The 103,309-nt window shown below is 38.9% G+C and overlaps 1 protein-coding gene across 2 annotated transcripts; it reads left to right on the forward strand.

The window, feature by feature from the left end:
- Nucleotides 1-12,320: 12,320 nt before the first annotated feature.
- Nucleotides 12,321-64,076, forward strand: SOHLH2 (spermatogenesis and oogenesis specific basic helix-loop-helix 2). 2 transcript variants are annotated; one of them, XM_035003550.1, is made up of 12 exons: nucleotides 12,321-12,599; nucleotides 22,158-22,372; nucleotides 32,533-32,594; nucleotides 32,675-32,779; nucleotides 34,309-34,408; nucleotides 36,325-36,435; nucleotides 55,436-55,583; nucleotides 55,743-55,834; nucleotides 56,729-56,850; nucleotides 60,000-60,026; nucleotides 61,508-61,764; nucleotides 63,145-64,076. In XM_035003550.1, the coding sequence occupies exons 1-12, from the start codon at nucleotides 12,552-12,554 to the stop codon at nucleotides 63,163-63,165; spliced, it is 1,308 nt and encodes a 435-aa protein (XP_034859441.1). In that variant the 5' UTR covers nucleotides 12,321-12,551; the 3' UTR covers nucleotides 63,166-64,076. The 2 variants fall into 2 exon arrangements, with proteins under 2 accessions (XP_034859441.1, XP_034859443.1); XM_035003552.1 differs by lacking the exon at nucleotides 60,000-60,026.
- Nucleotides 64,077-103,309: the final 39,233 nt, after the last annotated feature.

Raw genomic sequence — 103,309 nt, forward strand, 5'->3', positions numbered from 1 at the left:
AAAGAATGAAGTACTGGGGCGCCTGGGTGGCTCAGTCGTTGAGCATCTGCCTTCGGCTCAGGTCATGATCCCAGGGTCCTGGGATCGAGCCCCGCATCGGACTCCCTGCTCAGCGGGAAGTCTGCTTCTCCCTCTCCCACTCCCCCTGCTTGTGTTCCCTCTCTCACTGTCTCTCTGTCAAAAAATAAATAAAATCTTAAAAAAAAAAAAAAAAAAGAAAGAATGAAGTACTGACATATGCTACAACTTGGATGGACCTTGAAAATATTATTCTAAATGAAAGAAGCCAGTCACAAGAGATCATATATTATATAATTCCATTTATATGAAAAGTCCAGAATAGGCAAATCCGTATAGACAAAAAGTAGGTTAGTAGTACTTACCAGAGGCTGGTGGGGCTGGGGGAAAGGTGGGTGATGGGAAATGACTTAATGTATACAAGGTTTCTTTTTGGGGTGTAATGAAAATGTTCTAAAATTAATTGTGGTGATGGTTGCACAACTCCATGGTATACTAAAAACTGAGCACTTCAAATGAGTTAGTGCATGTTATATGATTTGTACCTCAATAAAGTTATTAAAAAAACAAATGTTAAACATGCTAATATTTTATTAGCAGATAAATTTTAATGAAATCTTATTTGATCTTCCTCAGAAGATGCGATCTTAAAAATTAAGATGCATCATCATTTGGTGCTATTGTTGGGTGAAGAGCATAATTTTGAGCATAATTTTCCAACTAAAAAACTTGCAGATACTACACTAGTCAGAAAAATAATAAGGATTAAGGTCTGCTTCCCAATATTTCCTTGACTTCTTTTGAATAATTTCATCTCTTGCTTGATAACCTTGTGGAGATATTTATAAAACACCTTTTGATTTTTGATTAAGATTAGATTTTTTAAATTTATAAAGTGCTGGGCGCCTGGGTGGCTCAGTTGGTTAGGCGACTGCCTTCGGCTCAGGTCATGATCCTGGAGTCCCTGGATCGAGTCCCGCATCGGGCTCCCTGCTCGGCAGGGAGTCTGCTACTCCCTCTGATCCTCCCCCATCTCATGCTCTCTCTCTCTGTCTCATTCTCTCTCTCAAATAAATAAATAAAATCTTAAAAAAAAAATTTATGAAGTGCTATGTAAATTTTGTTTCGAAGAAATTATTTCTGGTTTCATCATCTTCATTAGTTTTATCATGTGCAGCTAGACATTCCAAAGCAGAGTTATCTATTTCAGTTTTAGTACCATGATACTTGTATTCTACTGGACAAGAAATTCTTTATTTTGGACTAAAAACTGTCCATGTAACAGAATCTTATCAATAACACTGTGGTTTCTTTTTTGTTATGTGCATAATAAGTAAGGACTTATAGACCACATATTGTGTCTTTTTTTCATAAATTGAGTAGATGAATTATAGATATTTATTTCAAGATATAAATACTTCAGATTTTTAAAAAATACCAGAATAACAGAATTATGACAACAATGATGCTAGGGTTTTGGTATTTAAAAAGCACATAATGGGGCATCTGGGTGGCTCAGTCAGTTGAGCAGCAGACTCTTGATTTCAGCTCAGATCATGATCTCAGGGTCCTGAGATCTAGCCCGGTCTTGGGCTCCGCCCTCAGCACAAAGTCTGCTTGTCCCTCTCCCTCCCTGTCTGCCCCTCCATGCTCTCTCTAATAAATAAATAAATAAATATTTTTTAAATAAATAACAAAAAGCGCAGTGTATACCAGAATACTAAAACTCTTGTTAAAATCACTAAACATGATTGAAGGATGAAAAAGTATCTTTAAAATAATAAAATACTACTTAAATGGAAGATCATGTCATGACAGTCGGGCACTATTTTAAAAACAAGTAGTAGATTAATCTGATCTATGAATTAGAAAAATTTTGAATTTATAGAACATCCTTTTAATTTTATCAAAGCAATTTCTTAGATATTATCTCAGTTACAGGGAAAGTCTTATTATCTGAAGAACCACCCAACAGTGAGTTTATCATTATTGGGAGTGTTCAAGGCTAGGAGACCCTTTGTCAGGGAGATCATAGAAAGGATTCCTACAGTGGGTGGAAGTTGGATTCATTTGACTGCCAATATCCCATCTGTGATTCCCTGCTCACTTATCAGATAAGGAAACGAGACAAAAAAAATCACTTCCTAAAATATGATTGTATCATATAGGCTGTAAATATGGACTTTCAAAAACATTGCTTTACCAGTAGCCACAACTAACAAAATCAGCTATAGTATTATTAATGGCCATTTGTTAAAAGTAATCCAAAAACAGTTACATTTTTTTACCTATAATAAGCAGTGGTTTTCAAAAAGATAATTTTCAATGCTAATACATCTGAAGTTAAAAAGTTCTAGTATATTGCTGGTGAGGTTATAAATTAATATAATTCTTTTGGAAAACAATTTGATTATGTTCTCGAATAGCCTTAATGTTCATACATTGACTCAATAACTGTATTTCTAATAATCTGTTCTAATGAAAAATTGTACATATAGAAAACACAGGACAATCGTTTTACCAGCATTTATAATTCCAAAAAATGGAGACTTCCTCAATGTACAATTATATGCATAAGTGGATTGTGATTCATCCACATGGTTGATTATTATGCAGCAATCAGGACTTTCTATCTTATATTGAAATTATTTCACCTCACATATTACCTGCATTTGAAGCACTTCAGTGTCACTTATCTCCAGCACTTAAATCAACAATTTTATTCCTTATTTGTCACCAGCTAGCTTAGTGCCTAGTATATGACAGGTACTTAATACATTTTGTTTAACTTAAATGAGTGTTTGCAAAACAGAGTTTATAATATCAGGGGACGACTTAATACTAGGACGTTAACACAATGTTACAAAGTGATACAAAATCATTGATTTTAACTATTTAAACGTATCTGTAGGAGAGGGTTACAAAAAGGGGACTTTACTGATGCCAAAATATGTGTTTCTATTCTACAAATTTACTGTCCAACTCTACAGAGGAAGGTGAGTTAGGCTCCAAATGGTGATCTAGCAAAAGCGGGGAGGGAGAGGGGGAAACCTATGGAGTAGAAGGGAACATACTTTAACACACTAACTTAGGAAAGCTTGCTTAACTTCCTGTCACGGTTTTACTTTGTAGAATGAAGATAGAAAAAATTGATTTCAAAGGTGGCACAGAACGGGGGTTTAAGCCTTTTTATTGCAACAATTCTGATATGTTAATGTAATAAAAACAAGCAATAGAAATTACAGAACATCATAAGGTACCTAGAAAATGTATATTGACTTGCCAGTGTGTAAATAGTTGAGAAAGTCTTTGAAAGTAGCTGACAGCACTAGAGTAATTTGTCTATATAATGTTAAAGGAACTGAGGCAAAGAATAAGTAAATAGTGGGAAGAAGTCAATGAAGTAACCACTCTAGGATTTAGAAGCTTTCAAGGAGAATATTTTCCTTTATCTCTATCCTTTCCTTTTCCTTCTCATTGCTACAACTTAGTTAAGCCTTTATTATAGCCAGTTAGCTTGACAAAGGAGAAAAAGGTGGTAAAAATTTCATACGAGGGTGTTGAGAGTCAGTTAATAACACTTACTGCTGACAGACATGGAGAATCCTTTAATCTTCCTAACTAGAATTGACCTCTTTAGTAACTGAACTCCCATGATTAACTCCCTTGCTTATGCCACTTTTGTGGCTCTAACCACCTTCTATCCTAAATAATAGGTTTATTTTGTTGTATGCTTTGCATGTCTTTTCTGTTACAAGAGAGTTAGCTTCTAGTGCAAGTTTTGAGTCAGGGAAGGGCAGGGTGTGGGTAGGGCCATGTCTTACTCATCTTTGTATCTCCATCAGAACTTAGCCCAGGGACATGCATATTTTTGACACTCAGTAAATATTTGGAATGAAAAGGTGGATCTAAACATAAGGTAAATGTTCTATAAGTACTCTTAAGCACATAAGGAATTAAAAAGACTTGTAGTGTATGAAATGTAAGAATGATATGGCAAAATATGAACTAACATCCCAAGGATCAAGTCCTTGAGAATAGGAACCCTAGTTTGAGAGTAACACTTATAATGATAACCTGCCAAGAGCTAGAGTTAAATGAGAAACATGGGGGCATTGCACTAAAAGGGTTTTTTTTAAAGATTTTATTTATTTGACAGAGAGAGCACAAGCAGGGGCAGCAGGAGAGGGAGAATCAGGCTCCCTGCTAAGCTGGGAGCCCGCCACAGGGACTCGATCCCAGGACACTGGATCATGACCTGAGCCAAAGGCAGATGCTTAGCTGACTGAGCCACCCAGGTGCGCTAGTCTATAACATTTTTTTATGTCACCTAAATAAATTTTTCTCTCCTTAATCACTAAAACTTACACTGGATAAAATGACTAGACAGGGCTTTGTCTTGTCTTTCTTAGTGGGGAGGTAAATGTATTCTGGGAAGAAAGGAACAAAAGGATATTTGGTGATCAAATTGATAGACTGGGGTAAAGATTGCTATGTGCTTACCAGACTTACCTTTTTTCTAATGGGACAGAACGAGGCCACATTTTCCATGTGTGAAACACACTGTCTACCAGTGCCTGGTGCATAAACTACTTTTTTTAGTGATATATTTGTGAAAAACACTATTTAGTAGTGAGTAATACGTATGCTGCTGTGTTTAGAAATAGTTGGGAAGTATTGTGTGCAGCTAGGTGTGACCTTGTGACTGACTTTAGGCCAATATAATCTAGGCATACACAATACATGTTGTTTCTGTGACTGGCCCATAAAAACCTCCCAGGTGATCATTCTTCATTGTGCTCTTTGAAAATTTTGTTTCATGAGTGGACATCTAAGGTCGAGAAGTAAATGCCAAGGCTCCAGGGGATGGTAGAGCCATAGATGGAAGAAACTTGTGAATTATTGCATGTAGCAGATCCACTCATCTCACCTTGCTGACCCTCATTTGATTGTGGTGTATGTGAAAAGTAAATTCTTTTGTGAATGAGTGCATGTGCGTGTGCATGTCTTGTCACTGAGATTTGGGTTTTATTTGTTGAAACAGTTAGCTGTTGCTCACTAATATAGTACCAAACGATATTTTTTGTAAGGCTTACAGGCATTTGGATTTTTTTCTTTTCAGTAGATAATGATACCGTTCTTTGAAACTCCATAGAGAGAAATTAAGCCATTCATTGATAGTGATGGCCCCTGGCCTGCCTGCATCATTGAGTCAAATTCTAGAATATCAATTGGTATTTTTTTTGAAGAGGGGGAGGGGAAGAAGGAGAGGGAGAGAGAGAATCTCAAGCAGACTCCATGCTGAGTATGGAGCCCGACATGGGGCTGGATCTCACAACCTTGAGATCATGACCTGAGCCAAAATCAAGAGTTGGATGCTTAACCAACTGAGCCACCCAGGTGCCCCTCAATTGATATTTTAAAATTGGTTCTAACTCAGTGTATTTCCAGCTTGCTGAACATAACTAGAATTTAATTTTTTTTTTTTTTTACTAAACAGAATCTCTTGCTTTTCCATCAGTGACTCTCTAGGAGATTGTTCTTTTAAGCCTAGTACAAATGCTGTACAGACTGATAGCCAAATGCAGACTGTGCCCAAACATTAATGGAATGCACCAACCAATGCCTGAGAGGGAAAGGCTACCCATACTTACTTTTACTCAGAAAAGAAAGAATGCACAGCATCACTGGTCCATAGCATTTATGAAATCCTGCTGGGCAGATATGGTGAAAAAGCCCTCTTCCCTAGGAATGGGGGTAGGTTCCTTGATCAGACTCTGGTTTCTTTTTATTTCTCCTTGCAAACTGGCTAGTCATATCCTAAGCTCATCTTTTCTTCTGCCATGTCAAAGGCAGTTAGTAACATGCATCACAAATCATTAGTAGTAGGTTTTTGTGAACATCTTTCCTTGACCTACAGGTTTGGCAAGCACTTGGTCTGCTTTGTGTAACAGGGATGTCCAGGCTTCCTCTTTCACACCTTGTCTGGCCTCCCACTGCAGATCTGCTAAGTTAATGCCACCCCACTTGCTTTATTTTAGTATTTTGTTAATGCAGCACCTAAATCCAAGTTATTCTGTATTATGACTATAAGAAACAATTCCAGACTTCAGAGGCTTAACACAAAGGTTTATTTCTCTCTCAGAGCATAATCCATTTAGGTTTTAGTAGCTAAAAAAAAAAAAAAAAAAAAATCAGTGAGTAAGTAATCTTTCTATCTTGGGAGAGAGAAAAGAGAAGGGGGATGGAAGCACATAAATGATTTCAAAATTATTGGTAGTATCTGTTAGTTGGGGTCATATATATATAAATATCATATATACACATTTATATACTTTATATACACATTTATATACTTTATATTGTACATCTGTAATATATGTACTCTTGGATATGTACAGAATTTTCCATAATAAAAAATAGACTCCTGACTTTTAAATCATTAGTATATACCTAAGTATCCACAAGGAAAGTGTGAACTACATTTTTTTCTCCTTCACCTTATCCCCCACCTTCACATACAAGAGACTTCTCTCCTTTAAGACTGTCTGACCTGTTTGTATTATAGAAATTCCTCATGACTTCAAGTTGGTGGTCATTGTGACCAAAGAAAAACTAGTTATTTTGTAACTATGTGATCTGCCCTAATCAATAATCCCAGTGGGGGCTGCTTCTAATGGCTCTGCTGTGTTGGTACCCCGGGAGATGTCCTCCCACTTAATCAATGGGGCCAGCCTCTCTCTGAAGCTTGTGTGACAGAGCCCCCATCCAGAGATAACAGTGTCACTTTGGTATAGTTCCACATTTCCTAACAAAGACTTGTGGTTAAAAGGAGGCCTTTGCCTCATTTTAATTCAGTAACACCAACTCCTGTTTTTGAAAACAAATTGGTGTATTGGATGACGAGAAAACTGCCACCTCTTATTGCAGTCGATTGCAGGGCATCACTGGAAGTTGCCATTTTCTGACCTTTATCATTGCCTGCTGGCAATGGTTCCTAACTTGTCGGGGAAAACATGTATTTACTGATCACCCTCTATATACTAGATACTAGGATATGAAGTCTAGTGAAACAACCTCTGCCTTAACATTCTACTGAAACACAGTTCTAATTGTTGAGCAGACATGTAAGATGGAATTAGGAATTCTTTGAGAATTTTCTTTTTTTTTTTTTTTTAATTTTATTTATTTATTTGACAGAAAGAGACACAGCGAGAGAGGGAACACAAGCAGGGGGAGTGGGAGAGGGAGAAGCAGGCTTCCCGCTGAGCAGGGAGCCTGACGTGGGGCTCTATCCCAGGACCCTGGGACCATGACCTGAGCTGAAGGCAGACACTTAATGACTGAGCCACCCAGGTGGCCCGAGAATTTTCTTGTTGTCTTCCCAGATTACCCACAAAAGGAGAAGGAGAGAGGGTAGTGTGGGAGAGACCCCCGAGCCAGGGCAAAGGAGAATGCTCAGGGTAGGCGGTTGTCAGAACTGAACGTGCAGGTTGAGAGAACTGAGCCAGAGGTAGGAAGGAGGCAGGCAAGCAGGAGAGGCCCGAGCCTCTTGGACACAGGGATCACAGGACAGGTAAAGTTTTTAGATGGAGGTCGGAATCAAAGAAGACCAGGGCAAAGATGAATTAGCAGTCGGGAAGGACTGGAGGAAATATCCAGGGGAGTTCCCAAATCAATGATCGGTGCTCACAAAGGTTTTCTGGCAAATACTGTCCTTAAGAAGTAGCTCAGGATGTCTTGAGGCTTCAAATGATTCATCCCATTGGCCCTGCAGTTCCAAAGAACGAGATTACTTGATCTGACTGTGGAGCTCCTACACTGGACACTGTTGGGGGGAATCCCAGGACATTATCAGGGAATAGAAACAAATCTAGTCCATGGGGACCAAGAACAGATGAGTGATTGCGGGGGGGTTGGCATGGTGGAAGGGGTTGACCATGAAGGCCCAGGAGGAGTGATGTTTTGGGGGATGATGGAACTGTTCTGTATCCTGTGTTGTTGGTGACATAATATTATGCATTTGTCTAAATTTACAGAATTGTACACCAAATACAACAGATTTTTTTTATTAAAAAAAAAAACCAACAAATCTAGTCAACTTGATTAAAAGCAGAATCTAGAAAAACAAATTGGGCAAGATAACGTGGGCCCTAATGCCACAGTGAGGAATGCGAATTTAACTTGATAAACATAGGAGTCCTTGCACATTTTTTAATATGGAAAGGACAGGATTAAAACTGATCTTTCATCTTTCCTGTGCCACAACCAACACAATTTATACTAGTTCCAACTTTGAGATACCAAGCTTGTCATTTTGGTGCAAACAATATTTTTTCCTTTCCTCCAAACCTTGTCTTTTTCTTTCCACTACAAAATGAGTGGCATTATGAAATAGAGGACAGGTCATAGGCAGCCAGAAAGACCCGAACCCAAGTCCACATATACCAGTCAGCTACTGAAGGAACTTTAACTCATGCATTCAAATAAGTGCCTGCTAGGAGCCAGGCTAAGGTGATGGCAGTGGATAGTACAGACAGATTCTCTGTCCATGAGAGGGGAGAAAGGTAAGTAAAAACAAATACATACGCTATATAACATAGAAAAGTGATATAAAGAAAAATAGAGTAAGGGGTTAGATTCTGACAGGGAGTGCTTGAGGAGGTGACTTCATAACAGAAACTTAAATGAAATGGAGCAATCTGGGGGCGGGGGGGAACAGGTAAGAACATTCTAAGCAGAAGGAATAACAAGGACAAAGCGTTGCTTTGCACTTACCTGGTATTCTCAGAAGCAGGCAGTGTGACTAGAGGTCTTGAAAGGTCATAAGAATGACAAGAGAGAAGGTTGGAGAGGTAGAGTCAGATGATATAATGTCTTGTTGGACATGGAAAAGAATTGGGATTTTTTTCTGAGGGGATGATTTTGAGAAAGGGAGCTAGTATTTCAATTTATATTTTAAAAGATTATTCTGGTTATTCTATAATGGATTGCTTGAAAGGAGGAGGGGGACGTTGGCAAAAATGGAAGCAAAAATCACCTTCCTCAGTTAACATTATGAAAATATCGGGGCGCCTGGGTGGCTCAGTCTGTTAAGCGTCTGCCTTTGGCTCAGGTCATGATCCCAGGGTCCTGGGATTGAGCCCCGCATCGGGCTCCCTGCTCAGCAGGAAGCCTGCTTCTCTCTCTCCCACTCCCCCTGATTGTGTTCCCTCTCTTGTTGTCCCTCTCTCACTGTCTCTCTGTCTCTCTGTGTCAAATAAGTAAAAATTAAAAAAAGAAAAAGAAAATATCGTGTTTATAATTCTATAATAGAACTTAATGGTTAGTCAAGTTAGGGTAGACTCCTGGATTTAATATTCCAAAGATAGTGTAAGCATGGTGTTTAAAAGTGTAAGTATTAATTTTCTCCCAGGTTTTGACACCAAAAAAAAAAAAAAATGAGTTCAGTGCATTATTAAATGTGAAAAATTATTAGTAAAATGATTGCAATTAGTTACTTCTCTAGCTTATAACCACTCTGTGGCTATAGTCCCACTTACGAGAACATTGTTTGGGCCTCAGCATCTTTGAAAGGGAAGGACAATTAGGTAATCTCTAGGGTCCCATGGAGTTCTAAATTTTTGTGTTTCTGAGAACAAGCCAGGTAAGCAATAATACTGGACATAGCTTTATATATATTAGTTTGTGTAAAATAGCTGGATGGAAAAATTCCAATCATTTAAGCATAGGTTCTTTATAAGAACTCATCTGAACAGACCATTATACTGTAGTACTTACAACCTATTCAGGGTTGTATGCATACTGTGAAAAATACACAATTGGAAGGGAAATAATGTAAAGCATATACTATGAATGCTAATGATCTTAAATGACAAGAAAACTATATTTTTTAAAGATTTTATTTATTTATTTGAGAGAGAGAGAAAGCACAAGTAGGGTGAGGGGCAGAGGAAGAACGAGACTCCCCACTGAGCAGGGAGCCAGATGCGGGGCTCAATCCCGGGACTCCAGGATCATGACCTGAGCTGAAGGCAGATGCTTAACCCAATGAGCCACCCAGGCGCCCCAGAAAACTATATTTTAAGAAACAACTTAATTTTGAGTGCAAGTTTTATTTTTATTTATTTGAGAGAGAGAGTGCAAGCGGTGGGGAGGGGCAGAGGGAGAGGAAGAGAATCTCAAGCAGACTCCACACTGAGGGCAGAGCCCAACAAAGGTGAATCCACAACCCTGAGATCATGACCTGAGCTGAAACCAAGAGTCGGACACTCAACCAATTGAGGCACCTGGGTGCGCCTTGAGTGCAAGTTTTAAAATATATTTCTCTGTGTAGAATTATTCTTATCCTATTTTATAATTCATCATATTCAGTTTTCCATCAAGAGTATAAGTAGCATATTGTTATTTTTGGGAACCACAGAGAGCATCCATCTGCCCATTTTTCTGCCCAGTAATATATGTATGATTCAAGAATGTTAAAGGTGACAAAAAAATTAAATGGTTTGCATTCTATGTTATAACTTAGACGGTTTATAGTAGAGTTTCTCAATCTCAGCACTCAGGACATTTTGGGTCAGATAATTCTCTGTTATAGGAGGCTGTCCTTTGTATTGTGGGATGTTTAGTAGCGTCCCTGACCTCCACCCATTAGATGCCAGTTGTGACAACCAAAAAATGTCTCCAGACATTGGCAAATGTCCCTTGGGGGGCAAACTCACCCCCAGTTGTTTTATAGTAGATGTCTGCTGCTTATTTATAAAGTAAGCTGGCTTTGTCTTTCTTTTAGGAGATTAGAAACTATTAAAATATCTAAGTTAATTCTTATGAAGCTTGTGATCTTATATTTTGGATACTGGAGAGATTTCTTTTTTCTTGCTTCTTCCGACAAAGGAATGATTACTTCCTCTCACATAGACTTGGGGGAATTGTCCCCTCAAATTTAAAAACAATGAGTGTCAATTCCAGACTCATTGTCTTTGTCAATATTAGCATCAGATTTGCTCATTTAGACCCCTGGAGCAACGCCCTGATTACCGTACAGGGGGGAAATGCTCAAAGCTGCCTCAGTTCACCCTCCACCCAGTGCCTGGGCATGACTTCACTTTTGTCCAATATTGGTGAGCAAACTAATTGCCTCAGAGATATTTATCCAAATACTCAGTTTCCTGATTGGCTGGAAAAGCAATAAAGAGCCAAAATTCATAACTATCAAAATGTGTACATTTACTTCCAAAAATATTGCAGAATGATTCCATCAGAAACATCTGCACCTTTTCTTCCCATCAAAATCAGAGAACCACAATAATATTTTTGCATGCTCTCATGGTCAAAATTAGGCCTTCAGAACACAGCACCACCTGCTCAGGAAACCAAAGGCTTGCCCAGAGACAGCAGGCACTGGTGATTCAAGGAGAGCACGTTTGTATTATATGTTCAAGTGAGATCAAGAGTCTAGGGAAATGCATAGTGACAAACCATCAGATACCATCCTCAGCCTCCTTCTGACACCCCCTCCCCCAACCGCAACTTTTGGCAATGGGAACAGTAGTAAAGACCTGCAAGAGAAAGGATTCCCCTACAGGTCCTGCCCCTCAATCAAATGTCTAGCCAAGGCCGTATAAAGTGAGTTACATAGCAGCAGCTACCAGAAGACTTTTTGTGATCATCGAAATTTCTCAGTTGAGAAAATGGGGACCAGTTGAGTCGCTGGACAAAATGAAATACTTCTAAAAAATTTAATTTCTTAGTGATTGGGGCGCCTGGGTGGCTCAATCGTTAAGCGTCTGTCTTCAGCTCAGGTCATGATCCCAGGGTCCTGGGATGGAGCCCCGCATCAGGCTCCCTGCTCCGCGGAGAGCCTGCTTCTCCCTCTCCCGCTCCCCCTGCTTGTGTTCCCTCTCTCACTGTCTCGCTCTGTCAAATAAATAAATTAAAATCTGTAAAAAAAAAAAATTAATTTCTTAGTGATTTGGAAAGAAAGCGTCCTAACAGCACTCGCCTTCTCTAGCCTCTACATGTTTGTCTCAGAAAAAGGAAAACAAACGAACAAAAACCCGTTAGCTTATGCCCGATATTTAAACTTGAAAGATTTCCCATAAGGTACAAAGATTTTTAGAGCAGCCTGAGGCAGGCAGCGCTTCCGCTTTCTCCAGGCGAGAGTGGCAGTATGCTAAAGCCTGGCGCTGTGTGACCTCCCCGCCTGTGGGGACTGGAACTGTGAGTGGGCAGCCTGCCAGTGACAGGGTCTAACAAGGCCCTCCCCAGGCCACCCGGGGCAGCAGCCCCTCCCCCAGCCCAGGTCCCGCAGGGCCCCTCCCAGCAGCCTGCAGCTCCCCTAGGTGCCCAGGCCGGGGCAGCAGGGCCACTTTAAGGCGGGTGGGTGGGGGTGGGGGTGGGGGGGTGCCGTGCGCGCCCACAGCTGCGGACCACGAGCCATCAGTGCGGCGGAGCAGGCGGCTGGGACGCGGCAGCTTGGCCGAGCTCCTCCTGCGGTGAGGCTGCCCCAGGACCCGGCACGTGGGCAACGGGCCATGGCGGCCTCAATTATCCGCCCAGAGCGCGGCCAAATCTCTGGCCAGGTAAGAGGAGGAGGAGGAGGAGGAAGGGGAGGCAGCTGCGTTTAGAACCGCGCGCGGGCCCTGAGGCCGGTGGCCCCCTTGGCCCGCACAGGCATCGCTCATTCCGGGGACGCCGAGGAGCACGGCTCGAGGAGGGCCACTTCCAGGGGCGCGAGCCGGTGCCCGAGGCGGGGGACCGGGCGGAATCCCCCGGGCGGGAGGCCAGAGCAGGAAGGCGGGCTGAGCTGTTTTGTTACCCAGACGTGCCTGTCTGGCCCCGGATGCTTGCCAAACTCAAATTTTCAAGCCAGCCCCTCGGAGGGTTACGCAGGAGCGGAACTTAGTAGGTGTCCAGACAGAATGTGAATGACGACAACTTTGGTTTTGCTTTGAATATAGCGAAGTTTATTTAACACGGCAAAGTTTATTTTGAGCATGCTTGTCTCTGCACAGCTTGGCATGCTTTTTTTCAGTTTGCTTACGGGCATGGGGTCCAAAAAGCCCTTGCATGTCCTTCCTCAGGTTTACACCCAAACCGGCAGTTGTGCCTGGAGACCAAAGCCGTTGGCGGGAAAAGGCATCTGCGCTGTTCACACGTCCTCCCACCCTCCGGGGAGCTCAAAAAGCCCACTGGCCTCTTTTGAAAGCACCTGATTTATCTTCCCCTTAGCAGAAGCATAAAATCATTTCCATGACTGTTTTAGATTTAAGAAAAAAAAGTGATGATTAGCCCTCTAGAAGGAGAGCATAGAGCCTCGGCCCACCCCAGAAAGCAAGGCAAGCTGGTGTTGATTTTATTTCACGTATCTTGATAGAGAAATCGGAGAGGCAAACCTTTTGGGCTGCCTAAAGTTTTGTTAGCCCTTAGAATGCTCTGCGTACTTAAATCTCCTCACTCCTTACGCACAAGCTTTCTGAAATTACCACTTTGAAGTGGACCAGTTTAATCGGTTTTCTTAATTATTTCAAAATGGAGGCACCTATTTAAACTCCAAGGAAAAACAGTATTTTATGGTGCAGGATTAGGCAAAGCTGCACAAAATGGAACTCTGAATAAAATGTCTGATTACCTAGTCGTACATAAATGGATGGAGGCTTCCTACCCTTACGGAAGTCTGAAGCCCCAACTGAACCTTTTGTTTGCATTTGAAGAGCAGCTTGCTCAGTTTCTCCAGATAGAGCCGTTTAAATCCCTTGACTCCTGGGGAAACCAGAGGCCAACGATTGCCCGGTGAGACCATCAGCCCATGCAGCTGCTGCTGATTGTCAGCTCTGCTCCTGGTGATAAGAGTGACATAAATAACAACTCACTAAAATGTAGGAGTGATTTGCTTTAAGCACTTCAGCACCTGCTGTTACTAATTAAGGGTTTAGCCTGCTGCAGATTGCAAATGGAAATCCAGTGTTTTAAACACTGTGGAGACTGGAGTGCCCTGCGTGGTGCTGTGATTTAGAAATCAAACTGAGTGGCTAAAGACCAGTGGTGACAATGATGTTGAAATATAAAAACTGCCCAAACCTCAAAGATCTACACCAAGGTGTTAGGAGTGTTTATCCCCGAGTAGCAGAATTACAAATGCTTTTTATTTCCTCTTTAGGCTTTTTTTTTTTTTAATTTTCCAGTCTTTCCCAATGAATATGTATTGCTTTTGTTTAAAAAAAATATAAAAGGTGCAGGGGCGCCTGGGTGGCTCAGATGGTTAAGCATCTGCCTTCGGCTCAGGTCATGATCCAGGGTCCTGGGATCGAGCCCCACATCGGGCTCCTTGCTCAGCGGGAAGCCTGCTTCTCCCTCTCCTTCTACTGCTCCCCCTGCTTGTGCTCTCTCGCTCTCTGTCAAATAAATAAATAAAATCTTAAAAAAAAACCCCAAAAGGTGCAGTAAGCAATTCAAATAGAAAAAAATTTCCCACCTAATGAAGTCTCGCCATCGGTTCAATTTGTGATGCCCACAGGTGAAAATCTTGGATGTACTGAAAAAGGCAGTTTCCCACATCAGAGTATATACTAGAAAGTTTTGTTCATTTTCCTTTTATTATTCCTACCAGTGGATTCTTCTCGGCACCTGGGTTCATATTACACTGCCAACAAGATATTTTTAACTGAATGAATACTCAGATTTAAGTTGATTAGAAGCTATTGAGTTAACTCAAGTTACCTTGGGATAGTGGACTAGGGCAGTGTTCTAATTTGTCTGTTAACATTCCATGCGTGCTATGGCCCGGATTTTGTAGGGCAGGGAAGGAAGCCTCTCGCAGGAGAGCAGGGCAGTTCTTTCCAGAGCTGCTTTATTTCATGCTCCTCTGTGAAGTGCCTTGCACCATGGCACAGAACTGTAGACTCGTGTGCAAAACGGCCTGTTAGTGGTGCTGCACGACCTTATGGCTTTCTGGATCTTTCCTCTCAGATTTCCCCCCAGCACTCATGTCCTGCTCCTCAGAGCTTGCTCTTGACTTCTCTCCATACTAGCTGAGAGATTCTGGGGAAGTTAGGCACTGAGCCTCTGAACCTCAGCGCTACTAGGAAAGGGTTCAGGTGAGCAGCTGATTTCTGTTATTTAAGGCTTTTCTCCTCGGTGGGCCCTGTTTCCCCTTCTCTATGGCTCAACGAAATGCAAAGAGCCTTTTGATCTGGGGCTGTTTTCACCACTTGATGGAGACACATTTTCCCCCTCTAATTCCACATCCTCCCTTCCCCATCAGATTGATTTGATGTTTTCTGTGTGCAGGCTTGGTATTATTTGAGAAAACATGGCAATAACTACCAAGTACAGGGCATTGTAGTAACATGGTAATAGTCGGGATTTAAGTATTACCTTCCAGACGAGGATCGCAAGTTTCTTACTCAAAGCTACTAGTAAGTGGCTGGACTAGGCAACAAAACCTGGTCTGTGTGCCTTGAAATCCTTTGCCCGCTTCCCACTGCATCCAGCTGTTAAGAATCAGTAGTAGCTTTGGTAGAACCGAGGCTGATACATGATTCTTCCTGTGTTCCAAAGACTGAAAGCTATATGTAGCAACAGAAAAAATTATTAGAATTTCAGCCCCGCGAAGGCAGGGACCTTGTCTGTTTTTCACTTTGTATTCCCAACAGTGTCTGCCATGCAGTAGGGGATCAATAAACATCTGTGGAGAGAATAAATAGGTAACAATCACATTTAAGCAGATGCAAAGTGGCAGGATGTTTTAAAGGAAAGAGAAAATAAATCTTGGTAGTGGAAAGTTTTACAAGTTATTCATAGCCCAGGACACCTTGGTTTATATGTCTTATTTTAGTGCAATTATTAATAGCACCCCCTTTCATTCTCAAAATGTCTCAGTTTAGAAGGTAAATGGTCACCTTGTCTGTAGTAGATAGGTTAGTTTTGGACACTCATAGGTTGCTTCAGTTAACCATGTTAATTAAAAAGCAAAACTATAATCACTCCTTTTATGACCACTTGTTAATGGCCATTACAGTTCTTGGCATTTGGCTCACAAGGGAATATATTGGTATAGAAGAAGTCCTGTGCTACAGTGGAGATTCATAATCTGGACTCAAAAACATCACAGTAACTTTGAGTCCCACATTGCTCCTAAAGTACTATTGGAGATGAAGGATGTTTATAAAATGAAAAGGAAACAGTCTAGAAGGGTCCTGATACTCGGTACTGTAGAAATCCCGAAGTGTTATGCTGCCTTCTTAGAACATAGGGCATTTGAGGGAAATGGAAGGAAATGAGGCTGGTGACATGGGTTGATATTAAGCTATTGAAAGGCTATGCTAGGGAGTTTGAATTCTTACCTGTTTAAAACAGCGTGGGGCAGGTGAATGAGATTGGCTCCTGATGATGAATGGAGCACACAAGTCAACCTCCTGGTCCAACCCAGACCCCAGAGTAGGACATACTTAAACATGTGCTGATACTTCAACAAGGAAATATCATGGAAAAAAAAAAAAAAGTATGTTGGGGGAGGCAGCAGGTATTCCAAATTAGAGGTCCAAGGATGACCTAACCAAATGCAATATACAGCACTTCATGGAATCTTGGTCTAAACAAAGCAGCTTCTTTCTGAACATTAAAAAAAAACAAAACAAAACAGGAAAACTTGAAATTTAGAAAGCAGATGTGATCAAATTGCCACTAAAAGTACAAAAACCACAGCTTAAAAGATCTAAAGACGAAAGGCAGAGGGAAAACAATTCTAGTGGTAGCCCGGGCTGAATGTTAGAAGAAACCGATGGAAGTTGACCAGAGCGTGCTCACCTGGTAATGAATTAGCTATATGCAGAGCACCTGGGCTAGGTGGGCCCCTAGACTCTCCCCTCACCCCTACTTCATCCTGAAGAGAATGAACTGTATGTGGGACCTGGGTTCCTGGTGTTGGTAATTTCCAAACTTTTATAATTGACCAGGAGGAATGGCAGCTCTGCCCAGGAGGGAAATAAAGTATTGGCTTTCAGAGTAATGCCTTCCGTTATTATTATTTTGACAGTGAGCTGGCCCCAGCGTCTCTGGTCTCCAGCCTTGCTTCCACTGTCTTACCCACTCCCACCAAATCCACACTTGTCCCTTCAAAGGAAGCAGCCACTGGGGAGAGTACTTGGACATGTCGACTTCGTCCTTGATTCGTATTTATGTTTGGATAACCAAGGATTTCCAGACATTAACAGAACTAGACACAAATGCAGACACTAGACACAACTTTTCCAGAGAGGTTTTTAAGGGGATAGAAAAAACTTCTAAAATTCTGATTTGTATTCTCAGTGAGGGTATCACATCCTGAACATAGCAGGTTATGAGGAATTACCAAAAAAGAAAAATCTTAGAAGTGAGCAATTCACATTAAATAAACAAATCATAAAAATCTTTAGAAGGGGGCACCTGGGTGGCTCAGATGGTTGAGCGTCTGTCTTCGGCTCAGGTCATGATCCCAGGGTCCTGGGATCGAGTCCCACATCGGGCTCTCTGCTCCTTGGGAGCCTGCTTCTCCCTCTGCCTCTCTCTCTCTGTCTCTCATGAATAAATAAATAAAAATCTTTAAAAAAATATATAAAAAAAATCTTTAGAAGGACTGAAGAATGAGCTGGTGATATGAAAAATAAAGTTAAGGGACTCTCTATGAGAAAAATGGAGACATGAAGGATCAATTGTGGATGTCCTGCATCTCCTGGAAGATTGCCAAGGAGGGATGAAGATAGAAGGAATTGGGAAATAGAAGGAAACTTAAAGAGCCAAAGATCCACTGAGTGCCAAGTAGGATGAATAAGACCCATACCCAGACACCTCCTAGAAAACCATCAGAATCCACGGCATAAAGAGAAAAGCACAGGAAGGAAAACAAAGCAGCTTATTCTTTTTATCAACAACTGGATGCTAGAAGAAAATGGACCAATAGCTTCAAGGTTCAGAGGCAAGGGATTTTTGACCTTGGAAGTATTTACCAGGTAAAACTAGCACTGAATAGTTGGCCTTAATGCTACTATTAAGTAATAGAAATAAGGGGTTTAACTCCCAAAGTCTTATAGGAGCAGCAGGAAGGAAAAAGGAAAATCCAATCAGCCTAACAGAAGGCATGGGAAAAAGGAAACAAAATTGCTGTTGATGGGAAATGTGAAATAACAAATGAAGGGAATAAGACCATTTCACATTAAATTATAAATGTTTTACAATTAATATTATATGATATTAGTTAATGTACATTAATTAATGCCATTAATTAATTAAATTCCTACATTAAAAACTAAAATCACAGATTGTGAAAAGAAACCTAAAAATTCAGATATATGCTATTTACAAAATTACACAAAATCAAAATGATATAGAAAGGCTCAAAATAAAGATATGAAAAGCTATTGTATACCAGAAAAAAAATTTCAAGTGAAAAGCATTAAGAAGGACAAAGAAGTATATTTCAAATACATAGTTTTCTGTCCATAAAATTATCAATGTGTGATCTAGATATTTAAAATGCTATATAAACATTGTAGGTTATTATATATATTAAATATTATAATTATGTTTTATGTGAATATGTATAATTACCATGAACCTCTATATACCTAACCCAAAATTAGATACAGAGCCTGTAGTTGGAGAAATTGATAAATTCAACAAACTGTATAATTAGAAAGATTTTACCACATCTCATAAAGTAAAAGATCAAGTAGACCTAAAGAAAGAAAGAAAACAGTAAGTTCTGTCTAAAAATTAGAGAATATATGCCCAGCAGAAAATATACATTATTTTCAAGTATCCATGGAATGTTAACAAAAACTATGTATTACACCACAAAGAAAATATCCACATTCTAAGAAGTCATATAGGATACGTTTGCTGTTGACAATGCACTGAAATAAGAAATGACCAACTAGTCAATGGCCAAAAAAATTAAAAACTAAAACCAAAAACACCATACTGTTGAAAATTGAAAACATTTCATAAAGGTGTTTAATGTAACTCTGAGGTTAAAATGGAAGTATGAAGTGAAATTACAACCTAGCAAGGAATGAACATAGACACAATATATATCAAAATCTGTGGGGTACAACATAGTGCCACTTGGAGGACTGTGCCATCCAAAAGCACTTTCTGCAGTGATGACAATGTTCTATAATTATGCTGTCTGATATGACAACCACTTGCCATGTATGGATATTGAGCACTTGAAATGAGGCTAGTGTAACTAAAGTGAATTTCGAACTTTAATTTTAGTTAACATAATTTAAATAGCCACATGTGGCTATCATGGAGGACCACATAGTTTATAGTCTCTGATAAAGCATCATCAAGAAAAAGATAGGAAAATTTAATTATATATTAATCTCCAGTTAGAAAGCAAGAATAACAATTCCCATAATAAACATTATATGCATTTAAAAACTAGTACATTTAAAAAGAGATAAAATGGATTAAAAAATATATATATATATGAACAAAATTCACTTAAGGTAGAAAATCTAAATTTACTGGTAATCATTAAGGAACTGTAAAAGGTACTCTAAAATCCATCTCTGTAAATGGCTTCGGGCCCAGATTCTGCAGACATGTTTATCTAAATTTCAAGAAGCAGATAATTCTGTTTTATAAAATATTCAAGACCATAGAACAATATTGAAACTTTCTGTTTCATTCTTCAAAGCTGGCATAACCCTGAGATACCCAAACCAGATAAGACAATACAATAAAGCAAAATTGTATCCAGTCTTACTTATGAATGTAGATGGAAAAATCTAAAATAATATGAATGAACTTAGTCTACACATATAGGTTTATCCCAGTGAGGCAATTATGGCTTGACATTAGGAAATCTATTAATGTAATTCACTACCTATAGAATATAGAATAAAGGAGAAAAAGGTATGATCATGTTGATACTAAAAAAGCATTTGGTAAATATCAGCACCGATTTCTGATTTAAAATTCTTAGCTTCCAAATAGAAAGAAACTTCTTTAACTTGGTAGCGGGTATGGACCAGAAACTTTCTGTATCATATTTAGTGGCAAAAACATTTGAATTATTCCCACTAAACTCAGGAACAAGACAAGAATGCCCTGTGGCACTCCTGCTATTCATCAATGTTTTGGATGTTCTAGCCAGTGCTTTAAGATCAATGAATAAAAAGCATAAATTCTGGATATAGGTAAAAAAGTGTTATTTATTTTATTTATTTTTTTTAGAGAGTGTGCATGCATACTCACAATGGGAGGGTGAGGGAGGGGCAGAGACAGAGGGAGAGAGGGCATCTCAAGCAGGCTCCTAGCCCAGCTTGGAGCCTGTCACGGGGTTCAATCTCATGACCCTCACTGAGATCATGACCTGAGCCGAAATCAAGAGTCTGACCCTTAACCACCTGAGCCACCCAGGCGCCCCACCCCCGCAAAATATCATTTTTGAAGACAATATGATTATATGTGTCAAAAATTCAGAAGAATCAACTAAAACATATTGGAACTAAAGAGAGAATACCATAAAGTTCTTGAAGCAAATTCTTCATACAGAAATTAGTAGCACTCTCTGTATTAGTTGTAATTAATTAGAAAATATAGTGAGAAAAGCTAGCTATTCCCTTTACAATGACTCCAGAACTTTGAAATATCTAGGAACAAACATGAGGACATGTGCAGAATCCATATGAAGGTTAACATTTAAAAAGACCTGAGGAATTGTTGGACTACAGTGAGAAAAGCAACTCACTTTTAAAAATATAATACCTGGGGTGCCTGTGTGGCTCAGCTGGTTAAGCATCTGCCTTGGGCTCAGGTCATGATCTCAGGGTCCTGGGATCAGTTCTCCGCTGGAAGTCTGCTTCTCCCTCTCCCACTCTCCCTGCTTGTGTTCCCTCTCTCGCTATGTCTCTCTCTCTGTCGAAAAATAAAATCTTAAAAAAAATATATATATATATAATACCCCCTTTATGAAAAAAAAGCTCTAGGTGGTGTGTGTGTGTGTGTGTGTGTGTGTGTGTGTGTGTGTGTGTGTGTGGTAGAAATCATCTGGAGGGATATAGACCAAACTGTTGACAGTGGTTGCTTCTATGGAGGGATTAAATGGGTAAATGAAGAATCACCTCTTTTTTTTTTTTTTTTTTAACAAAAGAAGGAAGAATATTAGAAGGCAGATAGAAATGAGAAGTGCCAAAGTTTTGCTTACTTTGAACTTGACTAGTTTCTTGCACCTCACATGTTCCTTCTAACAAGCCCTGGCAAACCAGGCTGAAGGGGAGAGGAATCCTCATGGTGGGACAGCCTCACCAGCATCCTGCCCTGCAGAGTTGTGTCTTTGATGAGCTGCCTTTCTCTTCATAGGTATTTCCAACTCTTTCACCCACTTCTTTAGGCTTCAAGTCTGATCAGCTCCCAAATCTGTTTTCTCACGTGGACCTGTCTGTGATCTGCCATTTCCAACTCTCTGCTGACTGTTTGCATTAATTCAAGCATCCCCATTCTTTAACAGTTAGAGTGGATTGTGCTCAATAACTATAGAGAATAAAACATAGGAAAGTAAAAGGTGAAGATGGAAATTATATTTTTTTCTAATTGAATGTGCTTGAAAATACCCCCAAAAGGAAAGAAAGATGCTTTTTTGGCTCCAAAATATTGAGTTTTGAATAGCATGTATAATCTATTTAAAGAAAAGACCATGAGTGTCTCTTGGAATTTAGGAATTTGGTTCTTACTCTGTTCTCTGGAATGTATGTTTCATCAAAATAAATGGTTTGGGAGAGCCACCGGTTTGCTTTTCTCACTAGTAAACAGATTTTTCAGCAGGATGAGTGATTGGGAAACTGGGCCTTAAGAATCCTATCTGTTGTCCCTAAGATGAGAGAGAAACCCATGGGAAAACCACAGTAGAATAGCATTTGTATGCAAAAATATTTTAAAAATAGCATGACCTTCAGATCCATTCATCACCCTAGGTAATGAAGACAAGAAATTAATAGTTCCCATCCCTGAGGTGCTTCTAGTTGACCATTCGGTCTACTTGTAGTCGGTTATTGTGTTGTCACCTTTATTTATTGTATCCTCTAGTACATGACGTCTTCTCTATGCTCAGATGTTAATTATGTGGTACTTCTGCTTTTTTCCTTCTCTTTCAGGCAAAAATAGACCTCTTGTTAGTTGGAGATGTCACTGTTCAGTACTTGGCAGATATTGCACAGAAATCCTTTTCAAATATGGCAAAAGTCACCATAACCATCAGGGATGTGGGGCAGGCAGCCGCACTTCTGAAGGACCACCCCTTTGACATGGTTTTCCTGAAGATGACTCCTTTACCAACGGCCGAGGAGCTGGGAGCTATCAAATTAATTAGGTGAAGTTCAAAAACCTTCACTCTGTACCTTTATAATAGTTTTTATTGAAAGCCATTTCTATAAAAAAAAAAACAAACCTTAGAAGATGGTACTATTTATGCTTTAATTTTGAAGATGAGAGATATTTTCATGGGCAGAATAGGTATACATATTATCGTTTTTATTGCCAGTTTGACATGCTAATATAAGAATTATCCTTTTAATTTAAAAAGTAATTGATGTGGATGAGAATGTGAGAATTAATTGGTCATAGAAATTTATTTGGTATATAGTACTTACTTTAATCCCACAGGTACTCCTTTTTAATAACTATGTCATTTAAAATGGCACATCTTTTCAGAGTTCATTAATTGTGATGGCAGATACTAAAGCAGGTGAGCATTCTTAACTCTAAAATTATCTAAAATTATCTTTTTCAAAGATGTTCTAATATGAAAGATTCCCGAGGCTCTCTGGATCTGTTGAGTCCAGATCGATATCACATCCAATATTTTTGTTTCATCTTGTAGCTCCATAGACACATTCTGCTTCTGTTTGACCCACTCCACTCTAGAGATCTGGAGTCTGGTGGTGGGAGAGTTAGGTGCTTTCTTGCCTCACTACATAGGATTTTGAGCCATTTTGGTTTTTTTTTTTTTTTGAGAGGGAGAGATTGAGAGAGGAGGGGAGGGGCAGAGGGAGAGAGAGAGAATCTCAAGCAGGCTCCACACTCAGCACGGAGCCTGACATGGGGCCTGATCTCATAACCCTGAGATCATGACCTGAGCTGAAATCAAGAGTCACATGCTCAAGCAACTGAGCCACCCAGGTGCCCCCCATTTTGGATGTTTTTAAACAAGGTTAGGTCAAAACAAATTTCTTCCCCTTCTACGAGAAGATTTGATAGAGAAAGTATAATCGCAGATAATATTGGAATATATAAGGACTTGTAATAATTACAGGATAGGCCTTTCATGTCTAAAGGAGAATGTTCAGAGGCAATATTGTTATCCCTGAATAAAAAAGAGCAAACGTATTATGTTAGGCGACAAGAAAAGTTGAAATGGGAAGAAGCCAAATTGATGAGTTCCTTGTTAAAAAGAGAGACTGATGCAGCTCCTGAGGTTTCTTAGAACTGGTGATCTTCTGCATTTCTTTTGGCTTTCCACTGGGAGTATGAACTCTAGACAAACCAGGCAAACTACCTCAAAGTGGATTTCATTTCCAAGATATGTTGTGAACTGTCCTCCTTCTGAAGATATGCCTATTTTATTACATACCTTTAAAAAACGACTCCTATAAATAGAGTTCCCCTGGCTGGGACCTCATCATAATATCACATTTATTATAGTATTTCAACATTTTTACAACAGTGTTATGAGGGAGGTAGAGCAGGGTGTTTTTGTCATCCCTACATGACAAACAACGAAGGATGAAGTGATTTGCCTAAGGCCACGTGACTCATTTTTGCAAAACTCAGACTAGAACTCTTTTCTCTTCATGTTCTTTGTAAAAGTCTGTAATTACTTGGCTTCTGTGTTGAAGACCCTTCTTTCACACCTCTGAGATTCAACATATGCCACACTTCATATAAACTAAACATACATATAATTTTGGAAGAGTACTGTATAAATTAGTGTGGCCGATCTCTCTCTTCATTCCAAGAATAGGAGCCTAGCCAGGTCCCTCCGAATGTAGCAAAGGCTTTGTATTTGCTCAGCATTGAAGCTACATTTTGAACGGGATAAGATTAAAGTTCTATTTAAGAACCAGTTTTATATCTAGTTGCAATTATTAAAAGCTAGAAGGTTAGAGGAGAGAACTCCCTGTGTGGTGCTCACCTCTGTGGGTTCTCCCCACTGGTGGTTTCTTTGCTCTGAATAACACAGCTGAAGACTTCTCTTCAGGGAAAAGAAGGTAGATGAAGGCACTAAATATACAGAAACGCATATGGTAGTTCTATTTTGCTATAAAAATAGTTGTTTGAAAAGGAAAAGAGGATCATTTGAAAACACCTGGATGGGTTTTTCTTATCTCTTGTTCTGCCATTCCCAATATCGAGGATAGGACTTGAGGAATAGCAAGTATTCAGTCCCTAGCTGGGGTATGAGCGAGCCACTGTGTGGATGTGTGAAAGAAATGCTGTTGAGGGCAGACAGTGCGTTCTAGCTTTTGTCTTCCGTCCTAAAAAAGGGATGGTTTTCTTTGTGGGATCCTTGCCTTTTGTGACGCCGGCCTCAGAGGCTTAGGATGTCTGTGGAATTCCCTTTCTTACCCTCAGAACTGTGATAAGTTTATGACTTATGAATTACTTAAACCCTTGTGGGTTTATACATGTTTATATTTTGTTTATATTTTTGAACCTGTGGTTTTTCTTAGAGTATTGAGTCCAATAAACTTACTGCCCCATTTGTAAGGCATTTAAACCTTCATCATTCCTAAAGCACTGTATCTTTTGAGTTTGAGCTGACATTTAATGTCTAAACCAAAATGAAGTGCCTTGTTTAGCTTTTATTTTGCTGTATTTTAGATTTTTCCCTCTTAGATCCTTGTTGCTTTGTAATATCTCAAAATCTGGATGAGTCCTGCAAAATATACAACTATTTATCTTACTTTTCTCTCTCTCGGGACTTTATACATTTCACCAGCTAATGAGGAGCTTCATATAGAATAGAAATGTCCCCACTTATTTGCAGTATTAGAGCCCATAATCACAAATCTATATAAATATAAGATAGATGGATTTCTATTGACGATAAGAATGAAGTATATAGCCTGTTAGTTGTAATGTTAAACTTATTTTATTTTATTTTAAAGATTTTATTTATTTGACAGAGAGAGAGTATGAGCAGTGGGAGCGACAGGCAGAGGGAGAAGCAGGCTTCCCGCTGAGCAGGGAGCCTGATATGGGACTTGATCCTGCGACTCCAGGATCATGACCTGAGCTGAAGGCAGTCGCTCAACAACTGAGCCACCCAGGCATCCTGTTAGGCTTATTTTAGAATAAAATGTAAGCAGCTTATTTAAAAAGATTCCTAAATTTATGCTTATAGAAGAACTATGTTTTCAGCTTGGAGCTAATCAGTGATCAATTTTTTTTTAAAGATTTTATTTATTTATTTGACAGAGAGAGAGGACACAAGTAGGCAGAGCGGCAGGCAGAGAGAGAAGGAGAAGCAGGCTTCCCGCAGAGCAGGGAGCCCGATGCGGGGCCAGATCCCAGGACCCTGGGATCATGACCCAAGCCGAAGGCAGATGCTTAACCGACTGAGCCACCCAGGCACCCCTCAGTGATCAATTTTAATCGTCCATAAAAACATTGGTACTTTAAGACTGACATTCTCAAGAGTTATGGCACATCTTAGGGGCGCCTGGGTGACTCAGTCAGTTAAGCATCTGCCTTCAGGTCATGATCCCAGCATCCTGGGATGGAGCCCTGTGTCGGGCTCCCTGCTCAGCTGGGAGCCTGCTACCCCTGCTCCCTCTGCTGCTCCCCCTGCTTGTGCGCTCTCTCTCTCTCAAATAAATAAATAAAATCGTAAAAAAAGAAATATGGCACATCTCAATTATAGGTTAACATTCTTAATAGTACTCCCCAATTTGATTTCATTTTATGAATACATTTTTATTGAGCCAAATGAACTCAAATACTACCCACTGATAAAATATTTTAAGACAGTCCTGGGGTTCATTTGTTTGGCTCAGACTTCCAAAACTGAACCACACTCAAAGAGCAGACACTTGATAATTCAGACACATCCTGATACTTTACCTTCCAAAGCCAGGTATGGAAAATTAAAATATGTTTTAAACTCATCAGCAATGTGTGGATCCTGTCTGAACTTGTGATTTTCCATTCCATGAAATGTCTCTGCAGTTCTTAGAATTCTGTGATTCTTGTGAGCTCTGTGTAGTTCAGCAGTAGCAAAGGAATACAGAATGTTGTTCCATCTGCTCTGGTGACAAGTCAAGTTCAGATCTGATTTTATTTTTCCCATGTAGTTTCAATCGTCTGATCAGTTAACTTACTAATTCACTAAGAAAACCTAATCCTGTGAGCCACAGGGATCTATCTAACAAGCTGTCCTTTTGTGTCCCTAATTCCCAAACCCCTTTGACTTGACAGAGCAACTCAGTAATTCTTATTAGCCAGTTGGCATGACCTAGCCCTCTGAATGCTTGATGATAAACAAAATAACAATACAATATCGAAGTAGTTTTGCTAAAAACATTATTCTGTAAATTGATGGTTGAGTGTAAATGTGGTGACCCTGACTTAGGAGGTTCACAGCAAGAGCTCTTCTGAAGAATAGCATGATGGAAACAGAGCACACCAACCATCACTATTGACCAGAATAAACTCTTGGAACTCAACTATATTTTATCAGAGGTGCCCTATTAGGAGCAAGTGAACTTAGTGTTTTCACATGTATAGATAGTAAAGCTCTCAATTTTCTCATTGAAAATGGTTGTTTTAATTAAGTCATTAGCAAAGAACATTATTTGTTACAAGTCCCAAATAGGCCAGCCAGGTTAGTTTGGCTGCATTTGGCCCACAGATGGCATAATGGATAACTGTACTCAAGAAGGTTACTTCCCAAAAGTGACACTGCTTTTGTCCCTTGAAGTCCTTGTGACTCTAAAGGAAATGAGTTTAGAAATTTCCGTTGGCTTCACAGGGACTTATAAGACACCCTGGTCCTCTTATTAGATGATAGATTTCAGAGGCCAGGGCTTTCCTGAGGTTCTTTAGTCAGTTGAGTGTACAACTCAGCTCAAGACACTTTATATGATCTTTTTTATTTTTTTCAGCTACCAGGGACCAGACCTGGGGATAGGGGCAAGATTGGGGATCTGTACTGCTGTAGTTTGAGCTTATTACTCCAGTTCCAGAGAATACCAGAGACAGGCATAGGAAGGGACACTAGAATATCAATATCCAATCTTGTTTGTAGAGTATGGTCTCAGGAACCGTCTCGACATTTAAATGGTGTATTGTGTGAAACATGAGGAGAAATGAATTGTCCCCCAATGAATTGCAAATTTTTAAAACCCAAGAGATTTCAGCTGAGAATGTACTCATAAGTTCTCAGAACCTGCAATTTGATTTTGGTATATGGAAGAAGTGCTATTAATGGGGTGGATGAAAGAGATTTTTGCTTTATTTTTGTGTTGCTTAGTTTTAAGGAACATTCATTCATTAAGAAGAGGACTTTTTTTTTTGGTGATCCTGGGAACTCTTAGCTTATCGATCTGTAGAGAATGTGAATGAGCAGCTGAGCTCCAGACCAGTGCGTTGGATTCTGGGAGTTCTATTGATTAGTGGAGTTCCTGTACAGCATCACAATTAGGGTTTCGCTGGCAGGGGGAGTGTTTGGGATGGTAATTGATTCTGTGCTAATGAAAAACATCCAGGAATTCCAACTCTGTCTGATGTAAAGCTTGGAATTTGAAAGTCATCATGAGGGCAAATAAATTCACATATCCAAATCTAACCTACTTTTGTGCCAGTAACATCAATTTGTAAAATAAAGAAATAGACACAGAATATTTCTAAAAGCCAAGATTCTTTTATTTAAAATTCTCTAATTCTAGAGTATTTTAGCTTATAATTTACTCTTTGTGAATCAGCAAAATATTTTTTATTCCAAAAGTTGGGCTAGACCATCTTGTATGTTTCTTTCTGTGGTCCTGTTTGTTCAGTCCATTTTTCCCTTCCACTTCTGTTTCCTCATCCAGTTATCATACCTCCATTATACCCCACTTAAAATTATAAATGAAATGCTTATGTTGTGGCAGGCGACATTCTTGTCACCCTCCATGCCACCATGCCCTCCCAATCCCAATAGGCTCGTGTGCCTTTCTTACCTCCACGTTCAGTCCGCCAGTCATTCTTGGCTTCCTCCCACATATGCCTGTTTTGTGGTAGTATTTCTGCCTGAGCTTCTCATTTCCTCATAGAATTGTGCATTCTCTCCTTTTTTTCTCATTTAGCCCAAACTCCTCAGAATTCATAGAGCAGAGTCAAGCCTGAAGAAACCTCAGTTGTGTGCATGTCACATGTTAGCACTGTCCTGCTTGTTTGAAGTAATTAGTAAATATTCTGGATTATTTATTTTTTTTTAAAGAAAGTTCTCCGGTATGTCTACTTTTCTCTACCATCAGTTCTTACCTGTGTACTTGGAATATGGTCTCCCAAATTCACCCTGTGCCATCACCCTCCATCCATCCCATCATAGACGGAGTGGTCTTTCTAAAATGCAAATATAATCATGTTAATAGCTTAATACCTTCCCATCGTCCATTTTAATAAAATACCAAATCTTTAATTCAGCCTAAAGCTCTACGTACCTTCTCTGGTCTTATGTGTCTCTCCCTCAGAGACCCTATGCCATCTTGGACTTCTTTGACTTCTCAGACTTACCTGTTCTGTATATTCCAGGGCCTTTTCCCAGGGTCTGTTCTGTTTGTCCAGAACATACTTTACTGCTTATCTGCTTCTGACCCCCGTACCGCCCAGTTCTACCTTTTGTGTGGCTAACTTCCAGTCAGCCACGGAGGCATTTTTGCCTGAAAGCCTGAGGTTGCAGAGTAGGGTAGTTCTCAGGTATGAACTTCTGCTAGCCCCTACAACTTTCTTTCACAACACCGGGTACATATTTGGCTACTTAATTATCTACAGTGATTTGTTCAACATCCGACCCCGTCCAGAAACTGTTGATTCCATGAGAGCAGAGACCTTGTTTTCCTGTCTGTTCATGATATCCCCTAGAGCCTAGCACAGAGTCTGGCACATAGTGGGTTCTCACTGTATATGACTCAGATATATAAATTATGTATACAGTTGACCCTAAAACAACATGAGGGATAGGGGTACCAATCCCCAGCACGGTCAAAAATCCGTGTATAACTTTTTTGCAGAGAGTATTTTTTTATTGTGATATAATTACATAACACAAATGTTACCATCCTGTCCATATTTTAGTGTTCATTTCAGTAGTGTTAAGTGTATTCACATTGTTGTGATATATCTCCAGAACTTTTTCATCTTGCAAATCAGAAATTCTATTCCTATTAAACAACTCTCCCTTTACCCCTCTCTGCATTTCCTGATTACCACCATTTTACTTTCTGTTTCTATGAATTTGACTACTTTAGGTACTTCATGTAAGTGGAATCATATAGTATTTACTTTTTTGTGACTGGCTTATTTCACTTAACATAATGTCTTAAAGGCTCATCCATATTGTAGCATTTAACATTTTTTTCCTTCTTTTTAAAGATTGAATAATATATTCTATTGTATGCACATAACACTGTGATGGTTAATTTTTATGTTTCAACTTAATTGGGCCACAGGTACTCAGACGTTTGGCCAAACATTCCTCTGGGTTTGTCTGTAAGGATGTTTCTGAAATATTTTCACATCATGTTCACAACAGCACTATTCACAATAGCCAAAAGGTAGAAGCAACCCAAATGTCCATAGACAGATGAATGGATAAACAAAGTGTGGCTATATTAATCAGGATTCTTGAGAAACAGAACCAATAGGATGGCAATCTATCTATCGATCTATCATCTATCCATCCATCTACCTAGAGATAGAGAAAGAGAGAAGTTGATTTAAGTGGCCCATACCATATGGAAGCCAAGAAGTCCTAAGATCTGTAGTTGGCAAGCCAGAGACCAGGAGAGCCAATATGTAGTCAGTCTGAATGCAAAGGTCTGAGAACCAGGAAAGCTGATGGTATAAATGTCATTTGAAAAGCTGGCAGCCTCAAGACCCAAGAAGAGCCGATATTTCAGTCTGAGTCTAAAGGCTGGAAAAGGCCAGTGTCTCAGCTCAGGAGTCAGGCTGGAGGAGTTCCTTCTTACTCAGACCTTTTGTTCTATTTAGGTCTATAATTAATTAGAAGAAACCCACCCTCTTTAGAAATGCCAATTTGGGGCGCCTGGGTGGCTCAGTCGGTTAAGCGACTGCCTTCGGCTCAGGTCCTGATCCCGGAGTCCCGGGATCGAGTCCCGCATCGGGCTCCCTGCTCGGCAGGGAGTCTGCTTCTCCCTCTGACCCTCCTCCCTCTCGTGCTCTCTGTCTCTCATTCTCTCTCGCAAATAGATAAATAAAATCTTTAAAAAAAAAAAAAAAAGAAAAGAAATGCCAATTTGTTTTATTCAGTCTATCTCAATTCAAATGTGGCTCTCATCCACGTATAACTTTGACTACCTCCAAAAACTGAACTACTAATAGCTTGCTGTTGACCTGAAGCCTTACCAATAATTTGGAACAATCAATTAACACATATTTTGGATGTTATATGTATTATATACTATATTCTTAGAATAAAGTAAGCTAGAGAAAAGAAAATGTTATTAAAATCATAAGGAAAAGGAAATACACTTACTATTGTACTGTATTTATCAAAAAAAATCCACATGTAAGTGGACCCATATAAGTCAAACCCCTGTTGTTCAAGGATCAACTGTAATATAATTTGGAGCATAGAATAGTGTGTCTTTCCTTTCAATGCATATATCAGATAACCTAACAATATTGTTTAGTGAGGGTCCTGTCTTAAGGAATAAATAATAACCATGTATAACCACATGCTAATATAATAAATGATGCTTTAAGCATTAGAGAATAGTTATTTTTTTCTTAGGCAGTGGAGCTATTTTCTTTAAAGTCTGGTTCACAGTAATATTCTCCTTGGAAAATAATTTCCTCCTAGTTAATGCCAATGTACAGTACACATTAAATTATCAGAAATTCCAACTTACTGCACTCCTCAGTGTAGTTTATTGTAATACCACATTTCTTTGTTTTATTTTTTTTCGACTTCAAGCATATAAAAGTAGAGAGAATAGTATAATGAACCTGCCTGTACCCATAATGCAGCTTGAACAATTACAAACACATGACCAATCTGGTTTCATCTCTGCCCCTTCCTACCTTCCCACCCCTGCTCACTGGTGAATTTTTTTTTTTTTTTTGAAGATTTTATTTATTTATTTTTTTAGAGAGTGAGCGAGAGAGAAACAGCATGAGAGGGGAGAGGGTCAGAGGGAGAAGCAGGCTCTCCGCCGAGCCGGGAGCCCGATGTGGGACTCGATCCCAGGACACTGGGATCATGACCTGAGCCGAAGGCAGACGCTTAACCATCTGAGCCACCCAGGCACCCACTGGTGAATTATTTTAAAGAAAATCTAAGATATCATTTTCTTTCATCCATAAGTACTTTAATAAATACCTCTAAAAGATAAGGACTCTTCTAAAAAAAATAACTGTCATAACTATCACACCAGAAAATTAATAATAGTTCTTTAAATTATCAAATAGTCAGTGTTCAAATTTTTCTGCTTATCTTATGATTTTTTTAATTTTTATTTTTTTAAAGCTTTTATTTATCTCTCTACCCAGTGTGGGGTTTGAACGCACAACCCCAAAATCAAGAGTGACATTCTCCTCTGAGCCAGCCAGCCGCCCCATCTTATGATTTTTTTAAACTGTTAGTTTATACAAGTCAAGATTCAATTTTCCCTTTCCTCTGTTTTAATTTCTTTGTGTCTTACTCTTTATTTATATATATTTTTAAAAGGGGTCATTTGTCGGGGCGCCTGGGTGGCTCAGTCAGTTAGGCAGCTGCCTTCGGCTCAGGTCATGATCCCAGAGTCCTGGGATCGAGCCCCGCATCGGGCTCCCTGCTCAGTGGAGAGCCTGCTTCTCCCTCTCCCTCTGCCTGCCTCTCTGCCTACTTGTGCTCTCTCTCTCTCTCTCTCTGTCAAATAAATAAATAAAATCTTTAAAAAAATAAAAATAAAAAAAAGGGGGTCATTTGTCTTACAGAATTTTTCACATTCTGGATTTTGCTGATTTCATCCCCACAGCATTCTTTAAAATATTTCCTTTTCCTTAAATTTCTTGTAAACTGGTGGTTAGGTCAAGAATCTGGATATGATTTAGGCTCTTTTTTTAAAAGCAAGAATAAAAATGGTCCAGTTTTTCAAACATCACTAATTTGAGATGCTACTTTTACTAAATTTCCATATTAATGCCACCATTTTAAGTTCTACAGACATAAAGGAAATCACTTTAGTTTAGTTCTTAATAAGGTAAAATATTGAATCCCAGTTTTTTAAATGATGATTTTGCTTCATTTTAACACTTTTTTCCTCTCAGATTTGGCAAGAAGAAAAATACGCATTTGCTGTTTGTTTTTATCACCCCTGAAAATTTTAAAGGTATGTGCCTGCTGGACATATTATTTGTTTTTTCTCCAAATAGAAATCATAAGGTCAATATTTAAAACAAAAACTCTTAGGTTGTGTTTCAGGGCATGGAGCCGACATTACTTTAAGTGAGCCACTGACCATCGAGAAAATGAGTATTGTGGTAAAATACTGGAAAATCTATTTCTCAAATACTGGTGAGTGAAAACCAAATATCCAAAGGTTTGAAAAATTCTAATTAAATTCTACAAAAGCTATACTTCTACATTTTTAAGTTGGTTTTCCACTTATGCCTTTTATCTGCTAAGGATTAACTGTATACTATGTACTGTAAAGAACAGGTAGTCCCTATTAATCGTGGTCTAAAGGGAAGATGTGTAAATAAAATAAAAGGAAACATACGTTCTCTACCTGTGAAGAAAAAATTTACATTTTCCAAAGTTGAAAATGTGTTGCCCAAGGACAAATACAATGCTGCGGCAGGCACAGGGTTTTTCTTTTTAGTGCCCTAGTTGCTACCGTCATTCCTTATTCTTTAAAATGGAATTAATCATGTCATCGTATGAGTGTCTAAAAGCCAGGGCCACTAACCTTGAATTGTATCACACTTTCTGCTTTGCGAAACACTTGCTCATAAATTAGTTTACTTCTTTAAGTTAATAGGGTGGTTATCCTTTCTGTTTTAGATTTTTAGATACAGATGATTAGTGTCAATGCTTCAATTAGATCTCCCATTTCTAAATTCTTCACCTACATTGTATTATGTGTATCACCAGCATCTAAATACTTAAGCTAATTAAATTAACTTTAATTTGGCTTATAAAAGGACAGGCTTCAATTTCTGAAATTAAATTCTACTGGAATCATTGTTGGTCAATGACTATTTATGGATTTCCTAGGCCTGGGATACCAGCTAGGAATTTTTTTAAAATTATGATGATGTTTTCTTAAAATGGGCCTGAAAAACACTTTCAGGATTATCCTGTATAAATTCCTACTCCAGATGATATAGGACTCAGTACACCCCTCCTTTTTTCATGTTTTGTTTTGTTTTGTTTTTTAACATTCAGGGAAGATTAGTGAGTTTGTTCTGTAACATTCCAGTGGCTCCCAGCCCCTGCAGCCTCAGAGTTCTTCCTGGAATGGCTAACTGGTGACCCAGATCCTGTTTGCAACCTCTTATTTGGCTCTCAGTGGACATAGAACAGCTGCTCATCACCACCTGTCTAGCACCCTCCCTATTGGTCATAACCACGTCTGCTTCTGGTCGTCTCATCTTTGCTCTGAGGATGAGCAGCTGCAAAAAAAAAGAAAAAAAAAGAAAGAAAGAAAGAAAAATCAGATGTCATATTTTGATAGTACAGCTGCCTACCATAGACTCATACATACTTTCTTTCTCTGACATTTACCTCTATATAAGAACTTAATAAATAAACTGAGTTGAATGTGTTTTAAGCACACCTATCACTAAGTTACTAGAATCTGGTTAAAAGAGAATGTCCTGGAGTGAATAGAATGTATATTTTCATTTTTTGCTCTAACCTGGGTGGTTTCATGCTTTACAAACTAAAATCTATAAATTGCTTTCTATTCAAAAAATACTGCTTTGTAAAATCTATTGAATAAAAAGTGGCAACTGCTTTTTGATGAGGGCTTGTATGTATGATCAACATCATCCCCACCAGTGATTTTAGAATTAAAATAGTCCCGCCTTTAAAACTTTCAGTTAAGAATGAATATTCTGTGAAGCCTGAAGAACTGGGATTGCCCCAGCAGAAGTCCTGCAGTGAACAACTGGGATATTTTTCTGCTGATCTATTTGCTTGGTTAGTTTTTTTTTCACTTTTTCATAATAACAGTTCTTACCGTATAACTTCTGGAGAACTTACTGATTGTTCAAATGCTAGGGGTGATGCAAAAGGAAGAAGAGGTTGTGTTATAGAAGGGGGATGGGACTTTTTCTGTATTTCAGAGTCCCAAACTGGGACTATGGATACATATTGCAGAGGTATTCACTTCAATATAAGGAAGTACTTCATAGCAATCCGGGTTGGCCACAGGGGACAAGGGTGAATTGCATGGTAGTAAGTTCCCCAACACTGGGGAATAGTAGAGTAGTAGAATCTTCTTCGAACAAAAATTTTACATATAACCCCAGTATTTAAACAGGCAAGAGCAGCCTCAGATGTTACCTACTTACCACTAAGCTCTCTGACGTCTTTTTTGAACTCATGAATCTGCCCCCCCATTACTGAAAACAACCTTTAAGAAAGGTCTCTCTGTCTCTGTCCCCACCTCTTCGACGGATAGAACTGATATTTAAACTTGCGTTGGATAATAGGAAGTTGAACTGGGGTCAGACCTTTCTCGTGCTAGCATTATCTGCTTATAAAAATTCAGTTTTTGTGAATTTCTTTCATTCACTTTAAGTGATTTCCAAGGAGATTTTAAATAGAGCATAGGGCTATAAGGAATGAACAGAGCTGCTGAGGACATGGGTGATGATGGTGAGAATTTTGAGTCAGTCACTTCCGGAATTTGTAGAATGTGACCATCAACTATTTGTAGAAACGTGACCATCTACTATTTTGAACAAGGAAAAGACTCAGCAGCCAATAAGTGTGGGTAAACCAAAGATGTGCTCACTTAAATAGTACAGAGATATCAACAGGTTTCTTGATCTTATTTAACATTTTAACCTGAAATAAATTTATTGTATTATACCTTATCCGGGAAATGAGGTTGGGAAGGGTTTTGGAAGGCTTTGTGATTTTCTTGTATTACTTGTAACTTCTTTTTTTTATTTTATTTTATTATGTTATGTTAATCACCATATATTACATAATTAGTTTTTGACGTAGTGTTCCATGATTCATTGTTTGCGTATAACACCCAGGGCTCCATTCAGTACATGCCCTCTTTAATACCCATTACCAGGCTAACCCATCCCCCCAGCCCCTCCCCCCCTCCCCTTTGTTTCTCAGAGTCCATAGTCTCTCATGGTTCGTCTCCCCCTCTGATTCCCCCCCTTCATTTTTCCCTTCCTACTATCTTTTTTTTTTTTTTAACATATAATATATTATTTGTTTCAGAGGTACAGGTCTTGTAACTTCTTTTTGAACCCTCCTTGTCTTATATCTTTGTTTTTCCTCAGAATTCTATCATTACAAATAAAAGTACATTTTCAAATCAAGTTATGTCCCTTGGGATAAAGGAGGTAGTATTAGTTTATAAGTTTCTTAGGGAAATATTTAAAAAAATTAATCAAAATGCTTGGAGAAGTTTTAGAAAAATGGTAGAATCAGAAGATATCTAAATGGAAGTAGTCTGATCTCTGCTGATCAAGTTGAAATAGTGTACTGTGGCCCTTTAATCCTTTGTGTTGTCTTCCTGTAATACACCTTTCAAGACAGTCATATAATTTGGGGTAGGCATAATCAATGAGGTCAGAATATTTTAATCCTGCTTACTCTTTAATCCTCTGTTACTCTTTATCTGTATATTTTAGAATTTTGATTAGTCATTGGATTTATGATGATATTGATCATAAATTCTTTAGAGTCTCTGAAATAAAATATTCTGCACCAAATATGTAAGGTGAAGTGCTTTGATATTTTCTGCACCTTTGCATGAAGCAAGGGACTTAGAGAAACACCTTTGATTAGAATATTGGTGCTTATTGTTTAATATTGCCTGACAATTTTCCTCTTAAATCTATAACATGATTTTCTCTTGTTTCTAGCTCTGAATCTCTAAGAAATGATACTGGGTTTGAATTAAAGGCTCCGTTGCCAGATTTTGAGAAAAGCAAAAAGATTTCTCTTCTTCATTCAAGCAAGGAAAAGCTGAGAAGGTGAATTATGGTATAGTCCATTTTTAGTATTATTCCTTTCATGGAAAAAATTACTTTCATGAATTTCATAATTGTCTGTAGTACTGTTAAAAGTCTCTGTGAAACTAGTAAATCTGGCAACTAAATACACGCCGCTCGCTCATTCATTCCTTTATTCATTCAGCAAATTATCTGTGAGTATCTGGTATGTGCTAAAATATGATTACAGCACCAAATAAAAAAGTAAATCCTTGCCTTCAAGATCTTAGTCTAGTGCTCAAACAGACTTCTAAATAGGCTATTACATAGAGAATCATGTTTTCATAACTGTTGTTATAGAGAGGAGCACATAGTAAGCACACTGGGAAAGTTACCTAAGATAGAATGAGGGAGCAGGAAGGCTTTCTTGAGGAAATGATGCTAAATTGAGATTTGAATGCAAAGTGACTATTAATTTGGTTTAAAAGTCAGGGGAGGATGTTTCATGTGGCAGGAATAGCAGGTACAGAGACTGGCAGTATAAGAAAGTTCAGTGAATTTATGAACCTGCGGCTGTGTCCATGTACTTGGCTATAATGGCACAAGTGGGAAGGGGCAGGAGATGAGAAGTAGTAGGTAAGGGCTGTGCACATCCTGTTAAGGAATTTGAATTTGAATCTGAAACTGTTGGGGAGGCCCCGAAGGATTTTTGCAAAGGGGTGACATGATAAGATTTGCACTTAGAGTGAACACTAGCAGGATGTTAGAGAGTGAGTTGAATCTGGAAGCCTGTGGAATCTGTCAAAAGAAGTGATGAAGCCTAGCTATGGTTTTAGAAATGGGATAAGGAAGAATAAACCGATTCCAGATATACTAAGTGGGTAGATTCAGTGTAAGTATGGATGCAGGAGGAGTCGAGTGTAACTTGCAAGTAGATGTTGCTTCCACCAACTGGGAAGTCCAGTAGAATGGCAGGCTGGCAGTTTGTTGGGTGTGAACACCTCCAGGTTTACATGAAGCTGTCCAGTCAGGAGTTGGCCCTGAGGTTCTAGAGAAAGATCTAGGCTAGAAATATGGACTGAGAACTCTCAGGATACAGCGTCTACTTAAAGCAGTAGATGTAGGGATAGATATGATGACTTTGCAAAGCATGTAGAGAAGAGATAAATGGAAAAAAGAGAACTTTGGGAAAAATCTATGTAAGGTATGGGCAGCAGTGAAGAAATCGGGGAAAAGAAAGATCAGGAAGCCAAGAGGGATTGGAATTGAAGAGACCAGGGAGAAGAGTTTCCTAAAGGAAGGAGTGTTCAAGAGTATCACATGGCAGAGAGCAAGTAAGGGGAGAACTAATAATTAACTATTTGTATTTGGCAAAACCTAAACATCATTGGGCTTGGCAAAAATAATTTCATTGGCATGGTTAGGGAAGAAGCATCATTGTGGAAAGATGGAAAATGAAAGGTGGGAGCATAAATGAAAGGAAAGAGAAAATTAGGGTGTGTGATCTGTAAAAGGGGATCTAGAGCAAAATGAGAAATTTTGATACGATTGGGCCAGACTTGAATATGTTTATATTTATATTCCAAAAGAAAATAGCTGGAAGAGAGATAGAGGTTTTGAAGATACTCATGTTCTGATTATCTGTATTGTAAAAAATGGTTATCTGTGGCATAAAAAATGAAACCAAAATTTGTTGGCTTGATACATGGTTTTATGGATTAACAATTTGAGCAGGACTCAGTGGGCAATTCTTTTGCCTACATGACATCAACTGGGGTCACTTTGTAGTATTCATCTAGTGGATGGTCTAGTCAGGACAGTCCAAGACATTATGTCTGGAGCCTTTGCAGGGATGGCTGGAAGGCTAAGCTCAGCTGGGGCTATCAATTGAAGCTTCTCCAGCATGGTAGTCTCAGGGTTGTCAGGCTCCACTGTTCCAAGAGACATCGAGAGGAAGCTGTTGCTGTCTTAAGGCCTGGGACCAGAAACTGGTTCGGTGCTATTTCTGCCATATGCTTGTGGTCACAGCAGTCACAGAACTATCCTGATCTAAAGGAAGGGTACATAGAACCCCACCTCTCAGTGGGAGGAATGTCAAATAATATTAATCCCCTACAACTGGAGAGGGGGGTTGGTGATGGACTTGGTATCCCTAAGTAGATAGAAGTTTATGGAATCTAGAACCAGGTGGGAGAACACCTCTTCTACTGAAAATAGAGAGAAGGAGCTATAGCTAAGTGTGGATAAAGATGAATCTTTTCATGGGGGCCAGAAAGGAGGAAGAAGTTGAGTAATTTCTGCCAAATGGCCTCCATTATCTGCTGAAGATCAATGGAGAGGTGGGTTTTGGGCTTGGTAAGATGGGCTGGTGGATGGGCTAGTTTGGTCCAAAAGACCTTCACTCACATGTTTGGCTGCTTTGGCTGAATGAAGGCTTAGGTAGTGTCTGCTGGCTAGTGCTAGGCCATAGATTTCACTGATCTGCACTGACTGAGAAAAATACAGTGCAATGAGTATTTTTAAAGCTATATATTATGCAATTTATATTCTAAGATTTTATTTTCCATATTTTATTTGGTGTTAAAATTATATTTCTAAATGGTTGCAATGAAAGGATATTGGGAGATGCTACCTCTCTTATTCTTCATGTTGAGATCTAATGTTGGAAGTCCTTTATTGGTCCTCCAAACTTCCGTGTTGTTTGTATTTTCTTCATTTTAATGGTTGATGAAAACTAAAATCTGAGAACCACTCATCTACCAGACTAAAAAGATGCTTTGGAGGGTGTGTACCCCTGTGGCACTATTTAAAGAACTAGAAATCTTTGTTTCCCAAAAAGAAAAGCTGTAACCAGGGTGCCCCATCTTCCCCTTTAGAGATTTGCTTGAGAGAGATACCAGAAAGTAAAGAATCCATCCCTAATTATTTTTTTGCCTTTTCCTCCTCTTAACCCTTATGATGATGCTTGTGAATCTTAGTCTGTTTCCCTTCCTCTTTCTCCTCCCAATCAGCTGCTTTACACACGCTTTTGTCTTGTCTTGCTCCCTTTGTTTTTTTTCGCAGCATAAGGTAACATGATGTTGACTAATGTTGAGGAGATAATGGTCCCGGCTGATGGATTTGAGTATTTGCATTTGGGAAGTTCTTTTTTTTTTTATGTTATGTTAATCCCCATACATTACATCATTAGTTTTTGATGTAGTGTTCCATGATTCATTGTTTGCGTATAACACCCAGTGCTCCATGCAGGAAATGTGCCCTCTTTAATACCCATCACCAGGCTAACCCATCCCCCCACCCCCCTCCCCTCTAGAACCCTCAGTTTGTTTCTCAGAGTCCATAGTCTCTCATGGTTCATCTCCCCCTCCGATTTCCCCCCCTTCATTCTTCCCCTCCTGCTATCTTCTTCTTCTTCTTCTTTTTTTTTTTTTAACATATAATGTATTATTTCTTTCAGAGATACAGGTCTGTGATTCAACAGTCTTACACAATTCACAGCGCTCGCCATAGCACATACCCTCCCCAATGTCTATCACCCAGCTACCCCATCCCTCCCACCCCCCACCACTCCAGCAACCCTCAGTTTGTACAAGTCTAACAATTCTGTTTTCTTTATCAGGACAGATTAATAAAAATTGGCTACTTCATTCTGATATTCTTGATGAAATCCCTTTTGTCATATGTGTTTTAAATACATTAAATATGTTTTCATCTTGTTAAGGTATACTTTTCAGACTGACGCCATGCCATCGTTTTGTTTGTGCATCCATGAATCTGAAATGATGGTGGTTTAATCCATTTTGGGGATGTCTACTCACTTGGAAAGACATGAAAGTGAGCTTTGCCATAGTCTCTCACAAATGAAGGCTTTTCCAGGACTGAGCAAGTCTTAGAAATTTAAGGAAAGTATAACAGGGAGTTAGTTCTCAGAGGATCTCAAGTCTGGTCTGGCCAAAAGTCTTCCCTCTGTGAGTTCTTGTTTGCTTGAGACACATTTGTGCAGAGGAGAGACCCAAGGACTTAGTTTGGACCGAGATCTTTGGCCTCAGATCCCTTACAGCCTCTCAGAATCACTCTTAACTGGGGGAGAATGAAACCAGATTGGTTCTTTTCCTGACTTATTTGGATTGGATCATAACCAAGCTGGCTACTGGCTGCTGTGATCGGTAACAAAGACAAAACATGCCCTTTGACTTGTCGTCTATTGCTGTTCCATACACAAAGGAAAAAGAAAAGGACAAGACTACATGGAGTCTCTGGAGCCTGTTATCCTACTTCTTTGAGCCAACAATAACATCCTTCAAAGTTTCACTAAACGTTTCCTCTTTATTCTTCTGTTTTCTTTTGGTTAAAAAAAAAATCGTGGTATAATTAACACACAAGGAGATACAATGACGTTAACATACAATGAAATCTTCAGTGTATGGTTTTTTTTTTTTTAAAGATTTTATTTATTTATTTGACAGAGAGATAGCGAGAGCAGTAACACAAGCAGGGGGAATGGGAGAGGGAGAAGCAGGCCTCCTGCGGAGCAAGGAGCCCGAGGGGGGCTCGATCCCAGGAACCTGGGATCATGACCCAAGCCGAAGGCAGACGCTTAAGGACTGAGCCACCTGGGTGCCCCTAAAACCTGCATTTTTAATTACCTCATGCTCTTTCCTGGTCTGTCCTCTCCCATCCCCTGGAGGCAGCTACTATTCTGATTTCTATCACTATAGATTTGTTTTGCTTGTTCTAGAACTTTTTATATAAATGGAATCATCAATATGTACACTTAGGTCTGGCTTCTTTCACCCAGCAAACATTTTAAGATTCATTAACATTGTGTGTTTTAGTGGTTTGTTCCTTTTTACGGTTGAGGAATATTCCATTGTGTAAATATACCACACTTTGGTTATTCATTTTCTGGGTTTTATCTATTAAGAATAAAGCTACTATGGGGGAGCCTGGCTGGCTCAGTCAGTAGAGCATGCGACTCTTGATCTCAGGGTCCTGAGCTTATTTAAAAAAAAAAAAAAAGAAAGAAAGCTACTGTGAACATTCTTTTATATATGTTTTGTGAACTTAGATTTCCATTTCTCTCAGAAATAGAGTTGTGTACCACGGATTGGTGTATGTTTCTGTTTTTTAGGAGACTTCCAAGCGGAAATCTAAAATAGCACCATTTTGCACTCCCACTAGCAATATATGAGAGTACTAGTTGCTCCCTATCCTCACCAACATTTGGTATTGTTAGCCTTTTCCATTTTAGTCACTCTTTTGGTTGTGCAGTGTGATCTAACTGTGATTCTAAATTTGTATTTTCCTGATGATTAATGAGATTGAGCAGCTTTTCATGTGCTTTTGGCCATTTGTGTATCTTTGTTTATAAAGTCTGTTCAAATCTTTTGCCCCTTAAAAAAACCTTTTGCTTACTTGTGTTTTTGTTATTGAGTTGTAGGAGCTCTTTATTTTTTTTTAATTAATTTTTTTAAAGATTTTTTTTTATTTATTCATTTGAGATACAGAGATACAGAGAGAGAGAGTGCATGAACAGGGGAGAGGCAGAGGGAGAAGCAGGCTCCCCACTGAGCCATGAGCGGGATGTGGGGCTCCATCCCAGGACCCTGGGATCATGACCTCAGCTGAAGGCAGACGCTTAACCATCTGAGCCACCCAGGTGCCCCTGTAGGAGCTCTTTAATATTCTGGATTCAAATCCTTTGTCAAATTTATGTCTTGAAATATTTTCTTCTAGCCTGGGGATAACTATTCATTTTTGTGAACTGTTGTATCTTCTGATGAACAGCAGGCAGCTTTTAAAAAACTTTGATGAAGTCCAATTTATCAATATTTAAAAATATGTATCATACTTTATCCTGTATTAGCAATCATTGCTTACCACCAAGTTGCAATTACATGTCCCTATGTTGTCTACAAGATGTTTTATAGTTTTAGCTTTTATGATTATTTATCTTAAATTAATTTTTATTCATGGGATGAAGTGTTGACATTTTTTTTTTTCAGATGGAGATTTTAAAAATTTTGTTGAAAAACCTTTCCATTCTTTAGTGAATTGCTTTGGTACTTTCATAAAAATCAATTACCATATAATTATCTGTGTATTTCTAGATTCCCTGTTCCACTGATCTGCTTATCTATCTTCTCCAGTATTACATGTAGTGATTAATGTAGCATTCTCAAAATCAGATGAAGTACTCCAATTTTGTTCTTCATTTTCAAGTTGCTTTGGATATTAAAGGTCCTTTGAATTTTCATGTAAATTTTAAAATAAGCTTGTCAATTTCTTCCTTTAAAAAATTCTGCTAAGATACTGGTTAGGATTGTGTTGAATCAGTATATCAGTTCGGGGGAAAATTGATGTTGAACAGTAATGATTCTGGCAGTCCATCTCTCCATTTTTTAAAGGCCTTTATTTCATCAGGGTTTTGTAGTTTATTATCAATGGTTTAAGTTTCTACCTAAGAAAATAGGAAAAAGAGCAAAGTTATTTATTTATTTATTTATTTATTTATTTATTTATTTATTTATTAAAGATTTATTTATTTGAGAGAGAGAGACTGAGAGAGAGCAAGCACATGAGAGGGGGGAGGGTCAGAGGGAGAAGCAGACTCCCTGCCGAGCAGGGAGCCCGATGAGGGACTCGATCCAGGGGCTCCAGGATCATGACCTGAGCCGAAGGCAGTCGCTTAACCAACTGAGCCACCCAGGCGCCCCTCAAAGTTATTTATTTATTAATGAATGTTTTGTCAGGTTTATTTCTGAATGTTTTGTCAGGTTTTAAAATTTTTTGTTGTAAGCAATTTTTTTATTCACATATCCAAAATTTTCATAACTAGCATCTAGAATTAAATTTATTTTGTATGTTGGCCTACTATCCCATGACCTAGCTTTATCTATTCATCACTTCTAGTCATTTTTTTGTGTGTGGATTTCTCACATACACAATTATGTCATCTTTGAATAAAGACATCTTTTTTCCAATCTTTGTGGCTTTTATTTCTATTTCTTGCCTTAATACCCTGGCTAGGTTCACCAGTTGTTGTTGTTTTTTATTAGAAGTGATGAAAGTAGGGCGCCTGGGTGGCTCAGTTGGTTAAGCGACTGCCTTCGGCTCAGGTCATGATCCTGGAGTCCCGGGATTGAGTCCCGCATCGGGCTCCCTGCTCGGCGGGGAGTCTGCTTCTCCCTCTGACCCTCCTCCCTCTCATGCTCTCTGTATCTCATTCTCTCTGTCTCAAATAAATAAATAAAATCTTTAAAAAAAAAAAAAAAAAGAAGTGATGAAAGTAGCATCCTTGCCTTGTTTACAATCTCACAGGGAAAGTGTTAAGTCGTTTACCATTGCTTATGATGTAGGCTGTTTTTATACGTACCTTTTATCAGCTTAAGAAAGTTTTCTTCTATTCCTACTTCAAGTTTTCATCATGAATGGATGTAAAATTTTGTCAGTGTGTTTTCGGTATTTATTAAGATGATTATAGATGTTCTCTTTTTTCCTGTTAACGTACTGGTTACATTGATTATTTTAAAATGCTATACTCTTTTTGACGTATTCTCTTACTTATTGCTAATTTGGTTTGCTGGTATTTCATTAACAGTTTTTGTGTCTGTGTTCATGAAGGTTATCGGTCTCTAATTTTCTTATGCCTTTATTGGATTTTGGTATCAGGGAAATGCTGAAAAGATGAAATAGAAAGTCTTCTTTCTTTCCTCTTCTGTTTCCTGAAAGAGTTGTGTAAGATAAATGTGTTTTATAGAATTCAACAGTAAAGTTATCTAGGCTTGGAATTTTCTCTGTGGGAAGTTCTAATTAAAAGTTCAATTTCTTTAATGATTATAGGACTAGATTTTCTGTTTTTCCTCTAAGTTGGTTTAATTTATGTCTTTCAAGGAATTAGTCTGTTTAACCCTAGGTGTTAAATTTATTGAATGACTTTTTGTTCATAATACTCTCTTATAATCCTTTTAATGTGTGCGGATCTCTGATGATATTCCTTTCATTTCTGGCATTGAAAATTTGTGTTTTCTTTCTTTTTTTTCTTGATCAGTCTGACAAGGGGTTTATCAGTTTTACTAATTTTTTCAGTGAACCAAATTTTTATTCATTGATTTTCTGTAATATTTGCCCCTTTTATATTTGATTCCACTCTGTCATTTCCTTTTTTTTTTCTATACTTTGCTCTTTTTTCTATTTTCTTAGGTAGAAACTTAAACCATTGATTTTAACCTTTTCTTCTTTCTTTTTAAATATTTATTTATTTTAGAGAAAGAGGGGGGAGGGGCAGAGGGAAAAGGGAGAGAGAGAATCCTCAGGCAGACACCCTGCTGAGCACAGAGCCCAAAACAACGCTCAATCCCAAAACCCTGAGATCATGACTTGAGCCAAAATCAAGAGAGAGTCGCTTAACCGACTGAAAAAAAAAAAGAAGTTCACAGAACATATATAAAAGAATGTGTATGGTAAATTTTGTTGTAAGCAATTTTTTTATTCATATATCCAAAATTTTTATAACATCTAGAATTAAATTTATTTAACCGATTAAGCCACCTACGTGCCCATCTTTTCTTCTTTTCTAATAAAAATGTTTAAAACTATAAATTTCCATTTATAAAAGTTTTTTTCTTATCAGTGCTTTAGCAGCATCTCATAAATTTTGACATATTAGATTTTCACTATCCTTTAGTTCAAAATATTTTTCTCATATCCCTTGTAATTTTTTCTTTGACCACTGATTATTTAGAAGTGTGTAACTTAATTTCCAAATGCTTGGAGAGTTTCCAGGTATTGATTTATAATTTAATTACATTATCATCTGAGAATATGTTCTGTCAGGTTTCTATCCTTTGATATTTTCTGAGCTTTGTTTTATGGCCCAAAGTATGGTCACCCTTAATGAATATTCCATGTGCACTTGAAGCAAATGTGTGTTCTGCTGTTTGGGGTTATAGTGTTCTAAATATTAATAAGGTAGAATTAGTTAGTAGTGTTTTTCATATATATTCTGTATCCTTATTGATTTTTTTGAGAGTTAAAATCTTCAGTGATGACTGTAGATTGCTTTATTTTTACTTCATTCCTGTCAGTTTTTGCTTCATGTGTTTTGAAATTGTTGTTAGTTGCCTGTCTTCTTTTTTTTTTTTTTAAGATTTTTTTTTATTTGAGAGCGAGAAAGAGAGGGAGCATAAGTTGGGGGAGGGGCAAAACAGAGAGGAAGAGGGAGAAGACTCCCCACTGAGCATGAAGCCAGATGCAGGGCTCAAATCCCAAGACCCTGAGGTCTTGACCTGAGCTAAAGTCAGAAGCTTAACCTACTGAGCCACCCAGGTGCCCCAGTTGCCTGTCTTCTTAATGAATTGACCATTTATCATTAGGAAATGATAAGCTCTAATTATCTATGCTAATACTTCATCTTAAAAATCTACTTTGATATTTGTATAGCTTTCTTATGAAAGCGTGTTTTTTTGTAACCTAAATATGTCTTTATATTTAAAGAGCATCTCTTGTAAACAGCATGTAGCTGAATCTTATTTTCCTTTTTATTTGTCCATTCTGACAATTTCTGCTGTTCAATTGGAATGTTTATTTGATTTACATATAATATAATTACTGTTAAGTTTGATTTTAGGTCCATGATTTTTCTATTTGTTTTCACTAGTTCTGTTTTCACTAGTTCTATCTGTTTTCTTTTCCTTTTTTCCCCTCATTGCCTGACTTCTTTTGGATTAATCAAATGTGTTTTGCCTTCCTTTTTATCTCCTCTGTTGGCTTTTGAGCTAAAATTATTATTTTTAGTGGTTGCTCTAGGATTATAATATGCATCCTTAACAGAGTCTACCTTGATTTGACATTATGACACTTAATATATAGTAGTATATTTCCACTTACCTTCTATTTTTGTTATTGTTGTCACACATTTTATTTTTACATATGTTATCAGCCCCACATTTTATTATTTTTGCTTTAAATTGCAAACTATTCTTCCAGTTATCTTTTGCTATGTAGCAAATTGCCCTAAAACTTGGTAGCTTAAAATAACAGCCTATTCATCATATCTTACAATTTTATGGATTATCAATTTTAGTAGACCTTGATTCTGTGATTCTTCTCCACATGGTGTTTACTGTAGTTACCGCCATGGTAAATGGCCTGTCTAGAGTGCCCAGCCAGCTTCATCCACACGGATAGTCCCTAGGTGGGGGGTGGTTGAAGCATTGTGCTCAGATCAGTTGCTCTCTTTTCTTGTAGTCCCCCACCTCTCCACATGGTCTCTCCAGCAAGCTAGCCAAAGTCTTCCCTGATGGCTCAGGATTTAATGAGACCAGTGTTGAAGCTATGTCTTCTTAAATGCTAGCCCTAGAACTGTTGTAGTTATTTCTCTGGATATCTTTTGATTAATGCAGGCACAGACCAGGAAATAGACCCTACACTTTTATTGAAGAAGTGGTAAATAATTTTCAGTCATTTTAACCTGTAACTATTGTTTTTTCTTTTAGCTCAAATTTTAGATTTTTTTTTTTAAGTAAAACAATATCTTCACTGTTTACAAGGTTATTTCTGAGTTGCAAAAATTCTTTGTGTTTTTTCCATATTACCGTGTTTTTTTTTCCCCCTGTATTCTCCCATTCAGTCTTGGCTGCCACAATCAGACAGGTAGAAAGTATGAGAACACTTTGTTTTTGCATCTGTAGTAGAAACCTCAGCAGCAGACATAACTGCTCCAGATCTGTCAGAGACCTACTTTTGGTTTTTAGGATATTAATAAATTAGAAATAAATTAGCCTTTTATGTATGCTACCATAGTTATTATGTCTGATACCCACCACTTCTTTGTGTAAATCATATTTCCATCAGGTATTATTTCCTAAGAGTAAATAATGAAGTAAATTACTTTCACATAAAAGATAACTCAGAGATTTTGACACCAGCAGACCTGCAGGGTAAGAGAGCTAAAGGATATTCTTTAGGCTAAATGGAAATGACAACAAATGGAAACTTGGATCTTTAGGAAGGGCTGAATAGAATCAGAAATGATAAATATGTGAATAAATATTAGAAAACAGACATTTTCCCTCTATATTTATATAAAATGCTTCAGACTGTTATAAGTGAAAATTATAGCATTATACTGTGGAGCTGGTAATACAGTTGACTCTTTTTTTTTTTTTTTAAAGATTTTATTTATTTGACAGAGAGAGACACAACGAGAGAGGGAACACAAGCAGGGGGAGTGGGAGAGGGAGAAGCAGGCTTCCCGGCGGAGCAGGGAGCCCGATGCGGGGCTCGATCCCAGGACCCTGGGATCATGACCTGAGCCGAAGGCAGACGCTTAACGACTGAGCCACGCAGGTGCCCCAATACAGTTGACTCTTAAACAACACAAGGGTTAGGGGCACTGATACCCATGCAGTAAAAAATTTGGGTATAACTTTTGACTCCCCCCAAAAGTTAGTTACTAATAGCCTGCTGGTGACCAGAAGCCTTACCAATAACATAAACAGTTGACTAACACATAGTTTATATTATATGTGTATATCATATATATATATAAAATATACTATATTCTCACAATAAAGTAAGCTAAATAAAAGAAAACATTATTAATAAAATTAATAAAATCATAAGAAAGGTAAAATACATTTAAGGTACTATACTGTGTTTATTGAAAAAAATCTGTGTATAAATGGACCCATGTAGTTCAAACCCATGCTGTTTAGAGATCAGCTGTATATATAGATGTAGTACATATGACAGCTATAGCATGAAGGATGAGTGGGGCAAAGGTACTTACATGATTGCAGCATTTATGTATTTCATGTGATGTCGTAAAATTTTAACACTAAATAGACTGTGCAAAGTTATACATTGTAATCCCCAGAACAACTCTAGACTAACAAAGAGATATGCAGAAGGCATAGCTTTGAAACCAATAAACAAATTAAAATTGAATTTTAAAAATTATTCAAAAGGAAGACAAGAAAGGAAGAACAGAAGAACAAAAAAGCCAAAGAAACTACAGGAAAAAAAGTCAAAAAAAGTAGACCGTTATCCACCTATATTAAACTTATAGAGCAGATTGTCAGAATGGATAAAAACAAACAAAAAAAACAAGATCCATCTATCTGTTGTCCACCATAAACATAAAGACACGGTAAGCTAAATAAATAGAAAAATATATACGGTGAAACATATGTATAAGAAGACCAGACTGTTTAATACCAAATAAAGTAGACTTCAAGACAAGCGGTATCACTTGAAGTAAAGGGCAACTTTTCATAATGATGAAAGAATTGACTTATCAGAATGCTATAACAGTCACAAATAGTATGTGACTAGGTAATTGAAACAATAGTTCACAGAATTAAAGATACAAGTATCAGTAAACATTGTTGGAGATTTTACATCCCTCTCTCAGCAATTTATACAACAGCTAGACACCAAAAATTAGTAAGATATAGAAGATGTGAGCACTTTTAACCACCTTGATCTAGATCTAGATCTACATATTTATAGAACATTATATACAGCAACCACAGAAGAATACACATTCTTTTCAAAGGCACATGGTAGATAAGTTAGATAAATTGTATGCTGGGGGACGTAATATGTTTTGTTACATTTAAAAGAGTTGAATTCAGGAGTATGTTCCCTGACAATGAAGTTAAATTAAAAATCAGTAAGAATTAGATATAAAGGAAAACCTCAAATATTTGAAAGCTTAAAAACATACTTCTAAATAATCCATGGGTAAAAGAAAAATATCACAAGAAAAATTAAAAAATATTGCAAGCTGAATGATGGTGAGAAAAGCATATTACAAAATGTGGGAGCTGCAGCTAAAACAAAGCTTGTGGAAAACACTATGGCTTTAAATGCTTATATGTTTAAAGGCAAAAGGTCTAAAAATCAATGACCTAAGAGTCCATTTTAAGGAGCTAGAAAAAGTAAAGTAAATTAAATCCAAAATAAATAGAAAGTGGGGAAAGCAGGCAGGCGAGGAGAGACACTGAAAGCATTTTACCAATATCTTGAATAAAAGAGGAATTATCACTATATATCCTATAAATATTTAAATATAAAAAGGATATATTTTGAAGAATTTTATGTCAGTAAGCTCAGCAATTTAGACAAAATGGACACATTTTTTTTTGAAAAATACAGTTTACCAACACTGATATCAGATGAAGCAGAAAATCTGAATAGTCCTATATAGTAAAGAAATTGAACTTGTTATTAAAAAGCTTACCAAAGAGAAAACATTAAGATCAGATGGTTTTACTGATGGATTCTGTCAAATATTTAAAGAATACTAACCTTAAATTCTTACAGAAAATGGAAGAGGAAGGAATACTTCCTAACCCATTTCATGAAGCCAGCATAACCCTAAACCTAATAAAGACATTATTAAAAAATAGAAAATTACAGACCGATATATCCTTCATGAACAGGGACATAAAAATGTCTAACATTATTTTAGCAAATCAAATCAAGTAATATATGAAGATGTAAATACATCATGACCATACAGGTTATATCCTAGAAAAGCAAAGCTGGTGTAACATTCAAAACATAAATGTAATTCACATTAAACAGAATAAAGGAGAAAAACCATATGATTAACAGATTCTGAAAAATTATTTGACGACATTCAATACCCTTTCAAAATTAAAAAAAACTTCCAGCAAATCAGACATGGAAGAGAAGCTCCTCAATGTGTTAAAGGGCATCTAAGAAAACCTGTAGCTAGTATTGTACTTAATGATGAAAATTTGACCATGTTCTTTAGAAAGATCTGGAAAAAGTAAGAGTGTCCATTCCTACCACTTCTATTCATTATTGACTAAACTGTCCTAGCCATTGCAATTAGGTAAGAAAAAGAACCTACAGATTAGAAAGGAAGAAACAAAACTTTCTTATTTATAGATGGCATGATTGTGTATAAAGTCCTAAGACACCTACAAAACAACCTCTAGAACCAAAAGATTAATATAGCAAGGTTGCAGGATATAAGATCAATGTACAAAAATTAATTGTATCTTTATATATAAGCAGCAATTAGAAAATGAAAATTAGGGGTGCCTGGGTGGCTCAGTTGGTTAAGTGTCTGACTCTTGGCTTTGACTCAGGTTGTGATCTCCAGGTCATGAGATCAAGCCCTGCATTGGGCTCCCCATTCAGCAGGAAGTCTGCTTGAGATTCTTTCCCCCTCCCTCCCCCTCTGTTCTTCTCCCCACTTGCATTCTCTCTCTTTTTCTCTCAAATAAATAAATAAAATATTTTTAAAAAAGAAAATTAAAAATAATTACATTTATAACAGAGTAAAAAAGCCTTATAATACTTAGGAAAAAACATGCAAATTACACATAGGATTGGGCACCTGGGTGGCTCAGTCGGTTAAGTGTCTGTCTTCTGCTCAGGTCATGATCCCAGTGTCCTGGGATCGAGTCCCATATCGGACTCCCTGCTCAGCGTGGAGTCTGCTTCTCCCTCTCCCTCTGCCCCTACCCCTGCTCATGCTCTCTCTCTCTGTCTCTCTCCAATGAATATATTTTTTAAAAAGACACATAGGATCTATACATTGATCACTCAAAATATTGCTGCGAGAAACTAAGGAAAACCTAAATCATGCATTATACCATAACTACAAATCAAAAGAATCATTATTTAATTTATTTATTTATCTGACAGAGAGAGACCGTGAGAGAGGGAACACAAGCAGGGGGAGTGGGAGAGGGAGAAGCAGGCTTCCCGCGGAGCAGGGAGCCCGATGTGGGGCTCGATCCCAGGATCCCAGAATCAAGACCCCAGCAGAAGAAGGCAGATGCCTAACAACTGAGCCACCCAGGCACCCCAAGAATCGTTATTGTTAAGATGTTAGTTCTCACCAAATTGAAACATAACTTTATTTGAATATAAACCATAATTCCAGTAGGGAGTTTTTTGGTAAAAATTGATAATCTGATTAAAAAATGAAAAAGACGGGCACCTGGGTGGCTCAGTTGGTTAAGCGACTACCTTCGGCTCAGGTCATGATCCTGGAGTCCCTGGATCGAGTCCCGCATCGGGCTCCCTGCTCGGCAGGGAGTCTGCCTCTCTCTCTGACCCTCCCCCCTCTCATGCTCTCTATCTCATTCTCTCTCTCAAATAAATAAATAAAATCTTTAAAAAAAAAAAAAAGAAAGAAAAAGACCTAGAATATAAAAGGAGTTAGAATAAAGTAATCTTGAAAAAGTACAACAAAAATGGAGGGAACTATTTGACTTCAAGACTTAAAATACAGCTACAGTAATCAGTATGTTACTATCATAATGACCAATAGATCAAAGGATTCACACATTTGTGTTCATTTGATTTTCAGTAAATCACCAGAGCAAACTTATTGGGAAATAAAAGTCTTTTCTATAAATGGTGTTGGAATATCTGGATATCCAAATGGAAAAACAATGAACCTTGACCTGTTACTCATACCATATAAAAGTTAATTCAAGATGGAGCATAGACCGATCTATACTATAAAGCTAAAACTATAAAGCTTCTAAAATAGCACTGTTTAATAGAACTTTCTGCAATGTTCGAAATGCCCTATATTTGCATCCATTGTCCAATAAGGTAGCTGCTAGTCATATGTAGTTGTTGAGTATTTGAAATATGTCTATTGTAATGGGAAGTTAATTTTAAACTTTATTTAATTTTAACTAGTTTATATTTATGTAGACTAATGGCTATATATGTCTATATAGACCAGTCTAATGGACTGTATTGGACAGAACAGTTCTAGAAAAAAGTGTAGGAAAATGTCTTCACAAGCTGAGGGTAGGCAGCCGTTCCTTAGACACAGAAATCAATAACCATAAAAGAAGAGTAAATGAATTAGACTCATCAAAATTTAAAACTTTTGCTATCAAAACACACCACTAAGAAAATAAATAGGCAGGGCGCCTGGGTGGCTCAGTTGGTTAAGCGACTGCCTTCGGCTCAGGTCATGATCCTGGAGTCCTGGGATCGAGTCCCGTATCGGGCTCCCTGCTTGGCAGGGAGTCTGCTTCTCCCTCTCCCACTCCCCGTTTGTGTTCCCTCTCTCGCTGTGTCTTTCTCTGTCAAAAGTGAGAGAGGGAACACAAACAGGGAGTGGGAGAGGGAGAATAAAGATAAATAAAATCTTTAAAAAAAAAAAAAAAGAAATAGGCAAACCATATACTGGGAGAAAATATTTGCTAAATAAGTATGCTGACAAAATTCTGGTATTACAGATAATACAGAACTCCTAAAGCTCAATACCAAAAAGACCTACAATCCAGTTAAAATGGAGATAAAATACTTGAACAGACACTTCACAAAGGAAGATATGCAAGTGCCCAATATGTACCAAAAAAAGTGCTCAACATAATTTTTTGTCATGGAAATGCAAATTAAAGCACAAGGTACCATGTATTCCTCAGAAAGGCCAAAATGCTAAAATTAGAACTACTGACAATATTAAATGTTGTCAAGGATTTGGAACAACAGGAACCCTCATACACTGATAATGGGAATGTATAATGGTACTATTTTGGGAAAAGTTCTACCAGTTTCTTATAAATTTATAAAATTAACCCATTAATTCTATTCCTAGATATGTTCCCAGAGAAATAAAAACATGCATTCACAAAAAGATGTACGGAATGATTTAGCAGTTTTATCCATAATGACCAAAAACTGGAAACAGCCGAAGTGTTCATCAGTAAGAGAATGGATAAATAAGCTGTGGCATATTTATACTATAGAATACTGTTACTCAATAAAAGGAAACAAACTACTGATAATAAACAGCCACATGGGCAAATTTCAAAAATATCATGCTTAGTGAAAGAAATCTTACATAAAATGGCACATGCTGTAAGTTTTGATTTAGAAGGTCAAAGACAAGCAAAACAAATGTGGGATGGAAAAATATCAGAAATGTTTTTGACCCTTTTCAAAGATTGGGAAGAACATAAAGAACTTTCTGGAGTTGTAATAATGTTAATTAGGGTTTTTGTTACATAGTTTTGTGCCTTTGTCAAAACTCATAGAATGGTACCCTTAAGATTTGTGTATTTTATGTAACTTTTATTTGAAAATAAATTAATTCTAGCTAATGATATGTTTAAGAGTTTAGTGCCTTAAGTTTACAACTTACTTTGAAATGCTTCAGTATAATACAATGGATTGATGTATGGCCAGTGGGATGATTCATATATGACAAAGCAAGGACAGTGAATGTTCATTGTAGATTCTAGGTAGGTGCGGTATATACATTTTCTCTGCACAAATCTTACTTCTTTCAACTTTTAAGAATTAAGATCCTAAATTTTTTCATTCTTTTTGTGTGTTTGAACATTTTCCTAATGAATGTTGGAAAAAAAAATAATACGATTTTTTAGTATAAAAGTGACTTGTACCCAGCACAAGTATTTGGGAAATATAAAAAAATAAAAGGAAGAAATAATATTTTCCATAACCCAACCATCCAGAAATAACTATTACTTGATGGTTTCACTTTCTTTTTCTATGCTTTATTTTTACTTTGATGTCTATGATCATATTTTATATACTGCCTTGTATTTTATACTTGTATCCTATAAAATATCCTGTTTTTCCCCTAATAAGATTTATAGCTTTTCATTTCCACTGCCAGAGGATTTTCTACTGAGTTAGTATACTATAGCTTACTTAAGTATCCATCTGTTTTGTGTGTTTAGGTTGTTTTTTATATCTTGCTGATATACTGCTATAATGGATATCATTTTGCAAAAAGTTTGTTCTGTGTTTTAGGTCCTTGTAAGTGCAAGTACCATGTCAAAGTGTATGAAAAGTTTCAAAGCCCTTCATACACATCGTCAAATTGTTGACATTTTTTCTAGAATAGTCCCTGAGACACCTCTATAGAACCCTCAGAGCTGCTCACAGTCCAATTAAAACACCACTGACCTAGAATATTTGAGTTATTCACAGGCTATATATCAAATTGAATTTTAAGATTTATTTTTTTTGGAGAGAGAGAGAGTGCATGCATGTGCATACAAATGGGAGAAGTAGGAGGGAGAGAGAGAGAACGCCTAGCAGACTCCCTGCGGAGCATGGAGCCTGTTGCAGAGTCAGTCCCACAACCCTGAGACCATGACCCCAGTTGAAATCAAAGAGGTGGATGCTTAACTGACTGAGCTACCCACGTGCCCCAAATTGGATTTTTTAATGGATTTTTTTTTTTTTTTTTTTTGCCATTTTGAGGTTCAGAAAGGTTTGGTGACTTGCCAAGGATTCCTGCTGGTAATTGACAGAGCCACCATTTGACTTATATATGTCAAGGTGCTATTCAGCCCCAAACAGGTGTTTAATAATGTTGGTTAAATGAACACATGCATAAATGAAGGTACCAGAGGCGTAGATCAAAGGCTTAGATTTATATTTCCAATGCAGTTCCCTTCAGAATTACGAAAGACTTAGGTTATCAGGCTGATACTAGCCTGAATGATGTTCTCATTTGCATATTGGTTATTTGTTCCATTCATACCTACCTCATGAGAAGAAAGCAGCTTTCTGATTTTTCTTTGGCTCAGAACACAGAATTACATGTAAAGCACATGACGCTAATTGATCTGATTTTGGAAATGTGGTCCAGGCCATAGTGACATGAGTATTTCCTGACTGTCTTCGTCCGCTAGGCTTCTCGTGTGAATCGCAGAAGCACGTGTGTGTAGCATGCCATTCCCTTCTCTGAGGGAGGTTCCCTAGGCAGGGTCATTCTGCACACGCAGGGGGCCTGGGGCTAGTGACCTGGGGCTGCCCTCAGCACAGACATTGTACTTGACAGCAGTGTGAGCAGACGCCCCAGGAAGCTGTGGTTCCAGGGGCTGCGGAGGCTGCTAGCTTAGGGGGACACGGCCTTTCTGTGAAACAGAGACTAGATGGGGAGGGAGGCAGTTCCTCTGCAAACAAACCCAGAAGGAAGGATTGTTTGTCCTTGTGTACAAGGAAGAAAGTGAGACTAATTATTCCTGATTTATTACAATTCTCTGCTCAGAGAACGAATCAAGTATTGCTGTGAGCAACTGCGTACTCTGTTGCCATATATAAAGGGAAGAAAGAATGACTCGGCTTCGATTCTCGAGGCAACAGTTGATTATGTGAAGTACATCCGGGAGAAAATCCCTCCAGCCATTATGGGCCAGGTATTTGACTTCAAGCCCTTGAATTTTATCCTCATACATAGTGCTTTAAAGCCACAGTTTTATTTTTTATAATTGAAAATGTATGTGTGTTTGTGTATATGAAAAAATATCTATTTCTAAATAGATCTCTCTCTCTCCCTCTCTCTCTCTGTCTCTCAGATTACAGAAGTACTTCAGAGCAATAGGAGGTTTTGTAAGAAACAGCAGATGTCCATCCAGCTATCCCTTCCAGCCACAATCATGGCACAAAGGTATGATGAGGGCTCTTGTGAATTGGAAGCTGGCTTGTTAGTTTCCTCTGATGCTAACACTAGAAGTATTGTAGACAGGCACTGAACCCACCCATTGTGAAAACTCAAGTATTTATTAAGAATCAGTGAACTTAGGGCCACCTGGGTGGCACAGTCGGTTAAGCATCCAACTCTTGATTTCGGCTCAGGTCATGATCTCAGGGTTGTGAGATCAAGCCCATTGTGGGGCTCCATGCAGGGCATGGACCCTGCTTAAGATAGTCTCTCTCCCTCTGCTCTTCCTCTGCCCCCCACTGCCCCCCACGTGCCCGCACTCTGTCTCCCCGCCAAAAAATCAGTGAACTTTTCCCATTGCCAATGTGTGTCATTTAGTCACAGTGATAAAATATGTAATATTCTCAGGCCCATGTCCTTTCATCATTTGATTCACTCTTATTTCTTCTCTTGTTAATTCTGGAGATCTTAAAATAAGGCTTTATCGGTAGTGATGGTCGTGACTGGCAGACGGATAGAGGCAGGATGCATTCTAGCATTCCTCTGTCACAGGAGGTCATGGGCCCTGGAGCAGTCCAGCCCTATTTCAGTTGGGAGTTTTTAAAGAATTTGCTAGTATAAAATGTGACATGCCAAATGAATGCTTTCTTATTTAAATTTATTAGAATATATAAACAAAGAAAAACTATAAAGCAAATCATTCCTCTACATTCTAAACTATCATCATGAATCCTGTTCAACCATTTGTTCTTAGGCCTAAATTACCCATAGTGTAGGCTCCATCTGTGTTATTTAGAACTTGAATGATAGAACGGTTGAACTCAGCAGTGTTCATGTAGTCTTCCTTGAGAATTGTGTAAGGTGTTGTTGTTTTTGTTTTTTTTTTCCTGCCCTTTTAAGGGAAAATGGTGTGTTGACAAGCACTTACTCACCTGTGAGAGGGATCAGATTCCTGGCTAATAAGTGCTTGAATGTGTACTCTGTTCCTGCCTCAGGGGGCTCCTTGGATGAAGCCGTGACAGGTGAGCTGCACCTGATACCCTGTGTGGTTGTGGTAGGCTTGGCTTGCGTGGTGTCCTGGACACCCTTGCACTCCCATGCATTCATTGCTGTAGCCAGGGAAAAGAGTGTAGCTAGAGTACTTTTGGTATTACCTGCTCGAAGTACAAAAGATGGCCACAGATGTTCATATGGTGTTTTCTCAGAAATTGGGCTTAAAATTGACATCGTTTCCAGAAAGCTCATTTTCTTTTTATTGAGGAATAACTGACATATAACATTATATTAGCTTCAGGTGTACAACATGATTTGTTATGTGTACACATTGTGAAATGATCACCACAATAAGTCTGCTTCATATCTGTCAACAAGATTAAAATATTTTTTCTTGTGATGAGAACTTTTAAGATCTAGTCTCTTACCAACTTTCAAATATGCAGTATAGTATTATTAATTATAATCACCATGCTGTATGTCACCGTGACTTTTCTATTTTGTAACTGGAAGTTTTACACCTTTTCACCCATTTCATCCCCCCACTAATCCCCACCCCTGGAAACCACTAATCTGTTCTCTGTACCTATGAGCTCGATTTTTATGTTTGTTTGTTTTTTGAGATTCTGTATATAAATGAGATCATACAGTATTTGTCTTTCTTTGACTTATTTCACAAAGCATAATGCCCTCAAAGTCCATCTATATTGTCATAAATGGAAAGATTTCATTCTTTTTTTATGGCTGAATAATATTTCTGTGTGTGTGTGCATTTATATATCTATACCAATCACATTTTCTTTATCCATTTATCCATCAGTGGATACTCAGGTTGTTCTTGGCTCTTGTCAATAATGCTGCAATGAACATAGAGGTGCCTATATCTTTTTGAGTTAGTATTTTCTTTTTTTTTTTTTTTTGGATAAATACCCAGAGATAGGATTGCTGGATCATATAGTAGCACTATTTTAATTTTTTTGAGGAACCTGCATACTGTTTTCCATAGTGGGTACATCAATTTACATTTCCACCAACAGGGCACAAGTACATATCCTCACCAACACTTATTATTTCTTGTCTTTTTGGTAATAGCCATTCTAATGGGTGTGAGGTAATATCTTGTGGTTTTGATTTACATTTCCCTAATGATTAATGATGTTGGGCATCTTTTCATGTACCACCCATTGGCCATTTCTATGTCTTCTTTGGAAAAATTCCTATTTAGATCCTCTGTCCATGTTTAAATCAGTTTGTTTCTTTGCTATTGACTTATAGGAATTCTTATATATTTTGGATATTAACCCCTTATCAGATATGTGACTTGAAAATATTTTCTCCCATCCCATAGGTTTCCTTTTCATTTGGTTGAGGGTTTCCTTTGCTGTGGAGAAGCTTTTTGGTTTGATATTATAGTCCCACATGTTTATTTTTGCTTTTGTTGCCTTTGCTTTTGTGTCAAATCTAAAAAATCATCTCCAGGACACCCTGTTTTCTTCTAGGAGTTCTATGGTTTCAGGTTTTATGTTTAAGTCTTTAATCTATTTTGAATTAATTTTTGTGTATGGTATAAGATAGGCATCCAGCTTCATTCTTTTGCATGTGACTGTCCAGTAGAAATCTCATCTTACTGACAGATGAGAAGCACATTGGTGGCTTTATTACATGAATAGAACCTAAAAGAAAGGGAAGTACTCAAATTAATTGAGCACTAACTATGTACTGAGCATTTAACATATTAACCTTTTACCTCCTTCACATCTTTGCTTAAATTGCTTAAATGTCACCTTCTCAGTGAGTCTCAACCCCTCAATTAAAACTGCATACTCCTTTCTAGCATCACATAATGCATGGGACTTCTTATCCACTTTCTCTACTGTATTTTTTTCATAGCACTTCTTTCCTTCTAATATTCTTTATTTGGATATGTTCTTATGGCCTGTCTTCTCCCACTAAAATATCAACTCCATGAAGACAGGGAATTTTTTTTTTTAAGATTTTATTTATTTGACAGAGAGAGACACAGCGAGAGAGGGAACACAAGCAGGGGGAGTGGGAGAGGGAAAAGCAGGCTTCCCGCGGAGCAGGGAGCCCGATGTGGGACTCGATCCCAGGACCCTGGGATCATGACCTGAACTGAAGGCAGACGCTTAACAACTGAGCCACCCAGGCTCCCCAGACAGGGATTTTTTTTTTTTTTTTTTGCCTCTTTTGTTCATTGCTGTATTTCTAGTACCTAGAGCACTGACCAGCCTGCAGTTGGTACTCAAGAAACCTTCACTATATGAATATTCCTTGTGCAACAGATATTTCAAATTTGAGGCATTTTTGCTATTTGTGTTATAAAGTCTAGGCATGCCCATGTACTTGTAGAAATAAGAAGATGGAAAAAAGCAGAGCCAGAGTAAAAGAACACAACTACCAGTTTGTGACTTTTCTATTCCTAAAGGTTACTCTTCACTGAGAAACCAGTAAAGAACTGAGCTCCTAATCTTCATGTTGAATGCTAGGTGACAGGACACCCTGACCTCTCTCTTCATTGCCTGAGTCTGAGGTCACTCTTGTGCTTAGTTCCTCGAAGGGATTCCACTCGCTTACCTCAGCACCTTCTCTGTGCTGGGAATGTCCTTTACATCCTCTACCCGTGGAACTCCCCATTCATCACTTAGTTCTCAGCTGTAACGTCCCTGCTTGAAAGATGGGGCCACGAGGACAAACAAGATGCATTCTTGTTCTTACGGAGCTGGCAAATCAGTAGCAGAGAGGGTCACAAAAGCAAAATACAATTCCTATAGTACTTTAAATACTGTAGTAGAGGCACTGTGCATAATATGCAGACATAGTAAATGCTGCAGGAACAAATGATGTTACTAGGAATGGTGACTAAAGTCAAAAATAGAATATAGCTCTCCTTGTTCTAAAGTCAAATAAGCTTCAGGGTGTTTTATTAGTCAATTTAGACTTTTCTCCAGATTTGGGGCAAAGGAGAGGAAAAGCAAAAAAGGGTAGCCATGAGCCATGGTTAATCTACTTCAAGTAGTTGTGGCTGAATATCACCCAGAACGATTAAATCAGCACAGATTAAATCAGAAAGAGGTTGGGCCACAGGCATATGCCTGTCAACGTTACTTCTTGAACATATAGTGCTTACTTTTGCATTCTCACTGTTTATATTCTGCAGAAACTCTGAAACACTGTTTTCCTGGTGGTAAGTTCTGGCCTCTCTGTGCCCCAGCATGTCTTGGTTTTCATCACCTCAGGCAGCTGCTCCTGGGAAGACACAGATACACCAGGATCGTAGACCGTGTTCAGCCTGGGGAAGACCTTGAAGGTCATTGAGTCAGACCCCTCCCCCATTTTAATTTTATTTATATATAGTTTTCTGTTTGGAAAGCAATATTAATCCTTCACTAGCCCAGCTACGATAATCACTGTTCATTTTTAATGTATTTCCTTCAAGTCTTTTTCTATGTGTATTTTTCTACAGTAGTACTCATATTGGACATCCAATTTTGTTGTCTTCTTCTTTTACTTAACATTGTGTCATATATACTTTAATTTTTTCTTATGCAGCCCTTACCACCATTTTAATGGTTCTAGTGGTTTATCAAATAATTTCTAGAAAAATCTTCTTAACCATCCTCCAATTGCTACATTTAGTGTTTGTAGTTTTGTGGGGAAAGCAATTCTATATATACTATGAAAGGAAATATTTCACCATACATAGATTTTTCTATATTTTGGACTTTTCCTTAGGCTAGATACCTGAAGTGTGTGATGAATGAGTTTGAGAATGTGAGCACATATATAGCTCATAATGCAGGTTGCCAACTTGTTTTAGAAAGAGCACTGGAACTGTTGATATCAGTTAAGTCTTCCAATGTCACTGTCACCACCTAGGTCAGTAAATTGAAGGCTGGATAAGTGAAATGACCACCCAAGGTCACTAGTGTCTGATCATGTCTGGTTTGTAACACAGAAGCACTGATCTAGTTCAGTGTTTAGATTAGGTTACCTTTACCTGTCTTTTCCATAAATCTCTGTACATATTTGCTGAAATGATTTTTCACAAATATTCTAGATACATTTGTATGTAAAGTGGACATAAAATTTCTTTACTTTCATTATTATTAATGTCCAATAGAAAATAAGTAGTTATTCACAGTGTTATTTCAGATTACATTGATAACATTCATAATATATTTTTATATCTTTTTCTGCCTTCTAGTTACTGTACAGAATATAGATATATAATTATACAACCCACGTCATTGATAGAAAATCGACCAAACTTTATTTGTGACTGAATAGAGTTCTACTTTCTTTTTCTTCCTTCTCCTCCTTCTTCTTCCTCCTTGCTTCGTAGGGATCATCGGGATGGTCACGATTTTGATTATGATGAAAGCCACACACAGGCACACACAAACACACACACACAGGCACAGAGATCTGGTGCTCCTTGAAAATCTGTCTTCTGATAACGCACTAACACTGATTCATAGTATGTGTATTGTGCTAACTGCCACTACTAAAAAGTTGACTGTGTTTTTCCATCAGCATTGGAGTATAAGAGTAGTATAAGCTTGTAACACGAGGAGATGAAATAGAAGACAATTTATTTCAAATACAGTAATTCCAAGTTACAGAGTTGTGAATACTGATGGATATTTGTTTTCTTTTTTATGAAAGGTCAGTCCAGCTCCACTTCAGAGAATGCAATTGGTGATATGTATAAAACTCGAATTCCCAGCAAAGCTCTCTCCCTTAATTCCTTCCATGCTGTCAGATACTATTCTAAAGTCATCCCTTCCTATGATGCAGCTGCTGTAACAAATCAGAACATTTCAGTTCATTTTCCATCAGCTGTGCCCAGAGTCTCAAAGTTTCTTCCTCAGCACTGCAATTCTGTGCTGGGCCAGACGTGCGCAACGCATCCCAACTGTCTGGTAAGTCTGCTGGGGTCTTAGGTCAGACGGATTCTTTCATTCCAACCATCAGGGGCCCCTGGCTGGCATTGTGTTGCTCATACTCTGGTCAGAAGTCTCTTAGACTGGGACCAGGTGCGCTTAACCCAGGCTTGAATTCCCCATGCTGCAGGACTGGTATCTAGATATCCAGGATCAGTGAATCTGGATGTGGCACTGCTGGTATGACCTTAAATGGCCAGATGGAACCTGATTTCCTCTAGAGCCCCTCCCTTTAGCCCTTCTCCTTCTAGGATGCCACATCCCACCTCACCAGCCTCACCCTCCCCTGGCCCCTAACTGCCTGCTTCTTTATCTCTTTGGCTGGCAACAGCAACCATACTCTGTGAAAATCTGATCTTCCAACACCAACTAGGCTGATTTCAGATCCCAGACGTCCTCTTTTCACAGATATTTATGGAGCATCCTCTCTGTTCTAGCAGTGTGCTAAGCACCAAGAAGGAAGTGTATAAATAGATGGGATCCCTGCCTTAGTGTCATAGGGAAGTAGACATAGAAGCTAGAAATTGTGATCCACACTGGGGCACGTAGGAGGAGCACCCTAGTATTTGTAGTATAATCTAGAAGAAATACTGGAAGAAATACTACCTAAGCTGAGATCCGAAGAATAAGAATTAGCCCAGTAGAGTGGTCAGGAGTTGGAAGTGAACAGGGCAATAGCAATCTAGGCAGATGGATCAGTATATATCAACAGTGGTATCTTTTTTTTTTTGGAAGAACTGTCCCATTCTAGAAGAAGACCCAAACCAGCCTGGCCTGTTTTAAATGGACTTCTGATAACCTTACCATAGTTGCTAATACTTTTGCATATTAATAATAGCTAACATGTTTAACTCAATAAGTAATGTGCCAAATACTCTGTGTGCTTAATGTGGATGATCTAATGAATCCCTGGAATAATCCTTTGAGGTAGGTGCTACTATTATTTTCCATATGACATCTATAAAATGGGAATAATAGTGACCTTCCCAAAAAATATTTATGAGAAAAATATTTTAAAAACAGTTACAAAGAAATTTTGAAATATGAATTATCTACATCTATAATACTGTTGCTAACGATCATCAGTATCCCAACAGGAAAACCAGGGTAAATGAAAAAGAGATTGTTTATTGTTCACCTACACTTCTGTGTGTAGTTTTTGTTGGTGAATTGTTGTAAGACAATAATTACTTTTAATAACAATAAATAATACATTTTTAATGGGTTTTTTCACCTGAAGATTTCATATGGTTTTATAAATCATTTCATATTGCTTTAAGACATAGGAACTCTATTTGTGACATTATGAGTAAGAACAGGCCAAGATTCAATTAATGTGGTTTTCTTTCCCCTTTGCAGCAACAGTTTTGGGCATATTAATAGCACATGTTTGAAATTCACACTCTAGACCACCTATTGGGTGCAGTTTGACAATACAGGAAGAATGGAACAAAGAATGATCTTGAAAGCTACACCCAGAGACCTAATATCAAAAGAACTTGCACTGTATGGCTTCTGATAAATGTGCTAAAAGCTTCTGCAGACGGATAGCAAAAGTGCTAGCCACCCGCTTTCACTTGTCTTCATATATACTTGGATCTCCCTAGCCAGAGCACTACAAGGACAAATGGCCTGGTGACCTAGACTTTTTTTTTTTTTTCCTCACGAAAGATTCCACAATTTATGATCCACTTGATAAAATGATAAGATTAGGAAGGTGCTTTGATACTCTGGCATCACTGAGTATAGATGTTGCAACCTGATTCTTATTTTTAGTATCACTGTGAATTACTGTCACTCATTTCTAGGTGTTATCTTTCTAGATCTGACATTTTAGAGTGCTTCCTTCATTATTCACCATCCAATCGTAGATATCTTAGTTTGAGAGAGGTGTTTACCTCCTCGCTTGACTCCGAATGCATAAATTGATGTGTTTGTTTCTGTATTTCATAATCCCTTGAGTGAAATGGTAGCTAATAGGTAGATTTTCCTTTCTGGATCTTCAGTTACAGCCTAACAGGTCTTTCTTTGTTTTTCATCTCCTCCTCCCTACCAATATTAGGAAAGACTGCTGAAAATAAGGGGAGAAAAATATTTGTTTTATATTTCACCGGAATGTTCTTATGCATAATATAAGTTTTATTGTTAAAGAAAATATTCAATTTTTGACCCTGAAAATGGTAACCTGTTTTTGTTTTGTTTAATAAATATGTGTTCCCTCTTTTAGTAGTACAATGTAGGGAATTTAATTTTACTTTTTGAAAAGTAAGATTTTTGAAAAGTTTAAAAATTACTTTAGGCATAGCCTAATTTTTATGTTAAAATTGTGTAACTTTTCTTTGAGGATGCCATGATGATGGAACCTGTGATGTTTGAAAAACTTTATAAAGGAACTAAAAGTTTCCAACTAAGATTCTATGCTTATTATTACAAATGTGTGCCCGACTCACTTGCTTTTAGGAGTGATTGCTTTGACATTGTAAGAGAACCTGTTAAGGTATTTTGGGCACTCAGGACTACTTCCTGTGTTCACAACTGGTCTTAATTGTTACTGGGACTTTTACTTTGCATCAGGATTTCCCTAGGTGCACATGAGGATCTTGAGAGACAGTCTGTGGCTAGGAACTCAACAGAAGACCTGAGGAGTGCAAGCCATACATCCTGGCTCCTTGCTGCTCTCAGTCCCCTTTTCCTTTCAACATGAAGGGCAAGGCTACTAGATCCATTGTTAAAGCTCTGTTTTTTCCAGTGCTGCTTCCCATGATCCTGAACTTCATGCAGGTGTCCAAATTTGTTTCTAAATTATGCTCTTCCAAGTAAGTTCGACTCTCAGCCTAGGAGGAAGAGTTAGTTGAGCCTTAGCCCATAAAAAAAGAGCAGGTTTTTCCTTTGTAGAATCAACTTGGCTGGTCGTGAGACAGTGGCAGTGTTATTTTTACAATGAAAAAGGTGCAAGGAGTTTGCCTAGAAAAAGTGACAGCTTGCAGGTTTCACACTGGTGATATAACAGACATTGTCCCTGTTTGAACAAGGAGGAAGGGCAGAAGCAAACATTTATTGAGCCCTTTCTGTGGCCCAGGGAAATTATTAGACTTTTTCTTGAGGAGAAAGACTTAGTCTACCTCACTTCTATATTCTCAATGTCAGCCATCTTGCTGGATGGATGGATGGAGGCACAGGAGCTTGGATGTGGAGCCAAGAGATATAAGGGTCTGAACTTGAGTAATGGCTATGAGAAAGGAAAGCAAGAGACATAGTCAAGCACTTAGGAACCCGTTTGAAGTAAAGACAAATGGGAGAATGAAAGCTGATGTTTAGCCATCACTATAGTTTTCATTAATAGTTTATCAGTCTGTTTACATCTATTTCCTTCCCCTCTTTTCTAATATATGAGTTAGGTGGTCTCCCAGCATGGCAGAAACGACAGTACTTGGTAATGTTTATAAACACAACTATTGTGTGTTTAAAGGAGAACACTCAAATGTTGAATAACTCAAGAATTATCCAGTCATGTATTAATTTGTTCAGCAACTATTTATTTGAGAGGCATTGTTTTAAATGCTGGGAACACAACTGTACGTGAGGCATAGTCTTTTTTACCTTCTATATCCAGGAGCTTAGAGTCTACTGGGAGAGACAGGTAAAACAGAATTATGGTGGAGTTTGGTGGGTGTTATGACAGGGGAAAATATAAGGTACTACTGGGTACCTATAAGCATCAGACATCCATTCAGGGGACTCATGGGAGGCTTTTGAGGATAGTACCATCTAAGATATCCTCCTCTCTGAAGTACTTGCCTCCTAATGTTGTGGTGAAGGTTAAACGAGATATGTGTACAAGTCCCTAAAACAATGCCCTGGCATATACAAAGCATTCAATACCGGGTTGTGATAATTGTGGTGATAATGATTAAGCTGAGATTTTAAGAACCAGGAGGCATAGCTAAGCCAAATGGCGGAGATGTGGGGACTAGTGAGGGAGATGAGTTTTCAGGCAGTGAGAACTGCTTTTGCAAAGGTACCAAGGAAAGGATTGCATAGCACAAATGGAGGAGTAAAGGAAATTCCACAGGGCTGTTCATGGAGTTCAGGTGTGGGATGGAGAAAGAATGGAGCAAAGAGGACAGCCAAGGGCCATGTGATACTGCCTTGATTGAACTTACCATGGTGCTCACTGCGTCATGATATTGACATAATCAGATTTTCATTTTAGAATCACTGCTCTGGCTTCAGTGAATTAAAGGCAGAATGAATTGAAGGGGGCTAAAACCACTTGGGGGAAGGAGGTGGCTATTTAGTAATTCAGGCAAGAGATGGCCAGAAATAAGTCATTGGCAGTGGGAATGAAGAGAAGTAGACAAATCTGATTAATGTTAAGGGGGCAGAGTTAGCAAGACTTGGTAGATGTTCCAGTATGGGGGTTGTGAAGAAGTAAGGCTAACACCTAGGTTTCTGGACAGGTAGTACCGATGGCCACTGAGGGAACACAGGGAAAGAACATTTGGAGATCTGGTGCTGGAAGATGACAGTTGTATGTGGGGACATGTTGTGTGTAGGGTATCCGCATGGAGGTAGCCAAGAGGCATTCAGATTTGAGTAGCAGAGGTGGGAGATCTGGATGAGAGATGATGTGGTCTGCAGAGTCATCACCCTGGGATGGGGGAATGTTAAAGTTGGGGATTCAAACATTAAATGGTGGGATTGGCCTGGATGACTCATAAAGGCCTTCTAACCCTGCAATTCTATTATAATTCATCATAAGGAGTCACTCGGGCAGGCCCATGGTGTTTCATGGCGTTTTAAGTTACCAGAGATTCGAGATGCTCTGGTAAAACCCTTAAAGGAAGAGGGCACAACTTGCCAGTGGCAGCTGTGTTTGCTGGTTGTTTTTTGAATTGTGGGAAGTTTCTCTGAATCTCTCAGTTCTGAAAAATTCAAACCTAGTTTGAATATTGCCTAGTATTCAGGCAATACTAGGTCTATTTCTAGTGTGACAAAATAGCAACCAACCGCTCAGGTAGGTAGTGCCTACCCCTCTTTGTGGGGCATCAGTTTTACTCTGGTCATTTCCCACCTAGCTTGCCTCATTCATTGAAGTGACTCACCTGGTCTCTAGGTATTCTGGTGTGACTCCCATATATGGAAATCACTTTGGGGAAGGGATGGGGGTGGGGCACAGCATGTTAAAATTCAGATTCCCAGGCCATACCCCACAGGGTCAAATTGGTAGACTTAGCTGGGCTAACACTCGGGAATCCACATTTTAACACGGCCAGATGTGTTGTGGGTATCTGATTATCCTACTTAAAAACCCAAAGTACATAGGGACACCTAGGTGGCTCAGTCAGTTAAGCGTCAGACTTTAGATTTCAGCTCAGGTCAGGATCTCAGGGTGGTGAGATTGAGCCCTGTGTTGGGCTCTGTGCTGGGTGTGGAGCCTGCTTGGGATTCTCTCTCTCCCTCTGCCCCACCCCCCAACTTGTGCACACACTCTCTTTCTCTTGTCTGTCTCTAAAAAAAGAAAGAAAGAGAAAGAAAGAAAAAACAAAAAACCCAATGCACATAAATGGATGCAGATACTCATAGAGGATACATAAACAGAATAGACAGAGAGTAAAACCATACATCACTGACTTCCAAACCTGGCCGTGCATCATAAGCACTTGTAGATTTATGAAAACTATACATATCAGGACTCCTGTCCCATTCCTGTCAGAATGATTCTGATAGGCAGCCAGGTCTGAGAGCCACTGTTAGATTTATAACCTGCTAATCACATGTATGTTAAGGGCTGATGTCAAGAGGTGAAGCGTGAGGAGCATAGCTCTCCTAAACTAGACAGGTCAGCATTGAGAGAATAATTACTTCCACACTCGTTGATTAAGAAAGGTTTTGCTGAGGAGGTGAGTTTCAGATAATTAGGTAAAAACATTTCATGCCCAGAGTATAGCTGTGGGAAAACTCAAACATTCGAGAGCAGACCCAGAGAGTTTTGAGTAAGTATAACTATGAAGAGTGAAAACAAAAAAAAAAAGTAAGGGAGGCTTTTGCTCCCTTTGGTTCATATTGATGACAGTGGAAACTGCTTACATGAAGGCAGGTGCTTTCTCATTTTTATTAAATCTTTCACATTTTATAAAATTACTCTAAAGCTATTGTTAAAACCAGAATGCCACTTTTGCAAAATAATATTGGAAAACATGTCATTTCTTTGAATACTCGACATTGACATATCATAAAATCTTGAGGCCAGAATCCGTCAATTTTCTGTGCAACTTTTGGGCACACCATTGGTTTTCTCTTTTTCCTTCTGCCAGTCTCCCTGTTACATGGAATAAGGAAGCCGGAAGCCCACGGATCACCTTGGTTGATCCGGTATCAAGAGCTTGTTTCATCACCATGGAAATATGACACTCTCATGGAAGACAGCGAAACCTCTTATTTCTGTATTTTTGAAAGTTCTTTTTACATCCCAGAATAATGTTCTTTCTGAAAACAAAAAACAGGAAGACACACACGTGATCACATTACTTAGTATCGTGTATGCTGCTGAATTTTACTCTTCAGACTCCAGAAAAAAAGATTTTTCATATTTTGCTGGAAACAAAGATTTCTAGAAGTCAGATTATAAACTAGGTGGGCTTGAGCACTGCTGGGAGAAACTTCAGGGAAACAGACTTCAAAAATGCACAGATAAACTTGTTCTGAAAAGTCTGCTAAACCGTATATCCTAAGAAGTCCCTGCAACCAGATATTCCTTTCCATTTATTTCTTCCCCAAATAGTCTTAAGGCTAATGTGAGGGTGTTGGGAGGAGTGTGTTTTTTCAAACATTGAATTCTGTCTCCTTTCATCCTGTCTCAGGCTATTTTCTTGTGTCTCAAAATAATAGCCCAAATCTTTAAAAATTCTAGGGCTTAAGCCTTATGAGACCCCATGCCACTTTTAAACCCCAACAAAAGATCTCAGTACTGCAAGCACTGTGAAAAGTCCTTGCCAGTTATTTTCCCCCATAGATCTGAAGTTGATCTCAGTTTTGAACTAGAAACTCCTGGAAAGGAGAAAATCTTTCCCATAGCCATGTGTATGTCGGGGTAGGTGCAAACGAGAATAAACATTGATTCCGGCCCCCCACCCCCACCCCCCCGCTTAGGCTTTGGTCTCCTACTGTGTTTCTCATGTTGTGGTATTCTAATACTCTTAAACCTGTTGTTTATAAAGCATTAAGGGGTGAAAAACCCATAGGATTCATTTCCCTATAAGTAATTATGTTTTTAAAAATACTTTTATTGGGGCGCCTGGGTGGCTCAGTCGTTAGGCGTCTGCCTTCGGCTCAGGTCATGATCCCAGGGTCCTGGGATCGAGCCCCGCATCGGGCTCCCTGCTCGGCGGGAAGCCTGCTTCTCCCTCTCCCACTCCCGCTGCTTGTGTTCCCTCTCTCGCTGTATCTCTGTCAAATAAATAAAATCTTTAAAAAAATAAAAATAAAAATAAAAATGCTTTTATTTACTATAATCAAAAAAAAGCCAATGTGATTGAAGCATTGGTTTTTATCTCCTCATGGAGCACTATAGACCTACTCTTTTATGATATCTAATTGGTAAAATAATGATTTTAAACATCTTGCTAAAAAGACACTCCAGACTTTTTTCCAGTGTAAAAGGAAGTTCAATTATTTTATAGGGTTAGTGAGTCCAGACCTGGACAAAAATGCCTCTAAGCTTTCAATAGAGTCAAAGGAAGGGGTCAGGGGGGAGATATCGATTAAGTTATTTCTTTTTCTTTAGAAGTAAAAGATAGTGTTTGAAAAATTTGAACATATTATCTTGGCATTAAAAAAGCCTTTTTAGGGGCGCCGGGGTGGCTCAGTCATTAAGCGTCTGCCTTCGGCTCAGGTCATGATCCCAGAGTCCTGGGATGGAGCCCCTCGTCGGTCCGCTCCCTGCTCTGCGGGAGGCCTGCTTCTCCCTCTCCCACTCCCCCTGCTTGTGTTCCCTCTCTCACTGTCTCTCTCTCTGTCAAATAAATAAATAAAAATTCTTTTTTTAAAAAAAAGCCTTTTTAAAGGGTTAATCCTAATCTTAAGTAACTGAGAAACGACTGCAGGATTTGTTCTGAGCTCAAAACACTCCCTTGCTTTCTTGAGTCATGTGAGGAGAATTGTATATGGGGAAGGGAATTCCTTTCTTGACCATCACTGCCCTCACTCTCTGTAGTAAGAGCTGAGTTTCAATGTAAATATTATTACTGGCCACAAGACTTCCCAGCTCCTTTTTAAAAGCCTTTGCTACAGAACCTGGCTGGCAGAGAATGTGTTTGTACTTAGTATCACTATCAATTCTCCCTAAAATGGAAAACAAAGGATGCAATAAAATGCTGCTCTCGGGGCGGGATTGTGTCAGCCCAAGGGGCAGTTACAGGGAGATCATGTTGAAGGATTTGTACTTACAACCTTGGCTCTGGTCCAGCTAAGGCTGGGAAAAATACTCCCAGTTCCCCAGCTCTGCAGCAAATGATGTAAATTCACTCTACAAGGAGGCACGTCCTCTGGCCTTGTTTGGGGGAGATGAACTTGAAGGTGCTTGTATGAATGGTTTGCTTGTTGAGGCTCAAAATAGATCGCAAAAAGAGGGTACCTAACCAGGTTAACTGCATTAGAGAAATGGAGTTAAAATGTTAAATCTCAGCTACTAGAATTGGCTTTGTGTCATTTGGGTGTTTCCTTCAAATGCTAATGGAAGCTCAAGAATACTAATCAGATCCCATGGGCAAAGCCAAGCTAGTCACCGTGGGCTTCCAGCTGCAAATTCTTTTTCACTGTCTACACATGGATATTCTGTTACCCCTTAAAGGCAAGGCCAAGCCATGGGTGATTGTGTTCCTTCTGTGGCCAGTCCAGGCTTCCCACAGTATGTCCCTAATACGACTTGCTCTTTTACATTTCCCTGGCCCTCACCTCTTCATCATCAATGCCTGATGCTCTTGCTCTGTTCAGCTCTGGATGACTGCCTTACACGTGGGCCCCTAAGCTTCCCAGAGTGGTTGAGTGTCTTGGAAAAAGCATGAGGTTAGAGGTCAGAGTGGTTTGATTGAAGCCTAGTTCCACCACTTATTAGTGGCGTAAATTTGAGCTAATTATTTACTTAGTTGCACCTGTTTCCTCTTCTGTAAAATGCAAGTGACAGTATTCACTTAGTTGATCAGGTTCTGAGGACTGACGATAATGTGTATAAAGTTCCTGGCATACAGTAGACCCTCCCTAAGGGGTAGTTGCTATTATTTTGCTGCAAGAGAATTTTTGCTTCCCTTCCTGCAGCCTCTCTGCTCACCAGGACAACGTCTACACAGGAGGAAGAAGAATCACAGTTCTCAATATCATTTCATGCCACTCTTCCAGCTTTGTAGGACTCAAAAGAGTGAGGGTCTCTCTCAGAAGCTGCCTTCCTTCCTCTGTGACTAGCCGGAAGAGCAGAACACTTATATTTGAGACCCTCTTCCCCATTGCCCACCACTTCCCACACCTCCCACCAGAATCAGGCTGAAGCATTTTTGTAGCAGGGAGGGAATAAGCAATTTGCATTCTCTACATGATTCTAGGGTTGTTAAGGAGCCTACTCCTGGGTTATTCGTCTCCAGGTCCAGGGTTTCTCTTCCACCGTCATATGCCAGCTTTAGGGTCTCATTTATGTGAGAGGCAGCATGGCACATTTGAATCCCAGCTCCATTGCTTCTGGTCTTTATTCAGGGCTCGTGAGTACTCAGTTTCTCTGAGCCTCATTTTTCTCATCTGTGGAGCTAATACCTAACTTGCAAGTTTGTTCTGAGGGTTAGAGAAAATGCACACAACATGTCATTGAGGATAGCACCTTTCCCATAGTAGGGGCTCAATAAATAAAACAAATTGCTCATTATACTTTCTTACTCCTTTTTGCACAAGCTTCACTCTCTGCCCCTTCTTTGCTGAAAGCATGCAGCATCCCACTGGTCGTTTCCCTGCATAATTTCTGCTTTCTTGCCCTTCTTATTTAGACCCACAGACACCATCAACCAACACTAATCATTCGTGCCTTTTTGATCTTATCAAAGATTTTAATTTGTTTTATAAGAGTAACATGGGTTTATAATATCGAAACAAAATTGTATAACAGAGTAAAAATCTCTTTCTTCCTCTGAAATCATGCTCTCTCTGGAGGTAACCGCTCTTAACAGATTGGTATGTTTCCTTCTGGATTTTCTTTTATGCACACAAAAACATATGAATTATGCACGTGGAGAGACATTTAGATTTCTTACAAAATTAGAATCATAGAATACTGTTCTGCATTCATTTTTTCCCCTACTTAGCTTGTTTATGGATATTTTCCATACCGGTATGTCAAGACTTCATTCTTTTATTTAATTAATTAATTTATTAAGATTTTATTTATTTATTTTGACAGAGAGAGACAGCGAGAGAGGGAACACAAGCAGGGGGAATGGGAGAGGGAAAAGCAGGCTTCCCGTGGAGCAGGGAGCCCGATGCAGGGCTCTATCCCAGGACCCTGGGATCATGACCCGAGCCGAAGGCAGACGCTCAACGACTGAGCCACCCAGGCGCCCCAAGACTTCATTCTTTTAAATAGCTGAGTTTGTGTTCTATTTTAAGAATATCTCAAAATATATTTAACCAGTTTCCCAATGACAGATTTATTTTTTCTTCATTTTTAAATTTTTTACAAACTATTACAATAAACATAATTATATCTCTGCATGATTATCAAAATATATCTGTGTGATATATTCAGCCAAGAAATACTTATCGAGAACCCTCCACATAACAGGCACTGTTCTAGCAAACTCCTTAACTTCAAGGAGCTTAATTTCTAAGGGGGCAATACCTGAAATAAATAAATATAAAATGCCATGTCAGCTAGTCATGAGCTGTGATAAATACCTTAAGGAAGAGAGAAAGTGGGGACAGGGACGGTTTGGATGCTATTTTAGATAAACAGGTCAGGGGAGAGAAGTTGAAAAGTTGGCATTTGGAAGAAACTTGACTAAAGTCAGATAGCAAGCTGTTTTAGTGATCTGGGGAGAGAGCGTTCCAGGTAAGAGGCCCAAGCACTACAAAGGCTCTGGGGTGGGTGTATTTGAGGAGGAGACGCGAGGACCATGAGGCTCGAGTGGAATGGAGGAGAGAATGGGGGCCAATATGATGTAGATTCTCAAAGGCCTGTGGTTTCCTAACAGATGGAAGCCAGTCTAAGATAGAGCAGAGAGGCATGTGATCTGAGGTATGTTTTGGGCTAGTGCGACTGCTGGGCAGAGTGTAGACTGGGGACCCAGAGCAGAAGTGGAGAGATGCAGTTAGAACACTCTTTCAGTAATCCAGGCAACTGCTGATGGTGCTTTGACTATGAGCGCTGAAACGTAGTTATTAAAAATAAAGGTTTGGATGGGCCAGTGAAGATATCAATCTGATGGGAGGGGTTCAAGAGAGAATGGGAGAAGAGGTAGAGGCATGAAGAATAGACAGCTCTAAATGGAGTTTTGCCGTGAAGGAGGGTTGGGAAATGGGGCAGTTGCTGGGAGGTATGTCTGGTTAGAATAGGAGAAATTTCTGCATGTCTGTATGCTGATAGAAATTGTCCTGTGAAGAAGGACATATTTATAAGGCAACTCCTTTGAGTAAAGCCAGAGGATTGCGGAGACAAGGGCAGGTGTATCCTGTCAGTGGTGGTAGGAGGGAAGGCAGCATACATGAGCCCAGGTGCAGGAGAGGGGATAGATGTGATGGTGGGAGTTTGGGAAGGCTGAAGAAGAGAGGAGGATGTTTGACATAGCTTTCTAGGAGAATGGGCGCGTGAATAAACTATGGCAGCATAGGGTGGTTGTGCAGCACGAGCCCTCACTTGAAGCATGTGGTCATGAACTGAGGTGAGACCAGTCAGCACGTGTTTGTTTTTCCTCCAGGCAGATTCAACTGCCTGGAGGATGCTGTTCAATAGGCAGAGATTTAATTGGAGTCTCACTAAGCACTTTTGACAGAGAAGATACGGTCTAGAGAGTCAGTGGACTATACAAGACAGTCACAATAATGAAGAACGAGGGAGCACAACATAATGTATAAACCTATTGAAAAACTCTGTTTTACACCTGAAACTAACTTAACATTGTATGTCAACTGTACTCAAAATATATATACATATATATTAGAGAGCGTGCACATGCATGCTTGTGAGAGTGTGGGGGCCTGGGGGCAAAGGGAGAGGGAGAGAGAATCCTAAACAGGCTCCATGCCTAGTGTGGAGCCCCATGTGTAGCGTGATCTCATGACCTTGAGATCTTGACCTGAGCCAAAATTAAGAGTCAGATGTCCAACCAACTGAGCCACACAGATGCTCCCCCCCAATTTTTTTTTAAAAAGTATCATTTGGGGGGAAAAAAAGAACTGGGGAATGTTGGCTAGGTAAGGAGGGTGGGAAGGACATGGTAAAGAGGATGAGTGGATTGAGGTCTTTGTCCTGTATGGAAAAAAAAAATCGTTGGCTTCACAGCACTAGTTAGAGCACTGAGATGTAAGGATAAGGTAGGGGTAAGATCAGATGTAGTGGTTAGAGAATGGGATACTCAGCATCGTGGGTATCGAGTGGGTGCTCTTATTGGTATAACTTTGGGAGTGTTCTTTCTCATTTGTGAGAAAGTGACCATACAAAGTTATTGAGAGAACACATACACCAGTAACTACAGCAAGGCCTTATTTATCTAATAGTGTCAGCAGTTGAGAATCATATTCTGGAATATGAACATTCCATAAAACAAATACTTAAAGCATATGTTTTATTTTGATAATTTTGATAAAATTCTTTCTAATGGCCATTTAACTGAGTAGCTTTGATCTTATCACTAAGAGAGATTGTACTTGAATAGAATATGTGCACAGAGAGAGAAAGAACACAAGAAAGTGAGAGAGATTGTGAGTACTTTAAGGAAGTGCCAATATTTTCAGAGAACAACCATTTCCAGGGAGTTAGACTTTATAAGGTAATAAATTTCTATTTTTATTTATTTATTTATTTACTTATTTATTTTTAAAGATTTTATTTATTTGACAGAGAGAGACACAGCGAGAGAGGGAACACAAGCAGGGAGAGCAGGAGAGGGAGAAGCAGGCTTCCCGCGGAGCAGGGAGCCTGATGCGGGGCTCGATCCCAGGACCCTGGGATCATGACCTGAGCCGGAGGCAGACGCTTAATGACTGAGCCACTCAGGCGCCCCATAAATTTCAGGAAGGGGACTCTAATTATTTACTGATCAGTTGTTTATTTCCAGTCGATAGCAATTAGTAGGAAACTAAAGACATAGAAACACAGTAAGAGACCCAGATTAATGTAACCCCAGATACAGAGTTCAGGAATACGAAGTAAGTGCCAAGTACTCAATGTGCTGAGAAAGAAGGATAAGTCCTTAGGTTGATAGAATGTGACTAGATCCAGATGAGCCCTCCTCTTGAGTTGAATGGTAAGTACTTTAAAACGGGAGGATAAAGTCAGCATTTCAAGTATGTTAAGGGAAAGTAGATTGTTCCAGAAGCAGTGATGGGACCACTGCTAGCTATTTGGGAGAAAAGATAGAAGCAGTAAAGCTGCATTCCTACCTCATTCAACATAATTAATTCCTGATATATTAAAGAGTTAGGAATTAAAAATCAAAACAGTTATTAAACAGATGTATGTTTTTATAAACTTGAAGTGGTGGCTTCTTTTAAAGAATGGTAATGAAACCCAGACCCATGTGATTAAACATAAACACACACACACCATATTTTTAATTAATATGACTGGCAAATGGCTTATTTCTCCAGTATATAAAGAGCTCTTTAAATCAATAAGGAAAAGACAAGCAACCAGAAAGAAAAATGGGCAAAGTTAATAAACAACATTTTCATAAAGAAGCATAAGGAAAACAAATGTATGAAAAGATGTTTATGATAATCATTGATAAGTAAAAACAATGAGCTATTTCCCCACTACTAGATTTGGCAAAGGTTATAAACTGTAACTCAGTATGGGCAAGGGAGTGGGGGAAAACTGTCACATGTGGGCAGGAGTTTAAATTTGCATCACCTTTTTGGCAATATTGGTCAAGATTTTAAATGTACATACTTGTAATTCCACAATCCCATATCTAGGAATTCATTGTAAGTTCAAGACCTTCTTCTCCCAGAGGTGACATAAGGGCATAAAGACAGCTTGCCTTTTTCCCTCCAATCACAACACAATCTGCCCAACACTGCAAGTGAAACCAATCCCCAGAGGCAATAATTAGAAACAACTGCCCCTACCAGGCCACGGGGGACGAACTAGTCCCATGCCTGTTTAATTCAGTCTCCACCAGAAGTCCTAAGGTTCTCATGTTACTCTCTCACCATTATAGCTCTTGACATTTCCTATTGGACTCAACCTCCCACCCCAACTTGAACCCAAACTCTTCTTCTTTGACTACTCAAGGAAATCCCTCTAGCAATTATCCCCCCCGCCCCTTGAACATTGGATAGTCCCTTTGTACAGAGTAGATCTCATAGCACAATAAACATGCTTTAATATCTCCCATTAAAAAGAAAAAACCCAAAGGACGCCTGGCTGGCTTAGTTGGTAGAACATGCAACTCTTGATCTTAGGAACATGAGTTCAAGCCCCACGTAGGGCAGGCATCCTACTTTAAAAGCAAACAAACAAATAGAAATATTTTGACTCTACTTCCTTCTCCACACTCCACTCTCCACCTACACTCACTGCCTTCCAGTTACCACTCCATTTCTCTAGTCTACTTAGGAGGAAAACTCCTTGAGAGAATTGTTTTTTGTTTTTTTAAGATTTTATTTATTTATTTGACAGCGAGAGAGGGAACACAAGCAGGGGGAGTGGGAGAGGGAGAAGCAGGTTTCCCGCCAAGCAGGGAGCCCGATGTGGGACTCGATCCCAGGACCCCGGGATCATGACCTGAGCCAAAGGCAGATCCTTAACGACTGAGCCACCCACGTGCCCCCAAAATTGTTTTATGCTTGCCTTCTTCATCACCTCTCATTCTCTCTCTGTAAGCATTTTTACTGAAGTATAATTAACCTCCTGGAAGGTGCACAAATAGTAGGTATACAACCCAATGAATTATCACAAAGTGAACATAACAATGAACCAACACCCAGGTCAAGAAATAGAACACTCTCTACACCCCAGAAAACTTATTCCCTCTTCTACTTACTATACACTCCCTCCTCCCCCAAAATAACTATCATTACTTTTAACACATCGTTTTGCCTGTTCTGAAAAATGCTTTGGAATAATACGTATTTATTTGAAATAATATGTATTTCTTTGTGCGTATTTTCGTTTGCCCATTATTATGTTTGTGAGATTTAATCAAGTTGTGGTGTGTATCAGGGGCTAGATCACATAGGGCCTAGTAGGGCCTGAGGATTTATTTTCTGAGTGAAATGAAACCCTTGGAAGGTTTTAACAGAGGAGCAACAAGATATGATTTTTGCACTAAAAATCTCATTCAGCTGCTACCTTGAGAATAGATTGAGCTGGAGAGTGAGGATGAAAATGAAAGCAGAGAGATTGGTTAGGAAACTGTTGCAACAATCCTATCACATTATTCTCCAGCTTTAAAAAGAAGAGGCATTTTAGGTCAGTCCCTCAGTGGAGCTAAACAGAGCAATAATAAACCAAGCTCAGTGTTGGACAGCAATAATTAGGCCAGCTATCACAATTTAGGCCCAGAAAATAATTAACACCTTCACAACAAAAATAGCCTTTGGAAACAACTGTAATTTAAAAAATTAAAATAGGATAATTTATGACTGAGAATAAATAGAATTTCAGTATTCTGAAAATTTGTGTCTGAAAAGCAATTAATACTACATCAAACACAAAAAACATACTCAAGGCCAGAAAACCAAACTAATTTCAGCTCCAGGAGGGAAGGACAGGATGGTAATGCTCATCAAAAACTGATTGAGAAGCAGTATTAAATCTACAGATTGCCTGGACATACATATTGGAGGTTCAGTAACACACTATCAAGCATTTTGCATTACTGTTTACATTTATTCTTGTTATTCTTAGCACTTGTGGCAAAGAAAAAAAACAAAAATTTGTTTTCTTTGTAAAAAGTGTCTTTATTTCTTCAAGGATTTTTATTTATTCATTTGAGAGAGAGAGAGAGAGTGCGAGCACAAGCAGGGGGAGGGGCAGAGGGAGAGGGAGAAGCAGGCTTCCCGCTGAGCAGGGAGCCCACCTCGGGTCTCGAATCCAGGACCCTGAGATCCTGACCTGAACCGAAGGCAGATGCTTAACCAACTGAGCCACGCAGGCGCCCTGGTAACAAGTGTTTTTAAATGACTTGGTTGAAACCAAGGATTACATGTGTTTGGGTTTTCATCTGTGACGGCACATTTTGTCTTCGTCCTGAGAGTTCCCAGCTTTTGAAATGGAAATTTTAACATTTTTGCTCAGATTCAAATATTTGGTCCTGCGTTGGTTTTTGTAGCACTCTGGACAAGAAACAGGGCTGGGACTTGATGGATTTTATATCTGGGAACATTACAGACCCCAATTTAAATGATACATAAAAACCAACTCAAAATGGATTAAAGACAGAAACCATAAATCTCCTAGAAGAAAACATAGGTGGTGAGCTCTTTGACATTGGTCTTAGAGGTACTTTTTTGGATTTGACACCTAAAGCAAACGCAACAAAAGCAAAAATCAACATGTGGGGCTACATCAGACTTAAAAGCTATCCCTGCACACCCGCTTGGATGCCTGTTATCAAAAGACAAGAGCAAATGTTGGCAAGAATGTGGAGAAAAGGGAACCCTCGTGCACTGTTGGTGGGAATGTATGTAGAAAAAAATAATATTTATTTTTTCTACCAACCAATTGAATACAATGCCTTTGTATCCACAGCCACTGTGGGAAACAGTATGGAGGTTCACAAAAAATTACAAAGAGAACTATATAACTCAGCCATCCCATCTCTGAGTATGTGTCCAAAGGAAACAAAACCATTATCTTGAAGAGATATGTGTATCCCCATGTTCATTGCAGCATTATTCATGATAGCCAAGGTGTGGGAATAGCTTGTGTTGATGGACGGATGAAGGGATAAAGAAAAAATATATATATGATAAATTTATTTTATATATTTATATATAAATATATATTAATATATCCTAATATATTTATACATATAAAATATTTAGTCTTTTTTAAAAAGATTTTATTTATTTGAGAGAGAGAGGGAGAGATAACAAGAGCACAAGGGAGGAGCAGAGGGGAGAGACAAGCAGACTCCATGCTGAGCATGGAGCCCAGTGCGGGGCTTGATCCCACCATCCTGAGATCATGACCTGAGCTGAAATCAAGAGTAGGATGCTTAACTGATGGAACCATCCAGGTGCCCCAAAATATTTAGTCTTAAAAAAGAAATCCTGTTATTTGCAACAGTATGGATGAACCTAAAGGGCATTATGCTAAGTGAAATATGCCAGACAAAAAAAGACAAATACTGCATGGTATTACTTATATGTGAAATTTAAAAAAAAAGAAGAAAACTCATAGTAAAAAAGTGGTTGCTAGGGGCTAGGATATAGAAGAAATGGGGAGAGAGAGAGGGAGGAGGGTGGGGGAGGGGCAAAGGGAGAGAATCTCAAGCAGACTCCCCACTGAACACGAAGCCAGAGTCGGGGCTCAATCTCATGACCCCAAGATCATGACCTGAGCCAAAACCATGAGCTGGACACTCAACCGACTGAGCCACCCAGGGGCCCCATGGTTTTCTTAAAGTAACTCAAAACCTGAATATTGCCGTCCCTACATCAACTGCTCAGAATATTTATTTTTTCTACCAACCAATTGAATACAATGCCTTTGTATCGTCTGACCAAAAAAGGTGAATCAAATGACACTCTGAAGCCCGGTTAGACATGAAGCCAACAGTGTAAGAGCTTTGGAGTCAGACAAGCCTCTATCATTAATGAGTGGGTGACTACCAACAGGTGGCCTTACCCCTCTACACTTTGGTCTCCTCATTTGAGGAAGAGTTTAATAGAGCCCGCCTCTCCAGGTCGTGGGAAAATTCATTGAAAAAATGGGCCTGGCACACTGTCACCATTCATTATGTGTTAGCTGCTATGATTATTGTTGCTGATGATGTTATTGTTCCCTAGGCCAGTGGGGGCAAATGAGTTTTGTGTCAATAGATAACCCCACCAAATCCTACTGGGTAAGCAGCTGCTTCTGCTTCTTTCTCAGGCTGCTTTGTTGGACTTCCTGCCTGCTGGAGGCACCAATCAATAACACAGATGGAGCCCTGCATGTGAGATGAGGCAAGGGGAGGGAGTTTGTAAGAGACGGAGGTGATCACTGAAAAAGTCACGGCAGGTCTATAAACCCAGCACCCCATGTGCTCAGGAAACACTAGCATTAAATTGGTCTTTCTCTCTACATCTGGAGTCTCTAATAAACTTTTAAGCTTTGTAAAGACAGAGAGCGTCTCCTCTCTTTCTTGAGTCCCTCCACATCGCTGATTTTAGGTAGCTAAGTCAGCAGCCCTCAATCTTTTTTCTACTGATTCGTACGGTGGATGCCATTCACAGGACTGCTCAGGTTCACAGGGATGTTCAAGGTTCGGTGGCATTCCCAACATACCAGCAAGTGGTAATTCTACTTTATTCCCTGTCCAGAATGCAAGGGAGAGTGACAAATATAGGAACACACTTTAGCTAGCTCCAATTCACTTTTAAAAAAATAAATTTTCATGTCTATCTTTACTGTCACTAATAAGTTACTTTTGACACCTCACGCTGATCACTGTCACCATTTTGACAAGCAGCTTTCTGGATGCAATATGATTAAACGAGCCAGGGAGCTAGCTAAAAGGAGATAGGATGAGAAGAGTATGGGGATGTTTATCAGTGTTGCCCTGCAAGTGTTATGGGGCTTTTCAACTTGACCCTCCTACAGGAGCAGAAAGTTTCTTGCCAAAAGGGGCTTAAAGGACTCTTCCTTTCTCTTCAGCAGATCACAACCTGCATAGAAAACAGGAATTAATTCTCAGATGGGAGCAGTGATTTCATTGGCTGATGTCCAAGATAAAAAAAGAAGAATCCTAATGTTTGTATGATACCAACTTCTGAAAATAATGTTTGGCCAACTTTCTTGCATAATGGGAATATGAGAAAGGCACAGAATAATTATGAAAGGGGGAGGCTTGGAGAAGTGAGCTGTATCAGGTCAAAGAAGATGGCCAAGAGGGTTGGGGCCCAATTAACATACTGTGTGAAAAGACACCGGGTCATAGAGGGGGCTGTGGGTTAAAGCAAAGCAGAAGCCGAACTCTTGATTACTTTACCCCAACCAGCCCTCTTCCTCCCTCTTGGTAAATGAGGCAGAAAGCTTTGAGTCGTCCTTGACTCCTCTCTTTCCCTCAGACCCTCCATCTGATTGATGAGTAAATGCTGTCTGCTCAAGTTTTAAAATCTTACTGGAACCTGACCACTTCACACCATCTGCTCTGTAGCTGTTCTCATCCAAGCCACCAGTATCTCCAACCTGGGTTATTGCAACAGCCTCCTAACCAGTCTCTCTGCTTCCCCCCTTGCCCCTTACAATGTTTTTTTTTTTTTTTTTTCCACACAGTAACCAGAGTTATCTTTTTAATATTTAAATCAGATGTCATTCCTTTGCAAACTTCCAGTGGCCTCTCATTTCATTCACTGAAAGCCAAAGTCTTTGCCTTGGGTGTGAGAGACCTTGGATGACCTTGACCCTTGCAACATTTTTCACATCATCTCGGACAACTGTTCCCTCAGACAACTCACTCTGCTTCAATCCCAGTGGTCAACCCAGTGTTCCTTGAATAAGCCTACTTCAGGCACTTTGTACTTGGAATTCTTTCTACAAATTATTTTCTTCCAGAAATTTGCTTGGCTAACATTTCATTCAAATCACTGCTCAAAGCCTTCATTACCAAAGAGGCCTTGCCCTTCTTTATGGGCACCTTGATCTTAGGTGCTTCAGCAGTCAATACTTGTGAACAAATTAGCAATGTTGAACTGTGCAAAATTTCTAGAAATTTTTTGGTGTGTTGTGTTGTGTTTTAAGGACCTCAAATAGAAAGCTTCTGTTTCAGAGATTAGTGAAGGTCAGTTTTTTTGTTTATTATCCTCAGCACATTGTTGCATTTCCATCACAAACTCCTTCTTTACTTATTCTAAAGAATGGTAATTTGGGGACTTTTGGAATTTAAATCCATTTTTAAACACAGGTATGTATTTTTGTAACTGTTGTTTTTCACACTGGCACTGATTGTATTTTATCCACCCCTTAGTTCCAGAGACCCTTAATTACAGAAAGCACAGGGAAGCACAAGATGAAGCAAATTATATTGATGAGAAGGAAAATAGCAAATTAATAGACCTAATGACTTGGAATCTAAGATATGTATGAAGGGCTTTTTTTCTCCCCACTTCTTCAAAGCATAGGTAGGTATAATGTTATGTGGAGTCAGGAAAGTCATAACTCATTTTGACAATTTAAACCCCCAAAGCTCTTTATTTATGAGGCATTGGGTATTTTGTATTCACCTAATTCCATCACGTGGTGACAATTATGCTTGGGTGTGGATTCCTGCATGGAAATAGGCATTCCCTAATTGTGTTCACACAGACCTTTTGCATCTCAAGGGGGATGAGCAGCTGTTGTGGAGTCTGATGAGCCTGGTTCTGAGTGAGAAGGAGCCCTGAAGAGACCCTGGTGGGGATGAAGGAAGGGCATAGGGAGATTTCCATTTGGGGAGTCCAGGGGAGAATGCAGCATCCCTTCATTACAGGACCTTCCCACCAGCCTCCTGGCAGTGATCCACGCTCAGGGCTGGGGGAGGATGGCCAGGCTGTACCTCGGCCCCGGCAGCATCCTCCTGCTCTGGGGAGACTCCATGGTGACCTCTGCCCTAGGGCCTGATGGCTGGGGGGGGCCCAGCTCCCCCCACCCCTGCTGTCACTCTTAGGTGGCCAGTGATTAGGAATCAGCTCCGTCGTCCATGTGGGAGGCACATGACCCAGCTTGATATGCAGTCTGTGAGCCAATGCCTGGAAATTTCCTTCACAGTCTGCTTTTGCATCTAGAAACCCAAGGTTAGTAAAGTAATATGTTCAACTCCTACCCCTGGGGCTGCGAAAAGTGGTGTAGCTCTGCAAACCACTGCTTTCAGGGAAGTTCGTTCTTTCTCCGCCACCCTAGCTGTAGTGACATTCTCTCGGTTCTTTTTCCCTGACCAGGAAGATACTGAAAGAAGTACAGCTGCTGTGGCTGATTGCCACCAGATGGGGAGGCCGCCATGCTGGTTACCGCTAACACCCTGACCACCCAGGGCCAGTGATCCTCAGCTTCCTCAGTTGTGAAATAAAGCATTTAAATAAGTTGTTTACATTTCAGTTGCTCTCTGAGCATTCATCAGACTCCAAAAGTTGAGGCAGTTTCTCACACTGAGGTCAGTAGAAATTCCCTCTGCTATTTCCACATGGCAATATTTTTGTCAATGTAAGCGACAATTGACCAATTTGCCAGGTATCGATTTTGGTAAAAATTTTAACATTCTTTTTTTTCTTTCTCTCTTTCTCTCTCTCTCTCTTTTTTTTTTTTTTAGCTTTCTTGAGGTATAATTGACAAGTAAAATCATAATATATTTATTTTTTTAAAAAGATTTTATTTGAGAGACAGAGAGTGAGCAAGAGAGAGAGCACAAGCAGGAGGAGGGGCAGAGGAAGAGGGAGAAGCAGACTCCCCGCTGAGCAGGGAACCCGATGTGGGGCTCGATCCCAGGACCCTGGGATCATGACCTGAGCTGAAAGCAGACGCTTAACGACTGAGCCACCCAGGCCCCCCCCCCCCCCCCAGGTATCGATTTTGGTAAAAATTTTAACATTCTTTTTTTTTCTTTCTCTCTCTCTCTCTCTTTTTTTTTTTTTTTAGCTTTCTTGAGGTAAAACTGACAAGTAAAATCATAATATATTTAAAGCATACAATGATATAAATGTGTGAAATGATTCCCACAATCCAATTAACACATCTCTCACCTCACATATTTACCTTTTTGTATGTGTGTGAGAACACTTTTCTACTCTTAGCAAATTTCAGGTATACAATACAGTGTAATCAAGTATAGCCAACATTAGATCTTCAAACTTTATTCATCCTATAGCTGAAAGTTGTACCCTCTTACCAACCTTTCCTCCATTTCTCTCAACCCCTAACCCCCGACAATCACCATTCTACTCTCTATTTCTATGAACTTGACTTTTTTTTAAAATGATTTTACATATAAGTGATACTATGAAGTATTTGTCTTTCTCTGGCTTATTTCACTTAGAATAATGCCCTCTAGGTTCATTCATATTGTTGCGAATAACAGGATTTCCTTCTTTTTAGAGACTGAATAACATTCCTGTGTGTGTGTGTGTGTGTGTGTGTACATACATGCATTTTTATCCCTTTTTCTGTCCACAGACCCTTAAGTTGTTTTCATACCTTGGCTATCATGAATAATGCTACGATGAACATGAGTATAGATATCTTTTTGAGATAACGGTTTTGTTCCCTTTGGATACATATCCAGAGATGGGATGAATTATATAGGAGATCTATATTTAATTTTTTGAGGAACGTCCATTTTTTTCCCACAGTGGCTGTGCTGGTTTACATTCCCATCAACAGTGTACAAGAGTTTCCTTTTCTCCACATTCTTGCCAGCATTTATCTCTTTTGTCTTTTTGATAACACATATCCTAACAGGTGTGAGGTGATAGCTTGTTGTGGTTTTGATTTGCATTTCCCTAATGATTAGCAATGTTGAGCATCTTTTCATGTACCAGTTGGCCATTTGGATGACTTCTTTGGAAAAATGTCTGTTCAAGTCCTTTGCCCATTTTAAACTGGGTTACTTATTTTTTTTCTCTTGAATTATATGAGTTTGTATATTTTGGATATTAACCCCTATTGGATATATAGTTTGCAAATATTTTCTCATATTCCATAGGTTGCCTTTTCATTTTGTTGATCGTTTCCTTTGCTACGCAGAAGCTTTTTAGTCTGATGTAGTCCCATTTGTTGATTTTTTGCTTTTGTTGCCTTTACTTTAGGTGTCAAATCCAAGAAGTCATCACCAATACCAATGTCAAGGAGGTAATTACCTATGTTGTCTTCTAGAAGTTTTACAATTTCAGGTGTTATGTTCAAGTCTTTAATGCATTTTGAATTGACTTGGGTAAGATAGACATCCAGTTTCATTTGTTTGCATGTGGATATCCAGTTTTCCCAAAATCATTTGAAAAGACTCTTCCTTCCCCATTTTATATTCTTGGCACTTCTGCCAAAAAATTAATTAATCTTATATGCATGGGTTTATTTTATGTGAGCACCATCTTGTTTTGATTACTATAGCTTTGTAATATAGTTTGAGATCAGGAAGTATGATGCCTCGAGCTTTATTCTTTTTCAAGATTGCTTTGGCTGTTCAGAGTCTTTTGTGGTTCCATACAAATTTCAGGATTGTTTGTCTTATTTCTGTGAAAAATGCCATTGAAATTTTGCATTGAATCTATAGATCACTTCGAATAGTATGGACACTTTAATGATACTAATTTTTTCAATCCAATAAATAGAATATCTATTTATTTGTGTTTTCTTCAATTTCTTTCATCAGTGTTTTACAATTTTCAGTAGATGGATCTTTCACTTCCTTATTTCTAAGTATTTTATTCTTTTTTTTTTTTTTTAAAGATTTTATTTATTTGTTTGACAGAGAGACACAGTGAGAGAGGGAACAAAAGCAGGGGGAGTGGGAGAGGGAGAAGCAGGCTTCTGGGGGAGCAGGGAGCCCAATGCAGGGCTCGATCCCAGGACCCTGGGATCATGACCTGAGCCAAAGGCAGATGCCCAACTGACTGAGCCACCCAGGCACCTCTATTTTATTCTTTTTTATGAGATTGTAAATGGAACTGTTTTCTTAATTTCTCTAATAGTTTATTATCAGTGTATGGAAATACAACTGATGTTTGATATTGGTTTTGTATCTTGCAGCTTCACTGAATTTGTTTATTAGTTCTAACAGTTTTTTGGTGAGTCTCTCAGGTTTTCTATATATAGTATCTTGTCATCTGCAAATAAAGACAATTTTACCTCTTCCTTTCCAATTTGGATGATGTTTATTCTTTTTTTTTTCCCTTTTCCTAATTGCTCTGGGTAGGACTTCCAGTACTATGTTGAATAAAAGTGGCAAGAGTGAATATCCTTGTCTTTTTCCTGATCTTAGAGGAAAAGCTTTCAGTTTTTCATCATTGAGTGTGATGTTAGCTGTCGGCTTGTCATATATGGCCTTTATTATGTTGAGGAATATTCCACCTATATTTAATTTGTTGAGAGTTTTTATCATAAATTTTATCATATTGAATTTTACCAAATGCTTTTTCTGCATCTGTTGAGATAATTATAGGACTTTTATCTTTCATTTTGTTAATGTGTTGTATCACATTGATTGATTTGTGGATATTGAGCGATCCTTGCATCCCAGGAATAAATCACACTTGATCACAGTGTATGATCCTTTAAATCTACTATTGAATTTGGTTTGCTAATATTTTATTGAGTACTTTGGCATTTACTGTCTTGATTTTTCATATTGCATTAGAGTTTCCCAGATCACTTGGCCTTGGGACAGAAGAGGAGAATTAATAGTCACTGTGGGGCTTGGTTCTATTTAGTTACCCTGAACCTTTCCCAAGCTAGCTCTCAGGACTCATGTACTTTGTTCCTACTGCCACTCTTCCTCCATCCCCTGCTTCTTGGTACTTACTCAGGTCAGGTCCCGGGGGAAGGGTACTTAAGGTCTTGGTAAATATTTTGCCTTCCCCATTTGCTCTTAGGGATGGTCTCCATCTTCTTTCTTTATTTGTTCATTTTATTAATTTCAGAAACCCCAGAATCTGATCCTGGCCCTCCTCCATCAGATTGGAGGAAGTTTGAGCCTCTTCCAAAGTGTTTTCTTGCAAAGTGGCTTACACAACGGCTTGTTTGAGTCAAGCCTCAGGGAAGATCCCTGATTGCATCATCAGTTCTTCCATCCCCTGGGAATAATCCATCTCATAATTTACCATATTCCACAACATCTGTTTAAGTTCCCTCAAGCACCTGGCAACTTAGCCTCTTACAAGAGACATGGAGTTTGGGACCCATAGACTTGACTTTGAGTTCTGGCTCTTCTACATACAAACTGTGATTGGGACACTTTGCTGGTCTGAACCTTAGTTTGCTTGTCTGTAAAATGGGAATAGTAAGAGTTTTATAGGAATCAAATAAAAGAATATATGACAAAGGAGTCTGTGGACTTTATTATTTTTATTTACTTTTTAAAAGATTTTATTTATTTAAGAGAGAGATCACAAGCAGGGGGAACAGCAGAGGGAGAGGGATAAGCAGGCTCCCCGCTGAACAGGGAGTACGATGTGGGGCTCGATCCCAGGACCTTGGGATTATGACCTGAGCTGAAGGCAGATGCTTAACTGACTGAGCCACCCAGGTGCCCCTGGACTTTAAAGCATTATACAATGTTTTTTGTTTGTGCTTATTTTTTTGTTTTAATGTAGTAGAGTGTGCTAACTAGAAGCACAATTTTTTGGAGTTAGACTTCTGTTTGAAGCCAGGCTTTACTATTTACTGATTTTGTAACCATGGATAAGTGACTTTAACCCCTTTTTACCCCAGCTTTACCATCTATAAAATAGATGAGATAGAGGAGAAAACAATATGTGTATTTTAGAATTATTGAAATATTAAGTGAGATCATATATGTTAAGCACTTATAGTTTTTAACATATAATAAATAGTGCTTGTTTTTTTTCATTATTATGGTGATTTTTGTCTTCATTATAAGACTATTGCTGACTCTAAGGATGTTTTTGACCTCAAAAGTGGATCCTTCAGACTTTTAATATACCTCATTTTGTTACCCACCTCAGAATGTTTATCTTTAGAAATAAATGCATATAAATTTGTCTCACTTAATTTCAGTGTGTAGAAAGTATTTTTTCAGTAGTTGGAAAATAATAAAAATATAGTGCACTAGCTTCTTAGCAGCTGAGATTATTTAAGTTGACTATTGGTTCTTAAATTCAATAAAAAATTTACCAGGAAACTCATGGAAGAATCAATCCTCAGAGACTGGTGTTCTAAGAGAAGGCCTTTGCTGTGGGAATGATAGACCTGAAGTAAGTATTTTGAGAAAACAGTCGAGCAAAGGAAACTAAAAAGAGCTTTTGCCTAAAGCCCTTTGCCAATAAACCAAAAGGCTTCATCATTCGGTATGTGTGTCAAGGTTGTTCAGGGGACTTGTTGGGGAAATGTAGTCCCGCATTAGGATGGGACCTCTAGGAGATGCTGTCATGGGGCATGTCTTTTGTCTCCACAAGTGGCCCTTCTGAGGAAAATGAGATTTCTGACCATGAAATATTTGCTTCTGGAATAGAAAACGATAGTTGCTTTTGCTCACGCATCTGTGCTTAGCTAAACGGTTGCTGGGGGCCAGCTGCTCTAGCATCTCCATGGGGCAGCTAGTCTCTGTGCATGGAATGTCTTCAGCAGGCTTTTCAGGGCAGTTACAGGAAGCAAGAGAACAAATGAAAGGTGTGCTTATGCAAAAAGAGACCCTAAAAGCAACATAGACCAGAAAGGAATACAGACAATATACAATAACAGTCACCTTACAGGCAATACAGTGGCACTAAGTTCCTATCTATCAACAGTTACCCTGAATGTAAATGGGCTAAATGCCCCAATCAAAAGACACAGGCTATCAGACTGGATTAAAAAACAAGACCCATAGATATGCTGTCTGCAAGAGACTCATTTTAGAACCAAAGACACCCCCAGATTGAAAGTGAGGGGGTGGAAAACCATTTACCATGCTAATGGACACCAAAAGAAAGCTGGGGTGGAAATCCTTATATCAGACAAATTAGACTTTAAACCAAAGACTGTAATAAGAGATGAGGAAGGACATTATATCCTACTTAAAGGATCTATCCAACAAGAAGATCTAACAATTGTAAATATCTATGCCCCTAACATGGGAGCAGCCAATTATATAAGGCAATTAATAACAAAAGCAAAGAAACACATCGACAACAATACAATAATAGTGGGGGACTTTAACACCCCCCTCACTGAAATGGACAGATCGTCTAAGCAAAAGATCAACAAGGAAATAAAGACTTTAAATGACACACTGGACCAAATGGACTTCACAGACATATTCAGAACATTCCACCCCAAAGCAACGGAATACACATTCTTCTCTAGTGCCCATGGAACATTCTCCAGAATAGATCACATCCTAGGTCATTAATCAGGTCTCAACCGGTACCAAAAGATTGGGATCATTCCCTGCCTATTTTCAGACCACAATGCTTTGAAACTAGAACTCAATCACAAGAGGAAAGTCGGAAAGAACTCAAATACATGGAGGCTAAAGAGCATCCTACTGAAGAATGAATGGGTCAACCAGGAAATTAAAGAAGAATTAAAAAAATACATGGAAACCAATGAAAATGAAAACACAACTATTCAAAATCTTTGGGATGCAGCAAAGGCAGTCCTAAGAGGAAAGTATATAGCAATACAAGCCTTTCTCAAGAAACAAGAAAGGTCTCAAGTACACAACCTAACCCTACACCTGAAGGAGCTGGAGAAAGAACAGCAAATAAAGCCTAAACCCAGCAGGAGAAGAGAAATAATAAAGATCAGAGCAGAAATCAATGAAATAGAAACTAAAAGAACAGTAGAACAGATCAACGAAACTAGGAGCTGGTTCTTTGAAAGAATTAACAAGATTGATAAACCCCTGGCCAGACTTATCAAAAAGAGAAGAGAAATGACCCAAATCAACAAAATCATGAATCAAAGAGGAGAGATCACAACCAACACCAAAGAAATACAAACAATTATAAGAACATATTATGAGCAACTCTATGCCAGCAAATTAGATAACCTGGAAGAAATGGATGCATTCCTAGAGATGTATCAACTACCAAAACTGAAGCAGGAAGAAATAGAAAACCTGAACAGACCTTTAACCACTAAGGAAATTGAAGCAGTCATCAAAAATCTCCCAAAAAACAAAAGCCCAGGGCCAGATGGCTTCCCAGGGGAATTCTACCAAACATTTCAAGAAGAATTAATACCTATTCTTCTGAAACTGTTCCAAAAAATAGAAATGGAAGGAAAACTTCCAAACTCATTTTATGAGGCCAGCATTACCTTGATCCCAAAACCAGACAAAGACCCCATCAAAAAGGAGAATTACAGACCAATATCCCTGATGAACATGGATGCAAAAATTCTCACCAAAATACTAGCCAATAGGATCCAACAGTACATTAAAAGGATTATTCACCACGGTCAAGTGGGATTTATCCCTGGGCTGCAAGGCTGGTTCAACATCCGCAAATCAATCAGTATGATACAATACATTAACAAAAGAAAGAACAAGAATCATATGATCCTCTCAATAGATGCAGAAAAAGCTTTTGACAAAGTACAGCATCCTTTCTTGATCAAAACTCTTCAGAGTATAGGCATAGAGGGTACATACCTCAATATCATAAAAGCCATCTATGAAAAACCTACAGCAAATATCATTCTCAATGGGGAAAAACTGAGAGCTTTCCCCCTAAGGTCAGGAACGCGGCAGGGATGTCCACTATCACCACTGCTATTCAACATAGTATTGGAAGTCCTAGCCACAGCAATCAGACAACAAAAAGAAATAAAAGGCATCCAAATTGGCAAAGAAGAAGTCAAACTCTCACTCTTTGCAGATGATATGATACTTTATGTGGAAAACCCAAAAGACTCCACCCCAAAACTGCTAGAACTCATACAGGAATTCAGTAAAGTGGCAGGATATAAAATCAATGCACAGAAGTCAGTGGCATTCCTATACACCAACAACAAGACAGAAGAAAGAGAAATTAAAGAGTTGATCCCATTTACAATTGCACCCAAAACCATAAGATACCTAGGAATAAATCTAACCAAAGAGACAAAGGATCTGTCCTCAGAAAACTATAAAATACTCATGAAAGAAATTGAGGAAGACACAAAGAAATGGAAAAACGTTCCATGCTCATGGATTGGAAGAACAAATATTGTGAAGATGTCCATGCTACCTAGAGCAATCTACACATTCAATGCAATCCCCATCAAAATACCATCCACTTTTTTCAAAGAAATGGAACAAATAATCCTAAAATTTGTATGGAACCAGAAAAGATCCCGCATAGCCAGAGGAATATTGAAAAAGAAAAGCAAAGCTGGCGGCATCACAATTCCGGACTTCCAGCTCTATTACAAAGCTGTCATCATCAAGACAGCATGGTACTGGCACAAAAACAGACACATAGATCAATGGAACAGAATAGAGAGCCCAGAAATGGACCCTCAACTCTATGGTCAACTCATCTTTGACAAAGCAGGAAAGAATGTCCAATGGAAAAAAGACAGTCTCTTCAACAAATGGTGTTGGGAAAATTGGATAGCTACATGCTGAAGAATGAAACTGGACCATTTCCTTACACCACACACAAAAATAGACTCCAAATGGTTGAAAGACCTCAATATGAGACAGGAGTCCATCAAAATCCTAAAGGAGAACACAGGCAGCAACCTCTTTGACCTCAGCCGAAGCAACTTCTTCCTAGAAACATCGCCAAAGGCAAGGGAAGCAAGGGCAAAAATGAACTATTGGGACTTCATCAAGATAAAAAGCTTTTGCAAAGCAAAGGAAACAGTCAACAAAACCAAAAGACAACCGACAGAATGGGAGAAGATATTTGCAAATGACATATCAGATAAAGGGCTAGTATCCAAAATCTATAAAGAACTCATCAAACTCAATACCCAAAGAACAAAGAATCCAATCAAGAAATGGGCAGAAGACATGAACAGACATTTTTCCAAAGAAGCCATCCAAATGGCCAACAGACACATGAAAAAGAGCTCAATATCGCTCGGCATCAGGGAAATCCAAATCAAAACCTCAATGAGATACCACCTCACACCAGTCAGAATGGCTAAAATTAACAAGTCAGGAAACAACAGATGTTGGCGGGGATGCGGAGAAAGGGGAACCCTCCTACACTGTTGGTGGGAATGCAAGCTGGTGCAGCCACTCTGGAAAACAGTATGGAGGTTCCTCAAAAAGTTGAAAATAGAGCTACCCTATGACCCAGCAATTGCACTACTGGGTATTTACCCCAAAGATACAAAAGTAGGGATCCGAAAGGGTACGTGCACCCCGATGTTTATAGCAGCAATGTCCACAATAGCCAAACTGTGGAAAGAGGCAAGTTGTCCATCGACAGATGAATGGATAAAGAAGAGGTGGTATATATATACAATGGAATATTATGCAGCCATCAAAAGGAATGAGATCTTGCCATTTGCAACGACGTGGATGGAACTGGAGGGTATTATGTTGAGTGAAATAAGTCAAACAGAGAAAGACATGTATCATATGATCTCACTGATATGAGGAATTCTTAATTGCAGGAAACAAACAGGGTTGCTGGAGTGGGGGGTGGGGTGGGAGGGATGGGGTGACTGGGTGATAGACACTGGGGAGGTATGTGCTCTGGTAAGCGCTGTGAATTGTGCAAGACTGTTGAATCTCAGATCTGTACCTCTGAAAGAAATAATGCAATATATGTTAAGAAAAAAAAAAAAGAAGAAGGTAGCGGGAGGGGAAGAATGAAGCGGGGGAAATTGGAGGGGTAGACGAACCATGAGAGATGATGGACTCTGAAAAACAAACTGAGGGTTCTAGAGGGGAGGGGGGTGGGAGGATGGGTTAGCCTGGTGGTGGGTATTGAGGAGGGCACATTCTGCATGGAGCACTGGGTGTTATGCACAAACAATCATGGAACACTTCATCTAAAACTAATGATGTAATGTATGGGGATTAACATAAGAATAAAAAAAAAAAAAAGAAAGGTGTGCTTATGTTTGAGGCCCAGGTTTCAAAGTCTCTTTTGCCACATTCCATTGGCAGAAGCAACAGAATGGAAAGCCAGCCTAGACAAAAGAAGAGAGAAACTAGACCCCCTTGTGATGAGAGGAACCGCAAAATCACACTGCGAAGGGAGAGACAATAGATCACCACCATCTTTGCAATCCACCACATATAGTAAAACTGCTATGTTGCTCTCTAAATAAGCTATAGCCATATTTCTTCCCTCTTGCTTGTATGTTGAGAGTTTCTGTTCCCCTACATCCTTGGCAACACTTGCTAGAATACAGTCAGTTTTTTTTCAGTCTGATAGTAAAAGCTAACCGGTATCACGTTGTTATTTGATTTTAATTTTCTTATTGCTAGTGAGGTTGAGCATATCTTTATATATCTATTAGCAATTTGGGTTTCTTCTGAGAATTACCAAATCATATCCTGCTAATTTTTATATTTGTTTGACTTGTTTTGCTTTATTTTTATAATTCCTTTATATTCTGATTTTTTTTTTTTAAAGATTTTATTTATTTATTTGGCAGAGACAGAGATAGCGAGAGCAGGAACACAAGCAGCGGGAGTGGGAGAGGGAGAGCAGGCTTCCCACCGAGGAGGGAACCCGATGTGGGACTCGATCCCAGGACCCTGAGATCATGACCCGAGCCGAAGGCAGACGCTCAACGACTGAGCCACCCAGGCGCCCCTATTCTGATTCTTTAAATGCCATTATCACTGCAAACTTCTTCCTCTTCATTCATTTGTCCTTTTAACTTTGCCTCTCATGTCATCTGCCTTGGGCAAAAATGTTGTGTTTTTATGCAGTGAAATATGCCCATCTTTTCCTTTATGAGTTGTGCTTTTTGTGAGTTAAGTCGCTCTCAATTTCAAGATCTTTAATATATTACCCCATTTCTTTCTAAAAATAGTTTTAAAATTTGCCTTTTTATATTCAATTCCCTCATATATCTGGGATTTGTTTCTATGTATCATATGAAGGCAAGGATCTAAGTTTACTTTCACTTTACCAATATTCTCAATCCACTTTTTGAAGAGTGCATCTTTCTCCCACTGGTTTTGGTGCCATCCCTGTCACATATCAAGACTCCCGATGTGAATGGGACTGTCTCTAGACTCTGGAAGTTCCATTGACTTGTCTGCTGTGACACAAAAAATGTGCTGTTTTATTTATGATAATTTGACTATGGAATAGTTTCTAATGAATAAGAATACTTTCTATTCTTTTTCAAGATTGCTCAGCTATTTGGATGTCTGTACTTTTCTGTATGAATTCTATGTATACCAGCATTTAAAAAAATCTACTTTACTTTTGACTTTTCTGTTCTGAAATGCAGTGGGCACACATCCAACAAATGGCAGTTTTCACTGGACACATAGAGCTTACTCCTCCCAAATTCATGGTCATTCCCGTCAAGGGGACCTGTGCCCAGTGGACAAGGGCTGGAACTAGATTCTGCTATACCACCTCTCATCCTGGTAGAGCCATTTCTCTGTTTCTCAGTGTTCCTACTTGCTGAATAATGCTACTAATGTAGAATCTTTAAAAGAGTAGGAGTGTTTCTTTAAAAGTAAATAATTACTATAAATCCTATTTCTAATTAGAATTCTAGTACTTTCTGAGTTCATATATAATTCCTCATCTCAGATGTCTCAGAATTTAGGCTCTTCTCTTAGTCATTCAGCAAATATTTACTTATTTACCTATTACAGGGCTGTTACTGCTTAGGTTCAAGGGATAAAATAGCTTACTCAGCAGTTCTCTGAAAAAGAAGAGACACATTTTAATTTTATATGTGAAGGAACTAAAGCACACAAAAAAATCTGTTAAACTAATTTGATTCAATACAAGTTGCATTTGCTGAGTGCTGACAAAAGTTCCATCTCAGACTACAGGGTAATGTGGTAGGTTCTCAGGGATGGGAGTGTAGAAGATGAAGAAGAAAGGTCTTCCCTTCAAGACTGTTCTCATCCACCATGACACATTACAGTCTACATGTAGACATTACACTTGAATCCACAGAAGACCACTTGCCTCCTTTCTGGGCAGATTTTGTTCTTCCTCAAGCAGGTAGACTCTAAATTGGCTTTTGAAGAATGGCTTCTAAATGGCTTTTGAAGTATCATTGTCTGATTTCTTTCTTTCTTTTTTTTTTTTTTTAAGATTTATTTATTTATTTATTTATTTATTTGAGATAGAGAGTGAGAGCTGGGAGACCGGGAGAAGGAAAGGGAGAAGCAAACTCCCTGCTGAGCAAGAAGCCCGATGCAGGACTCGATCCCAGGACTCTGGGATCAGGGCCTGAGTCAAAGGCAGACACTCAACCGACTGAGCCACTCAGGTGCCCCCATTGTCTGATTTCTAAGGAGATTATCATGTGCGACATATTGAGAGCCAGAGGAGATACTGGAGCAAAAGGGACCTTGGGAAAAATACACATTGCACAGATCGGAGGAGAAGAGGATGTTAGGCTGGTTGGAATGCAGCTAGTATTGGGAACATATAGAGGTGGAATGAGTCAGTTCTCCTATACCTCCAGGCTAGTAGAAGTCAGTGGATTAGGAGACCAGACATGAATTAAAATCATGTGCTGGCTCTCAATGCTTTCTCATTGCAATGCTAATTCCTTTCTAAAAGTAACTCCGGTGTAATCTCCTCTTCAAACCCTTTTATAATTCACCACCTAGACTTAACCATTCTTCCATTTATTCCTGCTGTACTCTGTGCATTTTAAAATCATAACATCTGTAATTGTCAGCACACATGTTGATGTGTCTATCTCCCTGAGAATAGGGACTTCGTCTTTTGGGCTTTGTGTCCTTAGCAACTAGCACAGTGCCTATTAGTTGAATGAAATTTTGTTGACCAACTCACCAGTTAATCCCTATTTTCTACATATCCCTATTTCTGCATATTTAATGCATCTTATGAGGTAGTAATCTGTAGCACTGATATGACCCTTTGGTCACAGAATCTTGTGATTTTGCGGGTGTTGATGCAGAGTGTGATGTGATCCTGAAAAGAAAGCTCACAGTGCAGAGAGAATGGTCAGTGAGCCACATGTCTCAATCTAATCTAGGCCTTGTTGAGATTTATAGGAAAGATATTTTCTTGGTAATTGGACATTTTCTTCCTAAATCCATGTACTTACCTTGTTCTATAAACTTCAAACTCAAATAACTCAAACTTGTTTTAAAAAAAATCTAAGAAAACCAAGTAAGTCTGGTGTTTCCTATATTTAGATTTTCTTCTGTTTTTAGATTAAACATTCCTTCTGCATTTCCCAGATACCCTTTATGATATTTGTCTTGAACTTTGAATGAGTGTTCATTTTGACATAGATGGTGTAACACAGCTAGGAAAGTCGTTAACTGTATCTTCCCTGAGCAAAGAAGGGAAGTTGATTTTGTCAACCTGATAAGCATTTACTAAGACTTTGCCATGAGTCAAGTGCCATTCTAAGGAAGAGGAAATATATTGAGGTTAAAAATTTTTAAAGTATACTTATACCCTTCAAAGGGCACACTGCAGTTCTGTGGGGGAATCAAGACAAAACTCAGAAAGCTGCAAATAAGACAAAATAAAAACATAAGGCACCGGGTAGTTCAGAATATAAGTGCTGGAGGGATCAGAGGAGGAAGCAGTGAGTGAAAGGATCTTGAGAGGAGGTAGGACAGATTCATGGGCTTTGGAGTCAAATAAATCTTGTTATGAATCCTAGTTCTACTGTCACTAAGTAGACATGTAACCTAGGGCAAGTGACATAACCTATAAACCTCATTTTACTCATTTGCAAAACTGGGCTACTATCTACCTCACAGATTATCACAAATAAAGAATAGGATAGCATATGTAAAGCACACGTGTCTGGTACATCAGTGGGCTCAATAAATACAAGCTACTTTTATAACTAAGAAAATTAGAGAAACTATGTTCAACTACAGTCACCAGAAACATAGTTAATAATAATAATAATAAATAATAGTGAACCCCCATGTGCCAGGCATTCTGTTAAGTACTCTCCATGCATTTTCTTGTGTAATGCTTACAACAACTGTATGAAAATTATTATCACTTTAGTTTTACAAAAGGGAAAATTCAAAGGGAAGTTACTTAAGTTTTTTAAAATTTCACAATTAGTAAATTTGACTTTTAAACAGGTCCTATATGTAACTGACACTAGACAAGTTTAATCTTCATTCAGGATCAGAATTTATCTGAGATTTGAATGCTGTTGCTGATCTGTACATACTTAGTCAATTTTTTTAAAAGATTTTATTTATTTATTATTTATTTGAGAGAGAGAGAGAGAGAAACAGCATGAGAGGGAGGAGGGTCAGAGGGAGAAGCAGGCTCCCCGCCGAGCCGGGAGCCCGATGCGGGACTCAATCCCAGGACTCCGGGATCATGACCTGAGCCGAAGGCAGTCGCTTAACCAACTAAGCCACCCAGGCACCCGATACTTAGTCAATTTTTAGACTTCAGTTCCCTTCTCAGTTTGAGTATTTTTTTTTAAGTTTTTTATTTATTTATTTGATAGAGAGAGACACAGCGAGAGAGGGAACACAAGCAGGGGGAGTGGAGAAGGAGAAGCAGGCTTCAGGCTGAGCAGTGAGCCCGATGCGGGGCTCGATCCCAGGACCCTGGGACCATGACCTGAGCTGAAGGCAGACGCTTAACGACTGAGCCACCCAAGTGCTCCTCGGAGTTTGAGTATTATTTAACAAAACCAAAGGCCTGTTTTATAAAGTCAGCTTCATAATGAACTTCAGTCTGCTCTTGGACTCTTGTTGGAAATTGAGGCATAACCTGGTAACTTGATGCTATTGCTGATCTCAGCTTATTGATTAGGACCTTAGGAACAAAATCAGGCCATGTTATGTTAAAACATCCTCTGGAGGACTAGCCATGCTCAATACTTCCATTAACCTGCCAGAGAGAAACCATGTCCAAGCAGGCATAGGTAGAAAACTGGGAGTGAGTGTGAGGTACCTGGCCAGGCTAAGAATGAGATAATGAATATAAGAGAAACAAGACATACCAACACCTCACTTCCTATTAATATTAAAGGAACTGCACTTTACAGACAGAGGACTAGTAATTCTGTCCAAAAAGTGCTTAAAGATAGAAAAATATCAAATCAACATGAAGCTACTGTAAAAAGAAAATAAAATCAAACATTTCAGCTAACAAGTATTCTCCTCCAAAAACTAACAACGAAGCAGTAGAACACTGTAACACTACACTCCAAACTGAACTAAATAGTCTCTAATAAGCATTTTGAGATATTAAAAACACTCTTAATTAAAACTTATAAAACTAAAACCAAAAATGGACAAAACAAACCATGCAAAGAATGCAATAAAAGATGCTCAAGCTCTGAAAGAAATCCAATAAAGCATTAGGGACCAAGAGAGAGCAGAGTTGAATGGAAATCTAATAAAGACATTTAGGCAGGAAAACAACAAAGAAAATGAAAATGAGATAAAAAGAAGTAAAAAAGGAGCGCCTGAGTTGCTCGCGCAGTTGAGCATCCAACTCTTGGTTTTGAGTCAGGTCATGATCTCATGGGGTGGGATAGAACCCTGTGTTGAGCTCTGCACTTAGCAGAGAGCCTGCTTGAGATTCACTCTCTCTGACCCTCCCCCTACTCGTGAGCATGCTCTCTCTCTCTCAAATAAATAAATCTTAAAAAAAAAAGAAGTAAAAAAATGTTTAAGGAAAGTGGTAGAAGTGAACAACAGGCAAGGAAGGTCTGATGCATATATAACAAAATAATTGTGCAAGACTGCTGAATCACAGATCTCTACCTCTGAAACAAATAATGCAATATATGTTAAGAAAGAAAAAAAAGAAGAAGAAGCAGGAGGGGAAGAATGAAGGGGGGAAAATCGGAGGGGGAGACGAACCATGAGAGACAATGGACTCTGAAAAACAAACTGAGGGTTCTAGAGGGGAGGGGGGTGGGAGGATGGGTTAGCCTGGTGGTGGGTATTGAGGAGGGCACATTCTGCATGGAGCACTGGGTGTTATGCACAAACAATGAATCATGGAACACTTCATCTAAAACTAATGATGTAATGTATGGTGATTAACATAACAATAAAAAATTTAAAAAATAATGGAACAGAACTAATATTTAAAAGTATAATATAAGAAATCTTAACGAAGACAAGAAAAAACAAGTCGACTTAGTGAAGAGGCTGAGCAGGTACCTGAAAAGATTAACTATGATACATAACCCTAGTAAAATAAAGAAAAGTCCCCAAGGCATCCAGGCAAAAAGATCACATTACCAGTAAAAGTAAGAAAATTAGGCTAGCATCAGATTTATCAAGAGCCATATACAAGGGAAAGAAATAATGGAGCAACAATTTTAAGAAACTCAAGGAAATAAAATGTGAGCCAAGGATTTTTTTTCTTTATCCTGCCAAGATGTTCTTCAAGTACTAAGACTATTTAAAAAATCAAAACAAAAACAGTTTTGCACATACAACAACTCAAAGCAAACTGTACACACAAGTACTTTCTGAGCAATCTACTAAGGATGAACCTGGGAAGACTTGGCAAAAGATGGCAAGAATTTAAGATATTTAAGTGTAAAGCTAATATGTAAAGCAAAGATGGGGACATTGGTGGAAGAATAATATGTAAAGGCAATATGTTCTGATGAAGTAGAATGAATATAACCAAAAAATGAGAGAAGAAAGAAAAAAATAAGATCATTGATTGACTCTCTTATCAGTAATTGGTGAGTATCGAAGGATACCATTTTAAACTGACAAACTTGTAAGAGGTTAAATAAAAAAAAAGGAGGGTGCTTGGGTGGCTCAGTCGGTTAAGCGACTGCCTTCGGCTTAGGTCATGATCCTGGAGTCCCAGGATCGAGTCCTACATCAGGCTCCCTGCTCAGTGGGGAGTCTGCTTCTCCCTCTGACCCTCCCCCCTCTCATGCTCTCTCTCTCTCTCTCATTCTATCTTTCTCAAATAAATAATAAAAAAATAAAATCTAAAAAAAAAGAAAGAAAAGATAGTAATGGCACGGTAAATGATAAAAATACAAAACACTCACTAGAGCAAAAATGCAAATCTTCCTAAACACCAAAACAAATGAAGCAAGGAAGACACACCAAATAAAGATAAAATCAAAGTAAATGCAGCATAATACACATAAAATAATTTGACAGGATTGAGACTACACAAATCACTCGTATCAATAAATGTGAGTGGGTTTTAACTCATCCATTAAAAGAGAATAATTTCAAGTAGGCTCCTAATGCAAAATCCAACTCTATGCTGTTTACATGAGAGTAGCTATAGCACCTCTGCTTTAAGCCAGACTGGCCTCTGGGCTGTGTAGACCTTGCTCATTATGCTGGTTCCCTGCGCAGCTGCTCAGAGAGTGTCTTTGCTGTGTGGACCCCAAGTGTATTGAAAGATTCTGGAAAAAATATCTTGTGTGATTTATTACTCTATTGGGGAGATTTAGAATGTTTTAGCCCACAGGGTCTTTATTATAGAGCCCTGGAGGAAAAATTCCTGCCAGGCTTTTATTTTAAGAACGATTTTATGTCTTTTGAGTAATGTGTTAGTTTTTAATTTTAAAAACATGATGCTTGGAATGCTTGGCAATACGTTATATCTTAATGGGAAACAAGTGCATATGTCATGAGTTTTTTTGTTTCAGCTTCATTCTACTCTGTTTTATATGCTCACCTTTATTTTTCTTGTATAATTTCCAGCTCCACCTTTTGTAATCTTATTATATTTTAACTTTTTAACCTGCCTTAAATTATTTATGGAGAGGATGCAGCATAAAAGAATAAATCAGTGAAATATTTCAAATCTGAAAGCAGGGGGAGCAGCAGGCAGGGGGAGAGGGAGAAGCAGGCTCCCCGCCGAGCTGGGAGCCCGATGCAGAACTCGATCCCAGGACCCTGGGACCATGACCTGAGCCGAAGGCAGATGCTTAACCGACTGAGCCACCCAGGCGCCCCTCCTGTTGACTTTTAAGGGTGGAAGTCTTAACACTCTGAGGCAAGTTTTTCTATACTCTTATTAGTTTGTTTCTTGCTTCAGGAGAATATTTTAAGATCCTTAGTTTTATAACTTTTTCTCAAAGGGTTTCTCTACTAAACTTGAAAAAAAATTATATTTTTAGCCTCCACTGTGTTTTCTTCTTGTGCTTTTTCCTCTCTCAATTTTATAAAGAGAGTCCAGTGCCAAATAGTGTTTATATTTAAAATACACTGTACCTAAGTATTTATAGATATGAATTTTGTTTTTTTAATACTTTTAACTACTTTTTCTGTACTTGTATCCTCCTGTAAGATGAGATTGGCCTTTTCCGCTCATTCTCCTGTTCCCTTCTTCACCAGTGGCCAAGTCAAGTTGCTGTAGCATTAATTCTTATTTAGTGAGAAAATGCATAATTTATAAGCAAAAAAAAAAAAAAAGATTAACAGGACACACTGTAAAGACTTCAAGGATATGAGAACTAACACATAGCAAGAGAAAATATATTTGTTCACTATTCAGCAGACACTTATTGACCACGTACTATGTTGCAGTCACTAACCCCTCTGGGGACAAAGTGCTGAGAAAACACAGCAACATAGTTTTTGACTTCACAAATATTGGCAGGGAAGACAGCAAGCAGATTTGCAAGAAGGCAAGTAAATAATAATGTAGTGAGTATTGTGATGGGGTAGAATGCATGGTATGGTAGCACACCAGAGGCCACCTAGCCTAGACTTGGGTCAGAAGGTCTTCCTGGTGGAAGTAACATCCAGGATGAGAACTTGAGAATGAGTAAGCAGAAGAAAGAGAAGGAAGGAAGGAAGAGAGGGAGGGAGGGAGGGCGGGAGGGAGGGAGGGAGGAAGGAAGAATGGAAGGGAGAGCAGGAGAGAGAGAAAGAAAATAAAATGGGGGGGAGGAAGGAAAAAAGAAAAATAGAAAATGGAAAGTGAAGAGAATTAGGAGAACATTTTAAGCATAGAAAACAAATTATTGTTAAGAAAAAGCTTGGCATGGGGCACCTGGGTGGCTCAGTCGGTTAAACCTCTGACTCTTGATTTCGGCTCAGGTCATGATCTCAGGGTTGTGAGCTCAAGCCCCATGTGGAGCTCTGTGCTGAGGGCGGAGCCTGCTTAAGATTCTCCCTCTCACCCTCTCCCTCTGCACCCCTGAACACTGCTTGTGTGCACTCTCTCTCTAAAAAAAAAAAAAAAAAAAAGAAGAGAAGGAAAAGCTTGGCATGTTGGGGAACTGAATATGCATTATTATGGCTATAATACAGAGTTCAAGATTGAGAAGGATAGTGTAGGAGAGAAACCATAAAGCTCTCAGTGCTTCCCGAGCTGTTTGTTGTGAAAACCAGTTTTTAAAATTTCCCAATCTGTTGCCAACCCATACTTTAGTAAATTACTGGGTAAAGAAATGACTGATGGCATGTTTGCATGTCGTGGCAATATCAAATGACTATAAAGGTTCCTAACTGCTACTCTGTTTCTGTCCTGACCTTGTGGGGACCAATAACAGCTGGTCAATCCTCAGCAGTCCAGGGCCACGCTTGAAGAGGACTGTTGCATGTCATTATTCACATCCCTATCCTGAGAGTAGTGTGGAACCAAGGAAAGTTAGTCTGGGGAGGGATACTTGACTGCAATGTGCAAATGTCTGGTTTTCCCTTTAAAACTCTTCCTCCTTTTAATCTTCCCCCTTTTAATCACCTTTATCTGGCTTAGATATTCTTTCCTATAAGTCACCCATCCCAAACCATTCCTGAAGGGGTTAGCATAGTCTGGACCTCCTTTGGGTCATCAGAAATCAGTTCCATATGAGTAGCTCCAAAATCTGGGGTTGGATCCTGTGATAATCCCTAGCATTTTCACTTGAATATAGAGCTTCCAGAGTTGGCTTGGGGCCTGGTGAGGCTCTAAGGGGCTTGTGTCTCTAGTAAGACTTCTGTATCAAATATGAGCTCCTAAGGTTTTTCTGATCTTGCAGTTACAGTGGTCTTAGGACTCTGTTCTTCGTTCAGGACTAGGATATGGAAATGATACAGAAATTCCTGAAATAGTTGTCACTTTATTCAGTAGCAGTGATTATACAGATTTCTACATTCTGGAATTACAAATTTTCAACAGAAAATCTTCAACAGGGATTAAATACCCATTTAGGCTTAAGCTAAGAAAGCAGACACTTTTCTTAGATATTGTTAAGGGCCCAGATAAAGTAAAATTAGCACATAGGGGATTGCTTTTGGATAGGATGTACAAAGTTGCAAGAGAACATCAATGCTACCCTAACAATAAGAAAAAGAGGATATGCTACCAAAAAAGAAGGAAGGAAGGAAGGAAGGAAAGAAGGAAGGAAGGAAGGAAGGAAGGAAGGAAGGAAGGAAGGAAGGAA

The sequence above is a fragment of the Mirounga leonina genome, unplaced genomic scaffold, assembly GCF_011800145.1.
Source record: "Mirounga leonina isolate KUSES-001 unplaced genomic scaffold, KU_Mleo_1.0 Mir_127, whole genome shotgun sequence".
Classification (NCBI taxonomy): Eukaryota; Metazoa; Chordata; class Mammalia; order Carnivora; family Phocidae; genus Mirounga; species Mirounga leonina.

What these genes read in the sequence shown, in the direction of transcription:
- SOHLH2 (XM_035003550.1), top strand. Translation starts at nt 12,552, where the DNA reads ATGGCGGCCTCAATTATCCGCCCAGAGCGCGGCCAAATCTCTGGCCAG. An exon ending in AGCAAGGAAAAGCTGAGAAG is followed by an intron (nt 36,436 to 55,435) that starts GTGAATTATGGT and finishes TTCTCTGCTCAG; the next exon opens with AGAACGAATCAAGTATTGCT. An exon ending in CAACGCATCCCAACTGTCTG is followed by an intron (nt 61,765 to 63,144) that starts GTAAGTCTGCTG and finishes TCCCCTTTGCAG; the next exon opens with CAACAGTTTTGGGCATATTA.